Source organism: Cyprinodon tularosa, unplaced genomic scaffold (assembly GCF_016077235.1).
Source record: "Cyprinodon tularosa strain WSP-4 unplaced genomic scaffold, ASM1607723v1 ctg1043, whole genome shotgun sequence".
NCBI lineage: Eukaryota > Metazoa > Chordata > Actinopteri > Cyprinodontiformes > Cyprinodontidae > Cyprinodon > Cyprinodon tularosa.
Window position 1 is genome coordinate 11 of NW_024037831.1, and position 144179 is coordinate 144189.

General features: G+C 42.0%; 2 protein-coding genes and 1 long non-coding RNA gene across 7 annotated transcripts; 1 reads left to right on the forward strand and 2 right to left on the reverse strand.

Moving 5' to 3' along the window:
- Positions 1-12590: 12590 nt before the first annotated feature.
- On the reverse strand, positions 12591-78233 carry LOC119782178 (breast cancer anti-estrogen resistance protein 1-like). 4 transcript variants are annotated; one of them, XM_038283023.1, is made up of 3 exons: positions 77988-78233; positions 51935-51982; positions 12591-13343 (listed from the first exon to the last, which is right to left on the reverse strand). In XM_038283023.1, the coding sequence occupies exons 1-3, from the start codon at positions 77997-77999 to the stop codon at positions 12606-12608; spliced, it is 798 nt and encodes a 265-aa protein (XP_038138951.1). In that variant the 5' UTR covers positions 78000-78233; the 3' UTR covers positions 12591-12605. The 4 variants fall into 4 exon arrangements, with proteins under 4 accessions (XP_038138951.1, XP_038138970.1, XP_038138961.1 ...); XM_038283042.1 differs by lacking the exon at positions 51935-51982 and having other exon boundaries at positions 77988-78232; XM_038283033.1 differs by lacking the exons at positions 51935-51982; positions 77988-78233 and adding an exon at positions 35925-36237.
- LOC119782198 lies at positions 61103-62562 on the forward strand. 2 transcript variants are annotated; one of them, XR_005280647.1, is made up of 3 exons: positions 61103-61153; positions 61397-61540; positions 62506-62562. It is a non-coding gene; the product is annotated as an uncharacterized LOC119782198 (long non-coding RNA). The 2 variants fall into 2 exon arrangements; XR_005280648.1 differs by lacking the exon at positions 62506-62562 and adding an exon at positions 62039-62318.
- A 3453-nt stretch (positions 78234-81686) lies between the features above and the next one.
- cfdp1 (craniofacial development protein 1) lies at positions 81687-93215 on the reverse strand. Its single transcript, XM_038283067.1, is given in 7 exon segments — positions 81687-82274; positions 83501-83659; positions 87483-87608; positions 89366-89478; positions 89571-89715; positions 90842-90989; positions 92926-93215. Coding segments are annotated over 7 exon segments (849 nt in total). The 5' UTR covers positions 92993-93215; the 3' UTR covers positions 81687-82183.
- Between the last annotated feature and the right edge of the window lie 50964 nt (positions 93216-144179).

Here is a 144179-nt window from a genome sequence, read left to right on the forward strand (position 1 = left end):
GTCGCTCGTCATTTTAAATGCTGTTGTACACCCCTATAACAGTTAATAATTGATTATTAAAATTATTTAACGTTTTTTGAATAATGATTAATGACAATCCTAAATTAATCCAATACAACCGTGGACCTAGCCCATTTAGCTAGTTAGTTAGAAAGAGAAAAGAACTGCCACCATTTTTGTGCATCTTTAAAGTCGGTCATCTGTCAATCAAATTTTTTTTCGGTATAGCTCTTGATTCATATGTCGCAGCTAATATACGCAACGGTTGAAATAAGAAATCAGAATCCTTCCTTTCCCATTGAGTTCCGTCCCAGTGTTCACGGGGATGGACGTCTGTGTCTTCAGCAGGCGTAGAGCTAAAGAAACTGGCAGCGTTGCGAGGCAAGGGCTCAAACATGTATGGCTGGAAGCCTTCTACACCAAACCAAGCTTCTGCCGCCCTGGCGTCCTCTTCCACGACAATTCGTCCCCACTTTCCTCCTCTAAATAAAAAATGGATGACGGAGGAGACTCATCCACGACCTCCGACACTAAACTCTCCTCCTCTTGCATGTTTCCTCTGTCCATAGCGTTCCTTGACAGTGTCGTTTCTAAGTCACCAATTTAGTGCTACTTGGTCCCAATGGAATTTCCCATTGGGAACCTACTAGCACTAAGTTGCTAACTGGTTAGCAAGATGCTTCCGACAAACCAGCCACAACAGAAAATGCTTGCTAACCTTCCGCCACAAGAATCCCGCCCCCTTGATAATCGACCAATAACATTCACTTTATTCACTCGTGTAAAGTCGGGCACCTCTCTGGAGAATTTGGAAATGCAACCGTTAGACAAGCCGCTTCCCTAAAGTCTATTTTTCGTACAAAACTAAAGTGATAAATACAAATCTGATGTCTTGCATATGTGTATTGACTATAGGTATGCTGATCTGACAGAACAGAGGCTCTGGTGTTCCCACAGCATGCCAATCAGAGCCGAGGAGATTTTTTTTGACCCAGGTATACACGCGTCAGTGAGCTGTTCCTACTGCCACTAAAAGCTGATTGGTCCCAGGTTTAAACTGGTTTTTGTGCCAGATGGAAAGGAGTATAAGTTTCTGCAGGTTTCTGAGCTGATAGCAACTGTAGCCTCAGATTTCTGTGTTTTCTGATAGGAGAGGCACCAGGTGTGGTCTTCATTCATTTATTACAACTAAGATACAGTAGTAGCCATTCAAGATGTCTCCACTTTCCTTGATGGGCTGGCCCTGGCTGGTGCCCAACAATTCCTTTTTAACATCAAGCTTTGTACTAAAATATTCTTTCTGTCATGATTTGTGGACATTAAGATCTAAAGAGAAGCGCCATCTCCTGGTTAGACCCTGTAATTCAGTGAAAGGATGGAGTCAGAGTAGAAAAATATGCAAGAGGGGGTCACACCAGTGGCTGGCAGTTGGAGGGGATTTTGCTTGGGAGTCGCAGGGAAGTGGGCTGCCATTTAGGTGGCGTTTGACTGGGAAGGGCCATTTTGAATGCCTGATACTGCATATACACAAAGTCACTTTTTAAAGTGATGACAGTATTGGAAGAACCATTTTTTATGAATGTAAAAATGAAATGGTGGTAAAGATCTTCTATCAGTCTCCATTCTTGTTAAGAGATGTTTGGAGGTAAAGCTGCTGCAGCTCCCTGCGCTTCCCTCTGCAGCACAGCTGCTTTCATCACTCTTTCATTTCAGCTCATCCGTGTGGATCGTTCCAAGCCGACAGAAGGAGAATGAAGCATTTATATTCACTGAAGGCCTAACTTCCAACATATCTCTGGCTCCAGCAGAACCAGTCAACCTCTTCATGTCTCATTTTCTTTATTTATTTTTCTTCTCAAACTAAAGTCACTTCAGCTGTAGACATGATTTGATATTTCACCTCCAACCCAAAACTAGTCTGCCCGGCTGGAGGAGGACCAGATGATCACAGTTAACGCGTCATAACAAAACCTCCCATTGAGGCGACAGAGACACAACAGGCAAACAAAATATGAGTCAGACAGCAAGCAGAGGACCGAATCACAATAAGGATTTGTTTTTGTGACATAGCATGGAGTTTTGCCTTTGGAAACAGCCACTAAAAAAATCATGAACTTTCTGCATTTTTCTTTTTTTCCCCCCATATTTTGTTCATTTAAAGTAAAGAAGTGTTTTCTTGATAAACTCAAATGAATCAAAGGAAACAATCAAAAATCAGAACATTTACCACCAACACTGTGAGGATGGGTGTTTTGATGATATTTTGGGATTTTGTTTGGCTTTGGTCAGAAATACAGTTGGAGACTAAACTAAATCCCCCCATATAAGATCTGATTTTTAGTGGAGCAGGAGCATCATGGAAAGAACAGATCAGCAGCAGGACCTAGGGCCTTGTAGCTACCGTCCAGGAGATGCAGACGTGTTCAAATATTTAGGACAGCTGGAGAGGGCGTCTCAGAGGTCAGGGCGGGCCATGCCCAGAGAAAGTGCTATCACTACCTGATCCGTCCCGGAAGCACGATCCGTCCTGCACATGTGCGAACAGAATAACTTCCAGTCACTATATTTAGTTTTTTAAATAGCTAGCTAGCTCCAAACTTAAGATCATTTAAGAAACTCTAAATGCTTAGTTTGAAACTTTAACATTAATAAATGAATGAATAACATAGTGAAAAATGACTTGCGGAAAAATAACTCTTACTTTTCTTTTAAAAAAATGCTAAATAACCGTAAATAAGCGCACCTCATACTTCGGGACTACAGTGAAAGGTTTTTTGCTTCCTGCTTCCTGTTTGGACCTGTTCACTTCCTGTTTGGATTAACTGAGTGTGCAGCTGTTCAGAGGATCTCCATCTGAAGTTAAGTTATTTTCTCTGTGATATCTCTGTATCTAAGTAACTCTAACTGACTACTTTAAAACATAGCACCTTCTGCTGCACTTTTCTACTGAGCACTTGTCAGTTTCACACGGTTTTATTTCTGATAGCAAGAAGTAGCTAGCCTAGGCTAGCGCTAGCTTAGCATTGCTATGGCTTCTCTCTCTCCCTCCCTTGACTCTTTTCCAACTCTTCCTTCTTCCTCTCCTCTCTCCTGCTCTCTGTGTCAGATGTTCAGTTATTCCTCTGCCTCCTTTAGTGATAATGGGATGTGTAATAAGTGTAGTATTTTTGTAGCTTTGGAGGCGAGGGTGTCAGAGTTAGAATCCAGGCTTCAGGCTGTTGAACATCCAGGAGTTAAAGTAGGCCCCCCACGTAGCTGTCCTCCAAAAGTGCCTGAGCAGCCAGGCGATTGGGTAACTGTACGCAGAAAGCGTAGTCGTGGATCTCTGCCCACTGGTCACCACCAACCCGTTCACGTTTCTAACCGGTTTTCCCCACTCAGTGACACACCCACTGAGAAGCCCACTCTGGTGATTGGCAGCTCCATAGTCAGAAACGTGGCATTAGAGACACCAGGGACCATAGTCAAATGTTTGCCGGGGGCCAGAACGGGCGACATCAAATCCTACCTGAAACTACTGGCTAAGGATAAGGTTAAATACAGTAAGATTGTTATTCACGCTGGTGGTAATGACACCCGGTTACGCCGATCGGAGGTCACTAAAATTAGTGTTGCTTCGGTGTGTAAGTTTGCCAAAAAAATGTCGGACTCCGTAATTTTCTCTGGTCCCCTCCCTGATCTGACCAGTGATGACATGTTTAGCCGCATGTCGTCATTCAACCGCTGGTTGTCTAGGTGGTGCCCTGAAAACAACGTGGGCTACATTAATAATTGGCAATCCTTTTGGGGAAAGCCTGGTCTGATTCGGAGAGACGGCATCCATCCCACTTTGGATGGTGCAGCTCTTCTTTCTAGGAATCTGGCCACATTTATTAGTCCTCCAAAACCCTGACCACCCAGGGTGCAGACCAGGAAGCAGAGTTGTAGTTTAACACACATCTCTGCAGCTTCTCTACTGTTACCCACTCTTTACTCCATCCAGACAGTGTCTTGCCCACGACCAAAATCTAATAAATTAGCAAAGATTCCCAAAGGAGTAAATCATGATAATCTAATTAAAATCAAAATAACTCAAATTGGGGAAAAAGTTAAAACAATTAAATGCGGTCTGTTTAACATAAGATCGCTTTCCTCTAAAAGTCTACTAGTTAATGACTTGATTTGTGATAATCACATTGACTTGTTTTGCCTTACAGAAACCTGGCTGCAGCAAGAGGATTATGTGAGCATAAATGAGGCAACTCCTTCAAGCTATTTAAATTTTCACATCCCCAGAAGTTCTGGGCGAGGAGGAGGAGTAGCAACAATCTTCCAGTCTGACTTACTGATTACTCCCAAAACAGTTAATACCTACAACTCTTTTGAACATTTAACCCTTAATTTCCCTGATCCAAATTTCAAGGCAAGAAAACCTCTTCTTTTTGTAACTTTGTATCGTCCACCAGGTCCTTACTCTGAATTTTTAGATGAGTTTTCAGAGTTCCTTTCTGATTTGGTATTAAATACTGACAGGGTCATCATAGTGGGAGATTTTAACATCCATGCTGACATTGAAGGCGATAGCTTAAGAGCAGCCTTTAATGCTATCTTAGACACTATTGGCTTTGTTCAAAATGTGAATAGTCCCACGCATTCTCATCTTCATACTTTGGATCTTGTGCTGACATACGGCATAGAATGTGAAGAAATAACAGTATTTCCTCACAACCCTGTCCTCTCTGACCACTTTCTAATAACCTTCAGGATTACTTTAACAGAGTTCTCCTCCCCCAAAAGAAGGTTCAATTTTAGTAGATCTTTATCAGATAGTGCAGTTATAAATTTTAAAGAATCTGCTTCACTTTCTCTCTCCTCTGTGTCACTGAGCAGTGCTGCAGAGTGCAAAAGTTTAGCTTATTCCCCTTCACAGGTTGATGATTTTGTTGATGGGGTTGCTAGTTCTCTGCGTATTGCCTTAGACAACGCAGCTCCTTTGAAAATGAAAACCGTTAAAAATAGAAAGCTTGCTCCTTGGTTTAATGCAGAGCTGCGTACTTTGAAGCAAAATGCTAGGAAACTGGAGAGAAAATATCGCTCCACAGGCCTGCGAGAGTCCTTCCTAGTCTGGAAAAATGGTTTACTGCTGTATAAGAGGACCCTTTGTAAAGCAAGAGCAGCATACTTCTCCTCATTAATAGAGGAGAATAAGAATAATCCTAGATTTCTTTTTAATACAGTTGCCAAACTCACCCAGAGCCATAGCTCTGTTGAACCGTCCATTCCACCTGCTCTTAGCAGCAATGACTTTATGGGATTCTTTATAAATAAGATTGATCTTATTAAAAATAAGATCATAAGCACTCCTCTATCCGCGATTGTACCTGAGGTAGTCATGGAATCTGAACTGGGTTTAGACTGCTTTGATCCAGTTGAACTCTCTGAATTAGCAAAATTATTGTCTTCATCTAAGCCTTCAACTTGTATGTTAGATCCAGTTCCAACCAGGTTATTTAAGGAGGTATTCCCTTTGATCTCCTCCTCCATTTTAGATGTGATTAATCTATCTCTGTTACAGGGATATGTACCTAAAGCTTTTAAGGTTGCTGTAATTAAACCTCTGCTTAAGAAACCGTCTCTTGACCCAGATGACTTGGTCAATTATAGACCTATATCCAATCTTCCTTTCTTATCCAAAATTCTTGAGAAAGTAGTTGCCAAACAAGTTTGCGATCACTTCCACCATAATGAACTTTTTGAAGAGTTTCAGTCTGGCTTTAGAGCTCATCATAGCACTGAAACAGCTCTGGTGAAAGTCACTAATGATATTCTCATGGCCTCAGATAATGGACTTGTATCTGTGCTCGTCCTGTTGGATCTTAGTGCTGCATTTGATACAGTTGACCATAATATTCTTTTAGAAAGACTTGAATATTTTGTTGGAATTAAAGGAACAGCACTAGACTGGTTTAAATCTTATCTATCTGATCGAATTCAGTTTGTTCATGTTAATGATAGATCTTCAACACGCTCAAAGGTTACCTGTGGAGTACCACAGGGATCAGTGCTAGGACCAATTCTCTTTACTTTATACATGCTCCCAATTGGTAGAATTATTAGACAGCATGGGATTAATTTCCACTGTTATGCTGATGATACCCAGCTATATCTGTCTATAAATCCAGATGAAGCTAACCCATTACATAGATTACAGGCATGTCTTGAAGACATAAAAACCTGGATGACTCTTAACTTTCTGCTTCTGAATGCAGACAAAACAGAAGTTATAGTCTTTGGACCAGAGTCTCTGAAAAAGAAACTGATTAGCCAGTCACTTCATTTGGATGGGATTAAACTGATTTCAGATAATAAAGTAAAAAATCTTGGTGTTGTTTTTGATCAGGACCTGTCATTTAGGTCCCATATCAAGGAGGTTTCTAGAATTTCCTTCTTTCATCTGAGGAACATTGCAAAAATTAGAAATATCCTGTCCAGGGGTGATGCTGAGAAACTAGTCCATGCATTTGTTACTTCAAGGCTGGACTATTGTAATTCTTTACTATCAGGAAGTCCACAAACTGTAGTTAAAAGCCTTCAGCTGATCCAAAATGCTGCAGCCAGAGTTCTAATGAAAATTAAAAAGAGAGATCATATCTCGCCTATCCTGGCTTCTCTTCATTGGCTTCCTGTTAAATCAAGAATAGAATTTAAAATCCTCCTTCTCACATATAAAGCCTTAAATGGCCAAGCTCCATCTTATATCAGAGATCTGATTGTTCCTTATGTTCCTAACAGAGCACTTCGCTCTCAATCTGCAGGTTTACTAGTGGTTCCTAGAATTTCTAAAAGTAGAATGGGAGGCAGATCTTTTAGTTATCAGGCTCCTCTCCTGTGGAACCAACTACCAGTTTTAGTCCGTGAGGCAGACACCCTGTCTACTTTTAAGGCTAGGCTTAAAACTTTCCTTTTTGATAAAGCTTATAGTTAGAGTGGCTCAGGTTATCCTGAGCTATCTCTATAGTTATGCTGCTATAGGCTTAGACTTCTGGAGGACATAGGGACCCCCATTTCATCATTCTGCTTCATTCTCTCTCTGTTCTCCTATTCTGCAGAATCTGTTAGTTCAATCTCTAACCTTCTGCTCTCTCTGCTTTTCCTCAGAGTAGCTTTGCCTCGTCTGTTCCTGTTTGGCTGTGACGTCATCCTGGAAAGAAACATCAGCTGTGCTGCTTCTATCAACACCCTTGTTTATAGATGTTGGAGATCGGCCTGTTTTCCAGTGTGGTCCTGTTTCTCTGACCGTGACTGAGTGGATGTGCTTTCTTCGTCCTCTGGCATGGGAGCTGCCTTGGAGCTCGTCTGCCTGGCTGTGTGTTTCCTGGACGGGGCCGCCTTTTACAGCTGCTTTTTGTATCTCTGCTTCTGTCTCCTTGAACCCCAGTCGGCCTCGGCAGATGGCCGCTCACACTGAGCCTGGTTCTGCTGGAGGTTTCTTCCTGTTAAAAGGGAGTTTTTCCTCTCCACTGTCGCTACAAGCATGCTTAGTGTGGGGGATTGTATTTGAGTCAATGAGTCAATGCAATCAACTGGTTTTCCTTAGATAGAAAACTTTGTATCAATTTGATCTGGTTGAACTGTAAAGTGCCTTGAGATGACATGTGTTGTGAATTTGGCGCTATATAAATAAACTGAATTGAATTGAATTGAATTGAAAGTTACTGTAACACCATAAAATATTGTTGTGATTAATGATCATCTTTGTTTCTGATTTTAGTATCAAAGGCAGCCATAGTGTAGAGAAATATGGAATAAAACATTAGTGATGTTTAGTGTAGCACCAGCTACATTAGCCTACCTAATTCATTTATGTTAGCTTAGCTAATATAGCTTGTACCGGCGAGCTAAGTCATGATGTCATTACTCTGCAGGACATTCAAAGCAATAAAGCCGGTAGATTTTTGATGGACTGCCTCCATGGACTTCATGCTGTGAAGCACCTCCATCGTCTCGGCACTCCTGCTGCTCGTTAAATCATTAACCCACTTAATAACAGATTGTCGGCTAATTGCTGCGTCGCACATGTTTCCCTCCTTCAGCTCTCACAGGTCGATACTGACAGCAAAACAGAGACTTTCTGCAAATAGTTCATGAGTATCATAGACTTTACACTGGAAAAAAATCAAAATCTAAATAAGTCATTTTTGTCTTGAAATAAGTGCACTTGTTCTTATGCTGGTGACGATTCTCAGTCATCCAGGTAGGAGTCATTCCAAAAAAGTTTAAAACAATCCTCTGGACTTTGTTTCCAAGTTTGAAGACGTTTCTCTTCCATCCAGGAAGCTTTTTTAATTCAAAATGTCAGAAATAGCGTCGAATTCCAGGTTTTATAGAGTGGACCAACAAAGCCTTGTTTTCGTTTAGAAAACATGCAAATTGCAAAGGTCTCTAGTATCAGCTAGAAGAGCAGCAAGGACTGTTTATAACAGTTATTTTACTGGATGCACATGTGGAAGAGAAGAAAAAAATTAAATTAAACTCCCAGCATTGAGGTTTAAATATCTCTAATATCAAAAAGCTCCCTGAGAGGAAGACTTTGAGTCTCATCACATCCCCCAAACCCCTTTACAGGAGAACAGAAGACCTCAACTATTCAGCCAGGCCAACAATTCCTTCTAACAACCCCCTTTCAGAGACATAGACAGGTATGGGGCATTGCAGGCTAATAAAGAAGCCAAATGACCCCCATTCCAAAGGGGTGGACCCGTTCATCCGTTTCTATTTGCATGTTTTCTAAACAAAAACAAGGCTTTGTTGGGCTGCTGGATAAAACCTGGAACTCAACGCTATTTCTGATATTTTGAATTGAAAAAGCTTCCTGGATGGAAGAGAAACGTCTTCAAACTTGGAAACTAAGTCCAGAGGATTGTTTTTTAAATGGAATTAATTTTTTCTTGAATTGCAGAGGGAAGTGAGAAAGCAGTGCATTGCCTAAAGGCAAGGTGATCCTTACTGTCAGTCACTGCAGCGTGGGGGAGTTGCACAGCTCTGGTTGAATACTTTAGAAAAAAATCTTAAAAACCTTAAGTCTGCAATAAAAGACAAAACCTTTAGAATAAAATAAGAGAAGAGTGGGGATGTTTGCTATAAATTGACTAAACATGTCCTGTTAGACCAATCACCATGAACTTAGTGGAAACTTTTTTAGCATGAATCAGTTCAGTCCTAGAAGATCTGTGCTGCCTTTATGTAGACGTCGTATCTACGGTTTAATCTTTCCTTTCCTCAGGAATAGACAATTTCTTGGAAATGTTATCGAGCAAATTTCTTGTTGTTCTGGATTCTGAACATTAAATAATCATGAAGCACTTTAAGACGGACAGAAGGACACAGATGAGATCCCATTTTAGAGGCAGCGAGGCGGCGACACCCACCCACAGGAGCGGCTTGTCACCTGGCGCCGCGGTAAAACGCAGCCGTCCGACCCAAACATGGCGGCTGAATAATTAATAATTAATAATCCAATCGTTTCTCCGACACACACACAGCAGCACGTGATGATACTCGTCTTAGTTCCCAGGTGTCTTCAGCTTCCATTTGCAGGGAGTTTCAACCAAGTGGAACAACTTTCACTCCACAATCATTGCATCTTTAAAAAACATTTTCTGTTGCATCTCTACGTTTTTTTCAACATGCATAATATATAGAAGTGTTGATTGTGTTTTTATTTCCTTGTGGGTCTCCTTTCCAAGCAGCGAGGACTTTAATGATTTCATGAATATCTCTATTAGACTTAGAAAGGCCCTTCTTTGCAATTTGATGGTTTAATGTTAATATTCTTCCTGCTCTCACTCTATGAGTATTCTAGTGTTTTTGTTGGATATTTTATTGATGAGTTGAATTAGAGGTCAGTCAATCTTTTCAAAGTGCCACATAAGGAGATTTTTCTGGTGTTAAAGGGGGTAAACACCATTCTGCTAAATAAGGATTTAAAAAAAGCTCTAAATCTAGAGTAACATCTGATGTTATCTGTTCAGCTCCTGCTGTTAAATGTGGTCATTATATTATATGATGGCGTAAAAGCTTCACATGAAAATGCTTGCTCCTCTTTGGTCGACATCTTGGCATGTGTAGCCTCATAATGCTAACTGGAGAAGCATTAAGTTTTATCAACAGAATTTTTTCCAGAAGCATGAGCCCCAACCTTTCTCTTTAGCTGCTGTTAACCCTTTCCAGGATAAAGGCCTGAACACACCGGGTAGAAGGACTTTTTAATCTCCGATCCAACTTTTCCATGTCCCACAGACTGCTTATAGAGAGGCTCCAACTAGGCAGGGTGAGCAGATCTGTGTAGATTGTTTTCTCTTCGGTCTCTCTGCTATACACACATTAAAATTATTTCCCACATTTAATTGTTTGGCTGTGACTCCATCCAGGAGAGAAATATCAGCTGTGCTGCTGCCATCAACATCCTTTGTTTATAGATGTTGGAACTTGGCCTGTTTTCCAGTGTAGTCCTGTTTCTCTGACTGTGACTAACTGGATGTGCTTTCTTCATCCTCTGACATGGGAGCTGGCTCGGAGCTCGTCTGCCTGGCTGTGTTTCCTGGACGGGGCCGCCTGTGGAGCTGGTTGACAGTTGCCTTTTGTATCTATGCTTCTTTTTCTATGTCTGCTTCTGTCTCCTTGAACTCCTGTCGGCCTCAGCAGATGGCCGCTCACACTAAGCCTGGTTCTGCTGGAGGTTTCTTCCTGCTCAAAGGGAGTTTTTCCTCTCCACTGTCGCTACAAGCATGTTTAGTGTGAGGGATTGCTGAAGAGTCAATGAGTCGATGCAATCAGCTGGTTTTCCTTAGATAGAAAACTTTGAATCAATCTGACTGGATGATCTGGTGAACTGGAAAGTGACCTGAGATGACATGATGTGAATTGGCGCTATAGAAATAAACTGAATTGATTGGATAAGATTATGAAAAGTTCATGTGATAAAAACCTAGCAGTGCATTCTATAAAGCAAAGCTCTACTTAACGAGTCTGTGCAGCATCTAGAACCAGAACAAATGGAGATCGTTTATCTATTAAAACATAATCAGATCTACGTCTTAAGAACAGAAAAACGCAGCAATAAACTCTGTGGGGCGGTTTCCATGGTGACTGAGGCAGAGAGGTGATTCTCAGAGAGATCTGGGAAGTTTATCCAAGTTTTTCTTTCTTTGTTCCATAAAGAGGTGAGAGAGATAAGCTGCTCTGACCTGCTCTGTCTGCTCCTCCTTATTCTGGTTTCTGTGAGGCTCAAAGACGATCACTACTTTATCCGTTCTCTGTCCTCCTGAACTCCTATCATGGGAAAAGTTTTTTATTTTAATGTTTCATTCATTGTTTTTGCTCCAGTCTGTCCTGCTTACTATAAACACGATGTGCGACTCCAGACTGACTCTTTCCCCGTCAGATTCACAGAATTGATTTAGTACTTTCCTCCAAAGCAGATGTGTTTTACTTTGTTACTGTGTCTCTCTTCCTGTCAGACCCATGAAATTGCTGCTGAATATCTGCGTAGTCCAACTAAAATAGCTAAAACCTGGGCTCTATCTAAGTCGGAGTTACGCTGCCCCCTGCAGGAAATCCTGCCCATTAACTTTCAATCAATGCTAAACGCCATGACCTCTGAGGGAGGATTTTCTGTTGGATCGAACGCAGAATCAGATTCGGTGTGTTCTGGTCTGTTGATGCTTCTGACGTGCTTGAATAGATTACTAAAGCTGGTTTCCAATTAAAAGCAACTAACCTGTATTAGCATATCTAATGACCCCCTACATTAAAGGTAAAAACAAATACACTTGCTTGTAATTTCAGGATTTCATGCAGTATTTAAATAATAGAAGATGTATTTTCCCATTAGCATTTCACTGATGTCTCATTTCTGTCTGACTTAATGGGGGACAGTTGAGATTCCCAACAAGGGAATAAAACTGCAAGATGATGGAGAAGCACCAAACCTGCAGGAGGCAGAATGAGGCAAATCTACAGAAACCTACCTCTACCCACTAGAGCAGCGACAAATCAGGAACAACACAGCATCTCCCTTGCTGGACAGAGCATCCGCTAAAATGCTGAGCTGTGCAATTGACTGAAAGCTAACTTTGAAAACTTTTTATTTACACAACCTTTCCAATGGGTTGTTCAATAGTGCTTCACCTTGGGTTGCAAACCAACCCTTGGTAACGCCCTCCTTTCTCCCAGGATGTTATTGTCTGACTTATTGTGTGACTAAACTAAACCTTTTGCATTTTAAAACATGACATTCAAAAATCAAACAAACAAATTTTATCAAACTGCAAAGGAAGAGAAACATGGAGAGGTGTTCCTTTTTTTCATGGTCGTCCTAAAAGATTTAATTTACCTGTTTGAAGAAGCATGCACTGTTTCCTTTAGCGTTAAAGAGTCAATCAGAGCTTTAGTCATCTGATCACTCCCCAAATATTTAAACCAAAAGATTAAGAAAGCTACGCCATGCCTGCACTACCTGCTGCAGAGTTTTTGGAGGGGTCCTACGCACAGCAGCTAACCCAGCAGTGGCAGACGGTTTACATAAATTCAAAAGCAAATTACATATATATTTAAGCACAATTTCCTCAGATTGAAACCACTGACTTCCTCTTTCTTACCTTTCCAAGTGGCTTGGTGTTGCTCTCCCAGGAGGGGGGTACCTGGTAAACATCTTGGCCGGTTGCAGTACCTCCAGCTGACGCAGTAGCCTTATTTAGCCCTACAGAGGGGGGCACCTGATAGATGTCTTGTGCAGATGGCTCAAATGGTCCCTGGCCTAGAGCTGAGGTCTTTTTAGGGGGTCCTGGTGGGATCTGTGTGGAGGATCCGCTCGGACCTGATGGAACTTGATATAGACTTTGGGAGCTCACCTTTGGGCCATGTGAAGGTGGCATCATGTAGACAGAGTCCATATTTGACTGTGCAGGACTGGGGGTTGAGTAGGGGGGGTGCATGGGAGTATAATGAGCTGCGGAAAGGGGCTTAGTTGGGTACACTGGTGCAGATGGCGTAGAGATGGCGGGCGTAGATTGGGCATAGGCGCTCTGAGGAAGGTGGGGTCGCTGCAACTGGGGGGTTGAACAGGAAGATGCTGGATCTGGTGTTGTAGCTGTGACCTGCTGCTGCTTACTGTCATACATGCCGACCAGGATCTTCAGACGATTCCCTGGAACGATGCCTTGGCGGCCGTGAAGAGAGCAGAGCCACCATCCGTCCAACCCCTGCGTGTCCCGCTCCAAAACCGTCATGATGTCGCCCTTACGGAAGGAAAGCTCGTCTGGAGACTCGGCCACATTGTCATACAATGCTTTGGCCAAGACGTTCTGCCAAAAAACAGAAACAAGCAACTCTGATTACCAGTCAATTAATAACTAGACAGTAAATCCATCAATTCATGTGAAAGGTAGCACACACCAATTCCCCATAAATACGACAGTGGGTCAGACATCACAGGGTGGAAAATGACAAAAAATCAATGGCAGTCAAAAGATGAATGTATGTTTGTGGCCATGTTTTAAACAGTTTTCTTGTAGCCTCACATCTGACAGACAAAGATGTCAGCAGAAGTTGAAAGTAAGATGAGGAGGAAGGGAAATATCCAAAAAATGCAGAACAGTGGGCCCTAAGGGACGGGCCTCTGGTCTCCAGTGCTGTTTTCATAGCGTCTCTTAAGGCCGGAATGGCGCTAATGTCCGACTCTACAAGCTCCTGTCCTTTTATTTGTTCTGCCATGCTGGCAGTGTAGAGGCTCCCTCTGCAGACCACCGGCCTTCTGAAATCCAACATTCGTATGAGTAAACGTATCAGAAATCCCTCTAGCATAAACAAGACAGCTGGTGAACGTAAAGCTTCAGTTTCTGCTCTAAGTTTATTGTTTCCCCTTTATCAGTTTTCTGTACTCCTGAGCTCCTACCATGGGTAAAGTACACTGTTTATGACCACCTTACCGTGTGATTCAGAGATTTTACTCTTTGTTCAGCAAACAACGAGCTAAAGGCAAAGCACACCCTAGAGAGGTTGCAAGTCTATCACAGGACCAACACAAACAAAAACTGCCTGACCTAAAAACAAATTGGGTTTTAACAAAGCAGAACTATACCTCTTATTGGACCATTCCTATATGGAGGATGTTTGCTCTAACGTTTTTAAAACAGAAACGTTAGAAAAACATCCGGTGGTCAAAGAAAATATATCAGTTCATTACAGAATGGGTCGATTATATAAAAATATAAGGAAACTTGAGGAACCATCCTCTTTAGGGACGAAACTTAGTAGGATGGTAAACAGGTCATTTAAACAACAAGAAACAGCAGCAGATCCTCTCTCTGCCTGTTGCTCTGTCCGGTCTTTAAGTGAGAGCATTTCCTCAAGCACAGTGTGACATGAACTCACGTAAAGCTGTGAAACCTTAAGGCCATTGATGGGGAGGAAGTTTGCAGAAAAATGAGCTTTGGCTGCATCAGGGCAACAGAAGAAGCACTGCTAGGATCCTTTATGAGGATCTACCAATTAATCTCCAGGCAACCTTACATAAATGACAAATAGAATAAGCAAAAATCCAAACATGGAGCCTTTGGATGGTGGATGGTTTTATAAATCCAGAAACTAGTGGTCACTCTGAGGGAGAGGGTGTGTTCCTGTGTTTGGATGGATGGATGGGTGACGGATGGATGGATGGATGATGGATGGATGGATGGGTGATGGAAGGATGGATGGATTGGTGACGGATGGATGGATGGGTGATGGATGGATGGATGATGGATGGATGGATGGGTGACGGATGGATGGATGGATGGATGGATGGGTGACGGATGGATGGATGGGTGATGGATGGATGGATGATGGATGGATGGATCAATGGATGGATGGGTGACGGATGGATGGATGGGTGACAGATGGATGGATTGGTGAAGAATGGATGATGGATGGATGGATGGATGATGGATGGATGGGTGACAGATGGATGGATGGGTGACGGATGGATGGATGGATGATGCATGGATGATGGATGGATGATAGATGGATTGAGGGTCGGATGGATGGATGATGGATGGATGGAGGGTCGGATGGATGATGGATAGTTGGATGGATGGATGGATGGATGTCGTGATCATGGGCGTGATGTGACTGTTTAAGGACCAACCATGGTACAGGAAGTAACTGTCTGACCAACCGGCCCAGTTGGACACATTCACTAACCTTAGCCTTTTAAAGTCTAAAAACAGGTTTCATTTCTGGGTAACAGGAGGAAGATCTCAATTTGTCAGACTGATAGTGATAAAGCACACAGCCACATTGATCTGACGTATTTATCTGCATTAGTCCAATCTGGTGTGCAGGTTGAAGGGCCGAGTGACGCAGCCGTGCACGAGCTGGAAGTCAGTGTGCAAACAGAAACACCTTCAGCCTCAGTGGAACGCTTTGAAACTAAATCAATATTTGCCTTTGGCGTCTGACCTCAGCCGTCTCCACTCCTCCTAAGCGTCAGAGTCCAACCCCAGTTATCAGGGCCTGGTACAGGCGGTACTGGCTCCGGGCCCACTCACTCTCACACTCAGCCTCTGAAGCATAAAGTCCTGCCAATCTGAAATGGGTCTTGGCTTTGATAGCTGAACCATTTCAAGCACTTTCTGGCTGCTCTGTGTTTAGGATGCCAAGTCAGTGACAAGTTAAAGTGTTTAAAACCCCAAATTTATTTAAGTTCAAAGATTGTTTTTAAAAACAAAGGATGGAGCTAGAAATAAAACAGTGAAGAAAGAAGGGAACAAATCAATACTAGAGTAGAAATCACTTAAACACTATCAGGGAAGGGGAAGTGTAACGCAGAAATCCTCCCATTCCTCTGAGGATTCAGCGCGTCCTTCAGCCACCCGCTTCTCTGCCCTTTCCTCCAAATTTGATATGAACTCATTTAGACTTGCTGAGTCACACGTTCCAGCCCAGTTTAGACTCTGGCTTCTAAGCTTCCTTATTCCTGTTCTAACGTCGGCGTCCATTCAAGCAGACTTTTTAGACACAGGAGCCTCTAAAAGCACAACAATGGAGATACAAGAGCTCTGGGAAGATCTTCAAAATGCCATTCCCTACATAATGCCATCCCCTCAAATAATGCCATCCCCTACATAATGCTATCCCCCTCACATAATGCCATCCCCTACATAATGCCATCCCCTCACATAATGCCATCCCCTACATAATGCCATCCCCTGCATAATGCCATCCTCTCACATAATGCCATCCTCTCACATAATGTCACCCCCTACATAATGCCATCCCCCTCACATAATGCCATCCCCTCACATAATGCCATCCCCTACATAATGCCATCCCCTACATAATGCCATCCTCTCACATAATGCCATCCCCTACATAATGCCATCCTCTCACATAATGCCATCCCCTACATAATGCCATCCCCCTCACATAATGCCATCCTCTCACATTATGCCATCCCCTACATAAGGCCATCCCCTACATAATGCCATCCCCTCACATAATGCCATCCCCTCACATAATGCCATCCCCTACATAATGCCATCCCCTACATAATGCCATCCTCTCACATAATGCCATCCTCTCACATAATGCCATCCCCTACATAATGCCATCCCCCTCACATAATGCCATCCTCTCACATAATGCCATCCCCTACATAATGCCATCCCCTACATAATGCCATCCCCTCTCATAATGCCATCCTCTCACATAATGCCATCCCCTACATAATGCCATCCCCTACATAATGCCATCCTCTCACATAATGCCATCCCCTCACATAATGCCATCCCCTCACATAATGCCATCCCCTACATAATGCCATCCTCTCACATAATGCCATCCCCTCACATAATGCCATCCTCTCACATAATGCCATCCCCTACATAATGCCATCCCCTACATAATGCCATCCCCTCACATAATGCCATCCTCTCACATAATGCCATCCCCTCACATAATGCCATCCCCTACATAATGCCATCCCCTACATAATGCCATCCGCCTACATAATGCCATCCGCCTACATAATGCCATCCCCTACATAATGCCATCCCCTACATAATGCCATCCCCTCACATAATGCCATCCCCTCACATAATGCCATCCCCTACATAATGCCATCCCCTACATAATGCCATCCGCCTACATAATGCCATCCCCTACATAATGCCATCCCCTACATAATGCCATCCCCTCACATAATGCCATCCCCTACATAATGCCATCCCCTACATAATGCCATCCCCCCACTTCCTCACCCTCTCGGCCGTATCTAGACCCACAGCGAGTTCCTGATTGGCCCTCTGGCGTTGTGGCGATGAATAACATAGCGCAAACCATGCTTCAATATGGGACATAAATAAAAAATATTTGCGACACACTGCTGCAGGATGATAACCAGACCTGTAGGCTGGATGTTCAGACACAGCCTGTTATAACTGTTTTTCTAAATTTGCAATATACTTACATTTTTATTTATTTTTTGTGATATTGTCAAAGTAAATTTCTCAATTTATACAAATAGTTAAAGGCAAAAAAACTCGACTTTTCTTTATAGACACTGCATGAAAAGTGGGATTTTCGTTAATATGCGGCACTGTAGATTGTCGTGGAACTTCAGGTTAGCGGCAGTTTACGACAATTTGCAGGCTTCGCCGAAAACTCCCGTAAATTGTCAGAAATTGACGTGGACTCTCTTAGGCAGTGTTCCCCCCATGCCTCCCCGCCATGGAATTCTAGGGGAGGCTTTAACATGTAAATGAACATGCTGTGAGCTATACAAATGCAAACCAGGGTTGCAGGGGGGGTTTTACCCCAAGTGACATCTTTCTGGGTAAGAAAATCTCTGATACAAAGAGATCAGGCTCAGTATAGCCTCTTACATTTTAGCTTGAATTGATTTATTTAATTAAAGTATAGAGACCAAAACAGATCTTTAGCTGACAGAGCAATACATTTAGAGCAATAATTATAAAAAAAAAAATTGCATTTAAGATAAAAAATAAAATGTTGTCTGTCAATATGCTCAATTCACAATTACTTAAGTGAAAAAGTTTCAAGAAATGAGTCTGAGATGATTCACTTTATAACATGGCGCATTATCCTGTTGGAAGTAGCCATGAGAAGATTGGTACACTGTGGTCATAAGGTCCGGCCAGGTCAAGATCCGCAATTGCAATCGCACCAAACAGGAAAAAGAACATCGACAAATTCCGGTTCGTCAAATTAAAATATAGCAGCAACAGATCGGTGACTAGAAATTATAGCACAATTCTTATATATATATATATATAAAAAAAAAAAAAAACTAACACCGTTTATTTAAATGATTGGATCCAAACTATTGGTTATTCACCAACGAGGAAGCAGATTTCTCATCTCCATCAAAATATTTATTTTATACCGCGGGACTTAAACTTTAATCAAATCCATTCAAAAGAAACTTCTTATTACAGGAATGAAAAGAGATGCTGAGTTTGGAAGTAGTGAACAAGTTCATTAAAAAAAAAGCAGTTTTGAATTATCCTTATCCCCGTTACAAAAATCTACAAATATATATATATATATTTGGGCAGAAACTGAACATATGCTGGATGATGGTGGGATTTTTTTAATATGTCATATTAAATTAAGCGCTCACAGGGTTCATACAGGAATGAGTGACTCTAATTTAATGCTATTTTAATGCTATTTGAAATGATTTTAATGCCATCAACAAGAACCATGTACACAAGTTATTAGTGTACATGAAATATGAAGGAGCTGTAAGCACAGTTCCATGACTCCTGTATGTATGTAAACACACACACACACATATATACGTATATATATATCCTCTAGCATTTTCTCCGCCTGGAGCGATATAATATATCTGACGAAATTGTTTTTATAAGCATTTTTTATTAAAGAATTATAAATACTTCGATAAACATATTTAAATAATTTTAGTGCCAATTAAGGCCTTGATAAAAAAAAAAAAAAAAGAATTATTTTTTAATTATTTTTATTGATCCGCGGACACCCTGGTTCATCTCGCGCATGCTTTGTACGATCTCCAAGAAACTCAGAGCGGCGGGGCTGGATCCACAGTGGAGGATAGATGCTTTGCTTTGTGCAGGCGGTCTGGAGCGGAGAATGGGGGATTTCGGGGTAAAACTCCTCTTGGACGCGATGGCGACTCTGCATCGAACAAGACGAACTCAAAGAAGAGATGCTAGCGGTAAATATATGTTCGATTACTGCCTGCTAAGCTAAAAGCGGCCTAGCCTGAGCTACGGCTAATAGCGGCTAATAGTAGCCTTGCAAGAACAAGCTTTATTAAAGTGTATTTTTTGTGATTTACAGGAAGCAGTACGCCGTCTTCACAACTCGGAGACTAATTGCAGGCGCTATGAACCGGAGCAAGGGTAAGATTTAAAGAATATGCTTTCATTCTGCGGTAAAAGGAAATGGATACCGATCATAGCTTTACATTTTGTTTTCACAGGCCTCCTATTTGCTCGGAGCCATCTCGGCAAGTCCAGATTTGCACGATGTTGATAAAGACGACATTGTGTGTAAGTGACTTGTTTTAATGTTTTCTCCTTCCTTGTTACTGTGACTTGCGTTTAATTTTTTATTCATACCACTCTCATTTAATTGTTTTCCAGCTGCCTGTAAGACGTATTTTCAGACGGTACGCAGGAGCTTCAGATATACGCAGCCAGCCAACACGCTGCGTGCGGAGGCTATCTGCTCGGAGTCGGGCCAGAAGAAAGAGGGTAAGACTTTATTTGGTGACTATTTTTCAGGTGCATTGATAGATGTGTTGTGTCCATACGCAGTGCGCTGATTCACTGTTTTTTTTTTCAGCTGCTGAAAGCGAGGCAGAGTGTGCTAGCAGATGAGGAAGTGGAACTCTGGAAGTCCGCCTTCCTCGGCGGTGTCTCTGGATGGATTGTACGGTCGCCGCCATTTCGTAGGCCGGATCTCACTGAACTCTGTGTTAAGCTGCAGTCCCGGTTAGAAGCGATGCCGAAGTAGGCTACAGGGCCACGCACAGTAGGCGTCTGCACATCAGACCTGCCTCGGAGGGAATGCTGCCAGTTACCTCCAACCCCGAGGAAGCAAACGGACCGTTCACTGACTTTTAATTTTTAGAAACGCATGTGTTTGGATACGCGTTGTATATAGTTGTGTGTGTTTTAATAAAGCTCTTTCTTTGCATAAACAGCTTCCTGGCAAATCTTCATTTCCTGTATAAATTCATTCATGTCCTTGATGGTAGCATAATAATTGTGTAGTAGTGTAGGATAACATAAATACACACCATATGAATGAATAAATATATGAATGAATAAATATATGAATGAATAAATAAATATATATATGAATAAATATATATATGTAAATATATATATATATGCCAACCAATCACGAGCGACTTTACTTGTTTAAAAAGAAGTGGTTCCGTCCAATACTCAGTAAGAAAATTAAAGCCTGGCGTGGCCACGTGTGGTTTTGCTGCCAATCACGAGCGATTTTACTTGTTTGAGAATAGTGGTTTCAGCCAATACTGAGAAGGTTATTCAAGCCAGACTTGGCCAGCCGCGCGGGTTTGCTGTAATCATATGCTAATTAGGGCCATTAGTACAGCTGATCGCTCTCCACATACGTCATGGTACGTTTCCGACAATTTGTGGCACGACAAACGCGGACAAGCACGGGTTGCAAATTGTCGGAAACTGACGAAAATCAGGCAGATTTGCGGGAGTTTACGGGGGTTTACGGGGACGAAAATCTCACTTTTCATGCAGTGAGATATACAGTAGGTGGGCCTATATTCAGGCATTAAGGGGTTCTATGCTAAATGGATACATTTTCAGTCCAACTGTGGATCAATTCCTGCTCTGAGTCGGTTTGCCTGTCAGCAAATGTCCTGTTTTTAATGATTTATCACCATTACTATTTATTTAATAATTAAGAGAGGAGTTCAGCCCTAGTGCAAAAACCTTTTTTTAAATATTTGTTTTTATCTTCTATTCCCATTTTAAAGATGAAGGGGAAGCGTGTTCACTGAGCAGAGAGTAATGAGAACAGCTGCTGGAGCGAGTTACGCTCAGACAGGTCGCTCCTCTGAGCAGGTGTGTGTGTGTGTGTGGGGGGGGGGGGGGGGGGTTGGGGGATGTTGGGTCTGTGTGTGTGGCCTGATGTCCTTTGTCTCTTGCCTCCTATTTGACTCCCGGGGACAAACACTGCTCTGCCCCAGGAGATGCTGGGATCCAGAAAACGTGTTTATCTTCTCACATTACAGCGAGCGGAGCAGATAGATTGTCTCTCTCTGCAACGGTCGCAGTGTAAACGGCTCCACCTCAGATATCCACGGTTAGATTGGGATCAGGAAGAGCTGGAGCAAGCCTTCACATTCCTCTCTCCATGATCCAGACCCTGACTCCACCTCCAGCCAATACCTGGCTCTCTGCTGGAATGAGTCAGATTATTGCGTTTGGTAATTATTCCCTACAACCACAACAGAGTCATCATTGTTAATCAGATGTTGTCTACAGATCCAATAACAAGTTTATCCATGAATGAGCAGCATGAAAGGTTGGCTATCAACAGCAGGTCCTCCACTGTGGACACTGGCGTTAGCGGGACAAATGGAAACAGGAGGACATGGATTGGACGGAGCAAACAGTTTCATCTGGTTCATCATAATCCATTATATGTCCCACACTGCTGCTCTGCTTTTATAATAATTCCATAATTTGAGATGTTAGTGTGTGTGGTTGGGGTCAAAAGGTCAATGCTGTTTTTGTTTCTAAAATTCTTTTGTAATGAGGAGATTTAAATACATCTTTGGAGGCTTCATCCTGGACATCAAGGAGTCCTCCTCGGTGGGTCTTTGGTTCATCTGATAGGAAACCGGCCTTCATCCAAAGCCGTTACCGTAGCAACAGCTGGAGGCTTCACCAGTGTGAGCAGAGAAGAACGATCAGAGATGGAACCTCATGAAACATTGAGCAGTGAGGAGAGCAGGCCTCTGATGGAGACATCTAAACATCCTTAGAGCCAAAGCAAGATGCTTAGATCCAAAATAGATCCAACCGATGCCAGAAAAAAAAGAGAGGAAGAAAAAGTTGTTCGGTCGTTTTTCATTTTCTTTATTTAACATTTATAGTTTTGATTCTGAGGAGAGGAGGGATCCACTCATGCCACTCATGGCTGTGTGCAGCCATGAGTGGCAAAACTTTGATTAAAGGAACGACCAATGGGCTCAGAGAAACAGCTACTGTAGGACGGCATCACAGACAGAGGGAGGACCTTTCAACAACTTCATTCCACAAGTTGCTTTAGAGTTCTTTTTTTAACTCTTTTAACCCTTTCGATTAGTCTTTGGTCAATCACTGATCAATCAAATAGCTGAATCACCTTTAACTTCTCCAGACTTCTCTTAATATTCTAATTACTTGATTCAGGTGGTTTGGACCAAGGTCACCTGCTGCAGGATAGCATCCAACAGGACCTGGAATCTTTAACCCCTGCTCCAGCCCAACATCTAACAACATAGATCTGTTCAACACAAGTCTGATTCCACTTCTCTGGAGTCGCGCAAAAGCTGGTTTTAGCGCTGGTTTCAGCTCTGGTTTCAGCTCTGGTTTAAGCACTGGTTTAAGCGCTGGTTTAAGCACTGCTTTCAGCTCTGGTTTAAGCACTGGTTTCAGCTCTGGTTTAAGCGCTGGTTTCAGCTCTGGTTTAAGCACTGCTTTCAGCTCTGGTTTAAGCACTGGTTTAAGCGCTGGTTTAAGCACTGCTTTCAGCTCTGGTTTAAGCACTGGTTTCAGCTCTGGTTTAAGCGCTGGTTTCAGCTCTAGTTTAAGCACTGCTTTCAGCTCTGGTTTAAGCACTGGTTTTAGCACTGGTTTCAGCTCTGGTTTAAGCACGGGTTTTAGCGCTGGTTCCAGCTCTGGTGTAAGCACTGCTTTCAGCTCTTGTTTAAGCATTGCTTTCAGCTCTGGTTTCAGCTCTTGTTTCAGCTCTGGTTTAAGCACTGGTCTCAGCTCTGGTTTAAGCACTGGTTTCAGCTCTGGTTTTAGCGCTGGTTTTAGCACTGGTTTCAGCTCTGGTTTAAGCATGGGTTTTAGCCCTGGTTTTAGTACTGGTTTAAGCACTGGTTTCAGCTCTGGTTTAATCACTGGTTTAAGCTCTGGTTTTAGTACTGGTTTAAGCACTGGTTTCAGCGCTGGTTTAAGCACTGGTTTAAGCACTGGTTTAAGCTCTGGTTTAAGCTCTGGTTTCAGCTCTGGTTTAAGCACTGGTTTCAGCGCTGGTTTTAGCTCTGGTTTAAGCATTGGTTTTAGCCCTGGTTTTAGTACTGGTTTAAGCACTGGTTTCAGCTCTGGTTTAACCACTGGTTTAAGCTCTGGTTTTAGTACTGGTTTCAGCTCTGGTTTAAGTACTGGTTTCAGCTCTGGTTTTAGCTCTGGATTAAGCACTGGTTTAAGCACTGGTTTCAGCTCTGGTTTTAGCGCTGGTTTTAGCACTGGTTTCAGCTCTGGTTTTAGTACTGGTTTAAGCACTGGTTTTAGTACTGGTTTAAGCACTGGTTTAAGCACTGGTTTCAGCTCTGGTTTTAGTACTGGTTTCAGTTCTGGTTTAAGCGCTGGTTTCAGCACTGGTTTCAGCTCTGGTTTTAGCTCTGGTTTCAGCTCTGGTTTTAGCTCTGGTTTCAGCTCTGGTTTCAGCTCTTGTTTCAGCTCTGGTTTAAGCAGTGCTTTCTGCACTGGTTTAAGCACTGGTTTAAGCACTGGTTTCAGCACTGGTTTAAGCTCTGGTTTAAGCTCTGGTTTAAGCTCTGGTTTAAGCTCTGGTTTTAGTACTGGTTTCAGTTCTGGTTTAAGCACTGGTTTCAGCGCTGGTTTAAGCACTGGTTTAAGCACTGGTTTCAGCTCTGGTTTCAGCTCTGGTTTCAGCTCTGGTTTAAGCTCTGGTTTTAGTACTGGTTTCAGTTCTGGTTTAAGCACTGGTTTAAGCACTGGTTTCAGCTCTGGTTTCAGCTCTGGTTTCAGCTCTGGTTTCAGCTCTGGTTTCAGCTCTGGTTTCAGCTCTGGTTTTAGCTCTGGTTTCAGCTCTTGTTTCAGCTCTGGATTAAGCAGTGCTTTCAGCTCTGGATTAAGCAGTGCTTTCTGCACTGGTTTAAGCACTGGTTTCAGGTCTGGTTTAATCACTGGTTTAAGCTCTGGTTTTAGTACTGGTTTCAGCTCTGGTTTCAGCTCTGGTTTTAGCTCTGGATTAAGCACTGGTTTAAGCACTGGTTTCAGCTCTGGTTTTAGCGCTGGTTTTAGCACTGGTTTCAGCTCTGGTTTTAGTACTGGTTTAAGCACTGGTTTTAGTACTGGTTTAAGCACTGGTTTAAGCACTGGTTTCAGCTCTGGTTTTAGTACTGGTTTTAGTACTGGTTTAAGCACTGGTTTTAGTACTGGTTTAAGCACTGGTTTAAGCACTGGTTTCAGCTCTGGTTTTAGTACTGGTTTCAGTTCTGGTTTAAGCGCTGGTTTCAGCACTGGTTTCAGCTCTGGTTTTAGCTCTGGTTTCAGCTCTGGTTTCAGCTCTTGTTTCAGCTCTGGTTTAAGCAGTGCTTTCTGCACTGGTTTAAGCACTGGTTTAAGCACTGGTTTCAGCACTGGTTTAAGCTCTGGTTTAAGCTCTGGTTTAAGCTCTGGTTTTAGTACTGGTTTCAGTTCTGGTTTAAGCACTGGTTTCAGCGCTGGTTTAAGCACTGGTTTAAGCACTGGTTTCAGCTCTGGTTTCAGCTCTGGTTTCAGCTCTGGTTTAAGCTCTGGTTTTAGTACTGGTTTCAGTTCTGGTTTAAGCACTGGTTTAAGCTCTGGTTTCAGCTCTGGTTTCAGCTCTGGTTTCAGCTCTGGTTTCAGCTCTGGTTTCAGCTCTGGTTTCAGCTCTGGTTTTAGCTCTGGTTTCAGCTCTTGTTTCAGCTCTGGATTAAGCAGTGCTTTCTGCACTGGTTTAAGCACTGGTTTCAGGTCTGGTTTAATCACTGGTTTAAGCTCTGGTTTTAGTACTGGTTTCAGCTCTGGTTTCAGCTCTGGTTTCAGCTCTGGTTTCAGCTCTGGTTTTAGCTCTGGATTAAGCACTGGTTTAAGCACTGGTTTCAGCTCTGGTTTTAGCGCTGGTTTTAGCACTGGTTTCAGCTCTGGTTTTAGTACTGGTTTAAGCACTGGTTTTAGTACTGGTTTAAGCACTGGTTTAAGCACTGGTTTCAGCTCTGGTTTTAGTACTGGTTTCAGTTCTGGTTTAAGCGCTGGTTTCAGCACTGGTTTCAGCTCTGGTTTTAGCTCTGGTTTCAGCTCTGGTTTCAGCTCTTGTTTCAGCTCTGGTTTAAGCAGTGCTTTCTGCACTGGTTTCAGCACTGGTTTCAGCTCTGGTTTTAGCTCTGGTTTCAGCTCTGGTTTCAGCTCTGGTTTTAGCTCTGGTTTCAGCTCTTGTTTCAGCTCTGGTTTAAGCAGTGCTTTCTGCACTGGTTTAAGCACTGGTTTCAGGACTGGTTTAAGCTCTGGTTTAAGCTCTGGTTTAAGCTCTGGTTTAAGCTCTGGTTTAAGCTCTGGTTTTAGTACTGGTTTCAGTTCTGGTTTAAGCACTGGTTTCAGCGCTGGTTTAAGCACTGGTTTAAGCACTGGTTTCAGCTCTGGTTTCAGCTCTGGTTTCAGCTCTGGTTTAAGCTCTGGTTTTAGTACTGGTTTCAGTTCTGGTTTAAGCACAGGTTTCAGCGCTGGTTTAAGCACTGGTTTAAGCACTGGTTTCAGCTCTGGTTTCAGCTCTGGTTTCAGCTCTGGTTTCAGCTCTGGTTTTAGCTCTGGTTTCAGCTCTTGTTTCAGCTCTGGATTAAGCAGTGCTTTCTGCACTGGTTTAAGCACTGGTTTCAGGTCTGGTTTAAGCACTGGTTTCAACTCTGGTTTCAGCTTTTGTTTCAGCTTTTGTTTCAGCTCTGGTTTAAGCTCTGGTTTAAGCACTGGTTTTAGCTCTAGTTTTAGCGCTGTTTTTAGTGCTGGTTTAAGCACTGGTTTAAGCACTGGTTTCAGCTCTGGTTTTAACGTCGGTTTAAGTGCTGGTTTTAGCTCTGTCACAAAAGCAGAAACAAATTTCTGTCCTTTGGACCAAACGTAGCAGAGAAGCGGTGTTCCTCTGAGTGTCTCTCAGCATAGAACGGCTTTGCGGTCAGAATCACCTAAATACTCCTGATTAGTGAGTAAATGTGATTTCATGATGTTAAAAAGAATTTAAACGCTGCCTTTTGAAAATGTTCCCTTCAAACTCACATTAATAGGTTTAATGCGTCTGCACTGGTTTAAAATGACCCAGAGAGAAACAGTTATGTTAAAAAAGAAAAAGGTTAAGGGAATTGTTAATTTAAAGAGGCTGAAAGTAAATTAGAGGTGAATCAATTAGATTAATTGATTAATGAAATAATTGATGCGGTACTCAAACTGTGAAAACGTAAACATTCTAGAAGAAAAATCTTCCTTTTATGTTCTATTAAGAAACTCCGAGATGACACTTTAACCTTTACCTGGTTTAAACTCTAAAACAAAGACTATAAACAAACCTGTTCTAGCAGAGTGTCAAGAGTTAATTAAGCAAAGACGGAGTCAACAGATTAATTAATCTGCTAATTAATCTCTGGCTGTATATATACGAAGGCATATAAAAACTTGATGGATTAGATTGCAGAGTTTTTTTATTTTTATTTTAAAGTTTGTTTAAAATCTGTAAAAAAAAAATGTTTCCCCAAAGATCAAACTTTTTTGAAGTATGTGAATAAAAAAAAAAAAATTTTCTTTGATTGATAAAAATAATTGACATTTGCAGCCTTAAAATGTTTGGAATCGAGAATCAAACCAGGAATCGGATTAAAACCCAGATTAAATTTCTCTCATACTGAAGTAAACTGGCTGAAATCTCCTCCAACCTTTCGGTCTGGACCGGATCCATAGAATTGTTTATATTTGAATGTTTCCTGCTCTTCTTACCAGGAGCTCCATCAGGGGTCTCCTCAGAGGGGACCAGATCAGTCCAGCCTGGCAGTGGATCCCATCAGCTAGAGCTGCTGACATTAGCAGCATTTTATCCTCTGCAGATAGAAATCTGGGCTGACAGAGGAGTCTGATGTGAAACTCTGCTGCGCTCCCCTCTTCCCTCCCCCCTCATTCCTTCCTGTCTCGGCACGTCAGTTCTTGGGAAATTTTGGTGTGTGCACGTCGGATTTGTTCCCTGGCAGAAGGAATGTTTCACCCAGCAGTAGCTGAAGCTGGACGGCTGCTCCTTTGGGACACTAGCTTTTAAATTGCTTTTACAGGCAGAGCTCTGCTGCTTTACTCAGCTTTATAACCCGAGCAGGAATTCACCCCGGGCTCCTACTGACTGTTATACCCACATAGTAGAGATGTGACGTATGAGCAGAGCTACACACCAACAAAGGGCAGCATGTGAAGCTATTTTAGGTTTTATTCCTCTAACATTAGGCTATAAAACTAAGAACTTTTTTACGTTTAGACCTTCAGGATATTTGTAAAGAAACGGCGTCTATCATGATGTTTGATTATCCAGAGCAAACTGTTCCAACAGGCCCTCCATGAGGCCCACAGAGCAGACTCTACCTGCGTAAACACATTTCTGTGTCCTTCAGGCAGATTCTGATTTGTTGGGATGATTATTATTCCATGTGAAAATCTCCCCCCTCAGGCTACGACTAACAGCAGAAACAAGAGCAGAGATTGTGCGTCTCAGCGGGGAGCGGCCTGACGTTGCTTAACCGGTTTGCAGTCAACACAGATAGGTGGTTCTGTTGGGAAGGATACTTATGGAAAATGCGACATCAAAAAGATGTATTCTTTAAGAATCTGACGGGATATTCGTGGCTAATTAGCATTTAAAAGGTCGTTAAAAAAGTTTTAAAAAGTCGATTTCGGACAAAAACATAAATATTTAGGGATTGTATCTCTTAACAAGTTAAAAATTTGATTTTCCTAGAGCAGAAACAATTCATCGGATTAATCGATAATCGATTAATGGATACCTGGAGTATAGAAACTCTAAAACAACGACCCACTTAGAGCAGGAATTATATCAAAGTTTTAGATAAAAAATTTATAAATATTTTGCTTTTAAGAAAAAGAACTTTAGTCTGTCAATCTGCTCTATCCAGAACTCTTTAAATGGAAAAGCTTTAGTTTCACCTGTTTTAATGTCTTAAAAGATCTTAATTAATGAAGCTTTGGCTATCCGCCTGTTAATCGATCAATCAGAAAAATAATCAACAGATTAATCAATTTGCAAGATAGTGGTTAATTGCAGCCCTACTTTTTTCAAATAGCAGAAAAAAAATTGTGTTTATTTCAAACAGTAAAATAACCAAAATAAAAGACTAACATGTTTTTAAAGTTTGCATCATATCAACAAAGATTTTACCTCGTTTCAGTGAACAAACTAAAGGACTTTTCAATAAACAGAGAACGAATCCTTCAACAAAATGAGCCAAAGTTCTTCTCTTAAACCAAACAGACGCTTCTTTAGTTAAATACTACATTTTATGCATTTATTTCATTTTATTTTGAAAAGTCTGGACCCTGGAGCAATAACCGGTTCTTCAGACCTCCATCTGCAGGTGAGCCAATCTATCTGATCAGCGCCATCATCAGTCGTCTGACTGATCTAACTAATCAGCTATTTTATATTTTTAAACTGCATAGTTTTTAAACCACTGTGTCGCCTCATAACCAAGCAGAAAAACATCCATCAGACTCTGAGGTTTTTCTTCCTCACTCCTCCACTAATGTTTCATATCATCTACCAGCAGCAGTAATTGCTGCATTTCTGTTCTTTGATCAAAAGCCTTTGGATTTTTGAAGTTCTTATTGTTAAAAGTTTATTTTACAGTAAAAAGCTGAATTTTCACCATCAGCGCTCCTTTAGCGGAGCTAAATAACTCGGGATGTTCATATTGTTTCACAGTTTTGTCTAAATAAGTGATTTAATTGCTCTAAAACGGTCTGATCTGCACTCGGTTCATCTCTTAACTGCCTATTTCAGAATAAAGCAGCACCTTTGGAGACGATCACTTCCAGCACCTGGCAGCGGATCCAGGCAGCAGCGTCATGTTTAAGAGCTTTCCCAACCTGTATTTACACATCAAAGCAGAGACCTGTCCACACACGCTCTCTGTTGACAGCAGTGAGCGGCAGGCCTTCACCTCTAAACATGATACAGAAACAAGCCGCCATCAGGCTGGGCCCTCATGGAAAACCATGAAGGAAAGAGAGTTTAGGATGTTCAGAAAGCTGCAGAAGCTGCTGACACTTGGACCATCCTCATAAATCCTCTGCGAAAGCTGCAGCTCAGACGGCACCGAGGGCTCTGACTCAGCACTGAGCAGCAGGACAAACACGCACTGATTCACATGTTGTTTGTCACTGGGGTGTAAATCCAGACACCAAATCACAGAGAGGCCCTGTTCATATGCAAGGTGAACATGATCCCACTCAGAGGCAGGAGGAGTCACAGCCAGAACAAACCTGCAGGAACGCATCAAAACAAAAACACTGAGAGGCACTTCAGGAAGTACGGCGTGAACTGCTAGGAGAAGAACCTGCTGGCCTGATGTCACTCTGAGTTTCATTCAGACATGAGTCAGCGTCAGAGAGCTTCCCTTTATCCCATCTATGTACAGTTATGTTCACCGCAGGGGGGGGATTTACAGTTAGGCAATAATAGGCAGCTTCCTAGGGCCCCAAGTTCCTGGGGCCCCAAAAAACTCTGTTTCCATGTATGGTTAATACAACTATTCCTTATTTCTGCACATTAATCATGTTTTTGATAAAATCCTTCAGCTAAAATGCCATCAGAACGCTGATAATATTAAGTGTGTCTCAGCCCCCCCCCTTCAGTGTCCACCATATTGGATCAGTCCATTTGCACATGTTCAGAAAGGTCCAAACAGACAGCAGCAAACCATTTGAAAACAAACCATGCAAAGAGCAGTGTTGCTAACTTAGCGCTTTAGTCGCTATATTTAGCCACTTTTCAGACCCCTCTAGCACTTTGATTTCTAAAAAGCTCCTAGCGCCAAATCTAGAGACTTTTTTCTGCTACTGGATACTTTGGAGACAACATCTAAAAGCAGCGAACTCTGCTCTCCAGAGCAAGTAGATTGGTAACCCTGCCTCCTGCTCTCCTCTATCTTGTCTGCTGCCATGATTCATGCAGCTGTTATTTCATCCAAATGAAAAATGGAGAACAGAGAAGCAGATCATGGCTTGTCTACAGTGAAAAGAAGGACTGGGTTATTTACTTTGGCCTTTTTGGAAACACAGGAAGGAGCAATCAGCTAAGTGAGCTTAGTGCTTGGAAAAAATCTTTCATTCCTTTAGAGACAGCATGAAAAGTCAGCTGAGTACAAAACATAGAGAGGAAAACAAGAAGAAAAGGGACAAGAAGAGAGGGACACAACCTAGAACAGATAATGGATGTCTATTCTATTAACATTTCTCTATCTGTAGAATGGGTCTGTTTTATGTGCTGTCTTCTCAATTCAGAGGGGCCCCTGCCTGTCTTTGCCTAGGGCCCCAGATTTCCTACATGCGCCCCTGTTTTACCGTTTGAAAAAATGCAAAATTTTATTTCTTCCTTTAGAAATTCAAAACAGAAAGACTGAGAGAGAAAAATGCAAAAAATTAGAATCCATTTATGCCTGTAAGTTTAATCAGCTACAGCAGGAACAGAAAAAAACGAAGATGAACTGCAAGTTCAGGTCTGCACAGTTTGAGCTGCAGCCCATCTGCAGGACGCTGCGTCTCATTTCAAGCCCATCTTATTCTAATGGTTGCTGTTTCTGTCCATCTCAGCTGAACGGCTCTAATTTTAGACTTTGATTCATTTTTTCTTTCTTATATTTTACTTCTATTTCCTATGATCTGAGCGGTTAAGTATTTGCCATTGAAACAAAGATTATTTACATTTAAAATAAGAAAAAAAAACTTGTAGATCATCAAATTAACCTGAAATTTTAAGATATTTTACTTATGTTTAGACATAAAAGTTTTAAACTCCTAGTTTTTTCCATTGCATAATGTGAAGCATTTAGGTGATGATTGGATGCATCTTCAGCTGCTCTTTGTTAAAGTGGTACTCGTTCTGTCGACTCATTATCTGACATAAAGTTCATTCATTAGCATGAATTTTAAACTAAATCCCGTTGACTCTCTGCGTCTCACAGACTCTGCAGCTAACGGTCATTTGCTGTAGATAATTTTTCCATTAATAATCGGAGAGCTAAAGGTTCCTTAAAGAATGTTTCCCACAAGAACTAAAGCTGTATGAAACTAAAACTTTTCTGCCTGAAGGGTTTTGCATAGAGGACATTGATGGACGGAAACCTGTATATATTGTTTAACATTTTGTTATAATTGCTGCTCTGAGTTGGTCGCTCTGTCAGCTAAAGGATCGTGTTGATCCAGTAATTAATTGATTACTGAAATAGTTGACAATAATTCCAATAATGGATTAATCAGCTGCAGAACTGGAGAGCTCCTTCATTTCCTCATTGTGGGACAATAATTGGATTTTCTATTCTATTCTATTCTATTCTATTCTAATCCTTCATTAATTGGTTGGGTTTTAAAGCCTGTTTATCCAGCAGGTGACCAACAGTCGCAGTTGCATTTCTACGGACTTCTGTCATTTGGTGCTCAGCACCTGTAGATGTTTACATCAATATCAGTAAAGTTCGTCTTCTTCTCTGAATGTCTAAAACAAACATCTCTTTTCAAAGATATCTACAGTTTTCTTTTTTAATCTTTTCAGAGATGATGTGGATAAATATAAGTACCGTGAAGAGCAAACCATTCGCTTTGCTTCAAAACATACAGCATATGAGGATCAAACCAGAACACCAGGAGAGGAAGAACTTTGGCATAAAATCCAGGTATTTCATGCAGACATGGATGATTCTAAAATTCCAAACTGGATCAGGTGAGGATTCCTGATCAGTTCAACAAACGGAGTAACTCTGCAGAAGGGTCTTGTTGCAGCCGCTCCATTTACTGTAAACAGAATGAAGTCCCAACCAGCAGCTCCGGCCTCAAAGAAAACATGGCGGCTAAAAACCAGAGTGGAATATTCTGACCAATCGGGTCACAGTGGAAGAAAAACAGCTGATCAGGTCCTGCTAACTTCTAAACAATGACGTGTTTTTAAGTCATAACTTTCCTTTTTGATAAAGCTTATAGTTAGGGTGGCTCAGGTTATCCTGAGCTATCTCTATAGTTATGCTGCTATAGGCTTAGACTGCTGGAGGACATAGGGACCCCTTTTTCATCATTCTGCTTCATTCTATCTCTATTCTCCCACTCTGCAGAATCTGTTAGTTCAATCTCTAACGTTCTGCTCTCTCTGCTTTTTCTCATAGTAGCTTCATCTGGTCTGTTCCTGTTTGGCTGTGACTCCATCCTGGAGAGAAATATCAGCTGTGCTGCTGCCATCAACACCTTTGTTTCTAGATGTTGGAGCTTGGCCTGTTTTTCAGTGTAGTCCCGTTTCTCTGACTGTGACTAACTGGATGTGCTCTCTTCATCCTCTGACATGGGAGCTGGCTCGGAGCTCGTCTGCCTGGCTGTGTGTTTCCTGGACGGGGCCGCCTGTGGAGCTGGTTGACAGTTGCCTTTTGTATCTATGCTTCTTTTTCTATGTCTGCTTCTGTCTCCTTGAACCCCAGTCGGCCTCAGCAGATGGCCGCTCACACTGAGTTTGGTTCAGCTGGAGGTTTCTTCCTGTGCAAAGGGAGTTTTTCCTCTCCACTGTCGCTACAAGCATGCTTAGTGTGAGGGATTGCTGAAGAGTCAATGACTCGATGCAATCAGCTGGTTTTCCTTAGATAGAAAACTTTGAATCAATCTAACTGGATGATCTGGTGAACTGGAAAGTGACCTGAGATGACATGATGTGAATTGGCGCTATAGAAATAAACTGAATAGAGCTGAATAACTAATTTAAACTGACATCCATCTGAGCTGGATTTGAATTCAAAGATTAATCCAGGTTGTTTCCAGCTAACAGCTACTTAAAGGTGAACCAGTTAAGCTTTTCTTCTAAGACAGTTTGATTAAAGATTAATGATTACTCTGACTGACATTCAGCTTCTCTCTCTGAGTTTTCTTCTAGGAATGTAAAGTATTTGCACCCTAACCCTAAAGATTCTCTACTGTGACTAGCTAAAGGTGTTCAAGCATAAACAGGATAGTTTGGCATCAACAGGGAGAGTCGGCTCCTCCATTCTGGGCAGAAATCAGAGACAACGATGGATTCCCTGAAGAGCCGTGCCAAAACAATGCTGGTGACGAAGAGGATGGCCTCTATTGTTCCCAGAGAAGATCCCTCCCAGCGCAAAGGTCGCCTGAGTCCAGACCCGCTACAGAAACCTACAGGCTCTCTGTTCACATTTTCCATCCCAGCATCAAAATAAAAAGAGGGTTTTAGTGATGCCTGATTCTAAAACCCAGAGTCACATTTTTTTTTTTTTTTTTTTCCTGAGACATCGCTCCAACATCCGGTCCTCCCAGTGAGATGAAGGTCTCCTCACAGTGGACCGAATGCAGAGGAGATCTGAGGGGAATTCCTGCCGCCATCCAGGCCTCCGTGACTCAGCCAGTGAGTCGCTGACAGGATTAATATGAATGTCCTAAATTCCTAAAACTCCTTCCTTCCTGTGTTTAATCTGATCCCAGCTGAGCGGCTCCCACAGCGCCTTTATGGACCCGACTTTCCTCCAGAACCTGGAGCATCAGTCCAACATGTCGACACCAGGATTCACAACACGGCTGCTGTGACTCTCACACAGACAGTGGCGGATCTAGAACAAATGTACCAGGGGGCCAGGAGGGGGCCAGCGTGTTTTCATTAGGGGAACAGAAAAGCATGAAATAAAAAACGGGGCAAGGAATTCAAATATATTACGATAGCTGCATGAAGGGAAATTTATCAGGTTTAATAAAAATTCTATGTCTCATTAGGTCAATATACATTCAGAATTTAGTCATTTTACATATTTTTGAATTAATGTAAGTCAAGATTACCGTTTTCTATAAAATCTGAATTAGAACTCAAGAAAAACTGATAAATTTATCTGTAAAATTTAGAGTATTTTCTTTTTTATTTGTTTTGAATAATTAATATAACATTATTAGTAAGAAAATAAAATGAAATTAATCCAAAGGACCTATCAGTAACCATGTCTGTTCCAGCACATATCAACCATAGAATTTCTTTTGAGTATTATGTCTTCAGTACAGGGGCCAGGACAATGATCTACAGGGGCCCTGGCCCATGTCTAGGACCGCCCATGCACATAGACTTCTCTGCCGTCAGCTGGAAACTACGGTTCAGTACCTTTTGGTCTCTGTGTCGCATTTCTACCAGCTTTTGAAATCTAAAGGTGAACATTTAGGTGTGAACTTTGACTAGGCCGTCGTGAGACAAACATAACCAGTTCAGCTCAGACTCCCTTTGCCTCTGGCAGGTTTCCCTCATGGAACGTGTTCCTCCAAGCTTAGACCATCTTCTAGAAGACAGATGGAGCACAACTCTGGGTTTAAAGCTCATATTATAATCCTGCTTTAAACTTCTCTGCAGTTTTCTCCATCCTCTGCATTCCTTGTTTTTCATAAATTGAACAGCTTTTGTCTGGCTGTGTGTTTCCTGGACGGGGCCGCCTGTAGAGCTGGTTGACAGTTGCTTTTTGTATCTATGCTTCTTTTTCTATGTCTGCTTCTGTCTCCTTGAACCCCAGTCGGCCTCAGCAGATGGCCGCTCACACGGAGCCTGGTTCTGCTGGAGGTTTCTTCCTGTTCAAAGGGAGTTTTTCCTCTCCACTGTCGCTACAAGCATGCTTAGTGTGAGGGATTGCTGAAGAGTCGATGAGTTGATGCAATCAGCTGGTTTTCCTTGGACAGAAAACTTTGAACCAATCTGACTGGATGATCTGTTGAACTGGAAAGTGACCTGAGATGACATGATGTGAATTGGCGCTATAGAAATAAACTGAATAGAATTTAATTGGAGTTAATACCAGAAAAACTCTTTTAAAGTTTGTAGTTTTTGGGAGAAAGTTACAGGGTGGGAATATAAACCTGTCTACGATGCTGCTGGCCCTTCATGCACAGCAGAGATCTGCTGGGACCGTTTTTCACATGCAAACAGAGAAGTGAAGCTGGATGATGAGGAGCAGCGTGTCGTGGTGGAGCTCTGACAGGAGCAGCTGGGTGCCAGCTCACCATCCCATATTAATTACACACTAATTACTAGCGTGTAATTACTTGCTGCATTCACAGCGTTTCTCTGTCTACTGCATTCCTGACTCAGTCGTTACCCTAAACACTCAAACATGGAGGCAGGATGTGAGGCCGAGTCCCACAAACAATAAGCTGGGAATGTCTGCTGGTCCCAGTCAGCCCAGTCAGCCTGCTCCCAGTCTGGAGCCTAAATCCGTCTTTCTCTCCAACATTTTTCTGAGTCAGCAGAAAGTCAGCCCCCACCCCCCCTCTCCTATTTTCCATTTCACATCACTTTAATCTTCATTATCTTTCCTCTGATTTGTGTTTAAATGAACTTTGAGAGTCTAATAAGTTTCTGCTGCTTCACATTCCATCACCCCCCCCTCCCACACACACACACACACCCTGCTGAGAGCCAACAAAAGGTAGGAATCCACGCAGAAGGAAAAGTTAACTCCAGCTCTCCCTCCACCCCCGCCTGAGGTAGAACAGGTCCTGCTAAAACCCTCAAAAGCTCGACCAATAAGCAGCCAGATCAGGAAGGAAAAAAAGGAAAGAAATGAGAGGAAGCCGTGATTTTCCAACACTCACCAGATAGTTCATGTTGTCCCTGGAGCTGTGAGATAGATGGAGTAATTCCAGGACAGGACGCTCAGATCCTGAAGGAAAAACAGATCCTCTAAAGCTTCAGCTTCTACTCCTCCCTCCCTCCTTCCCTCCTTCCTTCTCCTGCTTTCCTTCCTTCTCCGTCTCTCCTTCGCTCCTCTTTTCAGCAGTCAAGCTGATCCCGACACATCCTGCTGCTTCCTGATCTCACACCACAAGAATGAGAGTTCTGCTGCGTGGCCCATCAACCAGCAGCCCTGAAAGCCTCTGATAGGAAAAGAGGGAGGAGCGTGTAACCCGACACGTCACTTCCTCTCAGGTCCTGGTATTCCCTGTCCATCCTGGTCATTGGAGCTTTTATCTTGTAAATGGATTTGCCCTCCCTCTGTCCTCTCTGCCCCTTCTCTCTCTCCCCCCCTGGCTGTTAGAGGCTGTCGGTGCAACAGAGCAGACAGCATCTCTCCAGCCTGCTGCCGCCTCAGGCAACAAGTTACAGAACATGAGTTTGTTTTGCTTCGTCACTGAGGGAACCTGATCTGGTTCCTGCACCACACCGGCTCTCTGATGGTTTGGATAGTAAGGAACTCCATCCAGAGGCCCTAAACCAGGATCCAGACCCGCTCCGACCGGAAAGCACAGGTCCTGGATTCACAAAGTTTACATAAAGCAACACGTGATGTTTCTAAGATCTTTATCTATTTGCATGGAGACCAATCCAAAAAAAATCCTTTTGAAAGACACTTTAAAGGACGGTGATACTGAAATCTTTGACCAGATTCACTCCTCGACCTCCACCTCTGTAGATGAGCTGGTAGATCACCGTCATTCTAAGTGGCTCCAGTTAAACTAAAGGTTGTTTCTGGAAAGAAAAGTGAGGAAAAGCTGAACGCAGATGGATATATTCATCTTATTTCCAAGGCCTGCACTGAATTTGACAATTTCTTCACTGATAAAAAAACTCAAAGATTAGATGTTCAGTCGGTAAAACAGCCTCAACTAACAGTGTATAAAAACAAAACGGAAATAACTCACTATGTATTAAGTCCAAATGGGAAGCAGAATTAAAACTGTCAAAGAGTGACACACAACAGTCCTTTACAAGCTCTAGAAGCTGGAGGGAATTTGGCTGGAAGAATGTAATATGCTACTTTATAACACCTTAATTACAAAATAAATGACTCAGCAACAATGGTGGAGGCAATTTGGCCAGATGAATGCCACACTGCAAAAACAATCTAGAAATAAAAAACTTCCTAAATTAAGTGTATTTACCATTAACTTAAATAGGTAAAGGAAATAGTTTGCCAATGGAATGATTATATTTACTCTTAGAATAAGATAATTAGATAAAATGCTATTCAAATAAGGAAATGCAATTGTGTTTCTTATTTTAAATGTAAATTTTCTTGTTCCATTGGCAAAATATCTCTTTTACCTCCTCAATACAAGAACAAACACACTTATTTTATGAAAAAAAAAAGACTTATCTAGATTTTGATTTTTTCCAGTGCAGTCATATATTTTGGCATTGAACAAAAACAAAAACCTACTGGGATCAAGTTGTTCAGGCTATAGAAGAAATAATAGTATACAAGATACCCAAGGACCCAGGTATTGTGTGCTTGGGCTGGCTGGAGAGCCACATCCATCTCCTCAAAATCTGGTTAAAAAGTGAACCTCCACACCAGATGCAACAGACATCAATAGTAAAAGGAGATATGAGCAACCACCTAAGGATCAAGTTCAAATACCTGAGACAGGAGGAAGTTGCTTGATTGGAAAGGGCTTATCCTCAATAAGACTGGAAGGCCAGACACATCTATAGAAGCAGACCTGTGCGACCCCCACATCCCCTAAACATGGATCTCTTATACCTTTGTTGTATTTTTGTTGCCTTCTCTTTTCACTTTTCTTTTTTGTCTGTTCTATGCAGACTTCAAAAATAATAAATAAAAAGTGAAAAAAACATCAACCAAAGTTTCCTCCATCAACAAAAACAGACAAATTACCAAATAAACAAAACCTTTTTTGAATCCTAACCAAACTGTTCTTCCTGCTGTCTCCATGTTGCCGTAATATTATCTGATTAATTAAAAAAATAAAATAAACACACCCCTTTTAGACAGGTGTTTTCATCCAGGCCCTAAAAACACATATTTTCTAACTGATGTTGAAAGAAAAGAAACTCGTATTTTGTTTATTATCCAGATGCTCCACCTAATCAGATCTTAATAAACAACATCATCAGTTACCGTAGCGATAGAGGTGACAGCCCCCTTCTTCATCTCCATGTCACCAGGTGAACATGAACCCATTCCACCTCTAAATGCAGAGAAAGGAGGAAAAAGGTTTCAAAGTTAGCATATAGCTTCAGCTAATCCAGCTAGAGAGCAGCAATCAGGCCTGAAATCTGGACTCAGACCTGAACCTTCAGAGGCTGATAGAGACGCGAACGAAGTGGACCTTCTATTACCGGAAGAACATCTGCAGGATTAAAGGACTGATGCTAAAAAAAACACTTCCTGCTTCGTTCATCTACAGTAGAATTGGTCCCTGCAGCCGCCTGCTTCCTCACTAGAGCTATAGAAAGTAGATCAGACAGCCGATCCAGACGCTGCTGCCTGCGTCCTCACTAGAGCTATAGAAAGTAGATCACATCAGCCCAGTTCTAAAGTTTTTCCTCTGGCTTTTCGTATCTCAGAGAATAAACTTTAAAATCCTTCTGTTAGTCTAGAAATCGCTGAATGTCTGAGCCCCAAAATAAATTACAGACTGGTTGGAAGGGGATCAACAGCCAGACCTCTCAGATCTACTGGATCAAAACCAGAACCAAACACTGAGAAGCAGTTTTTTAGCTCTTCTGCTCCAATAATCTGGAATAAACTAGAACTTCTTCCTGCCTGCAATTTTCGTTTTGTGAAATTTCCCAGATAAATAAGTTGGCTTTGTTTAAATGTTTACATTTTTTTATGAATTCACAAAAAATAAGTTCTGAAAATCTTTTTTCACTTTATCAATAAAGGCTCATTTAAACTGAATTATTTAACAGGAAGCTCAACTAAATCCAGTTTGAGAATAAGTAACCAAGGAACAGGAAGACAACAGGCTGTGTAGGAAGAGCAGCGAGGAGGAGTGGATGGGAGTCCATGGAGCTTGAAGCAGCAAACGTTAGGGTCCATTCCTGATTAATATGACTGATGGTTAGAAGAGAAATGTCATGGTGAGGTGCAGCCATCACTGCCCAGACTCTGCATCAACAGCAGCTCTATTGTTCCTACTGTCCAGAGGACCACAGCACCCACCTACACACACAGAGCTACGCCGCCCTCCATGACAACAGCATCTGTTAGACTGACCTCCATACTCAGAACAAGAAGCCACAGACTGTTGAATATGAAGATGGTAATGGTCTCTGCAGGGTTCTGTCTTAGTTCAGATAAAGGACGTCTTCACTAAGCTTCTGGCTCCATTTCCAGGTAACGCTTCAAAAAGCTGTGTCTGTGGAAAGTTCCTGTCCGGATCATCAGCTTTGTTTTCATTGACAGATGAGGAAAAACTGAATAAAAAATAACCTCTCCTTAAGCAACGCAGTCTTCAAAATATAGAGATTCATAATGTAGAGGTTTCACAGCTCTGTTTGAACATACAACTTTATTTAAAGCTTTGCAATTATAGAATCTGTCCAAACAATTCCAAAAAGTCATCTTGAAAACATTCCTTTCTTCAAATGTTGGCTACATATGTGTTTTTTCTCTGGCCAGAAGTTCGATGGCAAATCCTCCCTCTTCAAGTTGGCAAACCAACGACCAACCCGTCCGTGGAGGATCAGGAATCAGAAAGATGAAATAACTTTTTTTCACTTTTACCCGATGTATTCCAACATCCAGCTGCCATGCACGTGGGCATTGTCAGTTTCACTATAGCTCTGGTGAATTTCAATGGTGAAGTCCTCTGGAAATCTTCAATAATTGTTGTTGATTGCAGATGTGTCTAGTAGTTCCCATTGATTCTGCTTGTAAAGCGGGGAGAATGGCGCTAGGCTTACCGCACTGTGACGTCACTGCTGGAAGATGGCAGGAGGGAGGGGTTACTATATTTGGGCAAAAATGGCCGCTCCCAGACTCAGTGATCGTAACGAAAATTATTTTTTAATTTTTTTTATTGATTAACACTAAATTCATTAAATCACTGCAAACGTATTAGTTTTAGGTATAAATAACGATCCATTGATTATTCCAGCTGACCTGACTTTCTGTTTAAAAGTGATGAAGGTGAAAGGGTAGCAGATGTCGAAGAGTTAAATAAGCAACATGCTGCTGGCCGGGGGAGCAGGAAACCGCCCTCACTGAATCTGACTAAACATTTATAACATTTTAAATTAAATGCATTACTTACTACATTTGTTTCACTAAACAAAATTTAATGTTTTAAAACTGAATTAATTTGAGCTGAAAATGTATTCTGCTGTATTATAAATTAAATATTTCTGTTTTTACTTTCTGTAAAAAAAGAAAAATGTATATTATTGTGTCCAAACACCACGTCCTTAAGTCACAGAGTAATCAAACACAGATGCACAGATTGAGATTTCAGATCAACTTTAATTTACGTTATGGTGTTTAATCTGCAGCAGAGGAAGATAAATTGGCTTTGTAGTCGGGATGAACAATGTTGAAAGATCAGTTATAAGAAATGTAATACAGAAAATATAATGTTTGTGCTAAATGTAACTGCTACCTGTAGCTAAACTCTGAGCTACCTGCACTTTTCTGTGTTTTCTTATGGATATGTTTAACATAGTGAATTACAGAGCAATGGGATCTACCAATTCACGAACGCTCCACTGCTTCAGTTGAAATTACTCTGCGTCAGATCACTCTGCGTCAGATCACTCTGCGTTAGATCACTCTGCGTTAGATCACTCTAAGTTAGATTATTCTGCATTAGATCACTCTGCGTTAGATTACTCTGTGTTAGATTATTCTGGGTTAGATCACTCTGCGTTAGATTACTCTGCGTTAGATCACTCTGCGTTAGATTACTCTGTGTTAGATTATTCTGCATTAGATCACTCTGCGTTAGATCACTCTGCGTTAGGTTACTCTGCGTTAGATCACTCTGCGTTAGATTACTCTGGGTCAGACTACTCTGCGTCAGATCACTCTGCGTCAGATCACTCTGCGCTAGAACACTCTGCGCTAGATCACTCTGCGTTAGATTACGCTGCGTTAGTGCACTCTGTGTTAGATCATTGTGTGTTATTTTACTCTGCGTTAGATTACTCTGTGTTAAATTACTCTGCGTTAGTGCACTCTACGTTAGATTACTCTGCGTTAGATCACTCTGTGTTGGATCACTCTGCGTTAGTGCACTCTGCGTTAGTGCACTCTGCGTTAGTGCATCCCGGTTAGATCACTCTGCGTTAGATCACTCTGCGTTAGATTACTCTGCGTTAGATCACTCTGCGTTAGATCACTCTGCGTTAGATCACTCTGCGTTAGATAACTCTGCGTTAGATAACTCTGCGTTAGATTACTCTACGAGTGACTGAAAAAATTATAGAACTGATAGAAAATAAAGACCAAAGGAATTTTTCAATGTTGTTAAATTTCAAATTAAGTACAGATTTAAATTCTGTTCCTGATGTTTCAGAAGGTTCTGTCTTCAGTCAGGGGTACTGCCAGGAATTTGGGGCCCCATGAAAGATATTGATATCAGGCCCCCCGCCAAAAAGAGGTATACAAGCTTTAAAACTGCTATAAAGTTGCACTTAAAAGTATCATTTACATTTTCAATCAAATTGTTATTGTAAAATTGTAAAAGATGGTCAATTTATTCATGCTTTGCTTCACTGTTTACTGCTGAAAAAGGATTTTTGACTATTTATTTTACTGCTGGATTTTCTTTTTCTTTTTGAAATATCTATTGGGACATTTTTCTTCTTTTGGGCCCCACCTCAATCAAGGGCCCTTAGAATCTTCCTGACTTTTCCCCCCATATGGCAGAGGCTTCTGCAGATCTGGTGGAAGACAGACTGCTACAGCAGATGCGTCTTACCTGCAGCATTAACACCCACAACAACTGGTTGATAAATGAGTTACTGCTGCATTTTATCTCCCTTTGTGATCTATAAAGAGTTTTCTAAATGGAAATATCTGAGCAGCCTTAATTCAGGCCCTCCATCTTGCTTTCCCACCAAGATCGTGAATCAGAAAAAATTGCCTGAAAACGAATTGTGATAAGTTACTGCATTTATATCTGATTCTTAGTATTTTCAATCTCTACTTGCAAATCTTGAAAATATTGGAAGTTGTCCCAAAAGTTTGAGGCGGTGCTGTAAATTCTTCACAAATCCGTCCTCAGGTATCCTGATCCCTTTCTTCTTGGATTTTTGAGGCAGTGTCTCGATCACATGACGCCATCCTCACCTTCCTCCCCTTACCTCCTGCATCCATCCGTCATATTCTAACCTTCTGGCTTTGCTCAGCAACAGTAGAACCCACCACCAGGGGTCGCTTTGTCTTTTTATCAGCAGCTGGTTAATAGTGCAACTCTAGAGCATTGATCTCTATTTATTCACTGAATTGCTGATCACCCATTTGTAGTGAAGCCACCGGCCACCATATTGGTACTCCCAAGTTAAACCGGTCTCAATGTAAACAATCTTTTCGCTACAGCATCGAACAACCATGATGTTCTCATTTTCAGGGGAACTTAAGACTTTTAAAATAAAGATAAATTCCTCACTTTGACACAGACTGGCTGTTTCATAGCATCAGTAGATTAACTTTAACTTAGAATAAATAAATAGATCCATCACATTGCAGAGTCATTATGAAGTCAATGAAGTCTATAAATCATGTAATATAAAATATTATACAAATAAATCACAGTAAAATTAATGTGTTAATAAAGCAGAATAATACAGATAAGCCAAAAGTGCTTAATTGATGATGTACATGTAATATACATGTATTTCTGACATATCTGATATATATATATATATATATGTGTGTGTGTGTGTGGGGGGGTGTGTGTGTGTGTTTGAGATGTTTCTTTTTCTGTCAATATAACATAACATATTTCAGCTCATGACTTTTTAAAATGAGAAACACAACAAACACTAGAAAAACGACAGCATCAGCCACTTAATAAAGGATTACTACATAAACATTTCACAGTGAATTCGTTTAAATTACTTAGAACGTTAGACCCAATGTAAATGGCTAACTCAGTCAATGTCTTCCAGTCAGTCTGAGATAGCCAGACTTATGTTACGCTACAGACTATACTATAGGATCCATCGGCTATAGATGGATTTATTGGTTAGTTCATCCACTGAAATGGGAAATTACCAGTGGAACGTCTTCCTGCAGACAGAAAACTGCTGGTTTTAGCAGCCAAATGCTGCACAGGGAGGCATTTTTACTGCTGGTCTTGGTGGGAGTGGGGAGTACCAACATGGCGGACGGTGGCTTTATTTTTTTCGGGCATTCAGCAATCCAGTGAACAAATAGAGATCAGTGCTCTACAGTCGTACTACAGCTGCTCCTTGGAACCGATGCCTTCAGTGGTTTGTAGGTAAAGATGCTTCTCCTGAAGCCTGAGCTGTCCCTGGTGCTGAATGAATCTGACATCCAAAAAACCTGCAAACCCCTGGTCTAGATGTTTTGTCTGATGTATTTGGTGGTGGTCCAATCCATGTCTGTGAACGCTACAGGTAGCCTCTGGATTACTGCAGCACAGGAGGGGAGGGACTTCCTGGTAGTTTCATGCTTTATTCCAGCTCGTTACATTGCTTAATAATGAGAAAGTTCTGCTCAGTTTTTATGGAAATGTGCACAACTATGATCATCCTGTAGGGTCCAAATGTTTTAACCCTATGATCACAGATCTCTCTCTTCCCCAATTAATGCAGCAAATAATGCAACCTTCAGCTAATCAGTTACACATCAAGAAGATGCTGATGACCATTTTTTTATTCATGGGAGAAAGGAGTTCAAGAAGTGAACCCAGTAAAATAAAAAGCTGTTTTTTTTTATGTTTCATGAGTTAAAAAATGTAAAGAATTTAAAGCTACAGTGTGTAATAATTACAGGCATATAAAGTCAGAAATTTAATATATTATACATAACTATGTTATTTATCATCACCTATGAGCTCAGCCTTTTAACCATAATATTTGCGTTGCCTTAGAATTCGTTATTTATAATTACATAGGAGCGGGTCTCGCAGCCATGGAGGCTGACATCTTTGCGCTACGGCAAGCGCAGAGGCAACAAACTAGCGATTGCGAGATCTCCCATGACGCTCAAAAATAACTACGGCAAGTTGAGAGAGATTAACTGAGACGGTACTGAACAGTAGATGGCAGTATTATGCCTGAGAAGCGTTTAGTCTGCCTGAAACCAAAGAAGAAGAAGAAGCAGGTATACTGCGCCTCAGTAACAAGAAAGGTGAACAAGGCGGCAGGCGTGAGTGACTTTGCAAACTGTTTGGCACTGTGTGGCCAAACATCAGACGAATGGAGGATCATGCCTACTCTGTATCACAACGAAAAGCGGCGGACACCGAACCCCCGTCATCTAAGAAGCGGAAACACGACGAGAATAAACGCAAGCGTGACAAGAAACGGCAAAAAACACGGATCAACATTGGCACGGCATTTCCACGATGGAAGTCACTGATGGAGGAAAAAGGTTTTCAAAGTGACGCTCAAGTTGCCAGTTTTCTCTTGGACAGGTAAATAATCCTACACACACAATTGTCTAATATCACTGCAGTTTTTGGAGTACAGGATGCTCAGACCTGTCTAAAACAATAACATGCTGCGTGATGATGCTGTTACTCTCCAGTATACTTATTCAGCAACGTCCCTGACGTTTCACAGGTAATGATTCAGTAATTTTCTGTAAAATAATTTTCTGGATATATACCTCGGTTACTTCTCTCCGGCTCCTTTGGAGATCTTCAAGCCTTTCCTCCTCTGCTCTCACCCCGCTGGCTCCCCTCTCTCGCCTGGCCCTAGCTGCACGGCCTCCCTGCCTTCGCCCTCGTCCTCTCCCTCTCCCTCTCCCTCGCGTTGTAACCCCCGTGCCACCAAAATGACTTGGACTCTTTAAACGGGGGATATATATTCTTCCAGCGAACACAATCTCGCTGTTAAACTAATGACTACAATTACTTCGTCTGTTTATATCACCATGCAAAGCAGCTCACCAAGACGTCACAACGATGTAGAAAAAATAACGGGTATATTTATTATCTTAAGTCTACATGAAATCTATACCCTACACAGACTAATGAAATACTATCTGTAAAATTATCTATGTAAACAAACCTCATCACTTGAGAGGGTAGGTGATGTGGACGTCGTAGAAGAAATTTTGTCCCGTAACGCTCGCCGTACTGTTGGGGGGGAGGAGCGGTGGGGGGGAGATGTTCATGTTGCTGCGGTCTGTAGTCTGACCGCTAGATGTCGCTGAAAATTACACACTGTAGCTTTAATGTAATTTTTAAGTTTCTAAGGCCAAGCATCCTGCAGCTTATAGTCGTGATAGTTTTCCCTCCTCTCTATAGCTCTTTCTGAATATGAGCTGCCATCATCTTGATGATTCCAAAGGTCTTTTTGTACCATGAATGTAATGAAAGAGGCTCTTCATGGAAAAAGGGGTCATTTTGCTCCAGCTTGAATGCCAAGGGTCAGCAGTTTTTATCAGCTCCAATCTCTTTTATCGTGGGAGTGGAGCGACCATCCAGAGCTGGTATTACAAACCGTGTCACTAAGGTCCCACTGATCTGCTAGAAAAATGCTGGTTTTCCTTTGCATTAACCCCATGTTTCACTCCAGGTTTTTAATTTTTCATTCCACTGAAAGCTTGCTTGTCCAGAGTCCATTATGGCAGAACTTTACAGTAACCTTTGTTTGGAAAAGAACTCATTACTTTCATGCATAGATCTGCACATTAGCTGGACGTTAATTTCTTTTTCATGGAGGCAAACCCACTTTATGAAATGTAATGTGACCAGAAATGAGTACCATTGCGATCTGTAAATTGTGAACCATTTCCATATCTAGTATATTATATTTTATAACGCTGACAAGATCAAGAGACTCTAAATATGTTTTAAACCTGTTATTGTGTAAAATCTGAAGGTAGTAATTGGGCCTATGCAATCGCAATTTAACAAAACGCATTTTTAATGCATAATCACAATTTAGATTTTTGGTAAAGTCGTTCAGCCCTAGTAGTGATTAAAGCTGGCAATCCGATGCATTGAACCAGCTGGATTCTACAAAGAGGTGTCGATGGGCGGCCGTGGTCTGCAAGGGGACGACGTAGGATGAGAGTTTAACTGTCCTTCCATATTAAATGAAAACTTCCTTTTTTAAAGCCACCTCTTAATAGCATTCTATACTTTATTGTTTGTCAACAATACTTTCTTTATCCTCCGTTTTGATCATCTACGAACATCCCTTTAGGTCAGAACCACCTCTAGTCCCCGATTGGCTGTCGCGATGTGAAAATTGATAAAAGTTCAGGATTTTTTACTCCTGTGAATGGTGCTTGGTGAACCTTGCAGGTGCGACGGCGCCCCCTATGCCTGGCTTCACCTACAGCAGCAGGGCTCCCTATACAGAACAATAACATGTAAAAAATTTAAAAAAAAAATAACAGATTTGGTGCAAATGGATCTTCTGACTTTTGGCATCCTTCGTGAAGAGCAGCTTAATCACCAGAAGCATTTTGAGACAGCTACCTCATATAGGAAGGGGTGAGGGTTCAATGAAAACACGTGTTTTTCATCAGGTTGGAAGAAAATGACTAATATATTTTGTAACTGATCTCTAACACTCTGCTCGCCTTTTTTGGATGAACAAAAATTTCAAACCCAACAAGTTATCACCACTGAGGGCAGGAAAGCCAGTAAGGTATTGCTGTAAAAACCAACCAATCAGCAAACCTCAAAGGATGATGGGACGGTTAAACGGCTATCCCAGGTGCTGCAGAATTAGGGCTGGGCAATTAATTGCATCAGCAACATAACAGCAATTTAGAAAAGTCAAGTCGCAGACGCTCTAAATTTCAGTCAAAATACATTTAACAAGAGTCAGACACTAAATTCCTCCCTCCAACCCTCTAGGTGGCAGTAATACATTTGAATTAGGAAAGCTGTTGCACAGAAGGGAACAGAAAGTGCAGCTAGCACATAGATCCAAACATTATAGTAGAAGGAAGAATTTTTTCATGCAAATCTTAAACCAAAGTCCTGCAGCTCTGGATTCAGGCTTTCAAGGAAAAACTAAAACCCTGGAGTTAAACTTCCACATGCTTGTGCTTATTGCAAACTGAGTGGGTTAGAGCAGTGCGCTATGCTCTGAGAAGGTTGCAAGACCCTTAACCCAACACTGCACCCCGGGCGCCACACAATGGCAGCTCACTGCTCCCCAAGGGGATGGCTTAAATGCAGAGAGGGAATTTCCCCAGTGTGAATAAAGTTAAATTATTATCATTATTATAAAAGGAAACTCATTCAGTCTCAGTTCTAACATCAGTAGCATTGAAGTATGTCTTAACTTCTTGAAGGACTGGGGGTGGACATGTCCCCACCAATCATTTCAATATTTAGACTTTGGCTCTCAGCAATATGTGGGACACATTTCTAAATTCGATTTTGTTGCTTTTGAAGGAAGATAATCACTGATCTAGCTGAAAGGGAAAACATCCACCCATCCATCCATCCATCCATCCATCCATCCATCCATCCATCCATCCATCCATCCATCCATCCATCCATTTTCAATACATAGACTTTGGCTCTCAGCAATATGTGCCTCCACCCTTAGAGCGCCCCCACCAACTTTCATCAAGTTACACCCTTGATAAAAAGGTTTGTGAAGTTAAACATATTTGATGGTGCAGATGGCGCACAGGAGCGTACCATGTGACGATGAGTGCCCCGTCGTCACATATTTTATTCAGGTTTGCCGCATGACATATTAAAGCTAGAACAGCTTGTCTGCTTAATTAAAACTTAACGACATTCAGATGCACCCCCCCCCCCCCCCCCCCCCCCTCACACCACTGGCTCTGATTACTGAGTCTAGGGAGCCGTGTTTCTGCTCCTAAATACAGGCTACAGTAGCACTGCTGTACAGGACATGAAGCTTCAGCGATAACATTTAAGGAAATATTCCAAACTAAATTATTTTCACATATGTCAATACGATAAAACAAGCCTGTTTATTGCAAAAGAATCCAATCCAATTTTTCTATTTATATATCACATTTAAACAAAATAATTTTTTCCAAAGTGCTGCACAATAGATAGAACAATAAATATAAATAAAACTGTTTAAACTAATAAATACAATAAAATAAATGCAAAGCCACAGGGGACCACACACGTTACGCAATGCTAAAAACCTGAGAATAAAAAAAAGGGTCTTAAAACCCTCCACGGTGGGGGGGGGCAGAGCATTCCACAGCTTAGGGCCATCAATAGAGAACGCTCTGTCCCTGCTGCTTTTCTGATGTGTCCTAGGAGTCAAAAGCTGGAGCTGGCCCTCGGACCTTAAAGCCAGCAGGAGACGGTAAATTTGGAAGAGGTCTATGATGTACTGAGGTTCCAGTCCAAGAAATAAACGGATTGGCACCAGTGGCGGATCTAGGGGGGGGGGGGGCTACTTGGGCTACAGCCCCGGATGTTTCCCCCAGAGCCCCGGATCTCCTTTCTGAGGTGATCTGAGTAAAATGTGCAGTACAGGAATTCACCAGATGGTGGCAGCATGCGCAGGAAAGCAGCCTGTAGCTTTCCTATGCAGAAGAAGTTGTCACCACTGTTACTGTTACTGACAGACTGATGTTCCAGGGATGTGAGGCTCTGACAGCTCCTATAATCATATAAATGTCGTAACATCCAGTTTAATCAGCAGCTGTTGTTTACAAAATTGTAAAATAAATAGACGAGGTCATTTTAAGCTGTTATGTGTTGTTTTTTAAACACCAAGAGAATCAGATTTTATTTCTGTCAGGCTGAAGTGACAGAAGTTGGAAAAAGACAGTCACCAAACACAGTTTATCATTTTTCATTGCTGATATCAGAGGATGGAAACTGGCTGATACCAGGACACAGATATCAAGAATTCCTGAAAAGATGATAGAGTAGACTTTCTGCTAAATCCCGTTCTAATGTAAAATATGACAGATTTCTGGAATGAAGACATTTCTAGTATATGACATGCTATCACACATAAACAATGTAGAGAATTTGGAAACATTTCCCAAAGATATGGGAGGAGGAGAGGAGAGAATGGAGATTTCAGCTTCCTGAAATAATCTGTTCCCCTTTTAATGATCTTTATGAAATATATTTTCTGTTTAAATGTTTATCTAATAATTCACAAATATTCAAAAAGAAAGTTCAAACCAAAACCAGTTGACTTTGTTTTCCAAGTTTGAAGATTTCTTTCGCTTTCCATCCAGAAAGATTTCTCAATCCAAACTGTCTGGAGCAATGCTACTGCAGACATTGAAATACATTTCATAAAGATCATCAAACCAACAGTCAGATTTATTTTAACAATTTTGGGAGGTTGGGGGGTGGATTATATCAGATGGCTAAAACATGCGGTTCCCCCCTCAGAACTCTGTGGATTTGGGGATGTTTGATCATTATTTGCCAGAGTTTGTTGTTGATGAAGAGAGGAATAAACAAAGTTAAGAAGGTAAATAAATTTTTTCCCATGTTATGGAAGGGGAATTGTTATGTGTGATAGCATGTAGTATGCTGGAAATGTCTTAAATCCAGAAATCTGTCATATTTTGTATTAGAACAGGATTTAGCAGAAAATTCTCATCTTCACACTCAGGGCTAAACCCCTGATCTCCTAGGATGCTAGATGCTCCCCTGATTGGCACAGCAACCTTTAAAGAAATGTAATATTAAATGTTGGAAGAAGACGGCCTGCTCTATATTAGATTTGTGCATCTCTCCGCTCTCTCCGCTTTGATTACCTCAGAGCTCTGGATGTTGCTGGGCTGTCATGGCGGAAACGCCTCATCAACACCACATAGAGGTCGGGACAGCGCCCCTGAACTGGCAGATAAGGGTGGTGGTTCCTTTAAATAAGATGGGGAACCGGAGGTTGTGGGATCACACTCAGCCTCCCTGAAGGTCTATGCCAGGGTACTGAAGAGGAGAGCCCGGCTCACGGTCGAACCTCAACTTCAGAGGAGCAGTGTGGTTTAGGTCCTGGCCATGGAGTAATGGAGTAGGGTTCTCTGCAGGGTACTGGAAGTGTTTTGTGGACCTGGAGAAGGCATTCGAACGGGTCCCCACAATATCCTGTGAGGGGCACTTCAGAGTCCTGTTCCCGGTCCTGTTCAGAACCTTTATGGGTAGGATTTCTAGGCGCAACCAAGAACCAGAAGTAGTCTGGTTTAGGGACTACATCATGCACTGGGTCATTTCGCAGCCTAGTGTAAAGCGACCAGCATGAAAATCAGCTCCTCCAAGTCCGAGGACATGGTTCTCGACCGGAAAGGTTGAGGAGAGTTCCTGCCTCAAGAGAAAGAATTCAAGTATCTTGGGTTCCTTTTCAGGAGTGAACAGGAGAATGAAGCGGGGCATTGAGAGACGAAAAGGTGTGGCTGCAACTATAATACGATTTCCAGTGATGATTCTGCTTAGCAGTGGGATGAACCTCAACGTCTGTCGTTATTTCCTGCGTCTGGAAGCCCTGATTAGACTATTGTTTGTTGTATCCACTTCCCAAAAGTAAATTCACCAAAGGCTGCATTTTTCGCCTGAATCACCGCAAACTTCCTGAATGTTATGGGCGCTGCCATGTTGGTTTGATTGTTTACCTCTAGAGAACAGTAGTACCGTAGGTCGCCACTAGGAGGCGAGGAACCGTGCTAGCGTGGGGTGGAAATGGTGGTAAGGAACCAAGCTCGGCACGGATCGGTTTTCAAAGGGTAGAGGAATGGGGCTAATATCTGCTTCTCTGATTCAAGTGACCAATGTCGACCTTCTGTGAACTACTGGCAGATGATTTGGTGTTCATCTTGCAGCATTGAGTTCTTTCTCCCTGACTGAAGAATAACAGCACGACTTTGACATCAGAGGGAAACTACTGATAACTGCTGATTGTTAAAGAGTAAAAAAAACCCAACGAACTGGTTTAAACAAGTGGAGGTAATAGATGCTGATAAGGTGATAATGGTAATGGAATTAATAAGCTTCTTTGTTTCTGGGATAACTGCTGCAAACTTTTGCTCAGATTGGATTTTGTGCTACTTAGACTTTGCTTAAAGGAAAGAGAATATCCTCTATATGCTTGACTGATTTTCCATGCTGATGTCCAAATTCACAGCAAACGTAAAAAGTAGTGCAAACACAAAAAGGAGACAAAGGCACAAAACACATACATAGGAGAAAACGCTGCTAAAGAGTTGCTGAGGAGAAATAGAAAAGATTCTAGAAAACTGCAAATGCAAACCCTGCTGCAAACATAAATGATGTTACCGCACAAAACACACCAAAAACATGCACAGGTAAAATGCAGTCACTGCAGGTTAAGAAGGAAATAAGCTCGCAATAACGGAAGAGCTCCAGACCACTAGGGGGAGACAATAGAAGCATTTCTTAGCTGGACTTCTGCTAAGAAAAGGTCGAGGCTGTGTCTGCAACATAACATTAGCATTTCTCATTTGCAGCATTTTCCTTTGCATGTTTGTGTTTATTTTTTTGACTACCTTTATTGTTTGCAGTACTTTTTGCATTTCCGGTGAATGTATAATATACATTATTATATATTATATATCTGCATGGTGTTTGCACCCCTCAGCCACACAAACTCCCTTGGAGGTTTTTTCTTTGAGAATCGGATCAGCGGACATGCAGATCTGTTGAAGGGTCTGCTGCAGGTGCAGACTGAACCAGTTGGATTAGACAGGAGTTAAAGCCTCACTCCATGCTGGAAGACCTACCTCCACCTGTGGAGCCCCCTGCAGGCAGTCAAATATTCTGCAGAGCACCTGCAGAAAAGGGAACGTCCACAGAGCATACGATATATCCGTTAGCTTTTATAAAATCAGTTTGGTCAATAAACACTTCTATCCTTCATCTGATCACCAAGAAAATAATCCAAAGCATGTGGAGCTATAGAAGAATGCCCAGTACTGCTTAATAAAGTTCAAACTGGCTTTGCTATAGCCAATAGTAATATGGGATGCTGCCTCCAACAGGTCAGATGTAAACTGAATACTGTTATCACTTTCTAAATTCTTAATCCACAATTTTGGGCTGATGGGGAAATAAGTGTCCCCACACTGGACCAGAGGAAAAGTATCGAGCTCCTGTTTCAGTGAGAAAAAACAGTCCCTGCTAAACATTAGAACGTATTGTGTTAATACCAGAAAAACACTAAAACATGAGGATAATCTATCATAAAATCAACTGAAACAGTTAAGTGTTTCAAAATATACTGTAGAGTTTAAAATGACCAGAGAAAGAAAATCCTGTTGACTGTTAAGCCTGGTTTATTCTCAGAAACCAGGTGGTCTGCGTGTGTGTCGCAGTTAACGCAGATATCCCCCCCGCCTTCCGCAGACACCTCCCCAAAATTGTAGGTGACCTCAGACCGTGCTGCAGACAGGAGGCTCTGATTGGTTAAATCTACATCTGCTCTACTCTTTATGTACTTCCTGTTTGGTACCTAATGACAGAAACTCTGGCTGTAGTGCCATCCACAACCCCTGGCACAACTCGCACACTACTCCAGACACCGTGCAGGACGCTAGTTTGTAGCTCTGTGCGACGGTCTGTTGGTTTGCACCTGAAGCCAAAACACACAGCGTCACGGCCAGTCTTTGGGGAACACTCACAGGTGAACTGTGTGTCGTCCGACATTGGAAGAAGGGTTGTAGACGGCGAACAAGCTCGTCAGACCGACACACGGACACCCACAATCCTAGCTAGTTCCTGATTGGTCCTCTGGCGTTGTGGTGTGGAATAACATAGAGCAGACCACGCTTCAATATTGGGCATAAATCAAGAATATCAGCGACAAGTTCACTGCGACACACTGCTACAGGAGAATAACCAGCCCTTAAAGTCGTAGGGAAGCGGCTGATCCAACGGTTGCATTTCCAAATTCTCCTGAGTGGTGCACAACTTTACACGAGTGAATAAAGTGAATATGATTGGTCGATTATCAAGAGGGTGTGCTAGTTCTAGTGCTAGTAGGTTCCCAATGGGAAATTCCATTGGGACCAAGTAGCACTCAATTGGTGACTTAGAAACGACACTGTCTAGGAACGCTATGGACAGAGGAAACATGCAAGAGGAGGAGAGTTTAGTGTCGGAGGTCGTGGATGAGTCTCCTCCATCATCCATTTTTTATTTAGAGGAGGAAAGCGGGGACGAAGATGTTGTGGAAGAGGAAGCCAGGACGGCAGAAGCTTGGTTTGGTGTAGAAGGCTTACAGCCGTACATGTTTGAGCCCTTGCCTCGGAACGCTGCCAGTTCTGTTAGCTCTACGCCTGCTGAAGACACAGACGTCCATCCCCGTGAACACTGGGACGGAACTCAATGGGATATTAGTTGCGACATATAAATCAAGATGCTATGACCAAAAACATTTGATTGACAGATGACCGTTGATATATGATTGGCCGAATTTAGGTGTTCAGGGTGACGTAGAACTAACTGGCCTGCAGAAGATAATGATAAAATAAACCAACAGATTTTAAGACAGGATAAAAAAAAAAAAAGAAGTTAAATAGAATTAGAATAAAAATAGATTTTCTACATTTTGGGACAATATGGTCAAATAAAGAGCATTTATATACATGTTTAAGCCAGAATGATTTGACATTTAAATATGACTTCCCTTCGACTTTAACACTGATGAAGGTAAAGAGAGGAAGTCCTGGTGCTGTAGGAGCGATGATGCAACCCTGCACATTTTCAGAAGGAGGGTCTCTGCACACCTGAGATCAGGCAGGTAGCTTTGTGTCTTCCAGTTATGTCTGCCAAGAGACTTCACAGGTGATGTCATCGGCTCTGGTGTTGTTAGGCAACATTTAATAGTTCAGGCATTATGCAGATCTCTGGAGAGCCATTACAGACCTGTTCTTCCATTAGCTTCAAATGTTAGAGGTTATTATATTTTCCACATCCTGAGGTATGTAGAATATAACAGGCAATGTTTCAGCTCCATGGCAGAGGATTTGAACCATACGCGTTCCTTCTGATTTTGCATTTTGTGATACCTGAAGGTCTTAAATTGGTTTTAAAATCAGTCAACAAAAACAAAAGGAAAATAGTTGTTTCATGAATGTTAGTTTAATTTGTTAAAACAATAAAGACTACCAAAATCCTTTAGGGCCATGGTGCTAATTGATGGGTTGCAAATTACTAAGCATGGTTCAGTTTGATTTGCCAAACCAACGGCTGCTTCATACCAAACATGGAGAAACAAACAGAACTGCTCCGGCTGCCGGACATCAAGCAGAAAACTAAATCTAAGGAAGGAGCAAGGAAACAACGTGGCTGACATCTATCAGAATGGATAGTGCCACAAATCCATCTTTAAGGCTTTGGGATTCCCCTGAAGCATGTCGAGAAAACATGGAAAAGTTGCAACAGTTGGCGGCCTGCCGACATCCAGGAAGAATCCAGAACAGGCCTGCAGACCTCACTTGTCTCTGTTAGGGATTCAAAAATATGGCTGGAAAATGGTCTGAATCGATTAAAAGGTAAACGTTTGCAGTGACATGTTGCTTAGCAACAGCCCTGAGTGGCTCCTACTGTATGTTGTTAACGGACTGGAATCTGGTCTGACCTGGAAACATCAGAACTCCCCTCTGACCATGCAGAGAGTGAAACAGTATGCCAGCTGTCAGGACTGGTCCGGAACTCGTTCATATACGACAGGATAACTGGAGTTCACCACATTAACATTGCTCCGTTTTTCTGGTAGGACTAAGCGGGTTTGTCCAAGTCTCCCTCACAGGTTTTTTACAGGCTGTTGATGTGTCCCATTCATCTGAATTTTTTAACCTCGGAGTAGGAAACTCTTTCTGGAATCTTTTAGAAAGTTGGAGAAACACGACCAACTTCATGACGTGTGCTACTTGCATCAGCAGCAGGCTTTAAGCTAGCAATATATATATAGGCGTACATTGGGATGTACAGCTTTGGTATTCCCTAATTGTCCCCTGGAAACTTCGCTCAAACGTTCAAAATTTTAGAAACATCTGCTGCTGGAGTTGAAAACTTGAACTTTAGCTTCTGGACGAGGCGCAACATCAACCAATGAGAGAAGCTGATCTGGGAGCTGGCAGGGAGACAGACACAGCACTGCTGATGCAGAGCGCTATGATCACTCCTCTGAAACAGTTTATTAATTAATTAATTAAAATGTAGAAACCTGTCGGCAGAATATGTTCGCTTTTATTATCCTGCTGCCTGCAGTTTGGATTACGTACGAGAAAAACGCTACCATCTACTTCCATCCGCCACCAACAGTAGGAGAAAGCCCCCAAGAGGCGAGCGGGCCTGAGGCAGCTGCTGCTGGGGATTCCCAGTGACAGCGCACCGCCGGTATGTGGGGGTCTGAGCGGCTCCCACAGAGAAATAATCTTTGAAGGCAGGATGGTAATCTGGATGAACTGACTGCACAGACCATGTTTTCAGGAGGACTTTCTCACTTCAACATAGATTCAAACTACTTTTTACCCACTGATCACAGCAGATATAGCAAAGCTGCTCTCTGGCATTGAACACAGGAGCAGCAGAAGCATCAGACGCATCTGGACACACTTTACCGGACGGTTGACATTAATGTGGACAAGCATCAGAAGCGAAGCAGCAGAAGTTTTTTGATGGCATCTGTAGTGAACGTAGCATTAAGGCCTGGTTCTCCTCCTGCAGCAGTGTGTCGTAGATATTTTTGATTTATGCCAAATATTGAAGCGTGGTCTGCGCTATGTTATTCCACGCCACAACACCAGAGGGCCAATCAGGAACTAGCTGTGGGTCTAGATACGGCCGAGAAGGTGAGGAAGTGGGGGCAAGTTAGTGCGATAATGGAGGGACATGAGGGGCAAAAAGAGCGAGAATCAAGGTGGAAAAAGGGTCCCAGCGTTCTCGTTCACCTCACTCTTCTAGCTGCTCCATCTTCACCAGTCGTCTTCCACATTGTCGGTCTGACAAACAAAACAAGCCGGTAAGAGGGCAATCAGAGGCCTCCTGTCTGCGCTCATCTACAATATTGGAGAGGTGCAGCAGAGTGTCTGCAGAAGGGGCGGGGCATATGTGCATTCACTGCGACACACACACAGACAACCTGGTTTCTGAGTATAAACCAGGCTTTCTGATTGTTTGAATTAATCTACGAAACATAATATTGTAGCTAAAAATGATCTCATGTCTTCCTCATGATATTTGCACCTCTGGTCAAGCTCACATACTTCCCATAAACAGGGAAAAAGCAGTGTTGGAAAAAAGACAAAAAGCTAGCTGCATTCCACCTCAAAATGAAGGAAATAGCATTTAGAGTCTATATTTCAGTGTTTTTTTCCAATGGAGGATACCCCCAGACTCCACCTACACCACACAAAGCCTTAAGATGTGATATACCAAGGTGGACACCCTCACTAAAAGTCTGATCAGCCATCATAAAATGTTTGTACATGTTTGTCCTGGGGTTCCATCGTCACTCAGGCCTGGAGCCTTAGACCTGACAGCTCCTGAAAGCACCTGAGATGTGAAATAATCAGCAACGTGTTTTACCTTAATATGTCCCTCATTAAAGCCACAGGCTTTAGTTTAGCAAATAATCTTTCAGTCATCCACGGGGAAATGATTTTGAAATACCACTTTTCTGTATATTTCCATATGGTGGCATTTTTTTAAAGGATCGTTACTAAATTGGCTCCCATCTGCCAAAGCAGTCTGTGTGTGTTTTCTTCAGTGCCTTTTCTGAATGAGGATATAGCGGAAACCAGCAGATGATCAACACATTGCAGTTCTCTGGTAATTTATCATGCAAACGTCGAGGATTAAATCTGCCATGGTGTGTCAAACAGCCAGACTACACAACATTTACAGACGGGTCCTGCTGATAAGCCGGCTGCAAGAAAGGCCTAGCAATAAAACACTGCTGAAGTGGTTTCCTGCTAATATAATTCATCATAAACGTCTTTATTGTGAGCAAAGTGGAACCCAAGTCAAATTCCTTCTTTGTGTGCACAAATGTTTGCAAAAAAAGCACAGCCATTTTGGTGTCAGTGGAGCTAAATACAACCTGATAGGTAAAAATTGGGTTGAACCAACCTGTAAATTCACTAATATGTAATTAATTCACACTGAAATTCATGTTTATGCAGGTGAACAATTTAAAGGTAGAGGATGATCTTTTATTTCTGGGTGGATCATCTCAATCAGTGGTCCTCCTAACTGTCAATCATTCTGGTAATATGTTTGCGTAAGGCCGTCCTACGTTCTCATCCCGGTAGCTATGTTTTTCTTTCAGGCGTGTATCTGTGGTGAGCTACGGTTTCAGTCATTAAAGCTCACCTTTCTCACAGCGCTTCTTTGAAAATGGCCGAGGGTCGGAAGAGAGAAAGTGTTTACGAAGTGTATGAGAAGAAAAGAAAGGTCTCAGAAGAGGCAGATATATCCCAGAATGCTTTGCATAGAGACATAAAGCCTTCTACACCAAACCATGCTTCTGCCGCCCTGGCGTCCTCTTCCACAACTTCTTCGTCCCCGCTTTCCTCCTCTAAATAAAAATGGATAATGGAGGAGACTCATCCACGACCGCCGACACTAAACTCTCCTCCTCTTGCATGTTTCCTCTGTCCATAGCGTTCCTTGACAGTGTTGTTTCTAAGTCACCACTTTAGTGCTACTTGGTCCCAATGGAATTTCCCATTGGGAACCTACTAGCACTAAGTTGCTAACTGGTTAGCAAGATGCTTCTGACAAACCGGCCACAACCAAACATGCTTGCAAACCTTTTGCCACAACAATCCCGCCCCCTTGATAAACGACCAATCACTTTCACTTTAGTCACTTGTGTAAAGTTGTGCACCACTCGGGAGAATTTGGAAATGCAGCCGTTGGAACAGCTGCTTCCCTACGGCTTTAATGCAGTGGATCAGGTGTTCACAAGACTGAATATTTCAAACCTATTAATAAGCACAAATACCACACTAACCAATGCCTTTGTCATTGTTATGGTTGTTATGGAAACAGCGGCAGTAGTGACAGTATAGCAACAAAAGAGAATATGAGAGTCAACAGGTGATAACTCCAGTGCTATAAAATATTTCATTACCTCCCAGCTTTGAGGTGAATCTGTGTTGGCCCTGCGTTGGTCCCCAACCGGATGGGTTGTGCAGAGGTAAATTTCTCCAGAGTGAGAACAATAATTTTCAATTATTATTATTATTATTGACCACTGACTGGGACAGATGACCCGATCACATGGCCTCACATTACCCATCTGTCATTTTTACCCAATGAATCTAAGACTGTTTCTGTGACACAGATGAAAAAATATCTGTCTGCACACTATAATTAATGCCTTTGTTTTATGGTTTTAAACTTCCCTTTTATCTAATGGTCCTCAGTATGTTCCAGTCTACCCAGTATCTGCAAATATGAGTGCACATCATTCCCTCGGTCGCCTTCGGAGGCTCTGCAGCCTTTATATAGGCCATCAGAAGTAGAGTAGGCTAATTAGCATTCAGTCCCAATATAGAGCAGCACAACAGTCCACCATGTTGTGAAATGTTGCTGAGGAAATGCCGTAAAGGTTTCAGGAGAAATAAAACAGAAAGAAGATCCTTTTTAAAGAGGTGTTTCTCACTTTACCTTGACTCAAACTTATTTTTTATCTGAACTGCAGTTTAAAAAGAACAGAGGTTCATGATCGGTGCTGCGGAGTCGACAATGGTGAAGAAAAACCTGGATGATTTACTGTTCTGTCAAATTCTGGATTTCTTTGACTTCTAATGATGTATGGTGCTTCTTCTCACAGCCCAAAGGCATCCATGATTTCAGGATTTCAAAATTTGGCAAATTGACTGATCCATCAACTCCAACATTATGCAACCAGAGTATATATATCAAAGAATCAATGCAGTTTTAAAACAAGTAACTTAGGATTGTTTAAAATGTGCACATATAAATTAAAAAACATTCTAAGCTAACAATAAAGCTGAACATACACTTAAGCACACTTTGTGCATTTTCTGCATTTCCCATGACAAAATGGTCAGTGGATGCCCCATGTTTGTTAGCTTTCAGAATTCATTTAGAATTCTGACGTTTTTCTCGGAATTCTGAGATTAAAGTCATAATTCTGAGATTAAAGCCATAATTCTGAGATTAAAGCCATAATTCTGAGGAAAAAAAATCAGAATTCTGAGGGGGAAAAAGTCAGAAATCTAATATTAAATTCATAATTTTGACATTAAAGTCAGAATTCTGAGAAAAAAAAAATATCAGAATTCTACAATTTAAGTCAGAATTGGGAGGAAAAAAAGTCAGAATTCTTTTTTTTTTTCTCAGTGGCCCTAATCCTTTTCCGTAGTTATTTTTATGAAAAATGAGCACTGTTATTTTATTCTTCCCTTCACATAGCTGAATATAGATGAAAAAAAGAAAACACGAGCGTTTGCTTTGAAACAGGAAGCTGACAGCAGTGTCTACTCGACGAAGGTACTTTTTATCAGTTTGATTAAACGGTATAATTCAACATGGAAAAAACAGAAAAACGGCCGTTTTCTCCTTTTTCTCCTCAGAAAACGATTCGTTTTCCCGTTTTGTGGTTTCTGCACATAAAACCAAAATCCAATAAACGGCTTGATTTTTGTTTTTTCGTTTTCGCCCCCAAAACGGCAACACCAGTCAATTTTCGGTTTCAGAAGTGGGCGTGGCTTTCAAGCCCGCCGGTCCGGTGCCCTTCAAAATAAAGGCATGGCATGGAGAAACTTTCGTTGTATTTCCTGCCCTCATCGTAGCTTTTGCTTGTGTTCGAAATTAAAGCAGGTCTTATACATATATAAATATATACATATATTTAGATGTAATATATATTTATATTTTTTATAGCTACAGGGTTTACTGAGAATAAAGTCATCAGAGAGATTTAACTGCGACAGAACAGACATGGTAAATTTGAAACACTCACGACAGGTATTTTAAATGACCAGTAGATGGCGCTGTGCATCAATGGGACAATGAATCGCAATATCAAGCGTATTTTACCACCTCATAGTCAATAAATGGAACATTTATGAAACGGAGTGCTGTGTGAGGAACTTCATTTTTGTGGAAATCTGGAATTTTTTTAGAGATATATCTGGGAAAACAGATAATAAAAACATAAGTGAGGTGAAAAAAATTATCCCTGCATTTCCATGCCTGAGATGTTTGTACCTCTACGGCAAGATATTATTCTTATGTAAATACATACTGATAGGATACTATGCAAACTCATTTTTAACAGTCTTGCCGGGGCTGGGTGATTTGATTCTGCGCTGGCACATTGTCCTGCGCTTGAATTCAGATGTGCATAAAGGTACATGTTGATTCGCACTTTTTAGTCGCATATGAGGGGACATGTAACATCAGGGGCTTTGGCTCAGACCCGTCATTTGTCCTTGTCCCTTTACAGTCTTTACGAATTAATTCCGTCCGCTCCAACAAAATCTGAGAACGGGAAACTGAGTCTTTGGCATGCGTAATTACGCAGAGCATCCTGCGCAATAGAGATTTGTCTGATCAAGGCAGCGATTGAGGTGACAAACCTGTCGCTGTGAAAGGGGATGAAAATTATTATAAACGTTAAGAGGTTAGAAGTGAATGAATGAAAAAAATACTTTTTGTTGCAGTAAATTCTATTAGAATAACTATCATTCTAATTTATATTTTAAGATTCAGTAAGATCTAGAGTTTGTCAATATTTTTAAGTAATACGTGAATTATATAGTTAGTGAGATGTATTTAGGTTTCCTTATACCATTAAATATGAATTATTGTATGTACATACACTTACATTCTAAACAAACTTTACTATGAAAATGCAGGGGTTTGAGACGTACGCACAACGCATGCGCACTGTGGCTACAACAGGACCGACTTTCTGTGTCCAGACGTCTGAGGATCACAGAGCTTAAGTCATTTCACAGGTAAGTTATTATTGTTCTGTTTTATTTATTATTGTTCTAACTGTTTTTTTAATTTTAATCACAGATAAAAAGTTATTTCACTGTTTGTAGGACCTATTTTCTCATGTGGCCCTTAAGCATTTAACTTTGTTAAGCTGTAACTATGCTTAATGAATAATTTTTAATTAACTAATTCATGCTCCGTTTGAACATGTAAATTTCAATCAAAATATAGTTGTACTTGTAAATCTTTTGTTAATTCAGATCAAAGAGGAATTCAGGAGAACAACAACCATTCCAGTGGATCAAACCAGGCAAAAACTTGACAAATACACACGAAAGCTGATGAAAGCCAGGGGAGGAGTTTTGGGGCCCAAGACGAGTTTGCTCCTGGACCAACTGAGTCAGGTGTGCTTGTTTATATGTTTTACAGGGAGATGGACCTACTTTTTTTCTGATTCACAGACAGACCAAATTCTTTGGCAATGCAGTAAAGTGTTTCATGTAGATTAACAGGACCATCCCAGTATTTTTCTGTTCTTTGTGCTCTACTAGGGATGTAACAATATTACAATACTACTCTACCTACCTCAATAACAAGCCTGTGACATTTATTGCATTGTAAGACACCATTGATATATCAGCATTGACGTAACTTATTACTTATATTACTTATATTTATGAAATAAAATACAATGTCTTGCTGCCCTCAGCTGCCTGTCTGTCCCCATCTCACTGACTAACTTTGCTCCTTCTCCATCGCTCCCTCAGTCACCCACTTCATCTCGCTTTTTCTCTGATATCTGGTCACACAATCGGTTCAAGACACCCCTAAGTCTTAAACTTCCCTCACATGCTCATTGTGTATTTATAATGCTTATGTTTATGTTCTTAATCTGTTCACAGAAACAGAGCATTGAGGTGAGAAGAGAAGCCATTATCTCCAGCCTTATACTGTACCATGGGAAGAAGGAATATGACTTTTTTAGGACTGCTTGGTCATGTTTTCAAACATTTAAAAATAATTTTGAACAAGGGGTTCATTTAAAGGGACATAGTGTTTGAAAGCACATATAAAGCCTTAAATGGCCAAGCTCCATCTTATATCAGAGATCTGATTGTTCCTTATGTTCCTAACAGAGCACTTCGCTCTGTTAGGCTAGGCTTAAAACTTTCCTTTTTGATAAAGCTTATAGTTAAGGTGGCTCAGGTTATCCTGAGCTATCTCTATAGTTATGCTGCTATAGGTTTAGACTGCTGGAGGACATAGGGACCCCCATTTCGTCATTCTGCTTCATTCTCTCTCTGTTCTCCTATTCTGCAGAATCTGTTAGTTCAATCTCTAACCTTCTGCTCTCTCTGCTTTTCCTCAGAGCAGCTTTGCCTCGTCTGTTCCTGTTTGGCTGTGACGTCATCCTGGAAAGAAACATCAGCTGTGCTGCTTCCATCAACACCCTTGTTTATAGATGTTGGAGATCGGCCTGTTTTCCAGTGTGGTCCTGTTTTTCTGACCGTGACTGAGTGGATGTGCTCTCTTCGTCCTCTGGCATGGGAGCTGCCTTGGAGCTAGTCTGCCTGGCTGTGTGTTTCCTGGACGGGGCCGCCTTTTACAGCTGCTTTTTGTATCTCTGCTTCTGTCTCCTTGAACCCCAGTGGGCCTCAGCAGATGGCCGCTCACACTGAGAATGGTTCTGCTGGAGGTTTCTTCCTGTTCAAAGGGAGTTTTTCCTCTCCACTGTCGCTACAAGCATGCTTAGTGTGAGGGATTGTATTTGAGTCAATGAGTCGATGCAATCAACTGGTTTTCCTTAGATAGAAAACTTTGTATCAATTTGACTGTATGATCTGGTTGAACTGTAAAGTGCCTTGAGATGACATGTGTTGTGAATTTTGCGCTATATAAATAAACTGAATTGAATTGAATTGAAAGTGATTCATAAATGGGTAATTATCGCAGCATGTTACCATTGTGAAATTTCTTTCAGACACTCCGGCTAGGTTTAGGTTTCCTGCTTTATTTTATATAGTTTTTAATATTTTAAATTCAAATATTGTATAGAAAGAAAGAAATGCATGGAAACCATCTGTGTTAGACCGCTGTCTCACATCAGATGGGATACCCTCACAGCACAGGGGAAGAAGCTGTTTCTGAGTTTATTAGTTTTTGATTTGATGTTTCTGAAGCGTTAATCTGTAACAATATCTAGTATAAGTCATTTTGCCTTATGTAACTGTGGTGTAAATAATTGTATGCTGAAGTTATTGGCTTGCTACAAGAGTGATTGATTTGTAATGTTTGTATGTTACAGTTTACAATGGCTAAAGCGATGGCAGTGGTCAGAGGCCACTCTTCAATAAACAACTGAAAAGAGAAAGAGGTTTGGTTATTGGAGCGTCATTGTCTGGCTGTCTAGCCGGCTGAAAAGTTGGGAAAACTCCGGGCGAGGACAGCACAGTGATGTCAGTAACTCTGTTTTCAAAATCTGACAGCTATAAGATTGTCCCAGGATGCAAGAGTACAGCGAAAGCTTGTCCACTGCTTATGGGACTGATTTATGCCCTGAACTGTGCATACCCTCCTATTTTGTGCTACACTTTTAAAGTCCTCTAAGAACTCTTGCTGGAGATGGAGAAATTTAAACTCTACACAAAAGAAAACACCCTGAAGTGAAAGTTACTGTCATGATTCCGTCTTCCTAGAGGAGGAAAATATTTCTGTAATGAATGTTTTAACTCTGACAGTGTTGTAAACTTTTCACTACATATTTAAAAAACACTGTTCCAGTTTGAATGTAAAATTTATCACTGCCCCATAAAGAAATGTAGAAATTGAATTCACACTACTAGTGGAGTTACTTATTTGTGAAGCCGTTTCTTTAATGTATAGAGTATTGCTTCATTTTATTTGTAAACGTTTATCCAGAGACAACTGGCATCAAATATATTGTTTTAGTGCGTAGTTTAACATAATGCAAAAAGTAAAAAATGTTTACTTTAATTTCATGTCATAATTACATAAATTGCCTTTAAACCTTAATGGCACATTACTTAATTATGTACAAAAACTGGAAATATGTTATGTTCTATTGTAAACTTTAAGCTATTGCCTTATGTAACTAGTTTTTACATTTCATTCCACTTTAATAAAACTTTGTCTTAAATAATGCTGTGAAGTTATTGAAATGTCAGCCTATGGTTCAGCTTGAATAAGTTTGAGATATTTAAAAAACATTTTTGCCTTTCTAAATAACTTTAACCTGGGCATTTTTTTACCTGTATGGGAGGTCTTTGAACTCCAGAAATAATATGACTTCTCTGCAACTGTCAGGAGAGAGAACTATACTGTCATTTAGTAAAATAATACATTTTGTTTTGCCATTAAATTTGGTAATTGTTAGTGCACCATCTCAACGACTGTTTGATCATGAGCTATTCTAATGTTACAACACACTGGTGGTGAACACTTAATTGTCTCTTCAGTGGTGTAGAGAGGGTGTGAACAGGTCTTCACTTACAGCAGCTTGTGCAACATCCTATCTAGACTCGGCTCTAACATCCAGAGCTATTCACAGCACAGAGCCAGTTTCTTCAAGTCTATTATTATTTATGTTTTTGGAGGTTTGTTGTTTTGGTCTTGTTTTGCCTTGTTGTATAACTTGTGACAGCTTTGCAGTGTTAAAGGTAGTTTGTTTGTCACCAGGTTCTGTTCTTATTTTACCTTTATGTCTAGCCTCTTCAAGACCATGCTGAATTTCAAATATGTGACAACACAATTTTAATTTAAAATATGACATTCTACAGCTTGAGTATTTGTTGTGCACATGTAATTACTGTGCACAAATAACTAAGTAGTGTGCACAAGAAAGTACTTTTTTTTCTCTCCAATGTTCTTTTAGGGGCTCAAAATCGCATTGTAAATTTTTTAAATAAAAATGAGGAAAGAAAAGCAGTGGCCTTGTTATAACACACCAAACCTCCTTGAGTTGTATATATACAGTATATATATATATATATATATATATGTGTGTGTGTGTGTGTGTGTGTGTAACCAGTACAGACCACAAGTTTGAACACACCTGCTCATTTAAAGAGTTTATTTTCATGATTGAGGATTGTAGATTCACACTGGAGGCATCACAACTATGAATTAACACATGTGGAATTATATACTTAATAATAAAGAAAAAAACATCTGAATATATGTGTTATACTCTAGGTTCTTCAAAGTAGCCACATTTTGCTCTGATTACTGCTTTGAACACACTCTGCATTCTCTTGATGAGCTTCAAGATGTAGTCACTTGAAATGGTTTTCACTTCACAGGTGTCCACTGTCAGGTTTAATAAGTGGACTTCTTGCCTTATAAATGGGTGGGACCCTCAGTTGTGTTGTGCAGAAGTCAGGTGGATACACAGCTGATAGTTCTACTGAATAGACTGTTAGCTGCTTTTTTTATTGCCATAATACAAATTCTAAGTAAAGAAAAAAAAATAGCCATCATTACTTTAAGAAAGGCCAGTCAGTCTGAAAATTGGGAAAACTTTGAAAGTGTCCACAAGTACAGTGGCAAAAACCATGAAACACTACAAAGAAACTGGCTGACATGAGGACCGCCCCAGAAAAGGAAGACCTAGAATCACCTCTGCTGCGGAGGATAAGTTCATCAGAGTCACCAGCTTCAGAAATTACAGGTTAACAGCACCTCAGATTAGAGAGCAGGTCAACGCCACACAGAGTTCTAGCAGCAGACACATCTCTAGAATAACTGTTAAGAGGAGACTGTGTGAATCAGGCCTTCATGGTAAAATAGCTGCTAGGAAACCACTGCTAAGGACAGCCAACAAGCGAAAGAGACTTGATTAGGCTAAAGAACACAATGAATGGACATTAAACCAGAGGAAATCTGTGCTTTGGTCCGATGAGTCCAAATTTGAAATCTTTGGTTCCAACCATCGTGTCTTTTTACGACGGAGAAAAGGTGAACGGATGGAATCTACATGCCTGGTTCCCACCGTGAAGAAAGCAGGAGGAGGTGTGATGGTGTGGGGGTGCTTTGCTGGGTTAGGGGATTTATTCAAACTTAAAGGCATACTGAACCAGCATGGCTACCACAGCATCTTGCAGCTACATGCTATTCAATCCGGTTTGGTTTAGTTGGACCATCATTTATTTTTCAACAGGACAATGACCCCAAACACACCTCCAGGCTGTGTAAGGGCTATTTGACCAAGAAGGAGAGTGATAGGGGGCTGCACCAGATGATCTGACCTCCACAATCACCGGAACTGAACCCAATCAGGATGGTTTGGGGTGAGCTGGACCGCAGAGTGAAAGCAAAAGGGCAAACTAGTACCTCTTGAAGCTCATCAAGAGAATGCAGAGTGTGTGCAAAGCAGTAATCAGAGCAAAAGGTGGCTACTTTGAAGAACCTAGAATAAAAGATATATTTGCAGTTTCACACTTTTTTGATAATTATATAATTCCACATGTGTTAAAGCACAATGAATTCAACATTCAAAGTGAAATATATATATATATATATATATATATATATATATATATATATATATATATATATATTTATAGAGAGAGAGAGAGAGAGAGAGAGAGAGAGAGAGAGAGAGAGAGAGAGAGAGAGAGAGAGAGAGAGAGAGAGAGAGAGAGAGAGAGATATCTATAATTTTTTTCACCTCACTCCTGTTTGTATTGGCTGTTTTCCCAGATATATCTCTAAAAAAATTCCAGATTTTTACCGCCACAACAATGAAGTTCCTCACACAGCACTCCGTTTCATAAATGTTCCATTTATTGCCTATGAGGTGGTAAAATACGCTTGATATTGCGATTAATTGTGCCATTGATGCACAGCGACATCTACTGGTCATTTAAAATACTGTCGTGAGTGTCAAATTTACCATGTCTGTTCTGTCGCAGTTAAATCTCTCTGATGACTTTATTCCGAGTAAACCCTGTAGCTATAAAAAATATAAATACATATTACATCTAAATATATGTATATATTTATATATGTATAAGACCTGCTTTAATTTCGAACACAAGCAAAAGCTACGATGAGGGCAGGAAATACAACGAAAGTTTCCCATGCCATGCCTTTATTTTGAAGGGCACCGGACCGGCGGGCTTGAAAGCCACGCCCACTTCTGAAACCGAAAATTGACTGGTATTTCCGTTTTGGGGGCGAAAACGAAAAAACCAAAATCAAGCCGTTTAATGGATTTTGGTTTTATGTGCAGAAACCACAAAACGGGAAAACGAATCGTTTTCTGAGGAGAAAAAGGAGAAAACGGCCGTTTTTCTGTTTTTTCCATGTTGAATTATACCGTTTAATCAAACTGATAAAAAGTACCTTCGTCCTACTCCTTTCCTTAAACAATTTTTTGTGTGCAGCATTTAAGGACAGTTTGAAAAACAAGTTTTATTTGTGAACAATACGATTTATTTGAGTGCAACATTCTTATTTGTGAGTGAGTGTGAGTGAATTGTTAAACATGCTTTATTTCGTGCAATGAAACTTCCCTCCATACCCTTTCCCTCCTCACATAAGGCCTGGAGGACAAACTGCTCCACTTAGGGTCAGAGATGAAGATCTGAGCCGTACTTCACAGACAGAGAGCTCAGCCTCCATCTTTGTCTGGCCAAAGGAATGCTGCGTTTCCTGTGTGCTGCGACGGGTCCACACTGACTGCCTCCCATGGGCTCTTCCAACAGATTCCAGCAGCTTGATAAGGAGATAATCTTCTCCATGATTATATGTTGCAGCTTCTGGAACCGCTGTTCATTGTACAGTTTAGGTACTGATGCTTTTAAATGAATCTGAGCATCAGTGCTGAGCCCGACCAGAACCTAAGGAGCGGTTCAGTCCCGGCAGGAGAAATGCTCTGTTTTGCATTTGCAGAAACAGGTTTTTATTTTGCCAATCAAAGGTTGATCCAGCTGTAAAAATATCTTCTGGGAGAGTTGGCTTTAGTTAAAAATAGAACGGCTGTGACAGAAATAGGGCCGAGCCGGATCGTTTAATCCGTCTGAACGTTTAATTTGGAAACTACAAAGCAGCTGTTAAAAAACAGAGAGGAGAGCGGGAGGGAAGGAACTGCAGCCTGGAGATGAATTTAAATGGATTCACAAGATTTCCAGAAAAAGGCAAAGCGAAGGTCTGCAGCTGAACAGAACAAGTAACAACGTTAATCTGGATTTTAATCTGTTTAAGGGCGGAACTCCTTATGTTCTAGCAAACATTATACAGCTGCTGTGATTGAATAGATGGATGGATGGATGGGGGGGTTAGAATATTGTGGCTTATCAGCAGGACAATTTAAGGCTTGATTGGTTACAAAAACAACTAAAGGTGAAATAATCATGATTAATCAATTATTAAAATAATTATCAGCTAATTTAGTAATCAATTAAAGCTACAGTGTGTAATAATTACAGGGATTGAAGTCAGAAATGTATTATATTATACATAACTATGTTATTTATCATCATCTACGAGCTCAGCCTCTTAACCTTAATATTTGCGTTGCCTTAGAATTCGTTATTTATAATTACATAGGAGCGGGTCTCGCAGCCATGGAGGCAGACATCTTTGCGCTACGGCAGCGCAGAGCCAACACACTAGCGATTGCGAGATCGCCCATTACGCTCGAAAGTAACTACGGCAAGTTGTTCAAGTCTACATGAAATCTATACCCTACACAGACTAATGAAATACTATCTGTAAAATTATCTATGTAAACAAACCTCATCACTTGAGAAGGTAGGTGATGCGGACGTCGTGGAAGACATTTTGTCCCGTAACGCTCGCCGTACTGTTGGGGGGGAGAAGCGGTGGGGGGGAGATGTTCATGTTGCTGCAGTCTGCAGTCTGACCGCTAGATGCCGCTAAAAATTACACACTGTAGCTTTAATGATTAACTCGAACATAGAGACTCTAAAACCTGCCTTTAGCTGACAGAGTGAACCAATTAGAGCAGGAATTATACCGAGATTGTAAAAATATATATAAATATTTTGCAGTTATGATAAAAAAATCTCTTTCATCTGTCAATCTGCTCTATCCAGAACTCCAAAAATGTTCACCTGGTTGTTGGTTCACCTGGTTTAATTCTGTAAAAAATCTTCTTCACGGGATGTTTGGCTCTGGTTATTAAACCTTTGATCGAAAAAAAAAAACAAAAAAATCAAAGATTAAAAACCCTAAAAATGACCAATCTGGTTGAACTTATATATTGCTCAGAAACTGCCTGTTTAGGACCGTCCGTTCTCTGTATGACAATATCAGGAGCTTGGTCCACAGTAAGTCAGACCTGTTCCTGGTACATGTTGGCCCCCACCAGGGCTGACCTTTGTCACAGATTCTGTTCAGCACATTTATGGACAGAATTTCTGGAGGGTGTCCAGTTTGGGAAGCTCAGGATGTCTGCTAATTGTTTGCATATGATGTTGTCCTGTTGGCCTCATCAAACCAGGACCTTTGGCGTGGACTGGCGCGGTTTGCAGCCCATTGTGAAGCGGCCGGGATGAGGATCAGCACCTCCAAATGTGAGGCCATGGTTCTCCACCAGAGAAAGGTGGACTCCCCTCTTCAGGTCAGTGGAGAGTCCTTGTCTCAAGTAGAGGAGTTCAAGTATCTCGGGGGTCTTGTTCAGGAGTGAGGGACTGATATATATGGGTTTTATATTTTATGTTCTTTGACACAATCATACAAGTTTTGTATCACAAATGAAACACTCTCATTATCTACGTTTCTGTTTCCTTGAAAGCATGATATAATTTGTTTTTGTACTCACGAGCTCTCGGTGCCATGCTCTGACCATGATGTAATTTGCTTTTGGTTTCGGCTGTCCATGAGCCCTGGGTGGGTTCGGGGGGTGCCCGTACTATATTTTGGTTTCTGTAATCATGCACTCCAGGCGTGAGAGGGAGCGATCACTTTTCCTGATTGGGTAAAAGATTTCCCTTTGAAGTTTGGCATAAACGACGGGTGGCGGTTGGCACTGGCAGAGTCTGCTAGGGTTGCGTACGAACGCCTAGCTGAGCGGGTTGCTGCCCTGCCGGGATCGACTGGCTCTCCGATCCTTTGTGTCACGGTAGGGGGACAATATAATTTGTATTCAGGACCGTTCCTTGATTGATGTGCTTGCTTTGCTGTGTTCTGTGGCAGAATAAAACAACACATTTTACTGTAGCAGACACAGTGTGTGTGTTCTGTGTGTTATTTTTATTACAGACTCATCCCGATCCTGCCTAAATTTCATAATACAGGGACGGATGGAGCATGAGATCGACAGATGGATCGAACTGTCGTGGTGAAGAGGGAACTGAGTCGGGGGGCAAAGCTCTGGATTTACCAATGGATCTCTGTTCCCACCCTCACCCATGGTCATGAGATCTAGGTGATCACCCAAAGGACAAGATCGCGAACACAAGCGGCCGAAATTAGTTTTCTTTACAGGGTGGCTGGGTGCAGCCCTATTCTGGGCGTATACATAGAGTCCAGAACTTCTGTCCAACGACAGCCTAACTCCTGCATAACACACGGCAGCGTAATGCCCAGGAAATTATGGACAAGCCGGTGTCCTGACGGGGGCAGCGATGCGCCCAGAGGCGCCTGGCCTGCAGAAGAAGATTTCTTTGATTGTGGTATTAATCTAGCTGCTGTTTACTGCCCGCCAAAAAAAAAGAAAAAGAAAGAAATAAAGCAGGTTTTTGGTGTCAGCAGATTGAGCGTCATGTCTGCTAGGAAGTTTGTTGGTGGTGGGCGTGAACGCAGGGAGGATCCATCACCCTCACCTTCTGGCTCACCCTATGATGGGGATGAAGTCTGGAGGAGAACTGATGGTTTCCTCCTGTGAACCCCCTTTATACCAAAACGCTGCCAATACGCCATTATACAGTAGTTGGAAGTAGTGGAACACGTCAGATACTTTGATATGCGTTGGAGAGAAGTTCTTGATAAGTTATGCACAGACTGAACTTATGTCAACCATCAGATAACTGACGGCCCACGGATGGCAGACACTGGAGTACGGCGGGACATTTTGAGCGTACTCGCCGTATGTTGCTGTGTTTCAGCATGCTCTATAACTTCTCCAACGTATACCAGTGTTTTTGCCAGATTTTTCAAACATCAGGCATACGCTGGTCTAAACCGTCATGGTGTGACAGGAGCTTTAGTCCTGGAAGCTGGATGCAGCAGATGAGGGTGAAAACTGCACCGAACGTCAATCTAAATGATCAGAACTGAATGCTGAATGTGAGGAACAATTTAACAGGAAGGTTAAAGGAACAAAATCAGAGATGATTGAAGTAAGAAAACGGATATGATGAAACCAGAGAGGAAGAAAAAAAAAAAAAAAGAGTCGCCTAGATGACTGCTGCAAAAAAATCCCATCAAAGCCAGTTTCCCTAACTGGAGTCAACTCTCCTCCTTTATCCATCCCTTCCTCCACCATCACAGTCCTTATCCTCCTTATTCCCTGGCTCTGATTGTCACACACAGCCTCTGCTGCGTCTAACCATCCAATCAGGGAATGAGACAGACCTCATCATGCCAGGAGCAAAAGGGCAAGCACCAAAAAAAAAACAGACTAATGTGTTTCTGAAAGGAAGGAGGGAGAAACCGAGAACTTTGATGATTGAAGGACAAATCAGACAGAATGAAGATAACCTCCAAAAGAAGCTGAGAGTCATCAGTTATCTGCTTCAACACCGCCTTCTTCTTCTCTCATTTACAAAGTTAGCTTATTTTATAGTCCCCACCTGATGCGACACGGAGGAACGATTTAAACCAAGCAGGACGGATCCCAACATGCATAAAACATCTAGTTTTGTCATTTAAAGGTGTATATTCTGCATTTTGAGCCTTTCACAGTCGACTGTGTTAAAAAGGATCATCCTCACTGATGTACATTAGAAGCTTAAATGACCCTGTGGTTGTTAGCGATGGAGGGAAGTCTGATAATGGGACAGTCTGTTACCGTGTTGATCAGGAGCTGCAGATGAAGTTTTGGATGTCTGCCTTTACATGACGGAGCAACACGGTGACACGTTTTCTACAGACGCTTTAAAGGCAGAGCCTGGTCCCTGAGGGGCGGGGCAACACTTGACTGTGACTACTGTCATTCATCTTTTGGGAGAGAAATTAGAAAAATTAATAGATTATTTTATTTCAGTTTAATATGGGAAAAAGTCAGAATTTTGAGATTTAAGTCAGAATTGTGACTTTTTTCCCGTATTAAACTCAATCAGCTAACTTTTTTTTTTTTTCCAGTGGCCCTCATCCTCTTCCATACTCCATTATCTGCCATGAGCTGATCTCTGTAAGCATTTCTCTGCATTTTTACAACAAAAACAGATAAATTTTAGTTCAGTGAGAGGATGCAGGATGGTGTTACCGAAAAAGTCAGCCATGAATAATCAATGGATCATTATTTATACCTAAAACTAACATGCTAGTGGTGATGGAATGAATTTAGTGTTAAATAGTGAAAAAATAAAATAAAAATAATACTTTTCACCAGTCACAATCACTGAGTCTGGGAGCGGCCATTTTTGCCCAAATATAGCAACCCCTCCCTCCTGCCATCTTCCAGCAGTGACGTCACGGTGCGGTAAGCCTAGCCCCATTCTCCCCGCTTTACAAGCTAAATCAATGCGAACTACTAGACACATCTGCAATCAACAACAATTACTGAAGATTTCCAGAGGACTTCACCATTGAAATTCACCAGAGCTATAGTGAAACTGACAATGCCCACGTGCATGGCAGCTGGATGCTGGAATACATCGGGTAAAAGTGAAAAAAAAAAGTTATTTCACCTTTCTGATTCCTGACGGGTTCGTAGTTGGATTGCCAACTTGAAGAGGGAGGATTTGCCATCGAACTCCTGTTATATTTGCTGCAAATATATTTATATTTTGGGAAATTATTTTAACGTTTACCCATTATGTGCATTTGGAGTTTAATTTCACTATTTTGAGGCCTAATCAACACAATTTCATGGAAGTTACATCGTCATTTTCTTCACCAAAGATGACAGCAAAGGATCACGTGGAGCCTAAACTTTACCATTAGGCAATACTAGGCAGTTGCCTTCGGGCCCCAAGTTCCTGGGGGCCCCATAAAACTCTGTTTCCATGCATAGGTAATATAACTATTCCTTATTTGTGCACATTAATGATGTTTTTGATCAAAATCCTTTGGCTAAAAAGCCATCAGAACGCTGATAATATTAAGCGTTTCCTAAATGTGCCCCTGCATCCATCCATCCATCAATCGCTCATCCTGAGGGGCGGAGCTTATCTGCAGTGATGGACGACGACGGGGACAGGTCGCCAGTCCGTCAGATGGATACACAGAGACAGAGGGATTATTTAGAGACCCGAAGGATCAAAGGTTCAAATCCAGCACAGACTTAGAGCTGCCAACAAGATCTAACCACCACTGCGCTGCCTGTTAATGCTCCGCATACCGACGGGGTATTTTTATCGCTGGCTGGACTGTAACTGCCCTTAACAATATTTTTAGTGGCTGAGATACAGTAGAGGTGTTAGGAGGAGGTGGTGCACTGCAAAAATTATCTAAAAACAAGTCATAATTCTCAAAATAAGAGTATTTAACCTTAACTAGAGTAGTTAAATAAGATGATCTGCCAATGGAATTAGTATTTTTACCCTTAAAATAAGATGATTAGATATTATTCACTTAAAATAAGAGACTGCAGTTGTTTTTTTTCTTATTTTAAATCTAAATTGTCTTATTCAATTGGCAAAGTGTCTCCCTTATCTTTTCAATTCAAGAAAAGCATGCACTTATTTTAAGACAAATTGAATTAATTAGATTTCTATTTTTTGCAGTGTGTTGCTCCCTCACAGCAAAGCGGTGCGAAACGCCCTCAGACGTGGAAAGGTTCTAAAAGCAATGGCAGCCAGGATGGGACATTTTTCATGCATGGACAGAGAATCTTCAATTCTCCTCCAGAGCTGCAGGAACTGAAGGACACCATGTTCTGGTTCAGATGTTCCTGCAGATCTTCTCAGCTGTCTGATCAATATCATGCATCTCTACGCACCAGGTGGAACCAATAGAGACTTCCTGAATGTTCTGCCTTCTAAACACCTCCGAAAAAACAAGTTCATCTGTTCTTCACTATTTATTGGTTTTAACTGTAAGAAAAGAGGTAGAGAAGGCGGCCAATGGTTGGTGCTGTTGTAGAAGTGATTACTGGAGGTTTGAATAACCAGAACAGATTCTTAGCTTGTTCAAGCACGCTCGTCGATAAAAGCTGATGGATTCATTTTCTTTTTTTGTTGAATTTAGCAACATTCAGAAGAAAGCAGTGAAACCTTTCAGGTAGAAACAGCCTCAGTAAAACTCAGCCCACTTCCCTAATCCACAGAAAATCCCTTCAGATTCTGGATTACCATAGTCTTCTTCTTCATGTGTTTAACTGAGAGCAGGAAGAAAAAGAAAAATACGAGATGCATGCTTCATGGGAACAACAGCTGAACCTGGGGATGGATGCTTAGCAGTGAAGGTAAAAGCTGATTCGGACCAGAGCAGTGCTAAAAACAGAAATCTAAATAAGTAAATTTTTCCTAAAATAAGGGAGACACTTTGCCTGCCGAAGAAGACAATTTAGATTTAAAATAAAAAAAAAATGATTACATTGTCTTATTCTAAGTGCATGTTATCTAATGATCTTATATTAAGAGTAAAAATACTGATTCCATTGGCAGATCACCTTATTTACCGCCACAAATTAAGGGTAAATACACTTAATTTAAGAAATTATTACTCATTTTACATCACTTTTGCAGTGAACCGACCAGAACTGATCCGTTCACACTGCAAAAATAATCTACCAAGAAGCACATTTGGCCCAAAATTGTGACTTTACACCTAAAGCTTAAATTCCCACCTTATTTAAAATAATGACGCTGTCAATAGTCACTGCTGCCACGCTCTGGATTCATAGGGAACTGCTTGTTCTGCCAAATAATGTTAAAGGATCTTTTTTTAAATCCTGTATCCATATTATGATGAAGATCCTCACAAGATGACCTCTGATATTAAAAATTATTAAAATTCATTCATGACTTTTCATGTAACCCTGCAACAGACAATCAGCTAGACCGAAAACATCACCTTCTTGAAGAAGTAGAGGCTCAGTTGAGGAATCTTCTTCTCTTTAGCTCTACCTTTCTTATTCCTCATCCAAAAATACTCAGGTTATCCTGAGCAATCTCTATAGTTCTGCTGCTATAGGCTTAGACTGCTGGAGGACATAGGGACCCCTTTTTCATCATTCTGCTTCATTCTATCTCTATTCTCCCACTCTGCAGAATCTGTAGTTGACATTGAAAAATCTGAAGTTATTAATGCTAGCAACTTATTTTAGAAGAATTTCTCTATAGAAAGGTGTGAAAAAAACAAAAATTGGATCATGTTTGATCAACTTGAACAGAAGTGGAAAAGTGGGCGTCGTCCTCTGAACTTTTACTTAACAGCACTACTGCCACCTAGAGGGCTGGAGTGAGAAAGCCAGCATCTTGCTTCTGTGGATGTGAGACCTCTGATTTGAAAAATTTGTTTTGTTAAGCTGTGGTTAGATTTAAAATGCAGTTGATTAGAGGAGTTATCAACTGCAGGTCAGATAACTAACTACTAACCATAACTTCTGAACAAAACACAACATTAAAGGAAGAAAATAAATCCATGTTGTGTCTTAACCTCTCAAAGCCCACCGGGTCACCGGGGAACCGTTTTAAAGGGTTTAGAAATAATAACTCAGAATGCATGGAAATGACAGCGGTAAAATATTTATCAATATAGATGTTAGACATTGTTGGAAAGCTTAGATTCTCCACAATTCAACCACCTAGTTAATTTTATGGACACAGCGAGCACCAAAGCACAATTAACACAGATATAGCAGCATGTCAAAATGCACCATGACAAAGGAGCCACAACAAGCATGTCTTCATTGCTGCTGTTCAAAAAAAGACCTTTTATTTTCAAGAATAAAAAAACTACTTTGAGTCTTGTTTGAACTGATGCAGCTTGGGTGTTTTACTCACCCAATTTCCATGTATATATTCAAAAACTAGAGGGTGTTAGCTTTTAAATGATGTATAACACATGTAATTTGGGCTCACAGTTCCTCAGTTATTTGCTTTTCCATTTGGGGATGCAGAATAGGCAAGGATTTCCCAAAATGAGGAGGATGTTAAGAGGTTAAGCAGCATCCTGTCTGCAGTTTATTGCTGCCGACTATAAAGACAGAGATTACAGACGATAAACCTTCCTTGGTGCATTAACTGCAAATACTTTGCAATAAAAAACTGACAGACACACACCTGCTTTTCACAGACTTACTGAGGACTTTGCATTGATTTCCATCCATGTTAACAGTTTCTATGGCCTCACCTGATTCACATTAAACTAAACTATGAAGAAGCCCCCCCCAGCACACACATTATCGCCTAGCTATATGTACAGAGGACCATCTATTGACCCTCATTGATTCTCAGTCATTTTTAACCCTTTCTCTGCCCTAACCCTGACATGAACCAGTGCAGGGGTGTGGGGGTGTGTGGGGGGGTTACCATTAGGCAATACTAGGCAGTAGCTAGGGCCCCTTGAAACTCTGTTTCCATGTATGGTTAATACAACTATTCCTTATTTCTGCACATTAATTATGTTTTTGATAAAAATCCTTTGGCTAAAATGCCATCAGAACGCTGATAATATTAAGTGTGTCTCAGCCCCCCCCCTTCAGTGTCCACCATATTGGATCAGTCCATTTGCTGCACATGTTCAGAAACGTCCAAACAGACAGCAGCAAAACATTTGAAAACAAACCATGCAAAGAGCAGTGTTGCCAACTTAGCGCTTTAGTCGCTATATTTAGCCACTTTTCAGGCCCCTCTAGAACTTTGATTTCTAAAAAGCTCCTAGCGCCAAATCTAGCAACTTTTTTCTGCTACTGGAGACTTTGGAGACAACATCTAAAAGCAGCGAACTCTGCTCTCCAGAGCAAGTAGATTGGTAACCCCGCCTCCTGCTCTCCTCTATCTTGTCTGCTGTCATGATTCATGCAGCTATTATTTCATCCAAATGAAAAATGGAGAACAGAGAAGCAGATCATGGCTTGTCTACAGTGAAAAGAAGGCCTGGGTTATTTACTTTGGCCTTTTTGGAAACACAGGAAGGAGCAATCAGCTAAGTGAGCTTAGTGCTTGGAAAAAATCTTTCATTCCTTTAGAGACAGCATGAAAAGTCAGCTGAGTACAAAACATAGAGAGGAAAACAAGAAGAAAAGGGACAAGAAGAGAGGGACAAAACCTAGAACAGATAATGGATGTCTATTCTATTATCATTTCTCTATCTGGATAATGGGTCTGTTTTATTTGTCGTTTTCTCCATTCAGAGGGGCCCCGTCCTGTCTTTGCCTAGGGCCCCACATTTCCTAAATCTACTGCTGACCAGAGCCATATCCAGTGCATTCCTATTCCTAAACCTAAATTAAACCAAACCGTTTGCAAAACAGCCCAGGTCCTCACTCTGATCCCAAGACAGCAGCTCACACACACAGATATGAGGAATGTGATAAGGAGGAAGAAAACAAGCTCCAGCAGATCTGAGAGGATCATCAGGGTGCTGACAGGAAGTGTGCAGCAGAGAGGGGATGGTCTGACTGCTCCTATAGAGGCCAGCATGTAGCTGTTAGCCTGGCAGGAGCTGCAGAGCCTCTGCAGGAGCAGCAGCCAGTGCAATGAGAGGAGGTGGGTGTGTTTGCAGGATGCAGCTGATCTGATCAGGGTTACTCACAGGAACGGACATCTTGCTGCTGTCAGTCGTTCCTGCAGACGCCGCTGGATCGTTTTCCTCTTCTTCTATTTGACCGAAAGAGACGGTCTGCAGCTCAGACCTCCATAGAGCAGCAGACCTCCCCCCCTGCTCAGTCTGTCTGTCCGTCCGTCCCTCTATCCTGCAGCCTCCTCAGGAAGAAGCTGGAAAATGACGCAGCTGGGAGCGCTGCGCTCAGGCGCGCTGCTCCGTCTGCTGGCAGCTCTTCCAGGAGGATCCAGTCCAGCCTTAAAGGGGCCGAGCTGCAGAAAGCAGGAGCACCGACTAGGAGAAATAACCTGAGCATTTCCACACTGCAAAAAAGATCTAGAAATGGCTTTAAGTCTAATAAACCTTAATCTGAGCGCGTAAATAAAATTATTTGCCATGGAAATTAGTTTTTTTTTTTTTTTCTAAACCAAGATAATTAGATATTATGCACTTGAGATTTTTGCATTGGCAAAGTGTCTCATTTTCCTCCTCAATTCAAGAACAAATGCACTAATTTAAAGAAAAAATGAGTTTAGATTTTTAACCTCTCAACATCCACATCATTTTGGGTAATCCTCGCCAATTTTTACCCAAATAACTGAGGAACTAATTAAAAATGGGTGAGTAGAACACAGACCAAGCTACATCAGTTCAAACATGACTAAAAGTTGTTTTTATATTCTCAGAAATGACTGGTCTTTTTTGACCAGCAGTAATAAAGACATTCTTGAGAAAAAGCAGATTTCATGGTATAATATTTGTTCTATATCATGTCAACCACAAAAACAGACAATTTTAGACCTCTAGCTATAATAGTTCCAGAGCTGTGGGGTTTGGATGTTTTGGTGTCAGCTTGGAGCGGCGCTCAATGGCTCCACCTGCTGGTAAAAATTTTACCGGTGGAATTTTATGCATTCTGAATTATTACCCCCACTTAAAGGATTTAGGGGGTTAAGGCTAGGCTTAAAACTTTCTTTTTCTGGATAAAGCTTATAGTTAGAGTGGCTCAGGTTATCCTGAGCTATCTCTATAGTTATGCTGCTATAGGCTTAGAGATTGAACTAACAGATTCTGCAGAGTGGGAGAATAGAGATAGAATGAAGCAAAATGATGAAAAAGGGTCCCTATGTCCTCCAGCAGTCTAACGTTCTGCTCTCTCTGCTGTTTCTCATAGTAGCTTCATCTGGTCTGTTCTTGTTTGGCTGTGACTCCATCCTGGAGAGAAATATCAGCTGTGCTGCTGCCAACTGCCATCAACACCTTTGTTTCTAGATGTTGGAGCTTGGCCTGTTTTCCAGTGTAGTCCTGTTTCTCTGACTGTGACTAACTGGATGTGCTCTCTTCATCCTCTGACATGGGAGCTGGCTTGGAGCTCGTCTGCCTGGCTGTGTGTTTCCTAGACGGGGCCGCCTGTGGAGCTGGTTGACAGTTGCCTTTTGTATCTATGCTTCTTTTTCTATCTCTGCTTCTGTCTCCTTGAACCCCAGTCGGCCTCAGCAGATGGCCGCTCACACTGAGCCTGGTTCTGCTGGAGGTTTCTTCCTGTTCAAAGGGAGTTTTTCCTCTCCACTGTCGCTACAAGCATGCTTAGTGTGAGGGATTGCTGAAGAGTCAATGAGTCGATGCAATCAGTTGGTTTTCCTTAGATAGAAAACTTTGAATCAATCTGACTGGATGATCTGTTGAACTGGAAAACTGGAATTAGAAATTCTAGGAACCACTAGTAAACTATATATATATATATATATATATATATATATGTGAATTACGCTCTAATCTGTATTTACTGATCCATCGTTACTATATTTTAATTTAACAAACTGGATCTTCTTGTCATTCTTTTTCCTGTTTGGTATAATTGGAATTGCGGAGCTAAAAAATAGCTCAGCTCCGTATTTTGACGGTGAAGGATGGAGGAGTAGCGGTGGATGTGGAGCAGCTCTCATTGGTCAACATGACAAGTACTCCGCACGACGTAGGTGAGCCGGGCGGAGCGCTGAAATATGTGGAATTTGGGGGTGAGCCGCCATTACTCCACTGCTCCAGCCAGCCTGCACTTCTTCCTTCCAACTGATCTAAGTATAAGCGGCGTCTTCCTCAGTCGTTTGATCGCCTTGATCAGTTCAGGAGATCTGGTCTGAAATGGTTTTAATTCTGATCAAACATGAATAAAATCTATAAAACCCTAAAAGTTTCCTGTGCCAGGTGAGACGTCCCTGTGCCTGGTTGTGGACGGCGGGTCTGTGCTCTCAGGACGCCTCCGCCTGCAGACAGCCTGTCGTCATGTAGATGCAGAGTTTTCCTGCTTCTTCCTCATAACCTCCTTTGTTATGTGGAAGAAGCTCCCGAAGCATTTCTTGGTTCAAATTAGCAGCAGTTTGCTTGTTTGAAAAGAAAAAAGTGAAGCTTGAAGTTTTTTTTAATGAAAGCTTTTATTGCCAAAGAAACAAACCTGGAACCACTGGATGTTTATTCCAAACTGATGTATTTGTTCTGAGGGAGCAGAAACCAAACTGAGTGTAGATCAGGTTTATCAGGTAACCCGGAAAACGCCATTTCTAACCATGCCAGCTGTGACGGAGCTTCACTGAGGATCGACATCCATGCTGCCTGGAGTCCCTGGTTCTCCTCACAAACTGTGGCTCTGACATCAGAGGAAGGTCTGGGGACGGCTTTAACATAAAACAATAGATTCTGGTTCTGAAGGAACCATGGGCCGAGGAAGATGATCGTCTGGTCAGGAGAAACGTCTCCATGTCAGGATGTTCAATAAGTAACGCCCCCGACCTACGGAAGAAAAACAGGAATCTGCCCTTTTTTGGTAAACCCCATTTTAAACACTGAATTTTGCTACACATTGAATTTCTTACACTAAATTTATATCTAGTGAAAATTCACCTTCAAATAAATTAAGACTGCAAAAATTCAGCTGTTTATCCCAGATAAAAACAGTGTAAGGAATTCAATGTGTAAAAATATTCTGTTTAAAATGAGGTGTTAAAAGAATTTGTTTAAAATTTGGCGTCCAAAAATGGGCAGATTCCAATGAGACTGTTTTTCTTCCATACTGACCCACTTCTAGTAGTTTGATGTAGCTGAAATCTTGCATGTGCAACTATTTATATCTCTGTAGATTAATTAGACAATTCCAGATGTGAACTAATGGTGGTTTCTGATTTGCAGGCGTTTTTGTATTTGAAAGGATGTTTCCATGGGAGACTTTTGATCAAATTAAAGTAACTTACGGTGACGACGCCCCGTCATACGACCTTGCAACATGTTTTACAAGGTCAGATGATGGAGCATCATCACCAAGTCTCCCGTGGTGGGCGACCTTTCAAATACACAAACAGCTGACTCAGTTCAAACGCCTGTAAATCAGAAACCGCAGTTAGTTCACAGCTGGAATTGTCCAATTAATCTATAGAGATATAAACAGTTGTAGGTGCAAACGTTCAGCTTGCTCTAACAACAGGAAGTGGGTCGGGGGCAGGACTTATTGAATGGTCCTCGTTCAGCAGCTAAAACCAGGGAAACTCTGCAGCCAGCGGCTCCAAACAGAAAAACATTGAATAACTGGGCGACAGAAAGGTTAGCGGTGTTAGCAGCGCCGCGGTACCAGAGTCATTCCTAAATACTTGGATACCGTGGCTCTAATCATCATCATCCCGATGGAGCGGTCATTTCTGAGGCGGCCCGCCGAGGAGCAAGACGTGGAAACATCCAGACAGCAAATGTTTGGATCCTTTTAAAAGCAAAGAGTCGTTAAATCCACAGATTTAACCTTCAAAGGTCACCGAGCTTTTTAAACATGAGCTGCAGTTTAGGTCCAACCCTCCATAACAGAGTTCTAATCTAGATCCGCTTCCGGTTCTTCTGGAAGCTCCGTGTGACGATGAGACCCGAAACACGAACCAACAGAAACCAGTTAATGTTTTCATCTGATCCTTGAACAAACGAAGCAGCCATGTTCACACCTGAGCAGCAGGAGACGTTCATCTCTGGCTGGAAGCAGGAAGCAGGCCGAGGCCCCAGGAGCCTATTTATACACCCAGCCTGAAATAGGCAGGAGCCTCAGACCCAGATGGATCTCATTACAGGAGCAGAATCCAACCTGCCAGGAGGAACCAACAATCCCAGGGATTCAAAGGCCGCTCTGCTCCGTCCGTCTGCAGACCGCCGGCGTGTCATCGCTTCATGTTGTTCAGTCGGACCGCTTTCTCCAGCTCAAACTGCCGATGGTCCACGCGCTCCAGGAAGTTCTTCCGCTCCACATACCTGAAAACACAAAAACTTCAGCCTCACTGACCCATCCGGTTAGAACTGGGCCATATATTAGGGCTATATATGCACCATATATATCACCATGTGTTTAAATGAGCTTCAAAAACAATAGAGTGCAGAAAGTTGCACTGATCATTCAAACTTTTGGTTACAAATTTAATTTCATTTTGCTTTATTTTAAACAACTTTTCACTAATAATTCTGCCCCATGATGTGTTTGGGTGTCAGTTTTAGACCTTAAACAAGATCCCAGCAAACAGGAAACAAAGCAAAAACACGCAATAATAAATAAAATGCAAAACAAAAAACCCCCCGGCTCTTTTGTGCATAGTAAAGAAAGCAGAAAAAAGTTAAAACTAAAAGACCTAAATAAACAAAAAAAAAAGTGGAAATAAAGTCCAAAAATGAGATCATTATCAGAGCATCTATTAGCGCTTTAGCTCTTTACCTGTTGGGAATTTTAAAGAAGCACAAAAAGTAATAAATTTGAGAACATTGCTAAGTTTAGAAAAAGTCTTTAAAACCTGTGAACATCAGCTGTTAGAGCATCTAATAAACATTTAAATAACGTCATAAACAGCGTTTGTGATTTCCCTCCATCTCTTCCTGTTTCTCTCATATGGGATCGATTTTTCAAACGCCGCCATTGGCTTCACAGCTGATTGATTGAACGTTTTAATTGGCGAGCGGTGAGACGCTGACATGCAGAGTTTACAACATTCTTCATTTTGCAGCCAGTGACTTAGGTGCTGGAATAGGTTTATACTTCAGCCTTTTGCAGTAATGGTTTTTGCAACACTTCGAGAGAAAATAATCTTGTTTGGAGGAGGGATTTATGATGCATTTATGATGCATTCAAAGTGTGTGGGGAAAAATAAGACTGGCAGTGAAATAGATGCAGACGGCTTAACGTCGTTATGCGAATTTGCACTTGATGGCTGCGATGGAGTCATTCGTGCTTGGGGAAACTCCAGATACATCGCGTTTATTCGATACATCGCCCAGCCCTACATCCGCTGCTAACGTCATTAAAGGAAAACATTTTTAAAGACTGATCTGCCTTAAATGATTAAACATTAGAGATTTTAGAGCCTTTTACTGAGACTGAGAGAAGGTGACGGACAGGAACCCTCAGCCTCCTAATGGCTCAGACTCGTCTCCAGCTGGTTTCAGGACGTCCAGCTCTAGGAAGGACTGAATGGGTCCCTGGAGCCTCCTACCCTTCTCTGCCTCTGTTGTGGATGGCCAGTTCTTCGGTGATGCCCTCCTCGGATTTGAAGGCGTCCCAGTCCATCTTGGACTTCTCTAGCGTGCTCATCTTCTGTTTCTTTCCTCCAATCTGTCCGAGGATGCTGGACATGCCTGCTGGACGCTTCACACTGCAGAAACAAAGAGAGGGGGACAGGAGAGGTCAGTGACGGGTTCCTGGGCAGAGGGCCCACAGGCTGCAGACTGAAGAAGCATCTGTAGATATCAAAGATGGATCCATCAGTGAGTAAAGGAGCAGCAGGAGATGGAGCTCTCCATCCCCACGGCTTCATTAAGCCTCAATAGCAGTTATTTTTAAAATGACCTCCAACCATGAGAAGCTTTCAGCAGCTACTCTGAAGGCTGCTCTGCTCTAAAGATAAACCTCAGTGAGTCGTCATCTCGTAGTAAATCACGTCTTTGAAACGCCATTAATGACCCCCCCCCCGTCCTTTTTATTAGCTAGAACTTGACACCAACAGCTGCTGCAAAGGAGCTACAGCAGAAAAAGAAAAGATGGAGGCAGAGACACGTTGTGCAGTTATTGTTTCCAGACAAACGTCCTGATAAAGGATCCACTGTAATCATGGTCTGAAGCTGGTCCCAGACTGAGCATCGGTCATTAAACATCCACACAGGAAGAGGATTCAAGGCAGGTCAGGAAGTAGAGAGGGCAGTACAGCCACCAGCGCAGTGCTTGTTAATGGCTGGCAGCAGGTGAATCAATGAGGCAAAGATGTTTAGAAAACAGAGGAAGAACAACAGAAGCCAGGAGTCACTTCAGTCCAACAAAAAAAACATGCAGGAGAGACGGAATCTGTGCAGGAAGGAAGTTCCCTGAAAGTAGGGGTGTAAATCACACCCATCATGGTGATTTGATTTACCGGTAGTATTGATTTCCTGACCCAATGATTTGATTAATTGGTAAATATTTTTATAAAAAAAAAAACAAAAAAACATGAATCGATACTCTTGCGGACGTATTGATGCATCAGATCTTCGGCTGTTGGATCGATGCATCGATACAAAACGATTATTATTTACACCCCTAACTGAAAGACTGAGATTTAACCAGCATGCGTTACATAAGCTGCTCTGTTATTCTAATTTTCTATTAAGTTTGGTGATATTATTGGTAAATTTCGATGAATCAACGACTAAATCTTAGGGCTTTGTCTTGTGCAGAAAGTCTCCAATAATGGAAATCAGCATTTTTATCTGACCAGATTCCCTTTGATGAGTGGAAACAAATGCATTTTAGCATAAATTGGCCACTTTTGGCGCTGTGCAAACATCACATTCCCACCCAGCACCCTGCCCACTAAAACCTTTGTGGAACAAACATGCTTCAACTTATTAAGGCTGATTTATACTCAGAAACCAGGTCGTCTGCGTTTGTGTCGCAGTGAACGCAGATATGCCCCGCCCCCTCTGCAGACACTCTGCTGCTCCTCTCCAAAATGGCAGGTGCCCGCAGACAGAAGGCCTCTGATTGGTCAGATCTCCATCCGCTCTACACTATGCGTATTTCCTGTTCGGTACCTAACCGGCTTGTTTTGTTTGTCTGACCGCCATTATGGAAAACGACTGGTGAAGATGGAGCAGCTAGAAGAGCGAGTTGCGTGAGAACGCTGGGACCATTTTCCCACCTGGATCCCAGCTCTTTTTGGCCTTCATGTTCCTCCGTTGTTGCACAAACTTGCCCCCACTTCCGCACCGCCTCGGCCGTATCTAGACCCACAGCTAGTTCCTGATTGGCCCTCTGGCGTTGTGCCGTGGAATGACATAGCGCAGACCACGCTTCAATATTGGGCAGAAATAAAAAATATCTGCTGCTGGACGACAACCAGACCTTTAGATTAGCTTGAATTATAGTGAAGATGTGGATCTATAAAGTCTGAGGATTCATCCAGAGTTTCTAATGAGCTTTCATGGTGTTTTCCAGTGTCTGTTTTGGTGAAAATTAGTAGTTTAGCTAAATATTTTTCACTTTTTCTTTGTTTAACCACCTATAAATCAGACATGGTGACATTTAAAATAGTGGTTCCACCTAAAAAATATTCCTCAAGTCTTTCTGTCATAGAAATACAAACAATTATATTTCCAATTTATAGAACTGGATTTACTTCACACATGTAGTTTCAGGCTGAATTTGCTCCTAAGGCTCTCAGGGCTTAAAGGGTTAATTGAGCTAAAAATAAAAAAAGCTTTAAACCATGAAGGCGCTGACTGTTTGATTTTATAAGGTTTATGTCGCCACATCTGTCAGTACAGAACCCTCCACTTTCTCCCACCAAGACGTCCTCCTGTTCTTCTTTTTAACGCTTCCATGAGGCGAGGCAGAATCCGACCAGATAAACGGCTCTGATGGCCACTTCCTGCTTCCTGTTCCACTCCTCCCTGATCCTCTCTCTCTCTCTCTCTCTCACACACAGATCAGAAGGAAATGGGTTGTGGACAGTGTTGCTTCCTTCTGCTTCAGAACTATTTCCTTTGTCCCGTCTGGGTTTTCTGCTTTGGAAAGGAGGATGTGCTCGTCTCCACGCCGCGCTCGGCGGCGACCAGACGCCACCTGTCGAGGGAAGAGCGCTTTAACCGTAACGACCAACCAATCGTGAGGAAGACTCCGGTCATTTATGGCCACAGAGAGAAGAAACTGCTTCCTCACAGAATGCTGGATGCATAGAAAGTTGAGTGGAAGGAAAACCTGAGTATCTGGGATTATGCTGCGTTCACACCGGGCGCAGCTAGCTCGACAGAAGCAGCGAGTTTACATGCAAAGTCAATGGTTGACGCACGTCAAGGCGCAGCACAAGGTCCCGCGGCGCGTTTTGAGCAGCAGGCGCAGCGTGTCTGAGCAGCTGAAGCAGCATGTCAGGAGCGTTTAAGCATCTGTTGCGTGTTGCTGCTCGACGCGCCGCGTCAACCAATCAGAGAAGCTGATCTGGGAGCTGGCTATGATCACTCCTCTGAAACAGTTTGACGCATAAATTTACTTAAAATGCAAAAATCTGCCGTTAAAATATGTTCCCTTTTATTATTCTGGTGTCTGCAGATCGGATTATTTAGATGAAAAACACCTACCAGCCGCTACGGTGAACCGCGAGGAGGCGACCCGGCCAGAGGCTGCTGATGAAGGGATTCCTACTGTCGGCGCACCGCTGGTATGTGGGGGTCTGAGCGGCTCCGACAGAAATAATAATGGAAGGCAGGATGATAATCTGAATGAACTGACTGCACTGATTACGTTTTCAGGTGTATTTTCTCACTTAAAAACATATTAAAACTACTTTATTCCCACTGATCACAGCAAATATAGCTGCAAGGCAGAGAAAGGATAGTGAAGCTCCGCCCAACGCGCGTCAGACCCACTTTTGGACCACGCAGCCAGAGCAGCAAAGCTGCTTCAGCCGCGCGTCAGAACTAAACTGGTACAAGCAGCAAAAATGAAGCAGCAGACGCGATTTTGCTGCTCTTGCTGCGTCCGGTGTGAACGTAGCATTAGAAGCAGAGAACTGGACTTTTTTCTCTACGCTGCTTGAATCTTAAGAGCAAAGGTTCTACAGACGGGGTTGTTTGGGCCGCTACGTCACGGCTGGTTCTGGTCCAATGGGTCACAGCAGGGATCCAACAGAACCTTCTGGAACACTTCTGCTGACAAGCTGGATGGAGTCACTGATTCAAGCAGAAGCTGGTCCAGTGACCATGGTGGTACCGGGTTCTGGACAGCCATCGGGCCAGTCCAGAACCCCACAGAGAATCTAGCCACTGAAAACACCTGGGTTTCTCCTGGACCTCAGCAGAACCACAGGATCAGGCATTCAAGGGAAGCTGCACTGATGGCAAAGGATCCCGCAACAGACAGACGACACAGAAAATAACTTCTTACATTAAATCCTGACGGTTCTGGATGGATCTATCTATAGATCTATGAGAATAAAACATTGATTTTACCTGGGCCCGGGGAGGGTCGGCTTCCTCGAGGCCGGACTTGCCTCCTGGCCCTCCTCCTGCTGAGCACTCTGACTCTTCAGATAAGTCTTAGCTTCCCTGGAATCCGCCGACACCTCCTTATTCACCCTGAAAACAGGAACACCAACAATCAGTCCTCTGAAACAGCAGATCTGTTCTCTGCTGCGTTCATTCAGCCCAGTTTCAGACCACCCAGAAATTCTCAATGAAACCCTGATCTGGGCTTTGACTAGGCCGCTCCAGGACTTTCCCTTTCTGACTTCTTTGCGCCCTAAAGGACGGGGATCCAGGAGACCTGGTGGTTCCGCTTCAGTAGGACCTTCAGGTTCATCCTACAGAGAACATGAAGGTCTTAATCTTTGCAAACCTCCTCCTGCAGCGGCTGTCACTGCAGGGCTGTTCTCCTCACGCGTACCGCGCCCCAGGCGAGGCGTACCGCGCCCCAGGCGTACCACGCTCCACATGTCCTCTGTAGCAGAGGGCGTCCACAGAGACAGCTGATGGAGAAACATTAACATATAGTGATAGCGTTCAGTGTGAGAATGATCTGCCGAGTGTGCTGCGCCATCTACTGGTGCTAATGGAAATGATCATGGTAGACATGGTGAGAACAGCAGACATGCCATCAGCCTGAACCTCCACTCAGAGCCATCCATCCATCCAACTTCTTCCTCCTCTTATCCAGGGTTGGGTTGCCGGGGTAGCAGCTTCAGTAGGGAGGCCCAGACGTCCCTCTCTGCAGCCACTTCCAGGGGAATCCCAAGGCGCTCCCAGGCCAGCAGAGAAACAGAGTCCCTCCAGCGTGTGCTGGGTCTCCCCCTTGGCCTGCTCCCGGTGGGACGTGCCTGAGTCCCACCGGCAGGAAGACATCCAGGAGGCATCCTAACCAGATGCCGGAGCCGGGAGTGCTTTGGTGGCGCAGTGGTTAGCGCACATGACCCATGTATGAAGGCCTTAGTCCTTGACGCAGGCGACCCAGGTTTTAATCCGCAGTGTGGTCCTTTCCCGCATGTCTTGGCCTACTGTGCATTAAAACGAGCCACTAGTGCCGTAAAAACTCCAAAAAATAAAACTAAGAACAAATCAGATGCCCGAGCCACCTCAACTGGCTCCTCTCGATGTGGAGGAGTAGCAGCTCTACTCTGAGTCCTCCCCGGATGACTAAGCTCCTCCCCCCTATCTCTAAGGGAGAGCCCAGACATACTACTTAGAAAACTCATTTCAGCCGCTTGTATCCGGGATCTCATTCTATGGTCATGACCATAGAAAACGGTAGGGACGTAGATCGACCAGTAGATGGAGAGCTTTGCTTTTCTCTCTTCACCACAACAGACCGGTGCAGGGCATGCTTCACAACAGACGCCGCACCAATCCGCCTATCGATCTCCCGCTCCATCTTCCCCTCATTCGTGAACAAGACCCCAAGATACTTAAACTCCTCCACTAGGGGCAGAACATCCTCCCCAACCTGGAGAAGGTACTCTACCCTTTTCTGGCTAAATATCACGGTCTCGGATTTGGAGGCACTGATTCTCATCCTGGCCTCTTCACACTCGGCTGCGAACCGCTCCAGTGAGAGCTGTAGATCACGCCCTGGTGAAGCCAGCAGGACCACATCATCTGCGAATAACAGAGATGCAATCCTAAGGCCACCAAGACAGATATCCTCAACACCTTGGCTGCGCCTAGAAATTATGTCCATAACAGTTATGAACAGAATTGGTGACAAAGGCCAACCTTCCACTGGAAACGAGTCCGACTCACTGCTGGCGATGCGGACCAGGCTCTGACTCCGGTCATAGAGAATAAACTCAGAGCCTTCATTTCAAAACAAACGTTTTTCCCCCTGAATGATTCAGACTGACCGCACTTCTTCTCCAGCGAAGTCAAACACCTTGGTGATGGTGACCTTAGAAGGTCCGGATGGTTTGGAATCTGCCCCTGAAGAAGTCGTAACCTTTGAAGCTGAAGGTTCATCCTGCAAGAAAAAAAAAAACAGGCCAATCAGCAGAGGGTGAAGCCAACATGGCCGACCCGATGAAGAACAGGACAGAGAAACATGTTTCCCACCTCAGCGGTCTCTGACGGGTAGGTGGGGGCGGAGCCTTTGGGCCTTGATCCCATGTCGGACAGGAAACTGGCCCAAAGGTCATCTGATTTCTTCTTCCGTTTCTCTTCATCATCAGCATTCTCCTTTAGCGGCGCTGCCTCCTCGCTGTTGTCCTTCCTGTTTCAAACAGATTTAGAAAAACTAAGATTTTTTGTTTTTACTGTGAAATAATAACATTATCATCTAATACAGTTGAGTGGGTTTAGGCCACACCAGTAAAACCACTTCACACTGAAAGCATGAAAAGAAATCCAGCTGACCCAACCCTACGGGCCAGAACACACTGAATCCGATCTAGCCTCCATTCCCACAGAAAATCGTGGCGTTTAACGTTTATTGAAAGTCAATGGGCATGATTTCCTGCAGGGGGCAGCGTAGCTCCGACTGAGATAGAGCCCAGGTCCATTTCAGTCGGACTACGCAGCAATTCAGCAGCAATTTCATGGGTCTGACAGGAAGAGGGAATCAGTTTCAAAGTAAAACATCCGCTTTGGAGGAAAATGCTAAATAAAATCTGTTAATCTGATGGGGAAAGAGTCAGTCTGGAGTCGCACATCGTGTTTATAGTAAGCAGGACAGACTGGAGCAGAAACAATGAATGAAACATTAAAATAGAAAACTTTCCCCATGATAGGAGTTCAAGAGGACAGAGAACGGATAAAGTAGTGATCGTCTTTGAGCCTCACAGAAACCAGAATAAGGAGGAGCAGACAGAGCAGGTCAGAGCAGCGTTTTTCTGTTCTTTAGACGTAGATCTCATTATGTTTTTAATACATGAGCATTCTATCTGTTCTAGTTCTAGATGCTGCACAGACTCGTTAAGTAGAGCTTTGCTTTATAGAATGCACCGCTGAGTTTTTTCCTAGTGTTGCACCGATACCAGTATCAGGCCGGCCCCCGACCCAGCACTAAAGTGGTGGTATCGGTATCAGTGAGTACCAACAAATAGGGCACTGATACCGTTTTGAGAGCCGAACATTTATTCAACTATTGTCACCCATTCCAGGGAGTAAAACTTGAAACTTTTATTTCAGTTTAATATGGGAAAAAAGTCAGAATTCTGAGAAAAAAAGTCAGAATTCTGACTTTTTTCCCATATTAAACGGAAATAAACTTTAAAAATCAGTTACCGGTAACTTTTTTTTCCCCAGTGGCCCTAATCCTCTGGTCTGACAGAACAGCGGGCAGCTTGGTGCCTCACTGGGACAGGAAGTTCTGACACAGGCTAAACTTTATCATCCGCTCCACTCACTTCACGCCGACGTCCTTCCTTCTCTTTTTCTTCTTTTGAGCGGCTTCAGGATGAGGCACGGCGTCGTCCTCATGCAGAGGGTCCTCCTTCTCACACTCATTGATGTCATCCTCACTCAGGTTATCATCTGAGACAGAGAAAGACACACGATGGTTCAACACGTCCACAAAGGCTCTGTGGATCCTCTTTAGGGCAAGTTATAGATCCTTCCTCGTCCCTCAGTGAGGTCAAGAAGCACAATATCCATATCAGCCATTCAGCATAGATCCTGCTACATGGCTATAGATCTTAGTTTAGTATTTGACCAATTAGATGAGCCCTTGAATGATTTATTACCTCCTGGAAATTAAGTTTGAAACAAAAAAAGTCAAGAAAAGGTTAAAACAGCGTTCCAACAACATCAGGCAAGTTAAATTCAAGACTTTTTTAGGCTTTTTTTGTCCCTTGAAATAAAACTTTAAGACCAACTTCCCAATAAACACAAGAAAACCTGGTTGAAACAAATGTAACCCGATGCTTATTTGAACATAAACCATTCATTTCTGGCCCAGTAGAAATATTTACAATTTTGAAAAAAATTCCATAGAGGAAGAAAGTAAAAAACAAACTAATAACAGAAATATTTTTAACAACTAATGAATGGAATTCACAAACTTTGTTTTGATCCTGACTCAAAGTCTATAATAGCTCTGCTTTCATTGTCCGCAAACTGCCAAACATTATCTGGAGGTTTGCTGCTACCGGAGATGCTGTAGAGGCCGTGCAGAGACGAGGAACAAAACGGAGGCTTTATTTTTACCTCTTCACTCATCTGACTCCACAGCTTTGATTCCCATCATGCCGAGCTTCAATGACTTCTTGCTCAAAGTACAACATTCCTCATCTAAATTACCTGCTTTTGGTTTTAGACGTGCAGAAAACTACATTGCATTTACACCTCCCCACGTTGTCCAGATAAAAAGTTGCCACATCGCCCCAAGGTCTGTTTGTTTTTATCGGTTCTGCTGTCAGGATAGAGCTAATTATTCTTCCAACGCAGCCGTTCGGTAAATGGCAAAAAATATTGGGAATCATTTTAATTTTTTTATACAAATGACAAAAATTAAATCCTATTTATGACTTGGTGACAATTTTCAGATCTATGAAATTCTGATTTAAGACATTTTAATACCAATTAAGGCCTTATTTTTATATTGAAGAATTCAATGCCTTTTAAGACTTTTTAAGGATTCACAGGAACCTGAAAAAGCTAATTTTAAAGTTATAAAGTTAACAAGCCTAGTTCATAATTATATTTAGGTTTATAAACTAAAAACTTTAAAGTAGAGATTCCTTACTATCTTTCAGGCAACATATTCATGTTTTTATTTTATTTGAGATGGAAAGTTAAAAAGTTTAAGTAAAATTGTTTTTATTTTATAATCAGTTGCTGTACGATACATTATTTATTGTAAATAAAGTTGGACAAAAAGTTAAAGAGAAAAAACAGGTAATAAGCTAATTAAAAAGTTAAGTTAAAAAGCAAGTAAGTCTAGTTAACAATCATATTTAGGTTTATAAACTAAAAAAATGTCAGTTCCAGTATCAGCATTAATGCCTCTAAGGTTATGTTGGACCAATAAAAATGTGTTTGTTTTTCATGAAATTCTTCTATAAGCACTTTTGTTATTTTTCTTAATATATTTAGGCAAGTTGGCGTTTCTTCTTATTACATTGACATTAATTGTTACCATAAAACATCCATTATTTCTAGAATTTTCCAAAGGTAATAAGGTATCTGCCTGGATTCCAGTAACACTATTGGCTGGAAATGTTGATTTGTAAAGTATTTCACTTTTAAACCTATAAAGGGTTGAAAGAAAACATTTATATACTGCGTGTAAAAAGATATATAAGCTTTTTTCTTACGGTTAAACAAATAGAGCAAACAGTAGATAGAAACAGGACTGTTCACTGAAACTGCATCCTAACCAGAGGCAGGGGAGGATGCAGGATTGTTCAGCCTGTCTGAGGATTCTGGTTATTTAGCAACTAAACCTGAAACATCTTCCTGCAATTCTCACCTGAGGGAACATAGTCAGCGTCTTCATGAGACAGGTAGCCGTCAGAGTCACAGTCAGAGTAACTCATGGCGCCAAGGGGGAGGGAACAATGGAGGCGGCTGCCTGCTAGTTTCTTCCAATGCTAACAATGCTGACAGTGCTAACAATGCTAACAGAGATTTAGAGCCGAAACCTGCGCTGCTAAGGAAAGCTTTAAGAGCCACGGAGCAGAGATGGACAATCAGCGATGATCAGTCCGCCACAATCCGCAGTTTCACAGACTTCCGGTCCGGTAGGAAACTATTTCATCTTTACAATGGTTCCTTCTTATTCTTCTTTTATTTGATTGGCGGATTGTAAACAGCTTAAAGCTGCATACCGACACCTACTGTACAAGAGTGTGTAGCGTAAAGGTTCCACCTACTTTATTCTATTTTTTAATTTCATTTTATGCAAAAAAATGCTTTATTAATGGCCCTAATATCCTCCCTATCTCCATATGTCACTAAAATCCCTTTAATGCTCCATTCTCTCCCTTTTTCTCTAATTAATTCCCTCATCCTCTCTTTCGGATGCATATTTATAGCAACCATTAAAACATGATCAACATTTTCTTTTCCTCACATATTTCATGATTTCTCTTCCCTGGTAGAAATAGAAACTCATTCCAGCAGGTGTGTCCATTTCTTAATCTAATATAAATTATCTCTTCTCATCCTTCTTTCTACATCATTTCTAACTATTACAGATTTTTTTAACCCTATAAGATCTTTCTTGCCATTTTTCTGTTTCTTTCTTTTTAATTTTTGATTTACCTTCTGAGATATATATATATATATATATATATATATATATATATATATATATATATATATATATATATATATATATATATATATATATATATATATATATATATATAATATATATATATATAATGATCAGTTGGTTGAGGCGCCTATAAACAGGCTGCTTTGTGTTCAGGACGCACCTGGTCTTTTTTTTTTTGCTCCGTTAATGCAGATTTGTGTTACTTTTGTTTTTAGGATATTAAAGATTATTTCGAGGTCATCCTGAGGTCACCATTAAAGCCCAGATTAAAGCAAAGAGCTCTACTTCACTTCTTTAGTGCAAATTTGAACCTTTAAAACGTTCCTTTGTGCTTCTTCCGTTTTCACCGTATAAGGCTTGCGACTGACGTCATTGCATTTCCGGTTCTGGCGGCCATCTTATACGACTCGCCGGCGGAAGTAAATATGAACAACAATAATAGTGTGAGAAGAGCAGGTGCTGGATGTAGTGATGGTGAGATGAAGCCTCATGAGGCATTGAACCGTTTGGCCAAATTGCTTCAATGATCCCCACAGTTCATGAGGCTTCATGTGAACATGTCACCACATACTGGTGGAGTGCAGAACTACAGTTTGTAATAAAATCAGTGAATTCTTTTGCAATTGTTTTTCTTTTTTTTCTCCCTTTTCAGTTCCCTTGAAATTGTTAATGGTTGGTGTGTATAATGAAATCTTTTGTAAGTTTTTTTTTTAAGTGTAAAATTTCTTATAACAATCATTTAAGGTGCACAGTTTTTCTGCTATTTTAGTGAAATAAACTCAAGCAGACAGTGAAAGTATTTGTGCAAATTGGGCATGATGAACAAAATGAATGGTGTTAGTCATTTTTATTCAAACATGATAGTTTTTCCATGTTTTTTGGTTTTAATCAGGTTGGAAGTTATGTTCAACCAATCTTTTGGCTAAGCCAACCTAATTTACCCAATCTATATTTTTACTCGGGCAAAACAATGCAAATTAGTCTCATCAGCCAAAATAATTAAGTTTAATCGCAACTTTCAAAAGAGAAAGACTGGTCTTGAACCATCAACCTCTAGGGTGAGAGTCTGCCTCTTACAGAGTACGCCACTGACGCAGATAATCTGATCTGGGAGAAAATACTTGTTAACCCTGACGTATTAACACTGGCTTTGTCTGGTGGTTTTGCTCAAATTTTGATCATTATATTGTTTATTCAAACCAAATTAGCTTTAAGCAACTAGATTGGTTGGAAAGACAACCAATTTATTCTTAGAATCGATCCAAACTTTATCCAGCTGAGAGCAGCTCTCCTCCAAACTCCCACATCTTGACTGAACACTGAAGCTGTCTAGATGCCTGTCAAAATTCTTGCGCTTCCCGAACCGCTTACCAAAGCGGTCACGTGGTATCACGGTAGCGAGGCCTCGGACGTCATCAATTTTGGCCCCTCCTCTAAATGAATCACGCCTCGACACGCGCTTCGGGGAAACGCCCCCTCCATTACTCGACACACGCCTCGAAGCCTCGGCTCATCTCATAACATCACTAGCTGGATGGATTCCTTTTTACAAGTTGAAAATCGTAGTGAAAGAGAGGAAAAGTCAGGAGCACAGACCTGAATAAGCCTCTGGAGGTGACAGTTTCACACCTGCTTCCACCTCTCATCTCTAAATTGCTGATTGCCCATTGGTTGTGGAGCCACCAGCCGCCATATTGGTACTCCCAAGTTAAACCGGTCTCAATGTAAACAATCTGTGCGCTACAGCATCGAACAACCATGATGTTCTCATTTCCAGGGGGACTTAAGACTTTTAAAATAAAGATAAATTAATCACTTTGACACAGACTGGCTCTTTCATAGCATCAGTAGATTAACTTTAACTTAGAATAAAAAAATAGGCCCATCTCATTGCATAGTCATTATGAAGTCAATGAATTCTATAGACCAATCAATATAACATATACAAATCCATCACATTCAAATTAATGTGTTAATGAATCAGAATAATAAAGATGAGCCAAAAGTGTTAAATTGATGATGTAAATGTAATATACATGGATTTATGACATTGTTGTGGTAATTACATCTTACATATGATTGTGCATGAATGTGCATGTTCTGTTATACTCTGTGCATCAGCCTTTAAATCTGACATAGATTAACAAAAGAGCTAAAATAACGAACCAATTTATTAACTCCACAGAGCTTCAGTTTCTACACTAGAAAAAAAAAACACATAAATTGGTAAAATAACAGGAAACATCAAGTTCATGTTTTGCTTTTTGCTCATAGTTTCAACGAGAATCTGATCATGTGAAAAAACTGTACATACAAGTATGTTTGCACACACTGACACTGACTGTTAAAATAATGGTGAAAAAAACTTCCCTCAGCCAGAAAACTGCTGGTTTCTGCAGCCAAATGCTGCACAGGGAGGCATTTTTACTGCTCGTCTCCGTGGGAGTGGGCAGTACCAATATGGCGGACGCTGGCTTCACTTTTTTCGAGCAATCAGCAATCCAGTGAATAAATACAGATCAGTGGTTTTTACCTAATGTGTTTGATCTGATGATCTAAGATCATCTAAGATTTATTGCCATTATCCTGCTGCATTCACTTTGTGTTTGGTAATTTTTTAAATCATGAAATAAATATGTCTAGTCACAAAGAAAAAACAATATCCTCCATGCATTTTAGCTTATGTTGTTAGGGTTGGCTGAATTTATGACCAGATCACTGTAATGATTTTAGGTTTTGTCAAAAGTTTAGTCATCAGATAGTCATTGTGTTAAAATATATAAAGATCGCAGCAGCAAGTGTTACAGTCTCATTTCCCACACTGAAAAAAAACAATCTAGCCCTGTAAACAATCTCTTAACCCTGTAATGCCTAATGTATCGTATTTGATACATACGGTTTCTGAAATGTTTTGCATCTGACACCTTTTGCATAATTTAATGGTAAAAACTTTGCTCAAAATCCTAATGTACACAATCAGATATACCTGATAACAGAGGGCAGAAGACTACACAAAAAATAAACTTGACTTATCGCATAGTAAAAAATTATTAATATCAAAAATATATTTCTGTTTTTTCTTTTTACATATTTTGTTAAAAGGGCAAATAAGGACTTCAAACAAAAAAAGAGTAATTTTCTGTTTTGTTTTATTCTTGGATGGGGCTTTAAAGGGTTAAATTAACTGTGTTACCCTTAATTTGAGCAGGTAAATGAGATGATCTGCCAATGGAATGAATATCTTTACTCTTCTAATAAAATAATTAGAAAATATGCACTTGAAATGAGACAATGAAATTGTTTTTTATTTTAAATTTCATTTGTCTTGTTCCAATGGCGAAGTTTCTCAGTTTTCCAACTGTACATTGTCTTGCACAGTAGCACTGCTAATAGTTGTCTTGTTTTTTTTAACTTGTGATTGCACTATTTTGCACCTGTGATAGGTGTTCACATATGAGGGCTGTTCAATACGTAATGCCCCTGACCCACTTCCAGTAGTTTGATCTAGCTTAAATTTTGCATGTGCAATCATTTATATCTCTAGATGTTAAGCAATAACTAAGAGCTCTGAACCAATGTGGTTTCTGATTTACTGCTATTTGAACTGAGTCAAGTCTGAAGCGGAGCCTGTTGAGTGTCGAGCAGCTTTGAACTCTAAGCTTCATTTATAGCGACCTCTCCTGGTGAAGCGCAAACCTGCACTGTAATAATACTAATAACAATAACTGAACTTTATTAATCTCACACTGAAGAAATTAACTCTCTGTGTTTAATCGAGAGGATTTCCCATTAGGCAATACTAGTTAGCTCCATAGGGCCCCAAATTCCTGGGGGCCCCATAAACTCTGTTTCCATGTATGGTTAATGGTAAATGGTAAATGGCATGTACTTATATAGCGCCTTTATTCAAATTAGGAGACTTCACCAAAGCACTTTACACTACATTCATTCACCCTTTCACTCACACACTGATGGTGGAAAGCTACATTGTAGCCACAGCTGCCCTGGGGCTCACTGACAGAAGCGGGGCTGCCGTACACTGGCGCCACTGGGCCCTCTGACCACCATCAGTAGACAATGCAGGTGAAGTGTCTTGCCCAAGGACACAACAACAATGAAAGTCGGAGTCAGGGCTTGAACCGTCAATCCTTCAATTTCAGGGCAAACTCCTACATCCAACGCCACTGTCACCACTGTGACATCTATTCCTTATTTGTGCACATTAATTATGTTTTGATAAAAATCCTTTGGCTAAAATGCCATCAGAACGCTGATCATTTTAAGTGTGTCTCAAAACCAAGCCACCGCTTAATTTTTCTGTTGTCTTCTGTTGCCCTCTTGTGTGTGTTCCTTTCCCCCTGGCTTCCTCGTTGCTTCCTCTCACACCTGCTCCTTCCGTTCCTTGTCGTTGCTGGTTTCTCAATGCTGTTTTCTTCTTGCCTCGTCTCTCCCTGGCTCCTCGTGTTCGGTTTCCCCGGATGTCTCCATGGTTCTGGTTTGCTTTACATTTTAAGTTAGATTTTTGGATTCCTGCCTTTGTTTACGGTTTTCATCAATTAAACTGCAAGAAATCTACTCAGCCTCTCTGCCTCTGCATTTGGGTCCTCAAATCACAACCAAACCCTGACATACATGTTCAGAAAGGTCCAAACAGACAGCAGCAAACCATTTGAAAACAAACCATGCAAAGAGCAATGTTGCCAACTTAGCACTTTAGTTGCTATATTTAGCCACTTTTCAGACCCCTCTAGCACTTTGATTTAAAAAAAGCACCTAGCGCCAAATCTAGAGACTTTTTTTCTGCTACAGTGAAAAAGGTGAAAAGAAGGACTGGGTTTACTTTTGCCGTCGCCTTTTTGGAAACACAGGAAGGAGCAATCAGCTAAGTGAGCTTAGTGCTTGGAAAAAACCTTTTATTCCTTTAGAGACAGCATGAAAAGTCAGCTGAGTACAAAACATAGAGAGGAAAACAAGAAGAAAAGGGACAAGAAGAGAGGGACAAAACCTAGAGCAGATAATGGATGTCTATTCTATTAATGCGATCAACTGGTTTTCCTTAGATAGAAAACTTTAAATCAATCTGACCTGATGATCTGGTGAACTGGAAAGTGACCTGAAATGACAGGATGTGAATTGGCGCTATAGAAATAAACTGAATAGAATTAAATTAACATTTCTCTATCTGTAGAATGGGTCTGTTTTATGTGTTGTCTTCTCAGTTCAGAGGGGCCCCTACCTGTCTGTTCCTAGGGACCCACATTTCCTAAATCTGCCCCTGCATTTAACCCATCCCCTTAGGGGCAGTGGGCTGCCACTTTGGGCGCCCGGGGAGCAGTTAGGCAGGTTAGCTTGATGAAGAGGTTTCACTGACACACATGTGCTATCACCGTCTTTATCGTTTGGATTCAAAGTGTCTTTGATTTGAAATATTGATACACAACAGACTGAATATCATATCCAGTGTACTAACAATGGGTGCATTTAATACAATCATTTTTTAATTCAAAGCATTGTGCTGTCAGTCACCTCACTGCTGCCTCCACCTCCTGTAACTGATGTTATTTAAGCAATACTTTAGACCAATTCTAACTCTTTAGACCAATACCAGATAGAGGAATCGCTGTCAAAGGAGTGATGTTGGATTTTTATTGTAAATAGCAGTAATTTGTAAAAGAAAAGGATTTTAGGAATTATACTGTAGAGAAATGTGGACAGTTAGAGGACTTGATTGGAGATATATAAAAAAAAAACTCTAAATATTGTGAGGAGGAAAAGAAAAACCTTTTTTATTTATTAAAAAATACAAATAAAATATGAAATTCTGACTTCCTCCAAAAGATGGCAGCAAACATCTGATAGCAGCTTCTGCTTAACATGAAAAGGAAAGAAAAACCACTGGAGCAAATTCTGAATATTGCTGAAATGATCCTTTAGGCCAGATTTTAAATATGCAAAGCAGAAGTGTGCGTTCATCAGGCAGACAGATAGAACTTGCTTGAGGAAACATTATTTTCATTTATTATATCAGTAATGTGTGATAAACGCAGAGTTTCCACTGTGATGCTGAAAAGGTGAAGATTGATGCAGTACACCAGGTAAGTCTGGGATGCTGTTGTGGAGAAGTTTAAAGCCGGATTGGGATAAAAAATGATTTCCCAGGCTTTAAACTTCCCAAGGAGCTCTTTGCAACTGATGATATTGAAACGGACAGATTATCAGACCACTGGAAATCAGACAAAAAGAAGACTGATCAGAGTGGCAGCCCAGAGGCCCATGATGAACGATGGGAGACTGTCTATGGCACAAGAATCAGTGATATACTGCACACATCTGGTTTTTATGGATGGAAGCCATTCCTGAAAGATACCCATTAAAAGTGTGGTTTAAAGGGGTCATAGAAAGCCAGACCGAGTTTCTATTGTCATAGATGAATAACGACAGTTCAATGGGTTAAATTGACGTACAGAGAAGTTCAAACCCCATCAAAACCTCCTTTCTCTGCAAATCTCACAATTCTAAACTTCCACCATAAAACGGGCGAATCATAACGAAGCACAGAGTTGACGTAGACTCAGGGATGTTGCCTTATTTGGTTCTGGCCTTGACTTTGGTCACGCCTCGAAATGACATACAGACCAGCCCATAGGATCACTGGCACAACGGAGGGGGAGGATTATGAAGCGTAGAGAGGCGGCCGTCCTCAGTCGGAGGAGGGGTGCAGGGGGCCAGTAAGGCAGCTGGGGTGAAGCACAGGGCCGCGGGTGTCCAGGGTATCGTCACCAGGTCGGGTTTGGTCACTCCCTCCCCTGCAAGCGCCCTGCCCCGGTCCACCGGGGTTCCTGGACCAGCCGAGGACCAGAGCTGAGGGCACGGTTCGAGTGCACACCGTGTTTCAACTGCATGCTGCACCGTAGTCGACCAAAATCCCAGACAATTTTAAAATTCACCCCCAGACATTTTTTTAGGTATGACATTAGGACAAGTCCGGGAAAAAAAAGGACGTCTGGTCACCCTACCATATCAAAAATTTGATGTTTCAGTGAGTGAGTGCTTGTTGCTATGATGCATCTTTGCTCAGCAGCTTCGCTCGTTAAAAACCAACCAATCAGCGCACAGCTCATCTAAATATTCATGAGCATACCATAAAAGGAAAAAACCTGTCGTTTCATTCTAGGGCTTTTAACCAGACTTGCATTAGGGTTCATAGAACAGCAAATATGCCATTTTCTGTCATGATCTGGCCTGTTTGCTCTCCCTTAATTAGTAATTCCTCTCACCTGCCCTCTTCCTTCCCAGCCTCAATTATAATTTATTCCCCTCACCTGTTTCCTCTGGTTTATATTCAGTTCAGCCTGAGCATTCAGTGCCAGATCATTGCTTGTCTTTCTGTCAGTCTTTCTGTTCAGTTTTTATTTGGTTCATGTCCTGGATCCTAGCTGCCACACTGTAAACCCGAATAAGTTAGCAGTACTCAAAAAAAGTAAGGCAATCAGTTGCCACAATTCTTTTGAGTTCTAAAACTCATACATTTGAGTATGACATAACTTATATATTTTGAGTTTATTTGAAATGTAAATTAAAATTAAAAGTTAATTAAATTTATCAATCAAGTCAACTCAAAATTCTTCAGTTTATTCTACTCAGAATATTTATTTATCTTTCTCATTGAAATAACTACAGCAAATTTAATAATTTCAAGTATGAAGACTCGGGATTTTAGGTTCAATGAACTTAACATTTATTAGTTTTTTCTTTCAATCTTCTCATTAAACATGACTCAAAAGCATAGACTTGTTACAACTCAAAATCATTTCACTCCAAACTTAAAATATTTGTGGCAACTGATTGCCTTAAAGATAATAAGTACTCTTGACACAAAAGTAAAAAATAATTTGTTTTTTTCTATTCTGAATTTTTTCATACACCTTTCTGTTGTATTTTAAACACAAAATATATATAAATAAAAAAAAAACAATTAACAAGTATACTGGACATTTTGTTTATCTTTTAACATAAACCATAGTAAAAATATTCAAACTCAGAAAAGTTTAAATTACATAAGAACAGATCTTTGTCACAAATAATTTAGAAAACTTTTAAAACAACATTACCAGGGGTTTAGAGAGATTTGCTCATATGAACCAATATTTGAAAAACAACTGACAAAAGAAAAAAAAAAAGAATTACATACAGACATAAGAAACATTTGTTAAGGCACACCTTTGGCCATCTGGTTGTAAACCTGCAGTGCAGCAATGTATAACAAATTGCTTATAAATTCTTCACAACCAAATATGCAAAAAATTCAGAACTGTATCTGGTTTATTTATAGCAACTTCAAGAAAGATTAAGAATATACTGTATATGTATAAACACTTAATACACTCCTGTATTAGTTAAAAACAAAATTTAAGTACAGGCAGCGTCAACTTTATGCCATTTGGCTGAAAACCAGTTGAGTAGAACAGAACTTTAACATTAACAATGAACAAACATGGACCTGGCGACTGTGGACTATGCTCTAACAGAGTGAGCTATCAGAATCCACCACTACTTTATGGGTCTTGAGTTACACATATAACATCAAGTCATTTTTAAGAGTCTGCAGCTTAGGTGATAGTTTAGAGTCATCAAGACCAAGCAAGATTTTCTGTGTGAATTCAAAAGTGTTGGTGAGTCCCTTGGGATAGCTGAGGTGTAGAGCATAAATCAGTCCAAATATTACCAGGAAGGCATCAGCAAGCCTGGGAAGGTCAACAACCACATCCCCCTCTAGGACGACAGAAACTCTCACTGGGTGGTAGTGAACTGGACTTGCGGCATCGTCACTGACAGCTGTAAGTAGGGCCACTGATGCATCCCCCAGGTCTGGTTCATCCATACCGTCCTTAAAAAAAATGAAAGGGGGATCATATACTAAATCACATTCACAGAAACTATGGCTGAAGCGATTTTGATTACAGATGATCGTCCTATTATTAAAAATAAATACACCAGTCTAAAAGACTCCTGTTCATTTTGTTGCATTGTGCTCTTGTTTGCTGAGAATGAGAGATGACTTTTATGTGTACCACTGTTAGGCTAATGATGGCTACTTGATTTTCTTTGCAGCTGACTTTTCTAAAGCCCTACTGGGTAGGCCTGAGATCTCTCTACTGAGACTTACCACACATGATCTGAAGAATTCAGAAACTACCTCACGTAGATAAACAGGAAGGGCATGGAGAACAGTGGTCCGTCTCGTGTGGACATCATGTATTTCCTGAGAAAATAAAAATAGTGCAAATACAGTTCATTAGTTAAAGCCAATGCCAAACAGTTCCAGCTAATTACCAATTACCAAAATCTGCACACAAATCCACTATGATAGCCTGCTGACTCGTCTGATGCAATTATGGAATTCAACAGCTTATTTTAAGCAATAAACTACCAACAGTAGACCTGTGAAATGTATAATCACCTGTGCATCATGGACTTTGAAAATGTAAGCCAAAGCATCAGCAGTCTTTCCAGTTTTGGAAGCTTTCTGCCTGAATAAAGCCATCAAGCGAGGAGTGTGCCGATCAAGCTGGGCATAGAAAGTGTTTGGGAGGTTCTGGTTCTGAATGACGGCGCGCACTGATACGAACAGAGAGAAAATAGGACCAATTGATAACGACGTGTGACTTTTTCCACTACAATGTTTTTGGGATGCGAAAATATCACTCTTTTGAACACATAATGTTTTGGGAAGAGAAAAGTTTTATTTCGCTGTTCCTAAAAACCTGCAGGACTACTTTCGGCTTGACCAAAACTGGACGATAACTCTGCTCACAGGACGCTGCCAGGGGTAAGTCAGTGTGATTGCATGCCGCTGGTGATGGGGATGCCATACAGATTCATGTCAAAAATACCGAACTATCCCTTTAAGAGATATTAAAGATTATTTTTTAGGTCATCCAGAGGTCACCATCCCCCCATTAAACTCCAATTTGAACAAAAGTGGTCTCCTTTTTTAGTGCTTCGTTTGTGCTGATTTGTGCAGTTAAAACGATCATTTTATGCTATTTTAGTTTTTAAGATATAATAATATAGTGGTATTCACATTGTTGACCCTTATTTTCCGCACATTGAGCAGGAAACTGGTTTAAAAAAATAACTGAGATGCGCCAGAAGGATGATGTTAGAAGTGCACAGCACGTAGGCAATTGAGTGTCATTTCAATTAACCAACTTCTTTATGCTTAAATAAAATGCATCAAGCTTTAATTTGTAACTTATGGCATTAAATGTTAGAGTTATTAAAACGGCATTGACCGTTTGGCAAATTTGAAGTCCTCACACGACTTTACAGGGAGTGTGTGTAACTGATGACTTACATATCAGTTACACACTTGAAACATCCACTAACATGCATAGGTGACTCAAACTAACTTAGACGAGACTCCTTTGCTGCTGACTTGTTCACTTCCGCAGCTCTCTAATAGGGGGATGGCGACGTCACCGGCCTAAATTTTTATTTATTATATCTTAAAAAGTAAAGCAGCACAAATGTTGGTTTTAACGGCACAAATCAGCACAAACGAAGCACTAAAAAATGAGACCACTTTGGATCAAATCGGAGCTTGATGGGGGGATGGTGATGTCATCAGCCAAAAATTTTAATGATTATATCTTAAAAACTAAAATAGCACAAATTTAAAAGCACTAAAAAGGAGACCACTTTGGATCAAATCGGAGCTTGATGGGGGGATGGTGATGTCATCAGCCAAAAATTTTAATGATTATATCTTAAAAACTAAAATGGCACAAATTTAAAAGCACTAAAAAGGAGACCACTTTGGTTCAAATTGGAGTTTAATGGGGGGATGGTGACCTCTGGATGACCTAAAAAATAATCTTTAATATCTCTTAAACAAAAGTAGCACAAACAATATTTTTTTCTGCACAAATCTGCACTAACGTTGCACTAACAATTCAGTCTATTTGCAGAGTTTTTTGACTTGGGTGGGGTGTCAGCTTCACACAGCTTGTTTAGAGAGGGTTTTTCAGAGTTGAGCGCGCGCCAGACCGGTTTTGCGCGCGCTCGGATTGGTTCCTGCGCGCTCAAATTGATGGCACAGATATCTCTATATATAAGGCCTCCATACATGGGTCGTTCGCGCTAACCACTACTTCAATGTTACATAAAGTTGGGCTAGTATCATTCATAAATTATTTTCCTACCAATCAACAAAAAAAAATTTTTTTTTTAAATCAGCTAAATTAACTTTCAGACAATAACTTCAATCTCTAGCTTTCCAAAAAGTTCAAAAAACAAAACGGGACTTTTTTTCCGAAGTTAAATTTCTAGCTAAATGCACAGCACATGGTGCTTTAGTTAGCTTCTGTCGTGATACCTCACTATCCACCACTGCAACTTAGGCATCACCAGGTTTTACAGCTACCTGCCTAGCCACGTAGCCTTTACAGCTAACTGGCAGGGTGACTTTTCATGTTAGCTTGCTAACCGTCTAACGGTTAGCCACGCAAAACGGCTAACGTAACTTACCTTGTCGGTTTTAACAACACGTTTAACCCCAAGGAACAAACATTCAAGCAACTTCTTGGATACTTACATTCACAACTTAGTGTACTCTTGTCGTTAAGTCTCCCGCTCCTTTCTTTGGCTCGTCGGCTCCGGTCTACTGAACGCACGCAAATACTACAAAATAAAAGCACTTCCGGTGAAAGCATACTTATTTAGTGTGTGCGTGCGCGAGAGAGAGAGAAGGAGAGAGAGAGAGAGAGAGAGAGAGAATTTATACATTTACAAATATAAATCTCTGAATTTAATTGAGTTCAGTTCTTTAACAAAAACAAAATCCATGTTTAATCCACATATTTTAAGTAACTCTGAGTTAATTATTTTAAGTAGCAGTTAATTAACCTGCAAAAAGTTAATGTTAATCAAAAATTACAAGTTTAAATAACTTAAAAAGAGGGAACAAGCTATTGGCACTCAACATTTTTAAGTAAGTAGAACTTCTAAGATGATTTTAAGTTCATTGTACTTATTCTAATTAATTATTTTGAGCATTCGGGTTTACAGTGCAGTGGAAAGAGGGTTTTAGTGTTTGTCTCGTCTCCTGATCGTCCACTGTTCCTCCCCCACGGAGTCCTCTGGGTTTTTGGCTCATTATGGGGGAAGGTTCAGTTTTTATTCAGTAAGCTCAGGCTCCAGTTCAGTAAGCCTGGCTCCAGGAGGAGACCAGTTTAAAGTCCTGCTTCAAGTTCCGGTTCCTTCGTCCAGTCTCGGCTACCCTCTTCCACTGTGCCTGCCTGTCTGCACCTGATCCTGTCTGCTCCTGTGCGTGACCACCTGGTCATGCTTCTGGTCCCAGTCAGACTCTGAACCCTCCTGGAAGCCTGTGCATGCCTGGAAGTCTGGATCCTGCCACCTGTCTCTGTTCCTGTCTGATCTGGATCCCTCACCAGGATCAGCTTCCAGCATGACCCCTGGGACTGCAGCACTGGGGACACTCGTGGTCTGGATTGTTAAACCAGGTAAGTGACCAACCCAGATAATCATATATCAGTTTATCATGGTCACTTACCTGTGTTTCCTACTCCTATTCAGAGACCTTAAGGACCAGCACCAGATACCCTACAAAACCATTCTATCACCCCTTTAAGTTGACCACAAGCCACCTTTGAGACAGCAAACATGTGAAAGAAGGTGCTCTGGTCAGACGAAACCAACATTATGTTTGGTGTTAAAGCAACACAGCTCATCATCCTGGTCACACAACCCCCACTGTCAAAAAAGGTGGTAGCAGCATCATGGTTTGGGCCTGTTTTTTTTTCAGCAGGGACAGGGAATACGGTTTAAATTGATGAGAAGATGGATGGAGCCAAATACAGGAACATTCTGGAAGAAAACCCGATGGAGTCTGCAGAAAAACGACACTACAATGATCCAGAAATGAAAGCAGCATCTACAATGGAACGGTTCACAAATAAACATATCCAGGCGTTAACATGGCCTAGTCAAAGTCCAGACCTGAAACTGATTGAGGATCTGTGGAAAGAACTGAAAACCGCTTTTCACAGACTCTCTCTGTCAGGATTCTACGCCAGAGTGTTAGCCCGTTGTGGTACGCCTAGGCCTCTGTCCTGTTGACAGTTCTTCGTTCCGTTCTAACTCTGTTCTCCTGTCTCCCTCACTTCGTTGTGCTCTGGATTTCTCACCCGTCTTGTCTCCGTGCTCTGAAGACTGGTTCCTGAATCCCTGCTGCTCAGATTTTGCTCTGGCATTCCCCTCTAGCCCCCCCCTCGGTGGTACCGAGCCGGACAAGAGACCCCGTTCCTGGATTCACTCTAGTTTCTTCAGCTGCTCCTTGAACCAGTCTCTGCTGTGGTTCTGCTTGGGCTGGCACCTATGTTCCATCCGCTACCTCACCTGTCACTCAGCACATCTCCTTCCATCAGATGTGCTGATGGAAGGAGATCTTCCACTCGCCCTCCCTGGATAGGTTATCTGTACCTGGGAAGCAGCATCAGCGCCGAGTTCCCTAAATCAACTAGTGTTAATCAGTCCCCTTAATTGGTCCCCTTTTTCCTCCCGCAGTGCTCCTAACTCTGACGTTCCAAATCTTGCCTGCTACTGTCTGTAGCCCATATAAACATCTTTAACTGCTCCTTGTTCTCCGACTGTGTCTGCATGTGGGCAAAACACCTTAAAACCATGACAGTCTCCAATTCAATTCATTTGATTTCATTTTCATTCAAAGTTTTCTATTTGAGGAAAACCAGTTGATTACATCGACTCTTCAGCAATCCCTCACACTAAGCATGCGTGTAGCAACAGCGGAGAGGAAAAACTCCCTTTGAACAGGAAGAAACCTCCAGCAGAACAAGGCTCAGTGTGAGCGGCCATCTGCTGAGGCCGACTGGGGTTCAAGGAGACAGAAGCAGACATAGAAAAAGAAGCATAGATACAAAAGGCAACTGTCAACCAGCTCCACAGGCGGCCCCGTCCAGGAAACACATAGCCAGGCAGACGAGCTCCGAGCCAGCTCCCATGTCAGAGGATGAAGAGAGCACATCCAGTTAGTCACAGTCAGAGAAACAGGACTACACTGGAAAACATGCCAAGCTCTAAAAACTTTTCAGGCTCTCGACGTGTAAAACTGATTGAGACAAACCCCAAGAGACCTGCAGCTGTAATTGCACCAGAAGGTGGCGCTACAATGTACTAACTCAAGGGGTGCTACATAATTTTGCACACCCAACTTTTCAGTTATTTATTCTTTAAAAAAGTTTAAGATATCCAATAAATTTCGTTCTGCTTCACGATCGTGTCCCACTTGTTGTTCCTTGACAAAAAAAAAAAAATAGATTTGATATCTTTCATTGTTTGAAGCCTGAAGTGAGGCAAAAGGTGGAAAAGTTCAAGTGGAGCAAATGTTTAAAAACCTCATGAAACATTTGGATACTTCTGTAAAACATAGAAATGTAAAAACATTTTTATTGACAAATCCTTTACTTGTAACTATTTGCAACACAAACGTTGGTGTTTTGGTGGTTTGTGAGATTTACCTCATGTATGTTGATGGTTCTGGTTGAGGGGTGCGACATTTAAGAATCATAGACTCTTATAAGAAATAGAGATCCTACAAAAACCCAAAGATAAAAGAATCTTTAGTTTGTTATTACATTTAAAATCTTGTATTTTTCTTCTTCAAACATTTAAAAGACTAGTTTCACAAGATGACATTTCATCGTCCGCTATGTTCTGCTGAAGTAGGTTACTAAGTAGATAAATAACTTTTGAAATATCCTTCAGACAAAAGCTTCCTCAATCGCCTTTTCTGATTTAAAGGAGGAACACGGTGTGTTAGACGAGAAAGATCATAAGAAGCAAAGAGATGTGCTCCTACAAAGAGAGGCAGCCATTACACCTTCTCCTCACAAATAACACATAATTGCCTTCTCACAATGTAATGTGTTTAGATGGCAGGCTGGGCTCCATTTGAAGATGACCTAAATGAAGAGTGATTAAGTGTAATTTGCACATATTAATAGCAGGAGGTGACAGAATGGTGCAGCCACGCATTGGAGTGGACAATCAAATAGCTGGGTTATCAAATATACAAACCAGGTAACAAGACCTGATGTCTCACTGCAGGGAGATGTTCTGTACAATTTCAACTTAACTTAATTAACTTTTGACGACTTTAGTTTGCCTGCATAAAACAAACAACTAACTTCAATCTATCTTGTACTTTCATAAGGTACCCAGTACCTCTATACTGGTTCGATCATACCTTAAAGACGCCTCCTTACCGTCAGTAAAAGTTTTTTAACCAGCCCAGCTCCTGAGTCACTGAGTAACGCTGTACACTGTATGATATTTTCAATCATGTACTCAGCTGCAAACTATACGATGAAATCGCAGGATTTTGTCAAGTTGGGTGTAGGTTTGGCAGGACCCAAATGCAGATACTAAAGATGAAGGTGGTAACTTGTAGATTCAATAACAAAAAGGGTAAAAGAAGCAAAAATCCAAAATCATACTTCCACAAAAACAGAGAACCTGGAATTCTCACAACTAGGGGGCAAATAAATTATGACAAACTGGCAACAGTGACTGAGCAGGAAGTGCATATATGGGAGTAACAAAGAGAGACTGGCACAAGAGGGCAACAGAGGGCAAACAAGAAATACTTAAGAACTCAAATACAATTAAAATAACTAGAATAAAATAAAATGGAAATAAAACCAATGAAAACTCAAAGATACAACTAAAACAGAACCAAAACCATGGCAGGTTTAAAAGTTTACAGGTCATGATGCATGTTCTTCCACTGTATGGCCCAATGCTCTGATGTGATCTACCTGCTCACGCTGTACGTCTAGAAACCACAACGTTGGACTGAGTGCCAAGTGATGGCGCTGGTCGGACTCGTCAATCTGGAAGAAGACTAAGAGCCGTAGTTCGATGATTGACTTTGTTGTTGGCCGCATGTCTTGGACACTCAGGTGAAGAGAGGGGCGGAGCTCTCCACCGACCACTACATGGTGGTGAGTTGGATCCGATGGTGGGAGAGTTTGCCGGTCAGAACTGGTAGGCCCAAACGTATTGTAAGGGTTTGCTGGGAACATCTGGCAGAGTCCCCCATGTAAGGAGCTTTTACTCCCACCTCCGGCAGAGATTTGAACCTTCCGAGGGAGGTGGGGGACATTGAGTCTGAGTGGACCATGTTCCGTGCCTCTATTGTTGAGGCGGCTAGGTTGTCGGTGCATGTCGCAGCTGCAACCTTCGAACACGCTGGTGGATTCCAGCAGTGAGGGAAACTGTCACGCTGCAGAAGGAGTCTCATTTCAGTCAAATTTCTCTCATTAACCAATATTTTATCCACCTTTTACACTTTAAAAGAACACATGCCTTTATTTCATGGCATATTTAATGGATTTTGTCATTCTTTGACTTTGACACATACGTTGTAGAGTATCCAGTAAAAGAAGCAATGAAAAATTAGATAAGGTTGCATAAAGCGATTCAGGGGTCCATTCAAACTGTGGCTGATATAGTTGTAGTACTTTTACTGAAGACTTTGTAGAGTATTTCTGACAGAATTGAAGATTGTATCAGAAATCAGCTTTGTTTTGAGGCCCTTCGACATGACGGATGGTCTAGTACAGGAGTTCCCAAATTTTTCTGCACCAGACGTCATTTAGACGTTGGTTTTTAGGCTAAATCTGGCCGGTCCATGATAGTCTTGATTTAGTCCATAAATAGATGTTGGGGCCAGCAAAAAAGCTATCACGAGGTAATGGCTACAACCAGAGAGCCCAACACTTGGTACGTGGAGAGACATTGTGATGGAAATATATAAGATGGAACAGCCCATGTTAACTAAAAAATTGAGCTCTTAGAACGATGGTTGAAATGGTATTGCTTTGCTCCAGTCAACTGGCCTAACAGCCCGACTTTATTACTATGACTTTATAACGTAAAATATATCCTATTGTATGAATATGTATGTGACAAACTCCCTGTATGTACATAGTTTTGTTCCTAACGTATGTTGTTCCCGTCTTCCCCTTTTCCTGGGGGAAAAAAAAACAATAAAATAAAGATTAAAAAAATAAAAATAAATAGTTGTTGTGTTTGGTCCGTTTGATTTTGTCCCACTTTAGTCCAATAATAGATGTTACAAACCCAGTTTTTAATGTCTTCAAGGATATGAAAATTACGGCTTTTCACCTTTCAGTTTTTAACCAATTGTAGACGATGTTTGGACGTAAATCATGTCGTCTTTTCAACCATTTCTGGTCTGGTGGGCTGTGACCCCAAAGTCTACTACTCAAAAGACAGGAGACCCCTAAAACTATGTATATTTACCTCATGCTAAATTAGTTTGAAAGTGAAGTTAATATTTAGATAAAAAAAAAAAATTACATTTCATTATTTAAACTATTATTCTATTTTTCAAAGGTACACCACAGACTTTGTCACTTTGTGTAAATGATTCCCCAGGCTCCCCTCTTGAGATACCAACTATGTAAGTTGGGAGAAGACGAACCGTCGTTGGCTAGGTCATGTGAAGATCATATTGCTTTACGGCTGCAGGCTCCTATATAGTGCTGGTGCTAAGGCTTTAGTGCTATTTTTCCGCCTGCTTGCCTACTGGTCATGGCTGCGGCAAGGAAAAAGTTTAAACCTTATGATGCTAAAAAGAGGAAATGTGAAACGGATCGAGGAAAAACAAGAGTCGATATTGGAAATCAGTGTATTTGTTGGCCAGGCTGAAAGAAGAAGCCGGATGTAAAACCGAATGTCTTTTCTCAAATTGATTATTAGCCTTTAAGTTAACACTTTGCTCCTATTATACAGTCAGATATCTTTGTTATAATTTTTTCTGTTTAGTAGAAGCAAAATTTGAGCGTTTCTGGTCTAGCGCCCCTAGTGGCTAAAAGTTACACATTGTGCCTTTAATTATTTATTGGGAGATTTGATTATTTAATTGTGCATTTTAAAATTCTGTATTTTCTTTCAACCATAATTCAGATAAAAGTAAAAAAATATGAATATTATTGGACACCACATCACAGCGATGTAAAAACCATCTTATGACCCTTTGGTCCCCCAAGTGGGTCCGACCCCACTTTAACACCCCCAGTTTAAAAGACAGCTTTTTCTGCCAGCTTGCACCAGAACAACATGTGTGTATAGCTTCCCTTAACATTAACATTGTAACAAAAGGATTTGCTTTAAAGTCTCCTTTAAATCAATTGGACATTTAAATGCAGATTATTTTAACAGCCTAATGAAATCTGTTTCTTTGTTAACATCTTTGTCAGAAAGGCAGCAACCATTCATACAGAAATGCAATAAAACGTTACACCCCTCGAAATGCCTTCACAGAGAGAAGAGGTTTAATGCCGGTTTTGAAAGTGAAATATAGAGTTCAGTACAGAAAAGGTTGCAGGAAACAGGCTCTAATATAGATGGTGTAATCTCCCTCTTTTAAACTAACCTCAGGGCTCTCATATAGAGTTAATGTGAAGAAGAAGCGTTCAAAATTCTTCTACTTTTTCTTCTCACATGGCCAGTGTCTGTGAAGGGAAATTACATTTGTACACACTGCTAACTGTGCCATCTACCATGTTGGATGCAGAACCTGAGCCTGTGGAGAACCACAGTCCATGCAGTGATTCAATCAGGGAAAGTCTTAGAAAATGAAAAGAGCGAATAATGGAATGTTTGTATGAAATCATTTATCCAAAAGTATTCAAGAACATTTACTTACAGCTTACCGGTAATCAGTTTAGTTGAGAAAGGTCTAGTAATTAATTCACAGCACAAGAGCAGATCCGTAACAAAATGCTGAAAATCTGCAGATAGTTTATAATTCTGGAATAATAAGACAAAACAAATAAAACAAAAGCCATCCCTTCATCTTCTCCCACTAATTTCATCAGGGTTGTTGAAGAGGCGTAAAACAAAACCCTTCAGAGTGAAATAGTTCAGCTTTTAACTCAGCCTCGGTTAGCAGGTCAGCCACCATGTGGTCTGTGCTACTATTAGACTGAAATAAGTCATCAATAGAAAATATAATTCTAGAAAAAAAACAGAGATCTGGAAAAATACATGCAAGAGTCAGAAAAAATGAATAGATGCTGGTTCCTGCAGCCCTTCTCAACCAGATCCTCTCCAGTCAGCTTCTCGGCTCCCCTCACCATCCTCTGCAGGGCTCGGATGTCAGCTAAATGGCAGCTGGAGAGTAACATACTCTCCACCACAATTCTACACCCTGCTGAGAGGATTTTTACTTGAGCCAATGGTTGAGTTAACATGGACATAAGTAAATGGAATAAATTGACTAAATGGAATAGATGGACTAAAAATGTTTCGTATAAACAGTCAGAATATTGTGATGGGATTCAGCAGGATCAATGCATCATGATGTAATTCCACTCTGATTGGCTAGATGCTATATTGGAATATTCCACTTGGTATGTTAACTTAGTGGTGGGTCGAGTTCCCGTACTTTGATATATTTGTACTTGAGTTAAATGAATAAAGCGGCCTTCCAAAAAATTACTTTAGTGTAAAAAAGTAATTGGTAAGAAGAAGAAAACTGAAACTGCAATCTGTCCCTTCTATTCAGTGATGGTTTTTCTCTTTTCAAAAAGATGTCTTCCTTCCTTCTTTCTTTGTCCCAAGACAGGAAAGATAGTTTGAAAGAGGGGTGAAGGTAGCCATCTTAGTTAAAAGAGAAAAAATATCACTGAGCAGAGGGGGGGTGGGGGGTTGGGGGGGATTTGCTCAGGGCTTGCGCATGCAATGTTATGGCTTATGATTGGCTGAACGTTGCTGCATGACGTAGAACATTATGGTTGCCCAGACAGCGCTAATAACAATGTGTGAAAAAGTCAGGAGCATCTGTAGCGTTAGTGTGTCTAATGACCGATGAAGTTTTACGTGATTGATAAGAAAGCTGAAGAATCTGTTTCTGGTGAATAAAGTAACTGTTAGACCATGATATAAAGAGCTGGGTAGCGCTGGGGCTAGCTGTGCTCAGTAGCTAACAGGTTAGCCTCTTTTAGCTCACTCAGCTAGCCATATTTAGCTAAACTACTTTTAACTTGTGTCAACAACAACCGTTTTGTTTTCTTGAAGTAGAAAAACTGTGTTTTCTTTGTCTAAAATCTCTACGAAAGTCCTTTTGAAGATGTTCCATTTGTCCTCAGTTTCTAATGAAAAGAATATGAAGAGGCTCTGACACTTTATTTGTGACCTTGTTAAATGGCAGAGCTCAGTCTGTCTTAGAAAGCAGTGCTTTACTTCAAGACTGACAATGATTGTAAAATAATGGCAGATATAGGTAATAATATGTTCAGACTCCAAAAGAGATTTGATTCTTAAGAAACAGGTGCAATACAACTTTTCCAAGGGGCTTTGCCATTTTAGAATCAGAATCAAGTTTATTGTCAAGTAGGTTTCCAATTACAAGGAATTTGACTTTGTGTTGGTGGTGCACAAAAATTAGATATATATAGAGAATACAGGATGTATAGTTATATACAATATAAAAGCACAATATACTATATACAATAAATAGTATATAGCTATGTACTATATACACTCTGGCTGTGCGTTAATGTAATGCAGGAGGTCTGGAGATGCTACATTGGTGTAGTTTCCTGAACGGGGGAGGGAGAGAGACAGTATCAGTGTCACAGGGGTCTCTGGGCCTTGTTGATTAGGCTGGTACCAGAAGGAGGTGACTGAGATAGTTTTCGGCTGGGGTGCGAGGGACCAGCCACAATCTTCCCTACCTGCCTCAGAGTCCTGGTAGCGTACAGATCCTGGAGAGATGGAATATTGAACCCAATCACGTTCTCTGCAAACTGGAGGATGTGCTCCAGTCTGCCCTTGTCCTTGGCGGTGGCACCAACGTACCTGATGGTAATGGAGGAGGTGAAGATGGACTCAATAATGGAGGAGTAGAAGTGCACCATCACGGTCCTTGGCAGGTTGAATTTTTTTCACCTGCCGCAGGAAGTGCTTCCTCTGCTGGGCTTTCTTGGTGAGGGAGTTGATGTTCAGCTCCCACTTTAGGCCCTGTGAGATGATAGTTCCCAGGAAGCAGAAAAACTCCACTGTGTCAATATTGGAGTCCCAGAGGATTATGGGGATAGCTGGTGCTGAGTGCTTCCTGAAGTCCACAACCATCTCCACTGTTTTTAGAGCGCTGAGCTCCAGGATTTTCTCCTTGCACCAGGTCGCTAGATGGTCAACCTCCCACCTGTAGGCAGACTCGTCACCAACAGAGATAAGTCCGATTAGAGTGGTGTCGTCTGCAAACTTCAGAAGCTTGACAGACTGATGACTGGAGGTGCAGCTGTTGGTGTTCAGAGAGAAGAGCAGATGAGAAAGAACACGGCCCAGAGGTGAACCAGTGCTGATCAGCTGAGAGCCGGACACATGTTTTCCCAGCTTCACATGCTGCTTCCTGACGATGACGTCGGGAAGCAGCTATGTCAGGAATTAGCATGACAGGTGATCAATTAGCATGACAGGTGATCTGATGATCACCTGTCATGCTAATTCCTGCATACAGGCCCCAGCTAATCAGGGCAAAACCAACAGTGAAGAACGTCAGAGTATGGACTAAAGGGGCCATGAAAAAACTAAAGGATTGTTTTGAATGCTCTGACTGCAACATGTTCAAAGCTGCAGCTACGTATGACAACAAGATCAATATTGATCAGTATGCCATGACTGTGTCAGCCTACATCAACAAATGCAATTAGAATGTCAACGCCACAAAGAAAATCACCAGCTGGGCCAACCAACAATCCTGGATGAATGGGAAGGTTCGGAAACCGCTAAAAGCACCAAACTCAGAGTTTAAATCTGGTGACAGAGAGGCACTGAGGACAGCGAGAGCCAGCTAAAACCGTGCCATCAGGTCAGCGAAGCAGAACCACAGCCACATCCAGGATCTTTTCCATGATGACAGCAACACCAGGAGGATGTGGAAAGGCATTCGGATGATCACAGACTACAACACACCCCCCCCCCCCCGGTAGATGCAGCAAACACTGACTTCCTAAATTAACTGAACAACTTCTTTGGAAGGTTTGAGGCACTAAACAGCCTCCAGCAGTGAAAGCTGTTCCACACCAGGGGGAGGAAGCACTAAACCTGGATGTAGCTGAAGTGAGGAAAACTCTGAGGAGAGTCAATCCAAGGAAGGCCCCAGGGCCTGATAACATACCTGGGCAGGTGTATAAGGAGTGTGCAGATCAGCTGGCTGGAGTCCTCACAGACATCTTTAACACCTGGCTGGATTAATCCATAGTGCCAGCATGCTTCAAGTCTGCCACCATTATTCCAGTCCCAAAGAAGCCTCAGGTCACCTCACTCAAGGATTACCGGCCTGTTGCACTGACTCCAATCATGATGAAATGCTTCCAAAGGCTGGTTAAAGAACACATCGTCTCCAGTCTGCCGCCAACATTCGACCCGTTCCAGTTCGCCTACCGATGGAACCGCTCCACTGAGGACGCCATCTCTGCTGCTCTCCACGTGAGCCTGGCACACCTGGAGGAGAAGAACACCCACGTGCGGATGCTGTTCCTGGACTTCAGTTCAGCTTTCAACACCATCATCCCACAGCATCTGATGGGCAAACTGGAACAGCTGGGCTTCAATACACCCCTCTGCTATTGGCTGCTAGACTTCCTCACCAACAGACCTCAGTCAGTCCGGGTCGGACAGAACACCTCTGATGTCATCAGTCTAAGCACAGGCTCCCCTCAGGGCTGAATCCTGAGCCCCCTGCTTTTGTCAATTAAATACTAAATTTTATTGACATAGCAACACACAGAGACTGAAATCTGATTGGACAGCAAATATAGCAACCAGATAAATGTAATGGAAGCACAGCCAGGAGAAATGCTAAGAAATTAAGAGATTGGATTGTTCGGTGTAGTAAAACTACTACTAAAAGTACATATTTGTCAAAAAGTTACTCAAGTAAATGTAACTAGTTACTACCCACCCCTGTGCTTTCATTTAGCCCAGTCATTGGTTTTATTCAGGTTATTTATATCGATATAAACGGTACGGTCTCATTATGTTTTGTTTTTGAGTCCAAAAACCTTTTAATCCAATTGTGAATTTTGTGCATGTCAGCTGTTGTCAGGTTTGTCCCGTCAGACATCTACCATCTGCTGCCTGCATGATGATGCTGAGGGGTTTGGCTCAGACCAGGCATGAACTTTGAGGAAAGTCATAATTTTGCAGATTGATTGACTTTCGAGGTAACCATAGAGTTATTATTTCGACCTGAGCAGAGCTGAAAGCCATGTTTCATGGATAACAATATGGATTTCTGCTGATGTTGTTAGAGGACTTACTCTGGTTTGTCTCACTGCTGTCAGTAATGAGCCTCTCCATTGGGTTACCGTGATGTTATGAAAAGCTCTGCTCATCGTAAACTATGACTTGTCTGGTTCCAGTGCTCTAAATAAAGTTTCCTTTGAGGTAATGATTGAAGAGCCAATCATCTTCATCAGGAGTGTAATCCACTCTGGTAACAACTTCAGAGGGAATCAATGCTTCCTTCTAAACACCATGAGGCCTTTTACTGAAGACTTCTTCAGTAAAAGGCCTCCTTACTGTCTACAGTCTTTACAATTATTACATTAAACATGGATTATTTGTGTCCTGCTGTTAAGTTTTAACAACAAGAGGATATGTTAATGTAAATATATTGATTAAAAGATAATCATGTACTTATAGGGCGAAGAATTGAGGTCTAACATAACTTGAATAGCTATGGTGGGAGCGTGTCTCCAAAACAATCCCTACAGACTTCAGGTTCGGTAGAATATATAAGCCAGGTTGGCTGAGAGCTGGTTGGAGGCATAATCAAAACAATGATCTACAATGTAGAAAAGATGAAATAAACTAAAGAGCCATATTGTTGTTACGTTTTGTATAACTGACGCATGGTGGAGAAATGCCTTGTAGCAAGATGGACCTGAGTTTGAATCCTGCTCACCTTTGCATGGAGTTTGAATATTCTCTTATGCATCTATTTTTTACCACTTAACCCTTTATAGGGCACTAATTGAAATGCTTTAAAAATCAATGCAAGTGATCAAAAACAGTAACTTGTCCTAAAAAGGGTTGTTTAATTCCAAATCTCCTTAGACATGCATCTGTGTGTTTATGTCCTGTTTGTCTCTATGTTATCCTGGGTTTGCCCTCTCAAAAGTCTACCTCAGTGTTTCCCAACATTCTTTTGACCTGTGTACCCCTTGGGGCACCCTTCACCATCACAACTGGAACGTTCATCAACTGATTATAAAATAAAAACTATTTTACTTAAACTTTTAATTTGAGCAACTTTCCAATAAAAAGAAGAAACAACAACAAAATGAATATGTTGCCTGGAAGTCAGTAAGGATTATAAATCTGTATTTATAAAGCTGGAGCTCCTCTGATTAACTCCGTTATTATCACATTTAAACTTAATGAATTGGGAATAATAGTTATACTCAGACTGACTTAACTAGTTTTATTTGTTTTCATCCATATGCCTGAGCTGCTGTGATGGGCTCAGATAGCTTAGTGTGAAAAACAGCTAATCCCAGGCTGTTCTCTACATCCAGTCTGTTCCTCTGCTTGGTTTGGATGTGGGTTTAATCTGAAGGAGAACTCAAAGAAAAACTTACTTTTTGTTTGAACAAAAAAAAAAGCTTGTTAAATTTTTCAATTGGGTCCTAACAAAACAAGACAGGCCCTAGCCATTTTATTTTACGACCTAATGAATAAAATATATTCATGTACCCCATTCATGTAGTGCAATGCACTAATGGACCCCCAGTTTGGAATCACTGGTCTACCCCACCTCTTATCCAATGAACACTGGAACCAATGACAAGCGGAATAGGGGGTTTTCAGGTGACGTCACGCTCACGTGACTACTCAGCGCGTCCGCCATATTGGGTGGCAGTCGTTTCGCACCGTTGACCCGGCATTGTATGACGCCTTAGACAGTATTGACAGTGAAAAATTGTGAAAACGTGTGTAATTGTTGGTTGCACGGCCCGTGGAGGTGGAGATCAACGCTCTTTCTATCGCATACCAGCCGTAATTGTGAATCAATGTGAAAAAATATTATACTTATCCCATACCCAGCCAAATTCTTTCTCAAGAATTGTTATTGTTTAACCAAAGTGTGTGCAATTTGTTCTGACTGACAACCTCCACAGCTTTTTCCTCATCGTAAGTAAGGGAGACAAACACTATCTATACCAGAACAGGGCTGATTACCAAGCAAAAGGGCTGTATGAGGAACTGTTCTCTCTTTGTAAAACTATGAAAATAAAGTGCCGACTGAATGAAATCAATCAATCTGATAGGAAGTCGATAGGGAGCGGGACAAGGGTCAGCACACCTCTCCTTGGACATATTATGTAGCCTGTGTAATTTTTTACGTATTTATAAGGCCAGTATACCTCGGCAGTGCAAGTGCAATAATCCAAGTCAAGAACTATATCGTCTTCCCTTAGCTCTCGACTGTGAAGATATTTTCATATCTAAGGCAAACATATTCCAAGACATTATAACATTTTTCTTTTTTTATGCTTTGTTGTACTATATACACACTTTTTATATTGTCCTAACCCAGCCCTGAGCTTCTCCGCCATCAGCACAGCCCTGAGCTTCTCCACCATGAGCGAAGCCCTGAGCTTCACCTATCAACTTCCTATCAGATTGATTGATGTAATTCAGTCGGCACTTTATTTTCATAGTTTTACAAAAAGAGAGCAGTTCCTCATACAGCCCTTTTGCTTGGTAATCAGCCCTGTTCTGGTATAGACAGTGTTTGTCTCCCTTACTTACGATGAGGAAAAAGCTTTGGAGGTTGTCAGTCAGAACAAATTGCACACACTTTGGTTAAACAATAACAATTCTTGAGAAAGAATTTAGCTGGCTATGGGATAAGTATCCCTTGTATGCAAAACACTTCTCCGTCAGACATTTTGTGGCCTAGCAGGTGAAAACGACTGAGTAAAAATGTTTTCATTGGATAAACAGCATAACTAAATATATGAAACAAGAGAAATCTAAATTTTTCTGACCACAGTGACTTGAGTAACAAAGCTATTGGAGAGAAACAGGACTAAACACAAAAAACAGGCCCTACTTTGTATTCAACTAATAATTCTTGCAATTCCGCTTGTCATTAGTTCCAGCGTTCATTGGATAAGAGGTGGGGTAGACCAGTGATTCCAAACTGGGGGTCCATTAGTGCATTGCACTACATGAATGGGGTACATGAATATATTTTATTCATTAGGTCGTAAAATAAAATGGCTATCAGCACAGCCCTGAGCTTCTCCGCCATGAGCACAGCCCTGAGCTTCTCCGCCATGAGCGCAGCCCTGAGCTTCTCCGCCATGAGCGCAGCCCTGAGCTTCTCCGCCATGAGCACAGCCCTGAACTTATCCGCCATCAGAACCGCCCTGAGCTTCTCCGCCATGAGCACAGCCCTGAGCTTATTCGCCATGAGCACAGCCCTGAACTTATCCGCCATCAGCACCGCCCTGAGCTTCTCTGCCATGACGACAGCCCTGAGCTTCTCCGCCATGAGCACAGCCCTGAGCTTCTCCGCCATCAGAACCGCCCTGAGCTTCTCCGCCATCAGCACCGCCCTGAGCTTCTCCGCCATCAGCACCGCCCTGAGCTTCTCCGCCATGACCACAGCCCTGAGCTTCTCCGCCATCAGCACCGCCCTGAGCTTCTCCGCCATGAGGACAGCCCTGAGCTTCTCCGCCATGACCACAGCCCTGAGCTTCTCCGCCATCAGAACCGCCCTGAGCTTCTCCGCCATGAGGACAGCCCTGAGCTTCTCCGCCATGAGGACAGCCCTGAGCTTCTCCGCCATGAGCACAGCCCTGAGCTTATTCGCCATGAGCACAGCCCTGAACTTATCCACCATCAGCACCGCCCTGAGCTTCTCCGCCATGACGACAGCCCTGAGCTTCTCAGCCATGAGCACAGCCCTGAGCTTCTCCGCCATGAGCACAGCCCTGAGCTTCTCCGCCATGAGCACAGCCCTGAGCTCCTCCGCCATCAGAACCGCCCTGAGCTTCTCCGCCATGAGCACAGCCCTGAGCTTATTCGCCATGAGCACAGCCCTGAACTTATCCGCCATCAGCACCGCCCTGAGCTTCTCTGCCATGACGACAGCCCTGAGCTTCTCCGCCATGAGCACAGCCCTGAGCTTCTCCGCCATCAGAACCGCCCTGAGCTTCTCCGCCATCAGCACCGCCCTGAGCTTCTCCGCCATCAGCACCGCCCTGAGCTTCTCCGCCATCAGAACCGCCCTGAGCTTCTCCGCCATCAGCACCGCCCTGAGCTTCTCCGCCATCAGCACCGCCCTGAGCTTCTCCGCCATGAGCACAGCCCTGAGCTTCTCCGCCATGACCACAGCCCTGAGCTTCTCCGCCATCAGCACCGCCCTGAGCTTCTCCGCCATGAGGACAGTCCTGAGCTTCTCCGCCATCAGAACCGCCCTGAGCTTCTCCGCCATCAGAACCGCCCTGAGCTTCTCCGCCATGAGGACAGCCCTGAGCTTCTCCGCCATGAGGACAGCCCTGAGCTTCTCCGCCATGAGCACAGCCCTGAGCTTCTCCGCCATGACCACAGCCCTGAGCTTCTCCGCCATCAGCACCGCCCTGAGCTTCTCCGCCATGAGCACAGCCCTGAGCTTCTCCGCCATCAGCACCGCCCTGAGCTTCTCCGCCATGAGGACAGCCCTGAGCTTCTCCGCCATGACCACAGCCCTGAGCTTCTCCGCCATCAGAACCGCCCTGAGCTTCTCCGCCATGAGGACAGCCCTGAGCTTCTCCGCCATGAGCACAGCCCCGAGCTTCTCCGTCATGAGGACAGTCCTGAGCTTCTCCGCCATCAGAACCGCCCTGAGCTTCTCCGCCATGAGGACAGCCCTGAGCTTCTCCGCCATGAGCACAGCCCTGAGCTTCTCCGCCATGAGGACAGCCCTGAGCTTCTCCGCCATCAGCACCGCCCTGAGCTTATTCACCATGAGCACAGCCCTGAGCTTCTCCGCCATGAGGACAGCCCTGAGCTTCTCCGCCATGAGCACAGCCCTGAGCTTCTCCGCCATGAGCACAGCCCTGAGCTTCTCCGCCATCAGCACCGCCCTGAGCTTCTCCGCCATGAGCACAGCCCTGAGCTTCTCCGCCATGAGCACAGCCCTGAGCTTCTCCGCCATGAGCACAGCCCTGAGCTTCTCCGCCATGAGCACAGCCCTGAGCTTCTCCGCCATCAGCACCGCCCTGAGCTTCTCCGCCATGAGCACAGCCCTGAGCTTCTCCGCCATGAGCACAGCCCAGAGCTTCTCCGCCATGAGCACAGCCCTGAGCTTATTCGCCATGAGCACAGCCCTGAGCTTCTCCGCCATGAGCACAGCCCTGAGCTTCTCCGCCATCAGAACCGCCCTGAGCTTCTCCGCCATCAGCACCGCCCTGAGCTTCTCCGCCAGCCCTGAGCTTATCTGCCATGAGGACAGCCCTGAGCTTCTCCACCATGAGCACAGCCCTGAGCTTCTCCACCATGAGCACAGCCCTGAGCTTCTCCGCCATGAGCACAGCCCTGAGCTTATCCGCCATGAGGACAGCCCTGAGCTTCTCCACCATGAGCACAGCCCTGAGCTTCTCCGCCATGAGGACAGCCCTGAGCTTATCCGCCATGAGGACAGCCCTGAGCTTCTCCGCCATGAGGACAGCCCTGAGCTTATCCGCCATGAGGACAGCCCTGAGCTTATCCGCCATGAGGACAGCCCTGAGCTTATCCGCCATGAGGACAGCCCTGAGCTTATCCGCCATGAGGACAGCCCTGAGCTTCTCCACCATGAGCACAGCCCTGAGCTTATTCGCCATGAGCACAGCCCTGAGCTTCTCCGCCATGAGGACAGCCCTGAGCTTATCCGCCATGAGCACAGCCCTGAGCTTCTCCACCATGAGCACAGCCCTGAGCTTATTCGCCATGAGCACAGCCCTGAGCTTCTCCGCCATGAGGACAGCCCTGAGCTTATCCGCCATGAGCACAGCCCTGAGCTTCTCCACCATGAGCACAGCCCTGAGCTTCTCCGCCATGAGCACAGCCCTGAGCTTATCCGCCATGAGCACAGCCCTGAGCTTCTCCACCATGAGCACAGCCCTGAGCTTATTCGCCATGAGCACAGCCCTGAGCTTCTCCGCCATGAGGACAGCCCTGAGCTTCTCCGCCATGAGGACAGCCCTGAGCTTATCCGCCATGAGGACAGCCCTGAGCTTATCCGCCATGAGGACAGCCCTGAGCTTATCCGCCATGAGGACAGCCCTGAGCTTATCCGCCATGAGGACAGCCCTGAGCTTATCCGCCATGAGCACAGCCCTGAGCTTCTCCGCCATGAGCACAGCCCTGAGCTTCTCCGCCATCAGCACCGCCCTGAGCTTCTCCGCCATGAGCACAGCCCTGAGCTTCTCCGCCATCAGCACCGCCCTGAGCTTCTCCACCATGAGCACAGCCCTGAGCTTCTCCGCCATGAGCACAGCCCTGAGCTTCTCCACCATGAGCACAGCCCTGAGCTTCTCCGCCATGAGCACAGCCCTGAGCTTCTCCACCATGAGCACAGCACATACAGTCGGATTGGTTCAAAGTTTCTGTCAAGGAAAACCAGTTGAGTGCATGCAGTCATTGCAAGACATTCTCCTCCTGGATGAGTGTATCTTCGCTTACCATTTGTTGTTGACTCTTTTATCGTTCTATTATCTCTCTCACAAACAGAGTTGTTTCTGCTTGTTAGTTTGTTGACGTCCATTCGTTGCGTTCATTGGTATCACATAATTTAGTGGGTCAACACGGCTCTGGTGTTCCCACAGTGTGCCGATCAGAGTCGAGGTGATATTAACGCGGGTCGCTTGCCGAGTCATTTGACCCTGGTATACACGCGTCAGTGAGCTGTTCCCTCTGCCTGTCAGAAGCTCAGTGGATTGGACCCAGAATTCAGACGAGACAGACAGTGAAACTTCAAAGGAGTTTATTGAAAAAGCTGCATGCGGCTGCTCATCAGCTGGGGCGGGTTCACTGGATATTCGGGCAAAGTTCAGTCTGTGCCCAGAAGTAGGAGCTGAGCTGCGCAGCCTGAAACTGAGCCTGAACCAGAGATCCAGAAGGGAAGAGGAGCAGCGACCAGCAGCCAGAGCACAGAGAATACGAGGGATCCAGGAGGGATAATCAAAGCTGTGGTCAGAAGACGGGTCCAAGGTCGTCTATAGTTGAAATCCAGAGAAACAGAACAGGCAAACCAGAGCACAGCAGAGGCGCCAAAAACTCAGAAGTCTCGGGGCAGAAACAGGTCAATATCAGGCAGAACAAAACATACGTAGAAACGCTAGAATTAGACTCGCTGGAAGCTTGAATAATCTGGCACCATGGGCTGGGAACTGGTGGCATAAATAACAGAAGAAACAGGTGGATCTGATAAGAGATAATTAGGCTGGGAAGGAGCTAAGCAAATAAGAGGAGGGGGAGTAAAACCCAGCCTATGGTGCCAAGATCATGACACTGCCACTAAAAGATCATTACTCCTGGGTTTAAACTGCTTTTTCTGCCAGTGTGAAAGTGGTAATATAGAAAGAATTAGAGATGAAGAAAGAAACATAGATACAAAAAGGCAACTGTCAACCAGCTCCACAGGCGGCCCCGTCCAGGAAACACACAGCCAGGCAGACGAGCTCTGAGCCAGCTCCCATGTCAGAGGATGAAGAGAGCACATCCAGTTAGTCACAGTCAGAGAAACAGGACTACACTGGAAAACAGGCCAAGCTCCAACATCTAGAAACAAAGGAGTTGATGGCAGCAGCACAGCTGATATTTCTCTCCAGGATGGAGTCACAGCCAAACAGGAACAGACCAGATGAAGCTACTGTGTTTTCTGGAAAAAGAGGATCAACTGAGGGTCCCTCTTCGTTCTCAGAGCTGATCTCCGTATATTTACTGAATGCTTCCCCAGTATGAGGAAAGTTTCTTTAAAGGTTAAACATTTACTCAAAAAAGTTATGTTTCCTAGAGCCCAAGAGAGGGATCCTGGGAAGCTGTGAGGAAGAGAGCTGAGATGATGTTGATAATCAGCAGCAGATAAGTGATTTTTATTAAGCTCCAGGTAGAAGGAAAGCATTCCTAGAGAGACACAGAAAGGTTGAGCAGGTTTGTATTGGAGGTATTGGAGGGAGAACTTCCAGCATGCAGCCCTTTTACTATGAGACAAAATGCTTCTCCTATTGACCCCAGATGGAATTACATTATTTGTGACAGGGAAATATGTTTTTAATAATAAGAAATTAGTGTAAAGCAGAGGTCACGGAATAGCGGACCGGGTTCTGGATCCAGACCCACCTGCTGGCTAATCCGGACCCAACGTGTTTTTAAACATTTATAAATTACCGCATGTTGTCCGACGAGTGTCTAATCTCACTTGCGCCTCTTCTCCTGTTAATACGGTAAAGCCCTCCGGAGCGTCCGGCTCCAGGCTGCACGTGATCCAAACTAGCCAATAAGCTGCTGTCAGTCTGGGCTGCTGCTGCTGCTACTTTTAGACACAGCAGGCAAACTTGTGGCAAGCCGGGCGATGGGAAAGAAGGAGAAGACGATGAGAAAAAGAGAGCAGAGAAAGTGTGGACTGCTGGAAGAACTGTGGTGAACTGGTGAAAGAAAAGTGAAATGGTGCTCAAAGATGATCCTGCACATTTAGAGGATGTTTGGCTCAACCTGCTGCTGTGAAGCAGGATTCTCCACCATGAACAGAATCAAAAATAAATATGGATCCAGGCTCAAAATAAGCTCCTTGATATGTGCTTTAGAATGGCTTAGTCTCCATTCAAACCCAGGTTTAAAGCCTTGCAGGGCAGCATAAAGCCCACTGCTCTCATTAAGACAGAAAAAATAACAAATGCTCAGTTCAGGTGTTTAATAAAATATGGGAATCAGGAAATGATCTATAAACCAAACTGAACGATTGTTGTTCTCTGCTTCAAAAAATTATTTCGAATCTAAAGTGGAAAAAATGTTTATTTAAAAATTCAATGTAGAACATAGATGCATAAACACCTAATTTTATTTCAGTTATAAATTTTGTTTAAAGAAACAGATTATACTTAAAAATGTCTCCGGACCTTTACTGGTTGATGATTTTCTTTATTCAGACCCCGCTGATTCTTAATGAGTTACCCCTGGTGTAAAGTTTTTACTGGTAAAAACCCATAAAACTTCTTGTGCGAATCAGATCGAATAAAATCATATAGATTTGTTAACATTTCCCTGAAGGTCTAGTAATTCGGCTTTGATAGCTTAGGGATGGGAACGCATCACATGCCAAGCTCAAAGGAGACGAGAGAAGGACAGGGCAGGACGAGACCCCCGTTCTCTGAGAACACAGAGAAAGAACGAGGATATGACTAATGTGCTATTATAGCAGCATTAAGAGGTCCAGGAAAGGTAGATGGAGTGAGAGCTACAAGAAGAAAGCCACAGCAGGTCAGAAAGGCACGCCTCACAGAGGCTGTCGGTGCTGGAACAGGCAGCATGGGGTTAAAGTGCTCTGCACAGCCCTGTTATGGCCCAGCGGCCTGTCCAAATGAGCTGGATTCATTCCTTAATGCATATCCACTTGCATGTTTGGCTCAACGGTCATTGTTGGTGGATTTCTGTGTTTCTCTATTGGAGAGATGCCTAAAATATCCCTCAGTACCTGGAATTAGTTCCAGTTCCTACAGCTCTGAGGAGGCTGAACCCAAGAGGTGGATTGTTTTCATCCAATGTATTTTAATGGAAAGTAAATGGGAGTAAAATCACTAATAAATGTACACCAAAAACCTTTCTGTTTTCAACAGTCCGCCCATATTCAGAATTCAAACTTCTGAAAGTTCTTTAAATATTAAAATATTCCATCCTGTTAAATAAATGATCAGTGTTTTTAATTCAGAGTAATTTTCATGTGAATGTGCTTTACTGGAGGCATCCATGTTTGTCAAAGAACACTACTGCCACCTACTGGTTTGTGACGTCACGGTGCGGTATCGGCTGTTGATCAAGTCCCAGTGCTGTATCTGGTGTTTGTCACAACGCGCTATTATCCAAGTCATCTTGAAAACATTCTTCTTCCAAATGTTGGCTACATATTACGTGTTTTTTCTCTGGCCAGAAGTTCAATGGCAAATCCTCCCTCTTCAAGTTTGCAATCCAACGACCAACCCGTCCGTGGAGGATCAGGAATCAGAAAGGTGAAATAACTTTTTTTCACTTTTCCCCGATGTATTCCAACACCCAGCTGCCATGCACGTGGGCATTGTCAGTTTCACTATAGCTCTGGTGAATTTCAATGGTGAAGTCCTCTGGAAATCTTCAATAATTGTTGTTGATTGCAGATGTGTCTAGTAGTTCCCATTGATTCTGCTTGTAAAGCGGGGAGAATGGCGCTAGGCTTACCGCACTGTGACGTCACTGCTGGAAGATGGCAGGAGGAAGGGGTAACTATATTTGGGCAAAAATGGCCGCTTCCAGACTCAGTGATCGTGATGAAAATGATTATTTTTATTTTCACTGATTAACCCTAAATTCATTAAATCACCACAAACATATTAGTTTAAGGTATAAGTAAAGATCTACTGATTATTCCTGCTGACCAGACTTTTCCTTTAACATCAGTGGACTTAATACCTTAATAATTGATCCACTTACCTTTTATTAATGGTTTCAAAGCAGTTTATAAATGTATCAAACTTTAATAAACCATCTGTTAATCCACCATTTCTAAATGATGGTCTTGATGGTTATTGTAAAGTGTAACCAAGATATTTCTTATTTGATTATTTGTTGTAAAAAACCAAGCATCTGGGGACAAAAAATGACCCAACAACTAACAAACTGCTTTACTGACGGCGCAAGAAAAGAATTAAATAAAAAAATCGACCCTTTTTCTTTTTCGTACCGCTAATAAATGTGGGAACCACTGTGAGCTTAAAGTGAGCTCAATGTGAACTCACATGTCCTCTCACGTCTATTTTATCAAAGACTGAGAGTTTAAAACTCTTTAATAGGGATTTGACCCTCACTGCTTTTGCTTATTCATTCATTGAATTTGGACCATTTAATTTAAAAGTAAACAATTAATAAAGAAAACTTCTTTATAATTAATAAAATGAACAATTATTTCTGTGGTAAAATTTAAATGTAAGATCAAATATTAACTCTGGAGTTCATTCTGCTATAACTAAAGCAGATTAATATAAAGTTACCTTATTTGGGTAGTATATTTACAAACTGGCCGCTTCCAGACTCATTGAGCGCAACAAAAATGATTCTTATTTTTAATGATTAACGCTAAATTCATTAAATCACTGTGAACGTATTACTTTTAGGTATAAATAATGATCCATCGATTATTCCTGGCTGACCGGACTTTTCCTTAAAAGAAGATTAATATACTTTAAAAGGGGCTTATTTTGGCATAAAATGGCGCCATTAAACCTTAACCTGATTGTGAAGGTTTTCTGTTCAGCCATCTATTGGCTACACTGAGCTTGAGAAGTGAAAGTTTGGTCATTTAATGCAGATTTATTTCTTCCAGAGAGTTTTCAAACTGAATATACACCCTGAACACTTTCAATTTGTTTTCAGATTTATTCTTTGAGTTTTTATGTGTCGTTTAGGAAGTGTTGTAAATATATTTGTTTAATGTTTAGAATTTGTTTTTTAAATCTGTGTTTTCTTGTAGCTATAGAAAAGAAAATTGCAAGTACACTGTGTGCAGAATTATTAGGCAAGTAGTATTTTTGAGGATTATCTTTATTATTGGGCCACAATTGTGTTCTCAATCAACCCTATAGACTCCTTAATATCAATGTTTCATATTTTTAGAAGTTTTTTTAAATTTTTTTATAGATTTGGCCATTTTATGAGGATGTCTGTGTGTGCAGGTAAATATTACCGTGCAGAATTATTAGGCAACATAATAAAAAACAAACATATACCCATCTCACTTGGTTATTTTCACCAGGTAAATCAATATAACAAGTCACAATTCAGAAATAAACATTTACGACATTCAAAAACAAACAAAAAAACCAAATCAGTGACCAATATAGCCACCTTTCTTCACCATGATGCTCTAAAGCTTTCCATCCATAGATTCTGTCAGTGTCTTGATCTGTTTGTGATCCACATTGCGTGCAGCAGCCACCACAGCCTCCCAGACACTGTTTTCCCTCCCTGTAGATCTCACATTTCATGAAGGACCACAGGTACTCCATGGGGTTCAGATCAGGTGAACAAGGCAGCCACGTCATTATTTTTTCTCCTTTTAGACTTTTTCTGGCCACCACGCTGTGGTGTATTTTGATGCGTGTGACGGAGCATTGTCCTGCATGAATATCAGGTTTTTCTGGAATGATGGCGACTTCTTCTTGTACCACTGTTTGAAGAAGGTGTCTTCCAGAAACTGGCAGTAGGTCTGGGAGTTGATCTTGACTCATTCATCGACCCGAAAAGGTCCCACAAGCTCATCTTTGAAAATAACAGCCCATAGCATTACCCAGTGTTGGGCAAGCTACTTGTCCAGTGTAGTGAGCTAAGCTATCAGTTACTCAACAATAAATTAAGCTTCACTACACCAAAGCTACCACCTAAAGAATTATAGCAAGCTAAGTTACACTAATGTGTTAAAAGTAGCTTAACTGCATCAAAATGAGTCTGACACACTGGTTAAAACATTTATTAAAGATCAGCCAATGACATAACATGGTGTAAACATTGCTTTATGATCAGCATATTAAAATAAAAACTGAAGTAATTACTAATAGACAAACTAGTAAACAATCTTCTGTTATTAGAACCAAATGAAAGGTACGGTGTAGTGTTCTACAAATCGAGACATGGCTATGAGTTTGCATTCAATGGACATCTCTAGGGAAAACAAAACCCTACAAAAGGCATCTTATTTCTTTAGGGTCTCCCTTAGAGAAAACTTCTTCAGACCTCAATTAAACAGTCAATTTAAGTAACAAATGAAACTGTTTACAAAAAAGGTGAAAAAATAAAGAAGCTAATTAAGCGATATATATGCATTTATGTCTCACTGTATAATTTAATTTCTACCTACATATTTATTCATTGTATTTTGGGGGGTAATTAATTGAATGTTCATTTATTTATTGAGCATGTATTTATTTATGTTGGGAGCTGGAGAAGTACCGCCTTCCTCCAGCGGAGTCCGCCGTGGATCCTCCTGAGCCGAGCCTTCGACGCACCTGTGGCTCGTTTCATCATCAGAGGATCCACAGTATAAAAGCTGTCTTCAGACCTTGCCTCGACGCCGCAGTGTTGAATCTAGTTGGAAACCAGTTTTTCTCTGTGAGCTCTGGATGAGCTTAGACTGCCGAGCCTGCCCTCTGAGCCAAACCCGAAGACTCTTCTCTGGATTTCCCATGCAGCTCTGGATTAAGAGCTGGAAACCCAAAGCCAAGGTCTGAGCCCTCATCAGAAGTAAGACGCTGAAACAGTTATTGGACTCTGCTGAAACAAACCTTCTCTGGACCCAACAACTCCTCTCTCTGAGCTCAAACCGGAACCCTCAAGGTATTAATCTGAACTTCACAAACCCAAACCCAATTGCTCTCAAAGTTAACTGCTCTGTTATCCAGACAGACTCCAGTGAACCAGTCCCCAGGCCTGAACCAGTTCCAGACAATATTCCATGTGCTTGTGAACAATAAACATTGTTAAACTTTTACTCTCGTTTCCGTCTCCGTGGTGTTCTGCATAACTGGGTCTCTTCAGTGAACCCATCATGACAATTTATGTATTTATTTTTATATATGGGAGAGCTGTTCCTCCATACCTAAAAAATCTTATCTCTGCAAATACGCCTTAAAACAGATTTATGTAAACATCCTGTCTGGTAAATTAGGCCATGAAAATACAATATCTAAGTTTGGCTACTGCTCTCTAATGAGAATATCTTAGTGGCACTCATCAGATTGAACTATCTGGAAATTGAAGGCGCCAATAAAGTTAAATCTGATATATTTTTCTCATTTTTATTTCAAAAAGTTGACTGCAGTTGACTGTTCTAATGAGTGTTTGGTTATGTAAAACAAATGGCTAGTCTTGGCCACATGAGCTCTCTATGGCCAAGAACTGAAATTTGAACACGTACTTTTTATCAGAGGATTCAACAAGTTTCAAAATCTCTGAAGATAAGGCGCTCTGCTCCTGTCTCCTGCTCCATCCTGTGTGTGTGGCTCTGTGTGTCTGCGGGTGTCATTCTTTGAGTTCAACTGCAGTGCGCATGCGCATGTTTAGTAGATACAGACAGGAGAGGCAGAATAGAGGCTCATGCGTGAATGTCCAACGAGTAACTCTGATTGTTGTTTCAAAAATAGAAAACCTGCTTTCATTACTTAGTTATGCCCTGGATTTTGTAGCGTTTGTGGACGCTACGTCGCTACTTGATAAAAATAATAACGTCACTACTGGAAAGTTACTTGATAAATAAAGCAGCGACGCTACGGTCAAGCTACTGGAAAATGTAGTTAAACTAATAGCTTCGCTACATGTAGCGGCGCTACTGCCTATCACTGGCATTACCCCACCTCCACCTTGCTGGCGTCTGAGTCAATAAGGAACTTGCTGCTCTTACTGATCCAGCCTGGTGCCCATCCATCCATCTGGCCCATCAAGACTCACTCTCATTTCATCAGACCAAAACACCTTGGAGAAATCAGTCTTCAGATATTTCTTGGCCCAATTTTGACTTTTTGTCTTGTGCGTCTTGTTCAAAGGTGGCCTTTTCAGGCTTTCCTTACCCTGGCCAGGTCCCTAAGTATTGAGGACCTTGTGCTTCTCCGCACTCCAGACATGTTGCAGCTCTGAAATATGGCCCAACTGGTGGCTAATGGCTTCCTGGAAGCTTCACGCTTCATCCTGCTTAATTCAGGGGGAGTTATTATGCGTCTTCTTTTTTCAACATGCTTCTTGCGCCCCTGTTGGCTATTTGCCATGAACCGCTTGATTGTACGATGATCCCGCTTCAAAAGCTTGGTAATTTCCAAACTGCTGCTCCCCCTCTGAAAGACATCTGACAATTTTTGACTTCTCAGAGCCTGTCAAATCTCTTTTCTGACCCATTTTGCTAAAGGAAGGAAGTTGCCTAATAATTAAACACACCTTATATAGGGTGTTGATGTCATTAGGCCGCGCCCCTTCTCATTACAGAGATGCACACCACCTGATTTACTTAATTGGTAGGTGGCTTTCAAGCCTATACAGCTTGGAGTAGGACAACATGAAAAGGATGATGTGCTGGAAATACTAATTTGCCTAATAATTCTGCACACAGTGTATCTCCTCTTCTTTTGTTGCATCTTTACCTCTTTTGACGTGTTTAAACTGAGTCAATCTCATCACATTAAGTGTGTCATGAGATCTTGATTTAAATCCTGGAAAATATGCACTGTATGATGAGGATTATAAAAAATCTAGAGTGGCTGATTAAAATCTGGCATATAAGCATGTTTGTCGGTGAATTTCTCCCAGGAAAACATGGGATCGAGTCTGTTTGGTTATAATATTCTAACCCATGTCTCTCTGTGTGGGACCTGTGGTGGAGAACTGACATGTTATGGGTCTGCCCTTTTTTTTTATGCTCTGTATCTGCCTGGTAAAGCTCCAGCCTTCTGCAACCCTGAGCAGGAAACAAATTGGATAAGGAAAAGAAAGAATATTGCTAATGCATGATGATTACAGCTAGTATCTTAGACTCCTGTGATGGCGGCATCATGCTCAGAATAAAAGGAAAAGGCCTCTGTAGCTTTGGGTCAAAGATATTACATATGTACCCCTGCTGGTCTGAAGCAAAGGCTCTAAGCTAACTCTATTACTATCAACAACATATTAGCATTTAGAGAGGATGGGATCATCCTCTGATTTGGTACAACAAAGCACACACACATAAACTTATTCTTTCATTATCAAAACTCACACACAAAGGGCTATGTAGTAAAGTAGCTTGTGAAATCTCATTAAAATTAAATTTTTCCTGAGCATTAACTGATCTACAGTATCAGAGGGCCACATTTGGCTGCTTATTTAACACATTTTACTATTATTACTCTTCTCCTTTTCTTGTATTGAATATGAACCACGTGTACACTGATTGTACATGGGATTAACAGGAGGTCTACCATGCAGAATGAAATCCTGTTTTCCATCCATCCATGCATCCATTTTCCATCACAACAAACAGGACAAACAACCATTCACACACACACTCACACCTAAGGAGAAATTAGAGAAGCCAATTAACCTAACAGTCATGTTTTTGGACTGTGGGAGGAAGGCGGAGTACCCGGAGAGAACCCACGTATCCTCAGGGAGAACATGCTAACTCCATGCAGAAAGACCCCATGCTGTGAATCGTACCTGTTACTTTCTTGCTGCAAGGTAACAGCGCTACCCACTGAGCAGTCAACAAACTGTTGTCAAATTTCAAATCAAAATTTTACTGAACAAAAAAATCCTACATTGAATAAAGAATTTACCATGTTCCATGCTTTGTAATGTACAGGAAATAGGACTCAAGATACTACTAAGACAGGTCGGTGGAATGCAATGGCTTTTATTAAAGAGGGCTAAGTGTGGCACCCTGAACATGCAGGCAGCTCTCGGACTGGAAATCCCCTATGGTGGAGACAACAGGTTAGTGATCAGCAAGAGGAAAAACTAGGGAGGGGGTGAGGCTGGAATACCAACCTGTTACTGGGTCTCAGAGTGGGCGGTAGGCTCTGTGTTGGGTCCGGGGCAGGAGTCCGTTTGAGGACAGGGCTTGTGGAAGCGGTGGCCGCTGAGCGGCGGACAGTTTGCAGAGGACTGAGACCTATGAGCTCCATAGACAGTCCGGTTACTGATTCCAGTGATGGGGTCCAAGCGAAGGTATGGAGGGGCAATCCAGAAGAAAGGTCCAGGTCCAATCCAGGGTCTATTAACTGGCAGGTTCAGAGAAGCACAGGGGTTAGGCAGACTCTGTAACTCACAGACAGAGTGGGGTCAGGCTCACAGGCAGGCAATCCAAGGAAGAACTGATGGATCACTAACCTGTTAGGTTTAACAGTTTATTAAGGGCAGAAATGGAGCGGCATCAACAGTGGGAACCTCTGCAGGAGGAGAAATCAGGTTAGTGACCTTATGTAGCTAAAAGTGCTTGCGAGGAATGAGTGGCTGAAATCTTGCGAGAGCTGCGTGTAAGTAAAATGGCGACACACATGTATTTCAAAACTAATGCACTCAGGTAAGTGCAAGCCAATAATTATAAATTAAACAAAGTCAGGTTTAAATATTAACAACTGTCTCGTATTTTACGAGGAAACAAACTGGACGAGGAGACCTAAATGAGCTCGACATCGACAAAAAACTAACCAGCCAGGACGCCTACCTCACCTTGGAAGAAGTCCTGCATAAGGAGTTTTAAGCTCTGAGAAAGTCACTGGAATACAGCCAAGCGCAGCTAGCCTCCGTTATCGCCAAGAACGAAGCGCTGAGGGGGTAAGTCACGAAGCTCACCGAGGATCCATTCTGGACATTCAATCACAGACGATGAGAGATAACCTCGTCTTCGCATGGATCGCGGAGCTGCAGGAGGAGGATCCCGAGGTGACAACCTTTGAGTTCCTCCAGCAGAACCTAATAATCCCGGCGGAAGGTAAAAATCATCACCTTTAATCGCGTTCACCGGGTCGGAGGTAAGAAGCCTGATAAAACCCGTCCTTGACCAATCGTAGCTAAATTTGAAAACTATAAACAAAAAGAGTAGGTCAGGAGTCAGGAGAGGGCTGAGAGGAACAGATTTCAGCGTTAATGACCAGTTTCCAAAGGAAATCCTAGATCGTAGGCGAGTTTTATTCCCAATCAGGAAGAAATACATTGCTGAAAGTGTCAGAGCTACAGTAGCAGTTGACAAACTTCATATTAAAAGTCAGTTGTTCAGGGATCCGAAGATCACTCCTTGGCTTTATTGGATATACAACAGGTGGATTTAAAGCATGTGACACTTGATAAAAGTGTATAGAACGGATCACAGTGATAAATGAAATATATGCACAGCTCAAGAGCACGTTGGCATGGTATGGCTGTTAGTCACAGCTGGGTACAGAAAGCATAGACTGGGGTTCTTTTTCCTTCACCTTTTCTTACTCATTGAGTAAGGTGGTCACGCACAGGAGCACACAGGATCAGGTGCAGACAGGCAGGCACAGTGGAAGAGGGTGGCCGAGACAGGACGTAGAACCAGAACTTGAAGCAGGACTTTAAACTGGTCTCCTCCCTGGAGCCAGGCTTACTGGATAAAAACTGAACCTCCCCACATATTGAGCCAAAAACCCAGAGGACTCCGTGCGGGAGGAACAGTGGACGATCAGGAGACGAGACAAACACAAAAACCCTCTTTCCACTGGCAGCTAGGATCCAGGACATGAACCATGAACTAAAACGGAACTGACAGACTGACAGAAAGACAAGAAATGATCATCACTGAATGCTCTTGCTGAACTGAATATAAACCAGAGGAAACAGGTGAGAGGAATAAATTGTAATTGAGGAAGGGAGGAAAAACGGCAGGTGAGAGGAATTACTAATTAGGGAGGAGCAAACAGGCCAGATCATGACATTGGTATAACTATTTATTCAGAGGCATGTACTTTTCACCTTCTCACTCACACCTATGGTGAATGTAAGGTTTGTGACATGGAAAGTGCATGGAGCTGGCACCAGAGAGAAACAGTTGAAGATTTTTAACCAGCTTAAAAGATTAAATATAGATGCTGTCTTATTTCAAGAAGCCCATAAATCAGTGACAACTGTAAGTGATCTTAACTCATCTGAGTTCCCTGATGTGTTTGCAGCCTGCTATTACTCTAGACAGAGGGGAGTAGCAATTTTAACCCAGGCAAAGATGTTTGACAAGTAATCCAACATCTTACAGCTTTTGTCTCCAGAGGGGCTCCAGGCAGGGATGCCCGCTCTCCCCCTCACTTTTTGCCATTTTTATTGAGCCTCTAGCGGCTACAATCAGACAAACTAATGCGGTTAAAGGTATAAAATGCATGACAAGAGAGCATAAAATTAGTCTTTATGCAGATGATGTATTACTTTATGTCCAGCTCTCAAAAACACTTGCCTCTCTCAAGTAATTAGATTACTAGAATCTTTCTCAAAAGTCTCAGATTACTCACCCATCACCCGACTGGTTTAAATCTCTAGATTCTTCCATCTCTAAATTTCTTTGGAAGGATAAACCCCCTCGTATCAGCTTAAAAACACTGCAGAAAACCAAAGACAGAGGGGCACTACATTTACCTAACTTCCAAAACTACTACTTAGCAAATAGATTACAATACATCTCTGAATGGATAAAACATAATGCCTTAGATGAGCCCTGGATAGACACAGAACAGGAAACATGCAGTAATATCATCATTTCAGATTTGCTGTTTATTAGCTCTAATATCAAGCGACGCTCATGTTTTAAAAATACTAACATCAGCTCTTCCCTGACAGACGCCCCACGCTCCACGCCCCAGACTCGGGGCGTGGAGGAAGAGCCAGCCGCCTGGTCAGTGGTCTTGGTGGGGGGCTGTTCAATTGAATTCAATTCAGTTAATTTCTATAGCACCAATTCACATCATGTCATCTCAAGGCACTTTACAGTTCACCAGATCATCCAGTCAGATTGATTCAAAGTTTTCTATCTAAGGAAAACCAGCTGATTGCATCGACTCACTGACTCTTCAGCAATCCCTCACACTAAGCATGCTTGTAGCGACAGCGGAGAGGAAAAACTCCCTTTTAACACAAAGAAACCTCCAGCAGAACCAGGCTCAGTATGAACGGCCATCTGCTGAGGCTCAGTGGGGTTCAAGGAGACAGAAGCAGACATAGAAAAAGCAGCTGTAAAAGGCGGCCCCATCCAGGAAACACACAGCCAGGCTCCGAGCCAGCTCCCATGTATTTAAATATATCAGGATTATGGCTCAAACAGCATTATATTCAAAGACAGGGGAAGCATTATTATATTTAAGTCAATTCAATTATATTCAGTTTATTTTTATAGCTCCAATTCACATCACATCACCTCAAGGCACTTTCCAGTTCACCAGATCATCCAGTCAGACTGATTCAAAATTTTCTATCTAAGGAAAACCAGCTGATTGCATCGAGTCATTGACTCTTCAGCAATCCCTCACACTAAGCATGCTTGTAGCGACAGTGGAGAGGAAAAACTCTATTTGAACAGGAAGAAACCTCCAGCAGAACCAGGCTCAGTGTGAGCGGCCATCTGCTGAGGCCGACTGGGGTTCAAGGAGACAGAAGCAGACATAGAAAAAGAAGCACAGATACAAAAGGCAACTGTCAACCAGCTCCAGAGGCGGCCCCGTCCAGGAAACACACAGCCAGGCAGACGAGCTCCGAGCCAGCTCCCATGTCAGAGGATGAAGAGAGCACATCCAGTTAGTCACAGTCAGAGAAACAGGACTACACTGAGAAACAGGCCAAGCTCCAACATCTAGAAACAAAGGTGTTGATGGCAGCAGCACAGCTGATATTTCTCTCCAGGATGGAGTCACAGCCAAACAGGAACAGACAGGGCAAAGCTATGATTTATCAGAAAAGGAGGAAGTCAGAAAGCCTCAGCAAGCCAGTTTGAGTAGCAAGGCCGTATTAACTCCATCTCTGGGACAGGTGGGAACTCTTCCCCTCCTGAGGCGCTGGATGGAAGTGCTTTATCAACACTGAGTCATCAGCTATAATGCTGTGAAACAAAATTATCATCTTTTCTCGACACGACAAAGAAAAACCCACAAACACATACCATAGTTTATGTACATTAATCTAATGTCTGCAAACAAGATACATTTCCTTGATTATGCACAAAGTCATACCCACAAAAAGCTAAGTCTGTTTCTGAATTATTATTTTTTTAATACAAGCTCTTTTTTTCTCTAACCTTTTTGGCCTTTTCTGCCTTAAATTAAGTCTTTTGTTTAGAGTACGACTCCTTTTGGCTGAAAGTATGACAAAAAGAGAGATTCTATTCTATTTCTTCATTTATTATGTCTTATTAGGCTCCTGCTAGTCTCAGGTGATCTTGCTCTTTGGTAAAGCCTACCATTATGCCTTTAACAACTTCATCACATAACCGTAATCCCACTGCTGGAGCATTTTCCATTAGTGCCAGGAAGGACTCTCAGTCTTTCCCTTGAAGAGGGATGACACATAGTGGCTTTTTATTTTTTGCTTTGCCGGACGATATAACTCCTAGACCAAGTGATCCGTTTAGCTCGAAATTGGAAAGATAAGTGTTAAATTTAAAAAGTTTTACCTTTGTAACACTAGACTAAATTTAATTGGGAGTGCTTCTTTCTCTGAGCAATTTTATGGATTGAAAAAATATCTGTAGCAATGTTAAAACCAATTATGTACCTGAAGATGTTTGTGGAGTGATAATATAAATTGGCTCCTGTGCTCTTGGACAGCGGGAATAGTATTTATTCTCTGCATTTATGGAGGAGCTGAGGAAAGTTTTATTATTTACTCTCTCAAAATACACTGGCTTCTTATCTACAAAGTGTTTTAATGTATTTAAAGTGGATAAACTCAATAGCTAGTGTACAGAAACATTTAGAGGAAAAGTCCGGTCATATCAGAATTCAAACTTCTGAAAGTACTTTAAATCTGAAATTATTCCATCCTGTTCAATAAATGATCAGTGTTTTTAATTCAGAGTAATTTTCATGTGAATGTGCTTTACTGGAGGCATCCATGTTTGTCAAAGAACACTACTGCCACCTACTGGTTTGTGACGTCACGGTGCGGTATCGGCTGTTGATCAAGTCCCAGTGCTGTATCTGGTGTTTGTCACAACGCGCCATTATCCAAGTCATCTTGAAAACATTCTTCTTCCAAATGTTGGCTACATATTACGTGTTTTTTCTCTGGCCAGAAGTTCGATGGCAAATCCTCCTAACCTGACAACAGCCAGATGCATGTCTAGCTCCGCCTAGCTCCACACATACATCTGGGACACCGCTCATTGAAAGTGATTTCCCCAACCAAATTTATCGTCTGGGCAATCAGGACACAGGGCGGGTGTTTCCTGGATGTGACGTAGTGGAGAAGCGACCGTGAGATTCCAACAACAATGGCGGCTCGCATCGAGGAAGCAAGCGTTAGCGTTGATGCTGCTATTTCTTCTGTGTTGTCCAATCTATCTGATATTGTTTAATTAAAAGAACATCAGAGAACGGCTTTAAAGTTGAAGCTTTTATCCGCACATTTTCATGGCACAAACGACATTGGTCATTTACCGACATTGCGCTGATTCCACTGTTGCTATATCCAAGATGTCGGCTGTTCTGTTTTGTTTTTTTCCTGCGTCGCTCTCACAGCGTCACGGGTTTGCTTCGGTGTGAGTGGTTGAAATAGCATGTCGATAAAGATGACAGACAAGTGGCTTATCCAATCATATGCAAGGAGTTTTGATAGGGCCCAGCCTTCAGTAAAGGCAATTCCTATGGCGGTGTCCCAGATGTATGTGAGTGGAGCTAGGCGGAGCTAGACATGAATCTGGCTGTTGTCAGGTTAAAATCCTCCCTCTTCAAGTTGGCAATCCAAGCAACCAATCCAGGGGCATGTTTAACATTAGGCAATACTAGGCAGTTGTCTTGGGGCCCCATGTTCCTGGGGGCCCCATAAAACTCTGTTTCCATATATGGTTAATACAACTACTTCTTATCTGTGAACATTAATTATGTTTTTGATAAAAATCCTTTGGCTAAAATGCCATCAGAACGCTGATAACATTAAGTGTGTCTCAGCCCCCCCCTTCAGTGTCCACCATATTGAAACAGTCCATTTGCTGCACATGTTCAGAAAGGTCCAAACAGACAGCAGCAAACCATTTAAAAACAAACCATGCAAAGAGCAGTGTTGCCAACTTAGCGCTTTAGTCGTTATATTTAGCGACTTTTCAGACCCCTCTAGCACTTTGATTTCTAAAAAGCTCCTAGCGCCAAATCTAGCGACTTTTTTCTGCTACTGGATACTTTGGAGACAACATCTAAAAGCAGCAATATATTTAAATATATATATATATATATATATATATATATATATATATATATATATATATATATATATATATATATATATATACAGAACCAGGCTCAGTGTGAACGGCCATCTGCTGAGGTCGACTGGGGTTCAAGGAGACAGAAGCAGACATAGAAAAAGAACCATAGATACAACCAGCTCCACAGGCGGCCCCGTCCAGGAAACACACAGCCAGGCAGACAAGCTCCGAGCCAGCTCCCATGTCAGAGGATGAAGAGAGCACATCCAGTTAGTCAAAGTCAGAGAAACAGGACTACACTGAAAAAAAGGCCACGCTCCAACATCTATAAACAAAGGTGTTGATGGCAGCAGCACAGCTGATATTTCTCTCCAGGATGGAGTCACAGCCAAACAGGAACAGACCAGATGAAGCAACTATGAGAAAAAGCAGAGAGAGCAGAACGATAGAGATTGAACTAACAGATTCTGCAGAGTGGGAGAATAGAGATAGAATGAAGCAGAATGATGAAAAAGGGGTCCCTTTGTCCTCCAGCAGTGTAAGCCTATAGCAGCATAACTATATAGATAGCTCAGGATAACCTGAGCCACTCTAACTATAAGCTTTATCATAAAGGAAAGTTTTAAGCCTAGCCTTAAAAATAGACAGGGTGTCTGCCTCCCGGACGATCAGTTTCAAACTTTCCAGAAATGTTTTAATATATTCTTATATGCACCCAAACAGTCTTTCATACCTTTTTTACATGAATCATGCCTGAAAAGAGCGTTCTACCCTCAAGCCATTATAACATTGATTGGGATGAGAGAGAGGAATTAGGACAAAGCCAGTCCTTTTTCTCAAAGCTTTTATGTCATTTGGCTCAGTTGTATTACAGTCAGATTACTCACAGCGCTTATCTTTGTCTAGTTCATTCTGTCTCTAAAACAGACTCTGCAGACTCTAAAACAACAGATAAACAAATGGCCGCTCCTGGACTCAGTGATCGCGATTAAAGTTATTATTTTTAACTTTTTAGTAACTAACGCTAAATTCATTAAATCATCGCGAACATATTAGATTTAGGTATATATAATGATCCATTGATTGTTCCTTGTTGACTGGACTTTTCCTTTAACAGCTGCATTTATTGAAGTTTAAACTCCACACAGGTGGATGATTCTAAAGGCTCTTTGTTTTTTATATTAAAGGGGATGGATGCAGAATACAGAGTATGTTTTGGTTCTTTTATATGACTAGAAAAAGGAAGAAATGTGTATTTTTCTATCCTCTACTCTTCATTCAGGAAACAATTTTTTGACTGTCTTAAAATTTCAATAAAATACATTGAGGCTGTCGTTTCTTCACGTGACAAAACAAGATTTACGTATATGGTGATGCACTTGACCTTTGTCCCTCATCCAGATGAGCTGCATCCTCCTGTATCCATTCACCCATATGTGGAGGCTTGGCGTTCAGCACCATCAAAACCTTCATGAGAGGCCCAGCGCAGCTGAGGATCGAACCATCGATCTCTCATTGGAAGCCAACCAAACAACTTCCTCTTCAAACAGATTCTCTAATCAGGTTAAGCAATGAGGATGCTATTGCTTTGCAAAAACAAAATGATTCGTGTAAATGATAAGCTAATGACATTAGGAAACTACACCCCCCCTAAAGCAGCTCTGCAGATGAATGAGACGATCAAAGGGAATAGAAAATACTCTGTTACTGGGAGCCAAGGGACAGATTGGAGAACGTTATCCGAATGAGTCAATGTAATCGAGGTAAACCTAATTATATCGGAGTGTTTATTTATTTATTGTTTGTTTGTATGTAGAAACACATGAATAAACATTATGCTAAAAAGAGCAGTTTCATAAAGACTTATTTACTTTTCGATTTGTCTCCTTCTAATCTCTCACTGTACCTTTGGAACGGTTCACCTGCTGTTCTGTTTACTGGATGGACGTGTGAGAGAGATGGCATACAGGGAAACCAAACCCAGCTATGGTAGTCAGTGAAAAGAGGAAGTACTGTTAAAAATGTAAGATACAACATATTGCTGAAAAACCTATGTCAAAAGGTTCTGGATTTTTTATTTTTTTTTTGCTTTAATTGCTGGGAAATGGTCGTAAGGAACCGTGTTCGTCACGGTTAACTGATCAAAGTTCGGCACGGATCGGTTTTCAGAGAGTACTGTAAATGGGGCTATAGTCTCCTAAATAGCACCTTTATTTAAGATGGGAAACATTTAGTTGCTGTAATTCTGCAGAAACCATAGAACATGTTTTTTTTGGTGCAATAGATATGAAATTTAAAGGAAATCCTTAAGATTAGAATTGGGTTTTACTTGGGAGCCAATGTTTGCAGATATTGTTGGGATCCTCAGGCTTGCCCACCAGAGGGCGCCGAGGATCCTTTTCTGCTCTCTTTGTTTTTCCCTTAGGGTTGGAGTTACTGTGGGGATCTGGAGTTTACCCTCTGTCTCCAGCAGGATGCGCTGTGGGTCTTCTGGAGCTGGAACTTTCCTGCACACCTGTTCCTAATCCTCTCATTAGAAGACCTCTCCTTTATAAGCTCCTGCCAGACCTTGATCCCACGCCGCAGTGTTGATCTTAGTTGGTTAGCAACCTGAGCCTCTGTGACTGGAAGAATCTTGGTTATTTCTAGTGAGAGATCAGATTCTAACTCTTCCCTGTTTCTGCCTCACAGGAATCCTGTCTCCTTGTGAAGCTCTGGATGAGCTTAACCTCCTGTCTCCTCGTGAAGCTCTGGATGAGCTTAACCTCCTGTCTCCTCGTGAAGCTCTGGATGAGCTTAACCTCCTGTCTCCTCGTGAAGCTCTGGATGAGCTTAACCTCCTGTGTCCTCGTGAAACCCTGGAAGAGCTGCCTCACTGGTAACCTGTCTCTGGCCTGCAGCTCTGGGAGAGCTGCATCACAGGAAACCAGTCTCAAGCCTGAAGCCTAACCTGCAAAGCTGCCCTGGTGAGCCAACCCAAAGATTCCTTCGTGGTTGAAACCTGACGACCCCTATGTGGAGTTTCCCTAGAGGTTCCCATGTGGATTTTCCCCTGATGTTCCCTGCTAGAGCTGGAAGCTCAGCCTGAGATATCCTTCGTGTTTCCCCTGATGTTCTCTGCTGAAACTGGAAGCTCAAATCCTGGACTGCCAGGCTAAGCCTGAAGCTAATGCTTAGCCTCACATTAACTCAGTAACCAGCCATCTCCCTTTCCCTGCTCAGACCCCAGTGAACCAGCCCCCTGCCTGAACTGTTATTCTCGTGCTTGTGCCTTAAATAAACTCTTTGCACTTTTACCAGTGCCTCTGTGTGTGTTCTGCATCTTGGGCTTTACTCAGAGAGAAAACCCATCATGACAGAACACTGCGGCCAAACACAAAGCCCAGCAGATCACCTCCGTCGTAGCTCTGAGAAACAGGACGCTCCTACTCCTGATCACACTCAGTCCCTCCGTGAGTTAAAATCCCCGTTTGACTCTAAGAAAACACTCGTTTCAAGATCCCACAAGCTTCGTGGGAATCACAAGATGGCGCCGGTTCAACTTCCGGTTCCGGATTCGTCACTTCCGGAATTCCGTCCGGCACCTCCGAGTCAAGATGATAACCCTCCTTTCTGGTCTGAACTCATCCCATCGTTTTCGTCACCTGGTCCTCCTCTACCTGAGAGATTTTCTGGCGACCCAAGTAAGCTCAAGGGATTTTTATTTCAGTGTCGGTTATTTTTTAGTTTTCACGCTTCTAATTTTCGTTCTGTTAAGGATAGGTTAGCCTTTATTATTTCTTTTCTGTCTGGTGAAGCCCTCGAATGGGCGGAGACCAAATTTCCGCTTAAAATCAGAACAAACTGCACATATGAAAGATTCATCCGAGAGTTAGAAAAAACCTTTACTCAGTCTAATTTCTCCGTTTCTAGTTACCTTCTTAGTTCAAAACAGGGTAATAGGTCCTTAGCTGAATTTTCTTCCGAGTTCCTGAGTAGAGCAGCCGTTTCCGGGTGGAACGAGTCTGCACTCAAGTCAGCTTTCCTCGTAGCTTTAAATGAATCTGTCAGAAAAGAGCTTTCTTTTTTCGTCGAACCAGATAACCTCGAGGATCTCATAAAACTAGCCATAGGATTAAACACTGCATCACAAATCAGTTTCAGTTCTTCTCCGCGCCGGGTTAGCCTCAGTTCCCATGTTCTAGACCACCATTTAATCCCATCCGTTAAA

Bases quoted from the DNA above. Each gene is read 5' to 3' on its own strand.
- LOC119782178 (XM_038283015.1), bottom strand. From the start codon at position 27,134: ATGCTGCTAATGTCAGCAGCTCTAGCTGATGGGATCCACTGCCAGGCT. The intron at 13,344-27,041 runs GTAAGAAGAGCA...GTTTTTTGGCAG, and splicing joins GACCCCTGATGGAGCTCCTG to AACGTCTTGGCCAAAGCATT.